The sequence below is a fragment of the Synchiropus splendidus genome, chromosome 5, assembly GCF_027744825.2.
Source record: "Synchiropus splendidus isolate RoL2022-P1 chromosome 5, RoL_Sspl_1.0, whole genome shotgun sequence".
Lineage (NCBI taxonomy): Eukaryota > Metazoa > Chordata > Actinopteri > Syngnathiformes > Callionymidae > Synchiropus > Synchiropus splendidus.
The window spans coordinates 30102211-30224574 of record NC_071338.1 but is presented as its reverse complement, the minus strand read 5'-3'; the positions used below and the strand labels follow the sequence as shown (position 1 = coordinate 30224574).

General features: G+C 42.0%; 10 protein-coding genes and 1 non-coding gene across 13 annotated transcripts; 3 read left to right on the top strand and 8 right to left on the bottom strand.

Annotated features, from left to right (window-relative positions):
* Positions 1-4475: 4475 nt before the first annotated feature.
* Positions 4476-18174, top strand: tacr2 (tachykinin receptor 2). Of its 2 annotated transcripts, none has more exons than XM_053865322.1 (8): positions 4476-4618; positions 5740-5908; positions 7094-7389; positions 9115-9309; positions 13093-13243; positions 13326-13445; positions 16388-16464; positions 16538-18174. In XM_053865322.1, exons 1-8 carry the CDS (start codon positions 4512-4514, stop codon positions 16875-16877), a joined length of 1455 nt encoding a protein of 484 aa, XP_053721297.1. In that variant the 5' UTR covers positions 4476-4511; the 3' UTR covers positions 16878-18174. The 2 variants fall into 2 exon arrangements, with proteins under 2 accessions (XP_053721297.1, XP_053721298.1); XM_053865323.1 differs by lacking the exon at positions 4476-4618 and adding an exon at positions 5387-5534.
* Positions 18175-18501: 327 nt separating this feature from the next.
* Positions 18502-37569, bottom strand: LOC128758873 (hexokinase-1-like). The gene is made up of 21 exons (XM_053865320.1): positions 37318-37569; positions 29097-29259; positions 26774-26922; positions 26571-26690; positions 26133-26228; positions 25888-25987; positions 25640-25823; positions 25413-25568; positions 25262-25349; positions 24976-25121; positions 24702-24894; positions 23448-23559; positions 23196-23344; positions 22092-22211; positions 21927-22022; positions 21757-21856; positions 21501-21684; positions 21177-21332; positions 20824-20911; positions 20593-20738; positions 18502-20321 (listed from the first exon to the last, which is right to left on the bottom strand). The coding sequence occupies exons 1-21, from the start codon at positions 37378-37380 to the stop codon at positions 20174-20176; spliced, it is 2757 nt and encodes a 918-aa protein (XP_053721295.1). The 5' UTR covers positions 37381-37569; the 3' UTR covers positions 18502-20173.
* A 2323-nt stretch (positions 37570-39892) lies between these two features.
* On the bottom strand, positions 39893-51730 carry LOC128758872 (hexokinase HKDC1-like). Its single transcript, XM_053865319.1, has 22 exons — positions 51585-51730; positions 50216-50378; positions 49996-50153; positions 49798-49920; positions 48365-48460; positions 48082-48181; positions 47777-47960; positions 47499-47654; positions 47198-47431; positions 46958-47099; positions 46174-46330; positions 45946-46094; positions 45539-45658; positions 45308-45403; positions 45124-45223; positions 44186-44295; positions 43982-44112; positions 43512-43667; positions 43361-43448; positions 42709-42854; positions 42502-42624; positions 39893-39941 (listed from the first exon to the last, which is right to left on the bottom strand). The coding sequence occupies exons 1-22, from the start codon at positions 51645-51647 to the stop codon at positions 39929-39931; spliced, it is 2808 nt and encodes a 935-aa protein (XP_053721294.1). The 5' UTR covers positions 51648-51730; the 3' UTR covers positions 39893-39928.
* On the bottom strand, positions 51696-57536 carry supv3l1 (SUV3-like helicase). The gene is made up of 16 exons (XM_053865321.1): positions 57123-57536; positions 56849-56926; positions 56553-56660; positions 56371-56485; positions 56046-56214; positions 55677-55788; positions 55516-55593; positions 55348-55439; positions 55094-55274; positions 54601-54694; positions 54017-54136; positions 53841-53940; positions 53655-53735; positions 52878-53054; positions 52600-52748; positions 51696-52533 (listed from the first exon to the last, which is right to left on the bottom strand). The coding sequence occupies exons 1-16, from the start codon at positions 57397-57399 to the stop codon at positions 52128-52130; spliced, it is 2337 nt and encodes a 778-aa protein (XP_053721296.1). The 5' UTR covers positions 57400-57536; the 3' UTR covers positions 51696-52127.
* A 1022-nt stretch (positions 57537-58558) lies between these two features.
* Positions 58559-65563, bottom strand: vps26a (VPS26, retromer complex component A). Its single transcript, XM_053865324.1, has 9 exons — positions 65446-65563; positions 63655-63804; positions 63514-63589; positions 61861-62017; positions 61597-61761; positions 61408-61514; positions 60346-60447; positions 60144-60253; positions 58559-60066 (listed from the first exon to the last, which is right to left on the bottom strand). The coding sequence occupies exons 1-9, from the start codon at positions 65446-65448 to the stop codon at positions 59950-59952; spliced, it is 987 nt and encodes a 328-aa protein (XP_053721299.1). The 5' UTR covers positions 65449-65563; the 3' UTR covers positions 58559-59949.
* A 779-nt stretch (positions 65564-66342) lies between these two features.
* Positions 66343-71105, bottom strand: LOC128759002 (serglycin-like). 2 transcript variants are annotated; one of them, XM_053865567.1, is made up of 4 exons: positions 70938-71105; positions 68924-69065; positions 66973-67133; positions 66343-66879 (listed from the first exon to the last, which is right to left on the bottom strand). In XM_053865567.1, the coding sequence occupies exons 1-4, from the start codon at positions 70990-70992 to the stop codon at positions 66821-66823; spliced, it is 417 nt and encodes a 138-aa protein (XP_053721542.1). In that variant the 5' UTR covers positions 70993-71105; the 3' UTR covers positions 66343-66820. The 2 variants fall into 2 exon arrangements, with proteins under 2 accessions (XP_053721542.1, XP_053721543.1); XM_053865568.1 differs by having other exon boundaries at positions 66343-66876.
* Positions 71106-74178: 3073 nt separating this feature from the next.
* trnar-ccu (transfer RNA arginine (anticodon CCU)) lies at positions 74179-74251 on the top strand. The gene has a single exon. It is a non-coding gene; the product is annotated as a tRNA-Arg (tRNA).
* A 2081-nt stretch (positions 74252-76332) lies between these two features.
* Positions 76333-84339, bottom strand: kifbp (kinesin family binding protein). Its single transcript, XM_053865334.1, has 13 exons — positions 83873-84339; positions 83629-83727; positions 82989-83068; positions 82827-82885; positions 82435-82559; positions 82245-82338; positions 82058-82170; positions 81765-81914; positions 81493-81567; positions 80874-81036; positions 79401-79575; positions 77981-78166; positions 76333-76903 (listed from the first exon to the last, which is right to left on the bottom strand). The coding sequence occupies exons 1-13, from the start codon at positions 84320-84322 to the stop codon at positions 76765-76767; spliced, it is 1908 nt and encodes a 635-aa protein (XP_053721309.1). The 5' UTR covers positions 84323-84339; the 3' UTR covers positions 76333-76764.
* A 1312-nt stretch (positions 84340-85651) lies between these two features.
* mpc1 (mitochondrial pyruvate carrier 1) lies at positions 85652-89497 on the bottom strand. The gene is made up of 4 exons (XM_053865360.1): positions 89302-89497; positions 87692-87788; positions 87469-87601; positions 85652-86381 (listed from the first exon to the last, which is right to left on the bottom strand). The coding sequence occupies exons 1-4, from the start codon at positions 89374-89376 to the stop codon at positions 86360-86362; spliced, it is 327 nt and encodes a 108-aa protein (XP_053721335.1). The 5' UTR covers positions 89377-89497; the 3' UTR covers positions 85652-86359.
* Positions 89498-91525: 2028 nt separating this feature from the next.
* LOC128759356 (globoside alpha-1,3-N-acetylgalactosaminyltransferase 1-like) lies at positions 91526-94327 on the bottom strand. Its single transcript, XM_053866231.1, has 7 exons — positions 94185-94327; positions 93984-94092; positions 93151-93264; positions 92965-93081; positions 92680-92813; positions 91760-91837; positions 91526-91673 (listed from the first exon to the last, which is right to left on the bottom strand). Exons 1-7 carry the CDS (start codon positions 94325-94327, stop codon positions 91526-91528), a joined length of 843 nt encoding a protein of 280 aa, XP_053722206.1.
* A 7786-nt stretch (positions 94328-102113) lies between these two features.
* On the top strand, positions 102114-109205 carry ddx21 (DEAD (Asp-Glu-Ala-Asp) box helicase 21). The gene is made up of 16 exons (XM_053865136.1): positions 102114-102278; positions 103261-103500; positions 103589-103708; positions 103836-103911; positions 104297-104475; positions 104552-104669; positions 104760-104945; positions 105295-105440; positions 105996-106145; positions 106417-106578; positions 106660-106779; positions 106911-106984; positions 107071-107230; positions 108021-108155; positions 108384-108428; positions 108533-109205. The coding sequence occupies exons 1-16, from the start codon at positions 102195-102197 to the stop codon at positions 108788-108790; spliced, it is 2253 nt and encodes a 750-aa protein (XP_053721111.1). The 5' UTR covers positions 102114-102194; the 3' UTR covers positions 108791-109205.
* The last annotated feature ends 13159 nt before the right edge of the window (positions 109206-122364 follow it).

The window sequence follows — 122364 nt, the reverse complement described above, 5'->3', positions numbered from 1 at the left end:
ACTACTAATACTACCACTACTAATACTCCTCATCTTATTATTATTATTATTATTATTATTATTATTATTATTATTATTATTATTATTATTATTATTATTATTATTATTATTGAGACCTCGAAAGTTCCAAAAAAATTGACTTTTTGAAATTTTTGGAATTCGCCGCTAAATCGGAATAATTGTGCGACGCATACGGGCCACTTGAAAATTACGATGTACTTGAACGCATCAGGGGGCGTGTTCAAAAGGCTGCTTCTACACGAAATGTTATTTTGCGTGTCTTGTCGCTGTAAATTGAAGACACCTTGTCGCTGAAAACTGCACTGTTTAGTTCGTTAACCTGTAGAGATTTGTGCACTTTTCTATGCCGCTCTCATTGTGTCACTATTTTTTGTTGTTCTTGTCACTTTGTCAGCATAAAGTTGTTTGTGTAAAAGTAATAATAACTTAATCCAAGCATTTAAGAGTTGCTTTTCATGCAAAGCTGTGAGATTTGAGGTTTTAAGATTTTTTTAAATAAAAGTTTTTAAAGCATCAGTCATTTATCTATCAAAATGAATATGTAAAAGTGACAGCCCTGCAAAGCATATATAAGCTTCCATAAGGTCAGAGTGCATTCAATGGAATAAAGAATGAAGTTCACCTTAACATCTTGCAGCTGTAAAGCTCTCCATCTCACATTAGAAAACTTCAAAATGAGAAATGAGGCAGGTTCACTCCTCCATCTCTTGTGTAGAAAACCCCTTAAGTTGTTTGGTTTCTAGGTTTAGGGTAAGAGTCCGAGGGCTCACTAGTAAGAATTCATGAAGCTCATCTACTGTGGCTGGAGGTGTCGCTGACAGTGCTGCAGAATACACTCACACAGCTGGAACTTGGTCCAAGTCAAGCTCTGCATTTCCGCTCGATGTGAGGCGCCCCGTGGCAAGTGAGGCCCGACGCACGCTGAACAGTTCAGTTCTGCTTTCTGCTTTCAAATGCCAAATAGAAAGCAAGTGGCTGCTTTTGTGTAAGAGAGACTACTTACCATCTGCTCTTCAGAATAATGTGGGTTATAGATCACTTGGAAATGGAAAAGATATGGATATTTCATTTGACTTTGATCCATGACTGCGCCTCTGTCTTTGTATCTCCATATCTGAAGAAGGCGCTGAATCTGATGCAGCAGCAATTCCATCTCAGCCTATCACACCTGCTGCCACAATCCCATCACAAGCCTTCAACATCAAGCCAGTCCTCCTCTAATTTCATTTAGCGTTGAGTTCCACTTGTTCTCCCCTCGCGCTCCTCCTGTCGAGCGTGAAGCTTTTGTTCTCCCCGGGCTGCCATCTTGTCCATGTGTCGTCCAGTCCGGGGAAGCCAGGGAGCTTTTCCTGTTGCTCTCACGTCATCTGCTGTGTGACTATTTGACTCCCAACACTCCAGGATAAAATCGATTCTTCCGTGGATCAGGGGAACAGGTTACTGTCTTACTTACTTCTGCCTAGTTCACCACACCAGCTTGGTACGGCACAAACCGTAGCTTATTTTCAGGGTCTGCATTTTGCTCAATGAATTGACCATGACCTCTGTTGGGTGTCGAAGAATATGTCCTACCAATCCTTACAAATAGTGCGACACACACAGTGGATCAGTGGTTTCAAATCGATCAAATACTCAAAAAATATTACTGGATGCAAGCACAGAATATAAGATATGATAATAAATATTACTGTATGGAAGCACAGAATATAAGATATGATAATAAATATTACTGGATGGAAGCACAGAATATAAGATATGATAATAAATTCATGTACATGTTCTTCAGAAAAAATAAATCTGGGGGTTAAATAGCTTATGTCCCAGTTTCCTGATTCCAATTGGATGCTTTTTGATGAAAGTAAATTGCAGGTGGAGTTTCAGCCATCTATTATCAGGGGGCTTTCACGTCTTTCAGTATGTTCCCTTCATGTGTCAGATTGTTTCCTTTCAAGTCTTTGTCAGGCGCACCAAGACGCAAATGTCCCCGGAGAGTCCATGCTGTGTTTTTCAGCATGACTTCCCGCCGTATGTGATCCACAATCATGTTCAATATCTTCTTGTTACCAGTCGGATTGTCCTCTCAGTGGGGGTCCCTCTGGGCCTCGACATAAACAAGTGGACAAACAGAAATGTCACATATTGCTGAAAGGGCTGCAGGGTGAATGGAGATTTTTTTTCTTCTTTTTTTTTTTTTTTAGATTCACAGATGATGAGCGATGGAATGGATGTATGCAAATTTCAAAATAAGAATTCAGCATTTGGTTTAATGGTCTCATCTGAGCAACAGGAGTCTGTGACTATGTTATTGAAGCACGGTGTTACGATGAATTAAATTACAACATTATCACGAATAATTGATTACAACAAAAAAAATAATTTGATTTAATTGAACAGTTTGCTCACCAGACAACAGGGAACCTTTGTCAGTGCATGAGTTCCTGGTCCACTGATCACACTGATGCACAAGACACGTGGCAGCTAGGATGAGAACAACAACAACAAACATGGAGGAATCATCCCTGAATAAAAGCAAACAAGAGCATCTGTTTGCTTTGGTTTAGGGATGTTTTTCACTACACTATGTCCAGGGTTTCCCCTACTCTTTTTAAATTCTTATAACATTGAAATTCTTATACAAATATTTCCAAGACATTAAAAGAGCTTTAGTTTAAATAAGGTGATATAAAAACTTGAATATAGCCACCATCGAGATTTATTGTGCTATTGTCAAACTGATGCAAACAATATTTTGTTGTTAAAATGTGTGTATGGCTCCATCATTTGATTCAGTAATATACCAAATTCATTCAAATTGAAAAATGTGGCTTCTTGTGGCAAATATTCTTGTACCATTAAACTGCGATTAATTGAGATTAATTAATCACAAATTATCCTACTAACTAAATAATTTTTTTAAATTGAATCAGCCGATCAGGTGACTCTATCTGGTCTGGCCAGGCAGAAGTCAGGTAGGGGGTCAGAACCCTCCGCAGGTGCATCGTCCCCTGCCTCTCTCGGGGTTCTCTTGATAATTGGTGGCGTTGGTCATGACCGATCAGAGGCTTCATGAAACAGTGTCCTGATTTTCAGAGGCCACCAGATGGCGCTGTCTGCTGTAAAATGTTTGGACTTGAACAGCTAATTCAGTGAGACCTCACATCATTTCTAAACCAGGAGCGCCATCTAGTGGTCTCTGAAAATTAGGACACTCTCATCAACCCAGCACGACTGTTTCATGAAACCTCATCACTTCCACCCCTGTCACACATATTATTCTGGAGCAAACCATTGCGTCTTGTCAAGACCAGTTTTACACTTAGAATAGTCTCACGTCTGAAAGAACAAGTCACGGTTACCATAAAAGTATAAAAGTATAATTTCTTTGAAAGCACTTCATGGGAAGAGAAAAGATCAACTTAAAGACTTGATGTCAAACAACCTGGAGAACCAAAATAGTTGGTAGAAAAGAGGCATTTTAGTCCCCAAAAATGGTACTACTTTTTGTTTCACCAGATCAGCGTTCAGGTGGTTTATTGTCCACATTACATTTCGAGCGCGTGGGGCTTGTACTATGCAAACCCAGCAACAAGTTCACAGTGAATCATGATGTGATTTTTTTGCATTTAGGAAACACTGGGGTTTTCTTTTTATACCTGACATAACTTCTCCATTCCCTGCGGGTTGTTAATCCGTTAGTTTTAGAGAAAGAAGCAAGCTTTAAGGAAGAAGCGAAAAATGCCTCCTGAAACCACAGCTCAGTGCTTCATCCTCTGTTTTTAATAGTTCATGATGTGCCTCTCGCTGAAATATTTCTTTTGCTTGCTTTATTTTACCACGTGATTCAATCAGTTTCTCCCTCTTTCCTTTCCGCCTGGCTCTTCTCTCGTGCACGCTGTCTCTGTTCTCCTCCGGTTGTGACACTTTTGGCTTTTGTTTGCACAGAGAATGAATGTGCTGACTTGAGTTGGATTCACTCCGTGCTCAGGCGTGTGTACTGTCCAGATTGTGTTTATACTTTCACAGCGAGAATGAACATCCTTGTGCTGCTGGTCTTGTGACAGCTGGATACAGGAAGCGGAATCGTGGCTTCACCCAAGGTCAATTCTCTTTGTGAGTCTCGAGCAGAGGGACATGTCTTCAGTGGAGCTGACACTAAATGACTGTGATGGCAACATTTTAAACGTATTTTCTGTATTGAAAACTCTCCAAAAACCCTTCAACAAGAACCAGTTCAGATCTCATCATGAGGACCGCCTGACACAGATCCAGGCCACCATCCAGAAGTTCTCCTCAAAAGGGCACTTACACTCACAGCGTGACGGCAGTGGTGATGTCACCATGCCACTGTCACTCACCACCTGATCCCTCTCTGCGCTCCAGCCAGGCTGGTTGGACTCTGAACCCGAGCAGGCCGTCATCAGCGGGAGACTGGGGACATCCTGGACAGGCGTCCGGACCTTGGCAGGCCACAGGGAGACAAACAATGACTCATGCTCCCTTTTACAACTGAAGACAATTCAGAGTCAGGATTCATCTTGATCTTTTTTGGGACAGAGGGAGGAAGAAAGTGGAGGGAACCTGCTGAAAGAAGACAACGGTTTGTGACTATCTTGTTCTCTTTTATGACAGTTTTCAGTCTACTGAAGTCTACTGAGCACTACCTTCAACAAAGGTTATGTCAAATGATTCCTACGTGCCAGTACTGGAGACGCTCAGACAGCTCCATCATCATCTGAAACTCATATCGCTCTGCCAATGCGGATCAACTCTGAAATGCCGTGATCCACCGGTCATATGCATTTCCTATTCAAGTGCGCTGCTGTCCATACAAATGGACTTGTAACTGAGGAAGATGTTGCATCTTCTCTCTCGACATCACTGAACCAGAGTCTGTGTGACCCCAGTAACATGTGGTTGATACCCTGTGACTAAGGTTTGAGCTGGACTGAAAACTGAATTATACTTTAAGATGAGGGGAAATGTCAAACAGGGAAAGAAGGTTTTTGCCAAAATCTCTTTCTCATTCAGCAGCAGGCTATTTTCCCTGAGAAATGCTGGAGCCAACAGATGGAGCGTAGATCAAGAAGTGGATGGGGAGTGTGTCCAGCAGTGTGCTTCCATTACAGAAACATTTTCTGTAGTTGAGAGTCTGTGATGAGAGCTACCTGCACAATATCACTGATCAGTCAGTGTTGTACTGTGCGTTGCATCTGGAGGGACGCGCACCTTTAAAATGAATATATCAGGAACACAAGCTTAGGTGAGGTTGGACGCGCCTTTTGTTGCGCAATATCGTCTTTCATGCGCTGCTCGTCGTGTCTCTCCTCCCTCCGCTGAGCGCACACGCGACACACGCGCATACATTCGACAGAGCGCACTGCACATTCCAGTAGTGGGTGTCTGTGGATGCGCGCGGACCTGATGGATTAGCGGACCGAACCTCAGCGATGTAGGAGTATTCAGGGACTCATATAGGAATTCAATGGACATGACTGTTTTGGCGCGTAAATAAGGTAAATGCATAAATGATTTCATCGTTCGTTTGCTTCAAAACCAATTTTAAAAAAAATAAAGAAAAATAAAAAGCTGAAAAAGGTGCTTTAATGTGATCAGATTATAAGCGTAAGGTTTCGTGATTCAAATTTCTAAATTATTATTATTAAGTTTTTCCCGCCGATATGAATGAAACGCCTCGACGACGTCTGTGTTCCACTTCAGGCTTCTGGCAGCAGGTGACCAGCGAGGACACATCATGGGCGAAGAAAGTTTCATTAAACACATCCAGAGGGACGTGGAAACCACTTTAGTGCCGCTGTCAGAGACCACCGAGTGGCTGGAGGATGGAAACGAGACGATGGGAAACCAGTTTCAGCAGCCCGACTGGCAGGTGAAGTAAAGAAGAACCTGATAGACTATACGTCATACATATACTTGACACTTACTTTAACACTGAAATATGTAGTGCCTTACTTTGACTGTAGCCAAGATTAAACTGTAAAACTGGAATATATATATATATTTTTTTTCTCTAGTTTTATATATATACAGTATACTGTAAAACTTGAACATATATATATTAGTTTTACAGATTAAACTATATATATATACATATATATGTATATATATATATATATATATATATATATATATATATATATATATATATATATATATATATATATATATATATTTATATATATATATATTCTAGTGTTACAGTTTAATCTTGGCGACATTCAATGTAAGACAATACATATTTCAGTGTTAAAGTATAAAAAGTTATACAGTGGTACTTCGGTTTTCGAACATCCCTGAATTTGAATAAATCAGAGTTGGAACAAAAATTTCGAGATTTTTTTGCTTCGGATTTCGAACGAAAATCCAGAACTCGAACGCCCCTGAAAAAAGCCGGAAAAAACATAACGTGCGCGGACCGACCAGCTGACCCACGACACGCTTTGTTATTGTGTATAACGCAGCCTCTGTATGCAGACGTGTCCCGTTAGCTCCATTTACTGACTGTTTCTTCTTCATATTGAGGTGTAAAACCTTTCCTGTCTCCACACTGGACCGTGGTAGAGTGTCACAGGGGAGGTGCTGGAGCGCTCACTCCAGGGTTTGATGTCCTGTTGTGGGCTGGAGCTGGGACAGGGATGAGGCCAGTCTGGGACAGAGCGTGACTTGGTTTATGACTTTGTCACAGCCAAACTGCACAGAAGCGCACATTCAGAGCTGGACACGCACCGGGCACCTCTTCACTTCTGGAGAGACGTCACTCACTCGGCAACCCCTCCCACATGCAGCGGCCACACACATAGAGGAACAGCCACCTGCAGCAGACACTCTACATTCACTCCTACAAAAGACTATTTTAAGGCTTGGAATGCATCATTTCTTTTACCATTCATTCTAATGGGAAAAATCGATTCAGATTTCATACAAGACGCTTCTCGATCTGCCTTCTGGAACGGATTGTGGTCGAGAACCGAGGTACCACTGTAGAGAATTATTGACAAACCTTCCCAGTTCAGTTTAATGTCATGTAACCTGACTGACCATGTGACTTGTTCAGGTGGCGATGTGGGCGATTGCCTACTCCCTCATCATCTTGGTGTCCATCACTGGAAACGCCACCGTCATCTGGATCATTCTGGCCCACCGACGCATGAGGACCGTCACCAACTACTTCATCGTCAATCTGGCTTTCTCTGACGTTTCCATGGCGACCTTCAACACGCTCTTCAACTTCGTCTACGCGCTCCACAACGACTGGTACTTTGGCCTGGGCTACTGCCGCTTTCAGAACTTCTTCCCCATCACTGCCATGTTCTCCTCCATTTACTCCATGGCGGCCATCGCAGTGGACAGGTGAGGACCCTGAGATCTTTCCCTGGATCCGTATCTGCGCGTCACGATTGCATGATGTGGCGCGTCACTCCTGAACAAGCGATGCATCAAGTGCCTTTTAATGATCATTTGAGGGCATCTGCCGTGGCTCGTCCAAATAGCTGTGGAAATTGAACTCATCAGAAAGGAGGAAATGGTTGGTGCTCTCCATTAACACTAATGGGATTCGCCTCCCTTCAATCCAGAGTATTCATTTCTATGTTGTGTCTCCATTTAAAACCAGCTCAGGTGAATGAATCCCAGCAGCTTCTGTTTGAACGATGTAGCAATTTTGTGGTTAGAGGTGCCGATGAAATAGAGTGATGGTTTCAATTAACAGTTTGGCTGTGGCAAATGTGTCGACCACGTGATGCTGTCAGCTCAGCCGGAGCCGCTGCATGTGGAGCATGTGGAGCTGTTGTCAAACTGGGTGTTGGATCTGAGGCTGACAAATGCAGACTGATTTCAAATGCAAGACATGTCCATGGACAAACAAAACAGGAAGTTTGTTTTGGTGTTGCACAACAGAATACTACATTAGTAAACTCAAGTGAAAAAGTGGACACACTGAGTCACAAAGCACATCTTCCATCCGACCTTCACCCTCTAAACATCATGAGCCCACACTGTGTCATCAGGTGTTTTTGTTATAGAACACAGGAAACACAACTGTAGTACTCACAACCCCTCGGTCACCAGGAATCACAAATAAACCCTGAAGCTGACAATATGTACATTTGAAATAACAAATCCTCGAGATAAAATGCAGCCAAAATGAATTAATCTATCCAAATATCATACGTATAAACTACTGGTGGGATGAGTTAATTACAATTAATTACAACATGATATGTTTAATGTTAAATTAATTACAACATGTTTAAATGTAATTTAATTTAATTTAATTGAAAGTCGTATACAAATATTTTCAAGACATGAAAAGAGCTTTAGTTTAAATCAGGTGATATAAAAACTTGAATATAGCCACCATGGAGATTTATTGTGCTGTTGTCAAACTGATGCAAAATAAACAATATTTTGTGGTTTAAATGTATGTATGGGTCCATCATTTGATTCAGTTATATACCAAATTTATTCAAATTCTTATACCATTAATCTGCGATTAATTGAGATTAATTAATCACAAATTCTCGAATTAACTAGATTATTTTTTTTAAATCAAATCCCACGCCGAGTATAAACTTTCTTTCACTGGGAAGATTTTTCAGATTCCTTTCGGTCATTGCCCAAAGCTTGTGACCTTAGATGAGGGTTGGAATGTAGCTTGACAAATCCAGAGCTTTGCCTTTTGGCTCAGCTCTGTGGTGCGCCTGCTCCGACCCACGACACGTTCGCTCCCATCTGGCCTGGGAACGTCTCGGAATCCCACTCGAGAAGCTGGTGGAAGTGGCCGGGGTAAGGGGTCCCCCCCCATCTGAACAAACACGGTCAGTTTCAAATGAATGAAACCGAATAAATTCATATCACGTCTGGCAGACAGTTCCTCGGTGACACCATGAAATGAGTCATTACTCATTTCCAGGATTTGAGAGCTGCAGGGAGCTTCTCAAGGTTGACGGCAGCCTGCGTCAGAGCGTGAATGCGCTGTTCTAAAACTGGATTGGAAATATTCTGCCTTGTATTAATAACTGTCAGTCATGTTTTCTTTTCTCTCAAGTAAGGGTGGTTTGGATGACTTCTCCTCAGGTACATGGCCATCATCCACCCACTGAAGCCTCGCCTCTCTTCCACCTCCACGAAGGTGGTGATTGCCCTCATCTGGGTGGTCGCCGTCTTGCTGGCCTTCCCTCAGTGCTACTACAGTGTCACCAGGTTCTACTACCCCAGGACCGTCTGCATGGTCGACTGGCCCGATGACTACGGAGGAACCCATCAGCTGAGGTGACGTCTACTGAGGTTTATACTGTATGTTGCCGGACATTGAAGGAGGAATGTTGGTTTCATGACACAAAGCACGCTGTGGCAGTGATGGGTAGGTGAGGCATCATGAAACAGTATTGCAGAGTGGATGGAACAGTGTCATAATTTTCTGGCCACTTGAGGGAGCTCTTGTTTTCGAAAGGGTGTGTGGAATTAGTTGCACAAGTCTAAACATTTTACAGCCGACAGCGCCATTGGTGGCCTCTGAAAATCAGGACATTGTTTCATGAAGCCTCATCGACCCTTCAATAATATGTCATGAAACCACATTACACGTCACGGCTGAATAGTAATGCAAAGGCACATAAAGTCTCGGGTGCAATGATCCAGTTTCACCTCATGTGTCCGGAGATAGAGGTGGGCGATGTGATGACATTAAATCATGACACTTAGAAGGCGTTGAGGAGCAACCAAGGTGAGGCGATCACATGGATTCACTGAGATTCTTTGTCTCCACTCTACTATAGAGTTCCAGTGTGTTGATGCGCTGATCTGTCCCTCAGTCAAAGCAGCGCTGCTGTGGTGCGCCGCGCTCCTCTTCCCACACACTCACAGCCAAGAAGCCGCTCACATGCTTCAACAACTTCCTGCTGTTTTTAAACCTGATGCGCCTCTAACTGGACCACACACTTTCACCACAGAACCATGGAGGGAGGGAGGGATCCTTGTCGGACCCGAGACGCCAAAGACTGTCTGCACTGCAGAGCTAACAGAGCTAACAGCGCTAACAGAGCTAACGTGACGTCTCACTTCAAAACTTTATTGATACTCATAGACTGTCAAAGTTTGTTTGTAGTTTAAAAGTTGGCAAAAAAATAAAAGCAGAACAAAATAAATGTGCTCCAAAATGTGAAGAGAGAAAGAGTAATTGTTTTTATGAAGCAAGATTGGGATTTGTCTCGAAACTCAGAAGTACAATAAAACCATGCAAATGAGAAGTGATAAAATCAAAACAGCTATTTAAAGTAAGTAAATAAATAAATGAATCATGATTTCTGCAATTAATTTCTGCAACTAGCCTGGCAAAATAACACCCAAGTGTCAGTAGCCACAGTTTTTGAATGAATAGAGGTTTTCTATAGGATTTTAAACACAAGTGCGCTTTGGCTGAGGTTCCTTCGGTTGTGAGCCTGGGGATTTCTTTCAATGAACCAAGGGTGCCATGGCTTGAAAAACACTGTCTTACAGTACATTTGTTTACAGTTTTTCAGAGTTTCCTGTTGTACGGTGAACATTATGACGCTTCATGGACAGACAACATGCATTCTTAGACTGTTCAGCTCACTCAAATTTGTCTCAAACTAAGGCGCTCATAACGTAGTGAAGAGGTAAGAATGAGGTTGAGACTTTAAAAGACGCCAATATTTTCATCACAGACTCATGAACCCACTTTCCCAACGACTCACCGTTTCCCTGTGCGACAAATCTTGCTTTGTTATTGTTTGAAGCTGGCGCCGAGCAGATGATTTCCTGGTGCTGATAAGGCAAAGCAGCAGATAATGCGCGGGCCGGCGGAGCCATCATCATTAATCCTTGTGAATCTATGGGATCAGATTAGCCGGTGGTCAATGTAGAGTCAAAGAAGTGGTGGCAGATTTGAGTGTGACCTTGTGCCAGACAAAGCACGTCAGACTCACGAATTTAGAGCCTCGACGGCGTGCCGCGTATAGACTGTAGAACCGGTGAAGTTTCTATAACATGGATCAGTAACCATGGTTGCAGATTTGCCCGATAATTGTACAGAAAGAAGTCAGTGAAGTGAACTCCAAGAAGAGTGAAAAGGGCACGGTGACAGTGTGCCGGTTCATGCAGAGCGTAAGCTGAAATGAGCTGAGCAGCTGAGAGGTGCGAGCACCACCGATACTGAGGACATCACCTGCTTCCATATTCACACAGGAAAGGATGCGAGGCAGCTGCATCCGTGATGCAAATGTCCCCTCGGTGGGTGTTTATGTGGTCACAGATGATGGAGGGTGCAACTTCAGACGTACTGAGACTCTCAGTCAGCATTCCAGACTTCGTCCATCCTGCTGTCATACAGTGGAGTGCAGCAGGTCCAACCGATCTTCAGTATGCCAGAGTCACTGGGCCGGTGGTCAATATGGCAGTCAACTGGCACTAGCATGTCTAATTTCCATCCAACCTTATGCTCCGGGAATATGGGGATACGGGGCCCTCTGCTAGGGGCTGTCCGGTCCCTGTATGAATGGAGCAGGAGCATGGTTCGCATTGCCGGCAGTAAATCAGACTTGCTCCCGGTGCATGTTGGTCTCCGCCAGGGCTGCCCTTTGTCAACGGTTCTGTTCATCACTTTTATGGACAGAATTTCTAGGCGCAGCCAGGGGTCGGAGGGGATTCGGTTCGGGAAGCACAGAATCTCTGCTATTTGCGGACAATGTTGTTCTGCTGGCCTCATCGGACCGGGACCTTCAGCATGCACTGGGGCAGTTTGCAGCCGAGTGTGAAGCGGCCGGGATGAGGATCAGCACCTCCAAGTCTGAGGCCATGGTTCTCGACCGGAATAAGGTGGTTTGCTCTCTCCGGGTCGGTGGAGAGTTCTTGCCCCAAGTGGTGGAGTTTAAGTATCTCGGGCTCTTGTTCTCGAGTGAGGGAAAAGGGAAGCGTGAGATTGATAGACGGGTTGGTGCAGCAGCTGCAGTGATGCGGTCGCTGTATCGGACCGCGGTGGTGAAGAGGGAGCTGAGTCACAAGACGAAGCTCTGGATTTAGCGATCGATCTACGTTCCCACCCTCAACTATGGTCACCAGCTTTGGGTCATGACCGAAAGGATGAGATCGCGGATACAAGCGGCTGAGATGAGTTTCCTCCGCAGGGTGGCTGGGCGCACCCTTAGAGATAGGGTGAGGAGTTGGGTCATCCGGGAGGAGCTCGGGGTGGAGCCGCTGCTCCTCCACATGGAGAGGAACCAGCTGAGGTGGCTCGGGCATCTGATCCGGATGCCGCCGGACGCCTCCCTGGGGAGGTGTTCCGGGCATGTCCTACCGGGAGGAGACCCCGGGGAAGACCCAGGACTCGCTGGAGAGATGATGTCTCCGGTCTGGCCTAGGAACGCTCCCCCGGGAAGAGGTGGAGGAGGTCTGTGCGGATCAGGAAGTTTGGGCTTCCTTGCTCCGAATGCTGCCTCCGCGACCCGACCCCGGATAAGCGGCAGAAGAAGGTGAAGGCATTAGTATTTGTTTCCCTCTGATTTAAAACTGTTTAATAGAGCAAATAAAATACAAATCAGATTATTTTATTGATGCAACTTAGCCACCAACTTGATGCACTGCAGCAAATGATAATGGGGGAAAAAAACAAATCACTTATCGGGCAACACACTCTTAATATAAAGGGTGTTTCCTCAGATAAGGGCGTGGTTGAACATGTGTGAGACTGAGGTCAGGGCAGTCAATGCGTATTGACCACACACACACACACACACACGGTTGGATGTGGGCGCTTATATAACCCCAGATAATAAGAGGAAATTAGAAATCAGAGCTGTATTTAAACCCTCACATTGTTTTCCCTGGTGAATGCAACACATTCACCGCAACACAAACATGAATATTTAAAGGCAGCACACAAAGCTTCAGATGAGAGTGCATGAACACGCCTGAGTAATCATCATGGCGCCTCTTGTCTTAATGCACTAAACAGCGATTCGGTACCAACGAAATCCTCTTGTTTTTAGGTAAATAATGCATAAATCATTCTTGAATGGCCTCTTGTTTTCTCCCCAGTTACCAGTTTGCGGTCATCTTGCTGATCTACCTGCTCCCTCTGCTGGTGATGCTGGTGACCTACAGCCTGGTCGGTCAGTCTCTGTGGGGAAGTCACATTCCTGGAGAAGCTTCAGACCATTACCACAGCCAGATCACAGCCAAGCGGAAGGTCAGGCACTTCCGCTCCATAACTCACCAGAGGTCTGGCATCAATGAAATCAGATCAGACTTGATGCTGCGTCTGCTCGCAGGTGGTGAAAATGATGGTTGTGGTGGTGGTGACTTTCGCTCTGTGCTGGCTTCCGTACCACGTTTACTTCATCCTGGGCTCTTTCAACAGAGACATTTACAAGCAACATTACATCCAGCAGGTACGGTTTTACTCCACGGCGCCACTCTTCAATATTGTATGGAATGTAAATGCTTACTGTGAGCCCTTTGGCAAGGTCTTGGGTTTTAAATCCAAGTGAGGTCACTTTGCATAAAGTAGCGCTCAAGGACAACCTAAATGGGGGTTAAACTGACGTCGACGTTTCCCAAGATGGTGAGGCACATTAGGAGTAGAACTAGACGGCGATGAAGAGGAGAGTGCAGTCAGGCCGGAGACGACCGTGAGGATCGAGTGAAATGGGAAAGAGTTGTGTCGGATGATATAGAGACCTGTCGTGTTCGGTCACAAAGACAAGCAGCAGAGGTAGAAGTGGCAGAGCTGAAGATGCTTAGGTTTCCATTGGGAGGCACATGATGGGATGCGCATCGAGAACAGTTAAAAGTTGAGAAATGTTTTTGGTTATCGGTTCTCGACAGTGATGTCCGACTCTACTCGCTGTTACGGAGGAGATGGAGCGGCACAGGATCATAAAGCGTCCAAATCTGTGGCTTTGTTTGGCGTCTTTAGGAGAACCGAACCCCTTCGACATCATGGTGACATGATGAAAGCGTTCTGTGTTTGATCAGTGATGTTGGACACCCTCCTCAACCTAGCAGCTAGCATGTCGGTTAGCATGGAGCTGTAGACAGAGGAGTTTGATTTGGTTGATTTGTGCCTTGTTTTTACATGAAGGGAAGTGGCTTCAGCCTTAAAATAGTCTTTTGTAGGAGTGAATGTAGAGTGTCTGCTGCAGGTGGCTGTTCCTCTATGTGTGTGGCCGCTGCATGTGGGAGGGGTTGCCGAGTGAGTGACGTCTCTTCAGAAGTGAAGAGGTGCCCGGTGCGTGTCCAGCTCTGAATGTGCGCTTCTGTGCAGTTTGGCTGTGACAAAGTCATAAACCAAGTCACGCTCTGTCCCAGACTCGCCTCATCCCTGTCCCAGCTCCAGCCCACAACAGGACATCAAACCCTGGAGTGAGCGCTCCAGCACCTCCCCTGTGACACTCTACCACGGTCCAGTGTGGAGACAGGAAAGGTTTTACACCTCAATATGAAGAAAAAACAGTCAGTCAATGTAGCTAACGGGACACGTCTGCATACAGAGGCTGTGTTATACACAATAACAAAGTGCGTCGTGGCTCAGTTGGTTGGTCCGCGCACGTTATGTTTTTTTCGGGGGCCTTCGAGTTCTGGATTTTCGTTCAAAATCCGAAGAAAAAAAATCTCGAAATTTTTGTTCAAACTCCGATATGATCTCTGCTTTAAAGAACTGGAGCTCTGTTTCATGGTTAAGGTTTTACTTAATGCATGTTCCAGATAAAATAATTGGAATCGTAACTCATATCAATTCCCCTCCCTAGGGACATGTGGAGACGTTTTGAGACTAAGTTGCCGCAAGGTTAGTAAAGTAGGGTTGTAACGGATGTAACACAAAAACTTTGAGTTAGGCCTGGTTCTCAGTTTAATCGCTTCAGTGCGATACATTTTCATTGCTTTTTGTCTGAAGTGCGGCATCAACAGGCACCTTTCAAAATAGTATCCCATATCAAAAATATTTCAAAATTAATAAATAAATAAATGACAGTAATACTGCAACCTTGAACCTATTTATTGATCCAAACAATATCTATATGAATTGCATGTTGCCTGAACAATGATTCTACATTGATTCCTGTGATGCAGAGAACATCAACACTGCTGCCTCCTCGCTCACTATTCTAAGTTTGTTGTTGAGTCCCGGAGCTCCTTCTCCGCAGCAGTGACGTCACTCTTCTGTCTGAATGAACACATATGTATGGTTTTTAACTAAAAAGATTCCTACAGTGCAAGGACAGTTAAAACGGGGGAGCAGCGTTGTGTTTCGTTGCTGCTTAAATAAACTGTGAGCTCCTGTATGGCCCGGTTGCCAGGCGTCAAATGTCAAGAGCGACATCATCAGAGTATACTGTAGCTCGCAGTGAGCCTCTCAAGATCACCTGCTGGATTACATGCAATATGAATCATCTCGACTCAGAGGACGCATCGGTAGCAACATTCCAGTACCAGTTGTGGAGGGTGCCACTTGGCAGGGTTTGGAGCATGTTCAATGACGTTGTGAGTCACGGTCCTGAGACTTGGTGCGTCATCAGATCCACCATCAACACGATCGACATGACTTTGTTCCATGTTTCACTTTGTCATTCCCTACACTAAACGTATGGCATGTGCTTCACCTGTGATTCATTGTTGATGGTGGTGAAGTCCATTGAATTCAGTGGAGTGAAGATGAGATGCTCCAGTCTGCAGCGTGGCTCACTCACACACAGACTGGGGCCACGTTATTGGTGGCATGAGCCACGTCATAAAATATATAAGTCAAATAAATGGCACACACATTTGTATCTACGCCGCTTGATATTTCCAGGAGGATCACGGTAAAATGTATGAATTTTAAAAATACATGCACAAGAGACATATGGCAGACGTGAACCAGCAACCTTGTGACACACAGTGATGCCACCAAGTCACGTGACCAGCTGTTCAGGTGAAGCCTCACAGCCTGACATGACTGTAGGATGTGGCTGTTTTCAGCAACACAGTAAAACAATGAAGCTCTCAGCCTCTGACTGGCTGGCCACGTCTGCTGTAGTACCTGTCCCGTTCCTTGGGAGAATGATGGAGAAAGTTTACAGAGGAGAAGTGGTAGTCGTGGAGCGTAAAAACATTAATTGTGGACGAAGCAAGACATATGTTGGGTTATTACTAAGTTTTATATTTGGCAAGGTTTCGCCCATAGAAGCTTCTCTGACCCCTTTTTCCCGAACCATGATGGATGAAAGAAGGTAGTGGGTGGTTACAAGGTTGTTTTGCTAACAAAGAGCAGCACTTGATCATAAGCCGACGACAACAATGACAAATATAACTGAATTATTCGTGGCCTGAACATCTGTCTCTTCCTTATCAGGTGTATCTGTCCATCTTCTGGTTGGCCATGAGCTCCACCATGTACAATCCCATCATCTACTGCTGCCTTAATCAAAGGTACGATCGCATTCACCCGTCCACTGCAGGAGTTGAGACGAATGATTCCCTCGCTCTTATCTCCGAGCCGCAGGTTCCGCGCCGGTTTCCGCCGCGCCTTTTCCTGGTGTCCCTTCATCAAAGTGTCCGAGGAGGACAAGATGGAGCTGCAGCACACGCACACCTTCCGGGTGACCATGAGCCGCAGCCACCGCCACGACAGCTCCTTCGCACACGCCTCCGTCAAAGCTCACAAAGCTAGCATTAGCGCGGAGCACAGCGCGGAGAGGGAGCAGGCCAAGCAGGTGAGGGCTGAGGCGGGGAAACAAGGGAGCGGAGCCACATCCAGTGCTGGGGAACAAAACCACTGCCCCCTGCTGGGAGCCATGCCAGACGCGAATAAAAGCAACAGTTTGCTCTGCTACTGTAAATAAACCAGGTTTGCTACGCAACTTCAAGGATTACAACACAGTGTCCAGGCGTGGAGAAGACAAGCTAGTGGACACATGCTGCTATGAAAAAAAAATGTATGGAAAATGCTCTGCACAAGGACAAAGCAAAAGCAGCTTCTCCTCATCTGGTCTCCTGAAACCCACCCTTGGACAGAGACCCTCATGACGCTTGTCAAGACTCACCGAAGGGAAGGTGTTTCTGCCTCAGAACCTTTAGAACAGCTCACTGCTCTACCACCATCTACGTTGCCAGATCCTGCAGCCATGAATGTCTCCACGCTTTGCTGCATCTGCCTCACAACAGCATCAAATTTAGATTTTGTATCGCTTCACGATCAGGTGGGAACTTTTCCAGGAAGTTACCCATGTATCCAGGGTTGCTAAAGCAAGCTCCACCAGGAAGTGGGAGGCTCCAGTGAGGCCACAGTTCCTGTGATCAGCAAGAGAACAAGGGTGTCAGCCGTGGAATATCCAGACATGAGCTGCATCTTCAATAAGTCGGTCACCTGTTGATGGCGCCACCACATGGATGGGAGGGAGAGAGACCTCCTGATGGACAACCACCATGATCACAATCCGCCAGGTGGACTGGCCACGGCTTTGATGACTGACTGTCAACGTTTGAATCTACCTCATCGCAACTTGGAATGAACTCTGCTGAGTCGCTGTGTCATTGCAACCATCTTCGCGGTGCCTCACAAGACCTTCACCCAAAGCTAAACAGAACTCACTCAGGCATTCATTCATTCGTTCAGATGGTTGTCATGACAGCCTTGTTGCAGGTCGGACTGGGATCAATCCAAGTCACGGTTCGGACTTGTATATAAAGCGTCCATGTTGTTGATATTATACTAAAAAACATGTTTCTAGTGGTGTCCAGTGCAAGATCTCCTTCTTAAATCTGTGCGTCGAGTTGAGTTTATTTGGAATAACGGATCAAACAGGGTCACGAATACCAGCTGCTGGTGATATACAATGTTGTGTTTGAAGTGCATTGATGTAAGCGATGTTGAAAAAGCGTATTTGTTGTTTACTTGTAAAGACAGAGGGTATTGTATCGTCCTAGCTGGAGCTGAGACGCTTGGTTTTTGCATTTTCCTCAATGTCGCTTTCAGAGTTTGGTCTTTGGGAGGACAGTTTTGATGTGGTGAAAGAAGAGTCTTGGTGTCACCAGAGTCGACACGGCGTTGGCTATTCTGCCACACGACCTGCTGCGTGTGATGTTAAGTGTTCAGTGTGTGCTGTGATGTGTCCATCCGTTTACATCGGAATCTGGAAAATAAAGTCAGTTTCAGCCATTTTACACTTCTGCCTTCGTGCTATCTCGAGAGGGCAGTGTGACGGTGCTCAGTTCCTCCCACAGCCCGGAAACTGACAAGATAAGGAAGGAGTATAAGGTGGTCGGAAACGCTACCAAACACAAAGTGCCATCGAGTGTTCTCTGAAAACTAGGACAGGTTCACCAACCCTGCTGCCTCAAGAATCTCGCCAGCCGTGATGAAGACTGGTCAGACTTCAGTCCAGGTCGAACTCAAGTGCTGCAGAAAACTGGAGCAATTAAACACATATATTTCAGCTTTTTATTTTTGATTTCCAGTTTTAAATGCTCAAATCAAACAGCTACACTTCATATGGAATTGACTGTGGTTTATAGCGCTGACTCCACATCACATGAAGCCAAGCCAGCCAGGTCAAAGGTCAGAAAATGAACAAGCAAATGAATAAAACTAGAAAAAGTAAACAAGACTTCAAAACGGGCACAACTGACCTTCTTAAAAGAAGAAAATCAACAACTGGAATTCTGTATTCTTTAAAGAGAGGCGGACAAAACGAAGAGAGGAAATCCAAAGTAATGTGGTGATGCGTTCAAGGTTCATAGTTATTGAGCACCGGTGCTGCTGCTACACAGGAAAAGGCAGAGAATCACTTTGAGATGTTTGGCTTTATTCAGTGACGTGTTCGACAGATACATTTTGGGGGTTTCATGGATGAGTTACACTGACGGTGTGAGTTTATGTTTACACTGTTGACCACACTGGACCTGACACATAGTGAGGCCGACTTAACTGGTGAGTTCAACGACCGTTAGGATTGTTCATGTGTGAGCACTCGACATTTGCAATCTTTTGAAGAGAAAATAAATAGGTACCTGCCTGAGTTGTTTCAGTAAAGCAACAGTGGATGGCACACCCTAAGCTTTTCGGCTAATAAATACATACAGAGAGAAATATTTATGGAAGAAAGCTCACATTCTGTTAGTTTGTGTCCCTCAAGGATCCACGTAACAAAAACACTTGTGTTCACTCTGTGTCGACTTTGGAACTACACCAGACATTTTAGTGCAAACAGCAGGAGATTTACCAAAATAAAAGTTCTCTTTGGACACAGTTTACAGTAGATTTAACATTCAGAAACATGGGGCGCAGCGCCCCCTGCAGTCGTCACAGGGACCTGCTGAGGACACGCTTCCTTGTTGAAGCAGTAACATCATCATCATCATCATCATCAACCATGACAAGAAATATAATAAATATCACCAACACCATCTCATGTTTTTGTTTTAAATGCATTTAAAATATTCCCTTTGATTTCATATACACAGCTAACGTTCACAGAAACATTGGCAACTTTGGTCACGCGCACTGTTTTTTTACAGAAGCAGTCTGCTTTCTCTCGATAGCAAGATTTTAAAGGCTTTTCTTTTCGGATTTTTTTTCCTGTATGGATAATTTAAAAACAACAATTATGGTGAGTGTTTTAAATAAACAAACAGAATGTGTCCTAAAAAATAACACGAACAAAAACAGACAATGATAATATATCATTTTATGAGCTAAAATTGTTTTTCTCAAATCTGGATTTCAGCAATTCATTTCTCCATTGTCTTTTTTTTTTTATGACTAACGCCAAAAAAATCATCTGCTCGACATCAGAAACTTGAGTTGAACCTTCTCAGGACAGGAAACTGTTCAACAAAAGTGTTCATTGGTTGACTTTCACTAGTTTTTCGATGAGTTAAAAACGCAACTCTGCCACGTTAGACGTATTTGGTGCTGCTCCTGTAGCCCTGCGCATGACTGCAATTCCGAGGTCAAACCACCAGACGTTTCCTCTGATACCATAAAAGAACCACCTTATGGGTTAAACTTTTCGCTACATGAAGCATCACCTCCTGCACCTGGTGAAGACGTGAGACCAAAACTGGAGTGTGACTTGATAGAGTTCATATCTGAGAGTGACCCAGACAAGAGGCTCATCTGAACTACTGACTGTCCTCTCTACTTGCTGTTCAGCGCCTCCCTGAGTCGAACGCCGACGGCCGTGATGAGCGCGGCTCCTTTGCCGCTGCCATCCTCTGACAGGAGGAAGTTGACGTTGCACTTCGGTGCCAGCTGGTTGACGGTCTCGTGCATGACCCCGGAGAAACTGCCAAAGAACAAGCCAACCAGATGTTAGGAAATGTGTTGTTCCATTTGCAGAACTGAAGTGGAAACAGCAGAGGCTGAAACTAAGAACAAAAACGTTCAGTGTCTCCTGGTGTGAAGGCCTGCATCTGACCCAGAAAGGCAAAAGTGTGCAGTGATATGACCACTACTCTGGCTCAGCACGTCCGGTCGATAAGACATGAATCTTATCTGGCGTAATACAAAGCACATCTCTGGAGCGAGCTCAAACATTGCACCACAGCTGGACTTACTGAGGATGTAGTTTGTACAAAGTCCCGTCCACCCCCACGGTGATGTCCAAGTGCTCCAGTCCTCGGTTCTCTCGGATCTTATCGACCACAGCGGCCATTCCAGCTCCACACAGCTGAGCCGCTCGATGTGACACGGCGCCACAGACCTGCGGAGGAGCGGCGCGCAGCTCCGTTTACAGGCTGCTGAAAACCATCAACATTTTTAAGCAACAGAACGGCGCCTCCACTCACCTCTTTGACGATGATACTGTCGTCACAGGTACTGTCCAGACCCAGGTGCTGTAAAATGGACCTCACCTGCAGCAGGGCTAACCGATCGCTACAGAACAAAAACGTTGCAAGTTTACGATCAACTCTTTTGAGAATATTAAGTACAATATGAATCACTGTTTAGTTGGAGGCTGCTTATATGTGCTAGATAATAAACTGGAATCCTTTCCAGGGTGTCCCTCACCCTTTACCCCAGATACCTGGCGCAGCTTTCCCCTGCACCCCCCCAAAAAATGATGCATGTTCATGAGCGCTATTGCAGGTTGTCAGTACGTCCAGCAGATGGCAGCAGCAGCAGCTTGTCGAATGCTTACCTTTCGATCTGCGAGAGGAACTTCGTTTCGAAGATGCCTCGGGTCTTCAAGGTCTCTGAGATTTGACCACGGAATAGAAAACCTCTCTTGGTCAAATCTATGAGGATGTTCCTGACAATCTCTCCCAGGTACATGCCGCTGCACATCTTTTCATATCTGGAATACAGAGAGCACATGAAGCTCATCATTTCCTTCTGTCTTATTTTGTCCATTCATAATTCTCAAAGTTTTGAGGGTAAAATTCATTTTCACTGCTGTCAATTCACGCCGCCAGTGAGAAAGTCGGAAGCAGGAAACATTAAAGTCAGAACCGGACGGCCGAACCTCTGCTTTCCAGGATTGAGCGAGAAGTCATCCACAGCTCGGTCATATTCAGTCCTGAAGTCATCCAGGCAGCCGTTGTCCCCAAACGCTCCCCACTCCATGTTGACGCACATGCGCCCGTCGCCGCCGCCCACCATCTCAATGTTGCTCATCTCCTCCATGTAGCAAGCGTTACTACCGGTGCCTGTGAGGACCAAACGCAGAGTGAGGACGGCGCACATGAAGAGAGTGACGGCGCGTCGGAAGCAAACCTCACCAGCAATGAGGCCAATTTCACAGGTGGGCTCCTCGTAGGCACAAGTCATCATTGTTCCCACTGTGTCGTTGACCAACGCCACCACATCCAGCTCAAATTCCTGCAGCACAAGAAAATACTTCCAAGTGGCCATTCAGAAGCTCCTCGGCTGTCCACCCTCCGGGCCGCACCTCTCTCCTCTTAATAGCTTCCCTCAGCAGCCCCACCACGTCTTCTCCTTCACAGTCTGTGGCCTTAAAGCCTTTGGTCCACGTCAGCAGGATTCCCTGCATCATGATACAGATTCAGTGGAATAGAAGATGAAATAAAACAACAGAGGTGAAGGCCAGACTCACAGCATCCAGACTGGTCTGTTTGCACGGGAACGAGAACGTGAAGCCCAGAGGAAGACGAGTGTTCTTCATCCCCATGTAGTCCAGAAAGTCGCTAATACAATGGACGATGTGATCGAACAGCTGCAGGAACAAGGATCATAAGTCAAATACAATTCAGTCAGATTATTGTGCTTTTCTTGGCTTTTACGATGTACACACACCTCTCCATGATAAAAGTTCAACCACTAATGCCTACACACAAGTAAACGCTGAAAGAGTTGTCTACTAACCTTCTTACATACAGCGGATTTAGTTAAAACTAGGGGTGGGATTCGGTTAAAAAAAAATTAATCTAATTAATTTGACTATTTGCGATAATTAATCTAAATTAATCCCAGTTTAATGGTATAAGAATATTTGCCACAAGAAGCCACATTTTTCAATTTGAATGAATTTGGTATATTATCAGTTATCAGTTTGACAATAAATCACGATGGTGGCTATATTCAAGTCTTCATATCACCTTATTTAAACTAAAGCTCTTTAAATATCTTGAAAATATTTCAATGTTACAAGAATTTCAAGTCCATTCAGAGGAGAGGAAACCCTGGTCATTGTGTAGTGAAAAACCTCCCTGAACAAAAGCAAACAGATGCTTTTGTTTGCTTTTGTTCAGGGATTCCTCCATGTTTGTTGTTGTTGTTCTCATCCTAGCTGCCTGCCACGTGTCTTGTGCATCAGTGTGATCTGTGGAGGTTCCCTGTTGTCTGGAGAGCAAAGTGTTAAGTTAAATTAAATTAAATTTATTTTTTTTTATTTTTTTCTTGTAATTAATTAATCGCAATCAACACGTTAAAGTCCCACCACTAGTTAAAACACCAACTTTCTTCATCAGATCCCATAACAGTAACTCAGGTTAGGAAACCCCAGGGAAGGTTGTGAGAGTAAATATCAAAGGGGACACGCAGGATTAGATCAAGTTCAAAGCATCCTCTGGCTAATCCCTGGCCGCGCTGCTCGGTCAGTCGACTCCCCACCTCACCTTCCTCTCCGTTCTACTTTTAGTCGCACTAATGCGCAGCTGCTTAGTCAGTGCCACCGCAGGTGCTGGCTCAGGCGTCTCACCTCCTCTCCAGTGCCCTGCATCACCTCCAGAGGGATGGCGTAGATCTTGTTGTGCATCTCCACAGTCCTCTTCTTGCCGGAGCGGATCTTCACCAGCAGAACTCTGAAGTTGGTGCCTCCCAAATCCAACGCTAGGAAATCACCATTTTCTAATGCAGGGAAACAGATGAGTGAGGAAGGTCTTAAAGAGCACGACAGAGCACGAATAATAAACATGCAGAGAGACAGACTGAAGAGTGGGAGCAGTTATACCTGTGCCGTCAGGAGTGCTGTTGACAAACGTCGGCAACATTTTCACTGTCGCAGTGTCCTGGGTGTTTTTCGAAAGGCCATTTTGAATCTCGGTTCTCATTCGTCTCTTGACCTGGAAACACCGTCAATACATTTACCCAAAAGGAATTTGATCGGTCTTTAACATAAAGAGAAGCCTGCCTCACATTGAAAAGTCTTTGTTTATAAAGTCTATAGTCTCTGCTTACTTCTTTGGGCCGTTAAATATTTAATATCTGCTAGGACTAGCACTACTTTCCGTATATATGAGTATACTTGGTATGAAGGGAAGAGATAGATGATCGGTTTAAGGCAGGGGGTTTTTAACCTTTTGGATCTCGGGGCTCACCTTTCCCAGAACTAATGGGCCTGAGTCTCATTAAAGTGACAGAACTGATTCATAGCTCTTGATTTCATTTGTGATCAATAACCATATTTAATCTACTTACACGTAAACCAACACAAAACCTTGTGAAATGACATGAAACCATGTGATCATTGCAAAGATATTTGTCATTGAAAAGTCCAACCAGCAGCAGAACCAGGTGCAAGTCACGTTCATGAAATGTACTTAAGAAAAAAGGAAAAAAAAATCCACTTGATGCAAACTGTTGAGAAAATTGGAAAAACTGAATAAAAGCCAGAATAAAATAAATATAATAAAAACATGTCTAAATATATAGATATTAGTAAATGTAAGTATCGCCATACAATGTGCTAACTAATCTAAAAAAATCAGATTTTCAAAACTGCTTCAACAGGTGCTCTCATGAACAGCTTTTTGTAGCAGTCAAGACACACTAGTGCCACCATATGTGACTAATGTATTAAAGCAGAGTGTCTCGCAGCCATCACTGCCTAAAGGTGTGAAGCAAAAAAACTTTTAGTGGCCCTCTAGGAGGGGCTCGCGGCCCAACCATGGCCCTATTGTTAAGAGTCACTCGTTGAGGACATGCACCGTGGTGATGGTGAGTTTGTATTTTTCTTCATTTGTCCTTTATATGAATCATATTTCAAACTCTATTAATGAAAAATGTATAAAAAATATTAAAATAAAAAATTACATAAAGATCTATTATAAAGGAAATTTCAAAAGTAAATAAATAAAAAATCAGTTCAGTTTTTTATCTTTTAAAATAAAAGGTTATTTTAAATGGAGCACATGATTTTACCATAATGTGCGGAGCGTAAACGCACAACATCCAGGTAGCTGGGCTGTCTTCAACACTTCCTCACCTCGAGCAGCTGCTCCGTCGACAGCCGGAACTCTGAGAGGGTTTCGTGGATCTGTCGGGACTGCTCCGCCAGTCTGTAGGCCACCGCTGTGACCATGGCCGCCCCCTTGCCGCTGCCGCTCTCAGACAGGAGGAACCTGACGTCCGAGTCGGGAACCAAGCGGCGGACTGTCTTGTGCAGCCGGCGGGCGTATCTGAAATCAATATCAAATGAAGTGGAGTTGGCCAAAAGTCGAACTCATTTATTAACAATTCGTCCTTGTGTTGCCACTCACTGTGGGTGCATTTTGTAGAGAGATCCGTCGATGCCCACAGTGGTCCGAAGACGGCCGACTCCTTTGTTCTCCTTGAGACGCTTGAGAATGGCCACCAGTGTGGCAGCTATCAGGTTGGCGGAGCGGAAAGACACAATGGTGCAAACCTGACCAGAGAAAAAAAACAAAGGCAGTCTGAGCTTGGATCAAACAGGAATTTTTCATAGCAACAGACTTGTATAGTTTAGCATAGTGCCTTCTTGAACAGCCAAACTACAGCAGCAAACAGCACACATCCATGACTCACGTGCTGCACGGCGATGCAGTCGTCACTGGAGGGTTCCACACCCAGTTTGGTCAAGATCTCTCTGGCCTTGACTAACCCTTCTTTATGCCTGGAGCAGAGAGAGAAAGTCAGTTGATCAAATCCCCTTCACCCCATCCAAAGTTTCACTTACTTCTCAATTGCTGACACGTGTTTGGTCTCAAAGGTTCCTTTGGTCAGCAGCTCTGGCGTGATCCGGCCCTCGAACAGCAAACCTTCTCTGGCCATCTTCACCAGGATGAGACGCACCAGCTCCCCCATGTACATGCCACTGGCCATTTTCTCAAATCTGCAGCGGTTAAAACAGCTCAGTCGGAGACAGACATCAATGGCCTTCAAAGGTCATTGGTCCTGACGTACAGCTGCTGGCCCGGGTTCAGAGAGCCGCGGTCGATCTCCCGGTCAAACTCTGTCCTGATGTCTTCCAGCCGCCCGTCATCGCCGAAAGCCCCCCACTCTGTGTTCACAGCCATCCTTCCCTCGTCTCCCTCAACCAGGTCAATATGCCGCAGCTCCTCCATGTAGCAGGCGTTGGTACCAGTACCTGATCCACACATGTTGCTCAACAGCCTGGACTCACGCAAGCTTGCGCCTTCATTTTTCAATACCAATTATGATGCCGACTTCACAGCGCTGATCATCGAAGCCGCACGTCATCATTGTTCCCACCGTGTCATTGACCACCGCCATGATTTCAGCGTCGTATTGCTGAAACGCATCAGAACCTCTCATAAGGACACAAACGGATTGCACTTTTACTTAACTGTTTATACACATTCTGACACTCCATTGAGGCTGTCGATATGATGGCGACCAACGGAGGGAATCCCACTGAGTTTAGCAACGTACGTACCCCTTTTTTCTTTATCGCTTTGCTCAGCAGCTGAACCACGTCCATCCCCTCAACGCCACTGGCCTTGAAACGCTTGGTCCAGTTCAGCAAAACCCCCTGAAGACAAATGCAGACAAATGTTAGGCCGCTCCAAACTGAAAAAAATGGAAGTCCGATTCTCGACTGTTGCTTGGCATCACGGTCGAGAATCGGGCTTCCATTTTTTCATGTTTTGCAGACGCCCAGACGCCCTCCTAGCTAACAGCCAGTGATACCGCTATTTGGGTCAATTATTTTTTTCATTATTTAACAGATTCTTCTGTTAAAACTGCGCACAATGGCGCACTTTTGAGCTTATATAAGAATCCAAACTATTCCTAAATAGAGTGATGTAACAGTATGTGGTCCTGTGTTGCCGTCTGTCTCTTCCCCACAAATAAAAAGTGCATTTCTGTTTACCTCGTCCAGTTTGTTTTGCAGGCAGGGGAAAGAGAAGGTAAATCCGACCGGCAGCTTCTTGTCTTTGATGTTGTGTTTCTCCATGAAGTCGCCCAGACAGTCGGCCACGTGATCAAACAGCTGGAACAGAAGGAGCGACTCAGTGATGAGCAAGATCAAGGTCATTTTCCCTCTGCATTAGGATTTTGTTCATTAAAACGCACTCTGGTTCCACTGCCATGGATGATGTCTTCTGGCGTCTCATAGACTTGACTCTCCATCTGAACCGTCTGCTTCTTCTCATGGCTCACTCGCACGTGAAGGATCTTGAAGCTGCTGCCTCCTAAATCCAGCGCGATGAAGTCGCCTTTCTCTGTTGAGGCAAGGAGGAGTTCTTTTTTTAAGAAGCCTGGAATTTTATTTTCCACAACTCAACCATATCTTGAAAGATTACGGTCTGTTAAAAATCGTTACCCAATGTCAAATCCCGAGCGATTCAGAGTCAAACGATCTTTATATTTGGTGACTGTGCAGACCGCAATCATGTGTAACAGGTCAGGATGAACTTTGTGCGATAGTGCAAGCTATGACTGAGCTGTAATCATTTAATGTCCTTGGATATCTCTCCGAATTATTGCCACAAAAATTCGTTGATTAAGTTCAGACCAAACATTCCACAATGATACTTCACAGTTCTTAATCTTTCAAGAAAAATACAGCTGAATCTATGATTCATTTTATTTTATTTCATGCACAGGTAAAATATTGACTTGTCATTCGTGCCCACTTTGATGGTTAAGTTGGTTGATCTCATAGTAGAACGTATCTTTCAGTAGTGAACATAAAAGCAGCTTTCGTAGCTCTTAATAGGAAAAGAAGTGACAGGTAGCTGTGGCGAGCCATTTCCTGGAGCACTACTGCAACTGTATTACTAAGCGACCTGCTCTTTTGACAGTAAATCTCAGACAGGAGGAATATGACGTCTTTATGGTTGGACAAATATTGACCTTCTAACCCCACAGTGCCCTATTACAATGTAAAATTAAATATTCTTTACCCTCAAAACATGACCACTAACAATGCAGCAAGCTTCCCTACATCAGCAGAATGTTTTCAACCTTTATATTATGGTGTTTACAGAAGATAAATGAGATCATTTGAGTTGTGGTGCTGGAGTACAGCTTCACATGAATGCCATCCATCGCGGCTAAAACCTCACTGCACCGTTCCGATTGTTGTGCAAATAGGTTTTAGTATTAGGAATCCCAGAGGGCAGGCACCCTGGTGGTTAAATCAAAAGGAAGAAACAACAGATGTGTAGTCAAAATATTATATAAGAGGACTGGACTACTTGGTTTGATTCCACACATTCATCTTGAGGATGAATGGCCCTTTTATGACTGTTGGGAATCATTAATAGACACTGCATGTAAGTGTTACTTTGAGAAAATCTTATTTTTGGTTCATAATCATGAGAGGTGTGGGAGCAACAGCTTTTATAATCACCGTCTATTGCAGAGGGATTAGTGTTAATCTGAGTGTGTGTCTGTGCAGTCAGACTAGACGGGTGCTCTACTCCGCACTCACGTGACTGCTAGTAAAAGTTAATAACCAGATGGCAGACGCTCACTAAAATCAACGGCAGGTTCATCACATTTACTTTGGGTGTGTATCTAACAGAGCCGCTCTCAACGTCTAACACGTCAATTTCACTGGCCATTTTATTTGTAGCTTTATTTAAACCTCAGTAATTACCTGCACCGTTCTAGTAGTTTGCTCAGAATGCTCACATTAGCCGACGATATTCAACTCTCCAAGAACAAAATGCACAACTAAATAGACAACATTAAATGCTTATAGTGATTTGGAAACATGTCACTGGAGTTCAACAATATCAAAATGAGAAAACAATTCAGGGTTTGAAAGTAAAAATAGTGCACTGATTTCAGCAGCTAACACCAGCTAAAGGCTAACAAACATTAGCAATAACATTAAACAAAGGTCTTTCAATGGTGCGTTCCAGTTACTGCGGAAGTGGGAAGTTGGAGTTAGGAATGATGTCACAGGCGAGTTTGGCGCATTCCAGTATTCCAAGTTGGGAAACCAGTTAAGCTTGTCTCATGCGTGCCTTGTACAGGATAAGCAACTTCTTGATAAACACAACTAGAAAACCCATTGGATGACGAGAAACTCAAAGTCACATTGATCTAAAACTCCTATCTATTTACGTTTGGGCAGGAGAAGACTTTCTGACTTGGAAAATTCTGACCACAAGTGGAATGCAGCTCACATTAGCCAAATACAAATACACCAAAGTTGGCCAAAGTTTCTGTTTATTGACTAGGAAATGCTTTCTGTTCTCCGCTATGGATTATTCATAGCTTCATAACTATCACCAGGATTTTAACTACAAACTTAAAAAACGCTTTTTTTTGTTGGACCATCACCACAAGTGGCATCCCATTTATAATGGGTGTCTTGCTTCGCATGTTTCTCCTGTGTCGCATGACGGACCATCTGTTTCAACTGTGCACGGCCGTCACTCACCTGTGCCATCAGGGATTGACCTGACAAAAGTGGGTAGCATCTTCAGAGACGCAGTGGCACTTGTGTCGCGTCCCAGTCCTTTTACCAGCTCCATCCCAAACCTGTGTGAGATGTCCAGTAGCGTTTCGTCAGAGAAACGCATGGAGTACAGGTACTTGTCGATCTGCAACATGAAATACTTCATTACTATCACTTGGTTTTACATGTTAGTTGTTGACATTTTTTGATTAAAGCGAAGCCATACGGACAGTCAGGTGCATGTTAACAGCTTATTAGGTCACAGCGACAGCGTCGGACCATAACAACAAATACAGCGAGAAGCTGCGAGTTACAATAAACAGTGACACTCACTTTGACAACAGATGAAGAATCCTTCATCACCTCCATCTAGTTTCTAAATACTAGACAGGCAGACACTCTTAATGAGCACTGCAATGGTGGAAAAAAAGCACCAAATTTCAGTTCAAACAGCGACTCAAGAAAGTGTCTAGGTGCAGCAAATAAAAACGTTTGAGGGGTGTAAGTGTGCATCAGGTTTAAAGTCAAAGGATTAAAGTTAAATATCAAAAAGTTGAAAACAAAACATTCAGTGAAGCATAAGCTCAAAATATTGGGAGGCCATATCAGCAAGTTGACACGAGTCGGAGGTAACAGATAAATTAGATAAGAATTAAAGTGAGTGACTCGCTTTTTGGAAACTAGAGGAGAAACTAACACAAGCAACAGAACGTGAAGTTCTGAATAATTCCACTCAGTTCTTTTATTAAACAAAAATTAATCAGAGCAAGTTGGGTAACTTGCTATTATCAATATCACTTTATGATTCATTTATTAGTCTGGAGTGAAACACCATGCACAGATGTCAAAGAATAAAGAGCAAAATATGACGTAGCATGCACATGAAGTGAGCAGACTGTTGTGTACATTTACAAAACACTGGTGCATCCAGTTTGCTGATCATGGTTTTTCTCTGGTGACCAATATTAGTGTAGAGCCAGGGTTCTTAACCTTTTTGATCTCGGGGCCCACCTCTTTCAGAACAAATGGGTCCGGGGCCCATTCAAGGAATAGAATATACAGTATGTACATATATTCTATTCCTGTAAACAGACGTACATAGCTCTCAGCTGTCAAGTCAAGTCAATGACACACTACTACCAACATAGGTGACAAGGGCATTAAAACAGCCTTTCGCGGTCCTCACGGCCCAGAGGTGTGAAACAAAAACCTTCTAGGAGCCCTCTAGGGGGCGCTCGCTGCCGAACCATGGGCCTCTGCCCTATTGTTACGAATCACTGCCTCCACTATAAATGGTTGTGTTGATTGATCACTTGGACATTGTAGACACACAAGCACACATGTTTGTGTTCCTATTTCGTGAGGACCTTTCATTGCCATAACCCTTTCCCCAGCCTCTCACCCTAAACCAATCAAATGGCAAACCTTAACCAGGACTGAAACCAAACTTAAAGTCCATTATAATAACCCATTTATTTTGCAGTTTTTATTAAACTTGTTGGGACCGGCAAAACGTCCCCAGAAGGAGGAGTGTTTCCACCTCCTGTTCCTGAAAGTCTCCTCTTTCAGGAACAGGAAGTACAACAGTGTGGTGACGACCTGAGATTTCATCACAGCACACGGCGGAACAAGTGAGGGCTTCATGATTCCTTTTATACGTCTCCACTCCGACACACTTGATAACAACCTCATAAAATTGCCTCCCTTCATCTGCAAATGAGTGCAGTTTGGAATTGCCCAACACACACCGTGCTGTAATTTCCCCAACAGAGTCACATGCTGTATGCGGTGTCTGGTGACGGAGTCGACTTGTGGAGGCGTGGGATGACTTCCAGGAAGGAATGCAGAGAAGTGTAGTCCTCTAACAGTCTGTGGTTGAGCAACTTGATGGAACTCAAGTGTTTTACAACATCCCCGCCTCTATCACTCATCCTTTATTCATGGAAATATCAAATTGCTCATTGACTGTCCCACGTGGGACTAATCCTAATTGCAGTTGGACCTGTTTGTCCTCATTATTTGTCAAAGCGGTGTGGCAACAGGGATGATCCTCCGGCGCCATATAACGTCAAACATCACTGAAAACTCATCATTTTCCGTTGGATTCTGACAGTGAATTAAAAAAAGGCAGTATAACTGGAGTGAACAGTGTGGTAGTTACAATTGGTTTCATTTAAATTGTGCCTTTATTGGTTTTCCATAATGCCATATTTGTTCTACAACCACTCACCATTGACAAAGACTTATCACACATTGTATCCTCCTTGACGGTCTACCTTAAAAGGCGGAGTACATCAAGACAGGCAGCAAGGAAGTGCTGGGGGTCTAGGGGGAATACCCAGCATCAGGGGCCCCTATGATGCTAAAGCGCTGGGGAGAACCCTGAGTATTCAAGTGTGTGGCCAATTGATGCACTCTAGCCTAGGCTCCGTCAGAAATCTGCACCCCACACAGAATGGTATGGTGCTTGTTCCGCTTCTTTATTTGCATGCTGAGCATGCAAATAAAGGACCCAAAAATAAAATACCGAAATTTACAGACTATAGCGGGAACCGGAACATTAGCCACACCTACTAAATTTAAGCAGGAAAATAGATCTTGTTCATGCATAGGCCGCATCGGTCTATAAGCCACGGCTGCTCACGCAACAATCTCGGCAATGTTCTTAACTTGAATCTTGAACTGTTCACATCTTTTATTGGCATTAAAGCGCTCAAAATGCGCTGTTTTCTCTCGCGCGTGTCCGACACCACAGCCGGTCTCAGCTGCTGCTTCTCGATTCCAGACCTCCAGGAGATCAGCTCTGTTGCCTGTTGCAGACACATGGGCGAAATCGGTGCATTTTGAGCGCTTTAAGGGTAAATAAAAAGCCTCCCACTTCATCGATTTCACCATGTAAAAATCCATAGTATAGCCGCAATGTTCCACAGGCTTCAGACCGCAAGTAAAAAGTAGCAGCTTACTGTCTGGAAATTACGGTAACAAATATATGTAATATATTTATATGTAATATTTAACAATGAATTACTGCACTTCAGACAGAAACGTGCATCCCAGCTGCAACATTATTGATCCTGATGTGTTCACAAGTGAGTTCCATTACAGTGTTTAAACAGCATCACAAACCACAAACAACTGACTATAAATGAGGGACTCTCATTAGAACTGGTGAGACAATGTTGCATTTAAAAACACGCAGCCTGCTCCAGGGAGCGTGCACGTACACCAACATGCTGCAACTTGATAAAGTAGCTGTTGCTTCTTAGCAAAACACCTCCCCAGCTTGTGTCTCACAGCAGCAGCATCACACAGATAAAGACAGTCGACTATACAGAACATTAGTTCTCATGGTTCTTACGGTAACCACAGGAGCGACGTATCTGCACCTCACCTAAATTAAAAAGAACATTTCCACAATTAAAGTGGGTGTACTGTGGCCGAGCAGTTCTGGGGGGTTAGTCAGTTTACATTTTTCAGGAGTAACAATCACAGCATGACTCAGCACTATAGTAACATCAGGACAGAGCGACGGTGACTTTGCCGGCCTTCTTTATCATGAATGACTGATCAAAAACAGAAGACTCTTCACAGCTAGAGTCACGCTGACCAGGTTTGCTGCTGCTTTATGGAGGAGTAATAACACTGAAATAGATTTAACAGAACAACCTGACCTATCGGAAACACGCCGTGACACCAGAGGACATGGTGTACACTCATGTTCAAGGGCAGACTGAACAACACAGGAAGGATTCGGACTCAAGTGTGCTGGGTCTTTTATAATGGGCAGACTTGTGCCAGTCATTTCCTCAACTGAAATACAAAACAATTTGGGGTGGGATTCGATTAAAAAAATATAGTTAATTGGATAATTTGTGATTAATTAATCTCAATTAATCGCAGTTCAATTTCTAAGAATATTTGCCACAAGAAGCCACATTTTTCAATTTGAATGAATGTGGTATATGACTGAATCAAATGATGGAGCCATACATACATTTAAACAACAAAATATTGTTTATTTTGCAGCAGCTTGACAATAGTACACAATAAATCACAATGGTGGCTAAATTCAAGTTTTCATACCACCAAACTAAAGCTCTTTTATTGTTTGGTATATTGGTATAACAATTTCAATTTTATAAGAATTTCAAATACATTCAGAGTCGTGGAAACCCTGGCCATTGTGTAGTGAAAAACATCCCTCAACAAAAGCAAACAGATGCTTTTGTTTGCTTTTATTCAGGGATTCCTCCATGTTTGTTGTTGTTGTTCTCATCCTAGCTGCCACGTGTCTTGTGCATCAGTGTGCTCAGTGGACCAGGAACTCCTGCACTGACAAAGGTTCCCTGTTGTCTGGAGAGCAAACTGGTAAATTAAATCAAAATATTTTTTTTTGTTGTAATTAATTAATCGTAATAATGTTGTAATTAATTAATCATAATTAACTTGTTAAAATCCCATCACTAAAAGCAAGGCATATATTTCTTCAGAACAGGAAGCACTTCTATAACTTCCCATTCCTCCCCTTTTGGGTGAAAGTCTCAACTCTAGTTCTAGTTTTTCCAGAAATACAAGGATCTTCCCCTGAGGACGTGAGGAGATGCTTGGTGTATACGTCTTCAAACACGAGTCAGTAAAGGCCATGTTTTACCCTCAACACACCTTTAACACACAACTCGGAGAAGCAAACAGATGGACGGCAAAGAGAGACAGATGAACTTATATCGCTGTGTTGAATCTTGCTTTCCTGGCTCATCTCCCTCTGTGTGTCTGGCTTCACTCAGAGAGTTCCCCAAAGGTACACGCGAGTCACAATCTTCTGGTGACGTGGCTTACCATCCATCTCAGTAACTGACAGAATGCTCTCCACCATGAACACTTTTATTCTTTTATTATAGCCTCAGTCTCCGCCCCTTCCAATAGTTCCATGGGACCCAAGATCAAAGAAAAATGATTGGAAGTCTACGAGGATATAAAAGTTATTCTCTGGTCCACTTTGCCTCATGCCCTGGATCACACACACGCAGTACCTCAATTTACATGATAAAAAACAAAGTTTCAATTACGTTTGTCATGACATAATTATTTGGACTATAAATCAAACATCACATATTTGATGTCACATTGGAATCCGACTGCAAATGTCAAAGGTAGAAGCTAGCAAACAGTAGCTGATATTGCTAATCACTCACCGTGACCCTGTAGAGCAGATCTGGGCAAAGCGCAGTCCGGGGGCCATATGCAGCTCTTTGCCTGTGTTTTTGTGGCCCTCGTGAGGTCAGACTAAAACTACACAAATGACGACTATGTTTTCTCTTGTTTCTTTCACAGCATTGCTATTTCAACAGTAATTATAACATGATCAGGACTAAAATTTCTTTTTGTCTGCCAAAATAAATTGAAAGAAAATTTAAAATATATTTTGAAATTAATTTCCTTTTAATATTTCATAGATATTTGTGCTATAGTTTTATTACTATTTATATTTAAATTAAATGCAATGTTTTTATAGGTTTCATGCCATATTTGCACTTCTTAATATCCTTGCTTCCACTGAATCTTTAATGGTTAATTCCTTGTTACTTAAGATTTTTGTCCTGTCACGTTTCTTAGTCATTGCTGCCTTTCTTTTGGCATGGCGGCCCCTCACAGTTTATAATGTCGCCCTTTAGGAAATCTAACTGCCCACCTCTACTGTACCATGTATCCATGGCATATTTCAATCTTGATCAAAAAATAACGTTCATCTCTCCATTGACCTTAGTTGTCTTTTGTTAACTTAGCTCCCAAGAGGTGGAAGTAGATGGGTGTGGCTTAGGCTACCCATATGACTTGGCTCCTTTTCATTCAACTCACTGAGGCGTTTTTGGGATGGGCATCCCAAACATTCCACTTTCTGAGGTGGCCACTTGCATAAATTATTTACCAACATCCGTGGAGTGCTGCGCAGGAAAGCGATACATGGCAGTCATGCCCTTCAATCTCCATGAAGATTGTTTCAATTTCTAGCAGCCTTTCCTCCTGGAGTGGTCATAATTTTAAGGAAATGCTTGACTTTCTCAGCACTTCCCTGGCTCTCTCTACCCTCCTCCTGCTTCCTGCCCGCTTGCACTCCTCCTCCCAACAATGCCCTCTTCTCCTTGTCACTGTGAGGTGATTCAGCAGTGAAACTTGACTCTGCTGTGTGTACATACGTGCGGCCTCCCCATGTGGAAAAATACTGTCACTCACACCGCCCTGCACTGCACCATCTTCCTCTAAAAACACAGCTGGGTGCCGGCTAGCATCCACCAATATATTCAAGGACACTGCGCAGCCCGAAAACAGATGCTTTTTTTGACCACTGCAGCTGTTAAACAGACAAGAATGGCCACTTTATTGCGCCGTCCACAGGGTGTCATTTAAGACGCGATCCAATCAGACGCCACAACACACCTGGCTCCCTGCGTTTGAGCATGTATTTGTGCGTAAGCCGTCTCCTGTCATCTACGGTCACATGGCCCAAAGCTGGCCTATTTTAGGGAGAGGAGGAGAGCAGGAGTGGAGAGGGAGGGAGAAGTGTAACATTACATCAGATGCTCACAACAGTCCTCTCAAACAGACATTTGAGCGACTGCACTTTTGATCACCTCGTGGGAATAAATTAAGGGGCCACGGCGGGGGGGTGGGCAGGGGAGGGGTAAGAAGAGGACGGACCTATTTCCAAGAAGAAAAGACTCGGGTTTGGGGATTAAGTGTGACATCATCAGCATGCGACCTTAAAGGCAGATCGCCTCATTTGTGACACATGTGGAAGCAGCTTTTTGCTTAGAAATTTAGGGGTGTGAGGAGACAAAATGTGAAAATGTGGTGTCAGTAAAATAGAAAAATATAGCTGTGGAAGCAGAGTCTACTAGTAACTGACTTCAAGTTATGAAAGACACATTCATTCACCAATATAATGGCCTCTCTTACATGCAGTCATGCACTTTAAACACACACTGAAGTTCTTCAAAAGAGCCAAGACAAGATCACACCCCTCATCCCGGTTCTCCAGCTCTTCCACGCCTCAACAAGTCATGTCCAAAAGCTTCATTATAAGTGGCAGCTTTAGCTACGGGACCTACATAACACACACTGCACGGCTTTAGCATATTGACTGCTTGCCAATGAAGGAAAGGGTGAAAGGAAAGGTCTTTTCTTCACAAGCAACACGCAAACAGAGCTCAGAGCACACTCATCGCAAAGCAAACACATCTAACCACATATGTTTCCCACTAACTTGGCAACTCCATCAACCAACCATGACCAGCTCCGAGTCAGAGAAGCACCTGAACACAGCAAGAAGTGAAAGCAGTGTGCGCAGCATCGCTGCCCCTTGTTGGAGCTTCTATTATTATTTATTAGTGGTATTATTAATACTAATAAATACCACTGCATTCTGCAGGCAGGAATGGTACAATATGGTGCGAGATGAAATGGTAATTGTTTCATATGTAGCATTGTTTGTTGTCAAAAGTGGCCATAGATATGTTGCCGGATAACACGAGTGAGGAGCAGTTTGTTTGAATGGATGGAACATGACAGCAGCCTCCAATTCACATGTGTTTAAGTGAATCCCTTGGATACACACAACACTGTAATTGGCTCACAGCTAAGGGCTACCAACAACAACAATCACTACAAATGAGTTGTCAGCCATTCCAATCCAAAGTTTCATTTAGATTTGGCACAACATGCAATAATGAACAAAAACAAAATGAAAATGATAAATAAGTAAATAAACAAAAAGTAAACACAAAAAACAAAAAAAAATGAATGAATAAAATATAAACAACAATAATAGAAGAAACTAAAAACTAAATAAATAGACCACAAACAAAATGACATCGGAAGTCATGAATTCCTTCTCCAGTAAACCCAAGTTCCTTCATCTTCTGGGCGACTTCCAACTCCTCACCATGGCACCACTTACACACCTCTGTGTCGTGGGTCATCGCACACAAACACCGAGGCCTTGGTGGTGACTGGAAAGTGTGGAAGACGAAAGGCCACACGCCACATACATACATCCCATCATTTACAACACACGCCGCTTCAGACTTACTGTAAATGAGACGACCTGACCGCCCACAGAACATCCTCACTTCCCTCTTCATTCGGACACTCACTTTGTCCGTTAGCAAAGTCACGGAACTAGTAAACAACAAAGAAAACAACGTACCTTTTTGACCTGGTCATCTTTAAGTTCGTTGTAGTAGTAAGCTAGTAGTTGCGCTGCGATCATTCTGCGCTTCTCCTTTCACTCATACAGACGAAAACGCGGCTCCTTAAACACTTCCAATGACTTAGAATGACAATTCGGTATGTACAGCGCGTCGGAAGAGACTTGTAATATCCTGAATCGACGCGGTTTAAAAGAGTCAGAGCAGCGAGATGCGGCTCTTCTTCCTCCAGCGTGTGAGTCGGTCAGGAAGAGAGTGAGACTGCAAGATAGTTGAGGAAGGGGCGGGCCACGCGGAGACACGCCCACTGCCGGAAGCTGGTTGGTCCGCATGAGCGTTTGGCCGCTGACGTCGTCTCCTCGCTTCCTGTGATTGGCGGCTCCGCGCACACCCTGGAGGCTAAAATCCAGAGATGTGGATCAGAAGCAAAGAGCTTCAAGTAGAGTTGTTCGATTCCACTGACTTCCTTTCCGATCCGATACTGAGTAATACTCAGGCTGGTGCCGGCAATACCGATGCCAGTACGATATTAGCTATCAACTAAAAGGGGATACAAACAATTATTATACTGGCAACTCTAAACTGAAATTGCAAGTAAAAAAAAAAATTAAAAAAAAAAAAAAAAAAAAAAAAAAAAAAATATATATATATATATATATATACAGTTTGAGTTTGATCGAAAATAATAGAATATTTGGTTGCTAATCTTGTGTTTTATTCATCTTTTCTAGTTCATTTTTCACAAAGGGTGTTTTATCGTCATTGCACTGTATAATTTAAAAGATCTTCCAACCGCGTGTCAGACAGGATCTCAACAGTTTAGTTACTTTTCTTCGTGTTCCTGTTAAGAATATACATTACCTCAAAATATTTTAGTATCGAAAGTATCGATATTTTGGTTTGAGAATCGATTTTAGAGAATCCGGTATCGATATTTCAGGATTGATCCGCACATCACTAGCTTCAAGCTCTTGAACCTTGAGTATTGGAATTTTGGTTTGGGGGTTTTTGTGACTTGCTTTGCGGCAAAATATGGTGTTCGGTGACATTTTTTGAAAAGCTGGAATTTAAAGTTTGGAATTAACTTTTAAAAAATGTCGTCCCCATTTTATTAAAAAAAATTTTCACAGCAGCAATTTCAATGTCCTTGGCAGAATCAAAAAGTAGTAGAATGGGGAATGATTTTCATAATTTCTCACTTTTCTCGCTAGTTTCTTCATTGACTTTTGTTTGACCTCGTGTAATATAGGTCTATGTCAGGAATTGTTCAGAGTTCCTCAACCTCATTTGGAACCTTTGGAAATTGAAAAATGATGTAAGAAAGCCAAAAACAGTTTGTCCAGACGCAGAACTTGAGTTGTGGTCTGAAATCTCAGGGTAAATCGTGGACCATGATTACAATCTTCTATTTCATTTAGATCACTCATCATCATCATCACATATGGCCCTTCACCTGTATTTAGGTGGCCCTCATAAGGTCTGCTCAAAACATCAATAGATAGTAAAAACCTATTAATGATAGCGAAATACTGCCTATGTATCTTGTTTTCATGCTTTTTCCTATTTTATTTAACACTTCATATATATATATATATATTATTTGGAATGACACTATACATTTTTAAGTAAATAAAATTGAATAATATACAAACAAATAACATATTTAAGCGATTAATTTAATGGCATAATAAACCATTTCCCACTTTCTCCTTTTTATGTTTAGTAAAAGTAGCAAGAATCACGTGGTATTGAAAACTGTTTTCTTTCTTTTCTGGCCCCTTGAGAAATCCACTCCAGACAGAGATTTAGACCTTCAACAATGTGACACTCCTTGTATTGATTTATTCATGGATAGTATTTTTCCAAATGGCGTGATGCAATGGAATGTGACACGCTTATATCGCACAGAAGTTTCTACAATATATTGTAGTACGGAGGAACAAACGGCCCATTTGAGACGTGCTGCAGTCACATGCAGGCTTACTTTCTCGTATCACCTGAATGAGGAAGTGATAAAGTTGCATTCCACCCAGTGCTGCAATAAGATCAGTCAGGGTTTTATAATCAGCCTCACTCTCCCCAGTGATCCAGGTACTGAGCTACTCACCAAGGTTCTGAGAGAGTTCTACTCCGTTTCTGAGCCCACACTTTCACATCAGAAATTACAAACTGAAATATCTTTTCTGATCAGAGAATACAGCTCATCCATCGGCCTGATCACTGAACCTGAAAAACATAATATTGAAGCATTCAGTTTTAGTTGAAAGTGTGAAGCAACGGTTTGAATTTGCAGTGTACCGATTCACTTTAAATTGATCAGTGCAGGTGTGGCTTCATTGTGTGTTTCATTTGTTTGTGGCTGTGGCTGTGTGGTGTGCAACCCTTCCGTCACCTTCCTCTGCAGCAGCACTGGGGCAGATGTCACCTCCTCGCAACATAGACTGTGACTCCAGGGAGCAACGGCAACCTGTGCTCCTAATGATGGCTTCACCAGAAAAAAATCCCCCCCAAAAAACATATTTAATAGCTTTGTTGAAACTGAAATGAGGTGGCATCCGACTTGCATCTTTCTTGGTGGAGGTTATGGGCCGGAGGAGCAGAGATAAAGCGTCAGTCCTCCAACCTGTAGCCAAATTTAAGTCATGTGACTGAAGATGGCACTCGTGGAATAAAGTTTATAACTTGTCTACACTGTAATGTCAGTTGTGCGGTCTTTATCTGAGGAGACAGGGATGAGTCTCTGCTGATTAAACATTACGGGTTTATAGGAACAGATTAAAACGTCTGAATTCCCATCACAATAAACCTGCAATGTGGACAAAGTCCGCAACTTTCTAACATTGAAATTACATCTCCATTCTCTGACTTCCAGGCTCGGCTCGAGGGGGAGGAGGGAAATGCACCTGCCAGTATTTTGAGAGCCTCGCCTTGTTTTATCCAGGATTTGATTTTGTGCAAACCACAATCTTTGTTGTATTGTAGGTATTGGAGCTAGTGAATTAAGAAAAAATAAAATAAACATTTTAATGAGACTTGTAGTGCAGAGTATAAACACTTCAAAAGGATATAGAATTCATGAGGATTTTGTGACAATTTTAATAAAGATACTTAACATACGGGTGACTTCAACAGTGACATTCATTCATGCAAAACAACACTACACTACACTAAACTGAACTAAACTTTATTTGACAGCAGCCAGCTCAACCGTTGGGGGTTATTGTCCTTATCTTTGGAGCAAACTCTGAATCTCTGATTCTGGCTTTTACCACAAGAGGATTGAGACATTCATCTAATTTGTTCCTGACTAAAAAGTAGTTCAGTGGAGGCAACATGAGAACGTGAGTGACCACAGCACTTTGTGTGTGTGTGTGTGAGTGTGGCGGTGGGCATGTTTGCCATACTTGTACCAAGACTTAACAAGCCACCTTCTTGTGAGTATGTTCTGCTTATTCTTGCTGGTTCAGAGGGTTAAAACCTCAGTAAAAGTAGTTTATTGTAACTGGGCACCAGTTTGGTTCAGAGTCCTGGTTCAGGTGAGCCATGTGTTTTGGATGGTTAGGTTTAGGGTGAGAGGCTGGGGAAAGCATTATGTCAATGAGAGGTCCTCACAAAATAACAACTGTGTATGTGTGTGTACTTGTATAGCTATTATATATCTTTGGATAACCACCTACTTGTGAGGACATTTTGGCCCGACCTAATCTCAATTTGAGGAAGAGAACTACAAACTAAAACTACAAAATAACTGGGTCATTTTAACAGTGGTTGGTGAGTCCTGGTTAATTGTTTTGGATGGTTTAGGGTGAAAGGCCGAGGTCCCCACGAGGGCAGACATACAAACATGTATTTGTAGAGGCAGTGATCCTGGAATGTCAGGGTGTGTGTGTGTGTGATTCAACTTTTAGGTCGCACTACTAGGACACGGCAGGATTACAATCCTGTGTGTGTCATTGACTAGTACGGTAACATGATAATCCCCCGCATCTTAGTTTATATGCTGAAGTCATCTCAGTGAGTTACCCACAATGCATTTCTCCACTCACCTGATGTTGATATTATTGTTTGATTTCTGCATAAAAATCCTGCCCCAGTCACAATAAACATCTGTCATGTCAGTCAGATAATTTCAGTGCTGAATGTGACGCAGCTTTGGATCAAGCAGATTTCATATCTGACTGGGCCTGTGATGTATCAGTGCCATCACTGTGGGCAGGGATCCAGAGATCAGACAGACCAAACTGGCACACACAGACAGGTCACCGAGGCACACGATCAATCCGATTCTCATTTGGTTGATCCACGTGGAACAGACAGACCGATGACTTGTGTCGCCGTCTGGCAGCTCCGCCCCTCAGAAGTGCGTCGCCTTCATCCAGCACCGGGAGCAACACGCCAGTCAGACGCATCACGCGCAGATCAATCCAAAATATTCATCATGTTGGCAGCAGCAGACGCAAAGCGAGAGAGGCGTTTTAACTGTCCTATTGGTGAAGCTGACATCAATGTCTGGCATTCAGGTCAGTCCAGTCCAGATCAAGTCTAGTCAGGTTGGATCACGGTGTCCACTAAATCATTTGCATGAAGAGAATGTGGCGATTCTAGATTTAACCGCTGTCAATCACCAGAACATCATCATTGTCACATGCCGTCGGCCACTGAAGAGGCGGGTCCAGTGTAGCAGAAACGTTTCCCAGACTCATCTTTTCAAACCTAGTGTTCTGGCTCATGGCGAGAGGAAAAAGAATCCTGCAGCGGAGAACCTTACGTCCCGAGGAAAGAGAAGAAGTGAGCAGAGAGAAGAGTGGATCTTTTAATAGCTGCCCCTTTCAAATATACTTTTTTTTTCTCAAGATGTTTTTTTGTCAGTTCTGTTTTCCATCGTCCAGCAAGTTAACTTAAGTGAAGACGGCTAGAAAAAGTATGAATCACTTGAAAAATATGAGCAAATCATTGGTGTTTTGACAAGTCTCAACGTGTGCTCCTCATTCCGGATCAAGTTCTTGTTTGTTACACGAACACGAAAAGCTCAGGTGACGTGGTCAGCAGACAAGTTTAGAAGACAGAATTATTCAACACACTCAGTGGTTGCTCGGATCATTTGGTGGAGGGCTATTGAATCACTAGTAAACCCTGAGTTTCACAGTGAAAGAGACAAGACACGGATCAATCGTTCAAGTTACTTCTGTCGGGTCAAGGCGGTGACCAGGGCGGCCCCTTTCCCACTGCCCTCGTCCGATGGGAGGAAGGTCACGCTGCACTGAGGAGCCAAAGCCCTGGTGCTCTCTTGGAGAACTCCGGAGAAGCTGTGAACAACAACAGTTCTTTGTTCTTCACTTGGCCAAATATTTTAGGGCGGAAAATGCCACACTCTTCTGAAGCGAACTCACTGAGGATGGAGCTTGTAGAGGGCGCCGTCGACCCCGACGCTGACATCCAGACGCTCCAGTCCGCGGTTCTCTCGGATCTTATCAACAACAGCGGCCAATGCAGCGCCGCACAAACGAGCCGCTCGGCGTGACACGGCAGCACATACCTGCATGATCACACACACGAAAATACCATTGCTGCAACAGGGATCTGATGATAGCGCAAGACAAAGACGGAGAAAGTGTTTCCAAATTCACGTTGCGACAAGCCACACACACTGAGTGGAGCTGGACTGGAAACTCATGACTTGGGGCAGTTGCTTTTCCTGACGGTGGGATTGCAAAATAAGGAGCAAGAGTTGAAGAAGACTGGAAGAAAAAGTCACTAAAAGAAGAAGAAAGAATTGATGAAGTGTAGCTCCTAAAGCAGGACATTGAGAAGAGTAATAAATAGATAGATGACGACATTATTTGCTTTCATTCAATCGTAAATTCTAAACAATATTACAAAAGTGTTAGTGTTTCCAAGTGTGCATGGCTGTTTTAAAATAGATGTTGATGGTTTTATAATAAAATGCGATGTGTACACCCCAGACAATGAATTAAAATGGATGACATTACATCACACACGTTTATGAAGCGTGACTAAATGTATATTGCGAATGAGTTTCACCTCTTTGACGATGCTGCTGTCGTCACAGTTGCAGTCCAGTCCGAGCTGCTGCAGCACACATCGGACCTGCAGTACAGCCAAGCGGTCACTAGAGGGAGACAGATAGCGCGGTTAGAGGCGACCAGCAGAATCTCCAAAACATCATCCGCACCTCTCAATCCTTGACAGGAGTTTGGTGTCAAAGATCCCTGGGGTTTTCAGCCTGTCTGTGACGCGTCCTCTGAAGAGCAGGCCCTGGCGGGTCAGATCCAGCAGGACGTGGCGGACGATCTCTCCTAGATACATGCCGCTGGTCAGCTTCTCGAACCTGCCCACGAAGCCACACAAGCTTTCACATCACAAGACTCTCTATGAGAGCAGCAAATTGCATTGCATTGCGCCCACAGCTGTTTTTATTAGCGACCTAACGGCGCCAACTTCCTGGTTCCCAACCCCTTTAATCGCCTATCATAGAAGCACCCCAAAACAGAGCAAAACAAAATCAAACAGAAGCTCTACTCCAAGTCTTTATGGATGACTAAGCTCCTCATTCAATCTCTAAAGAAGACATCAGGCAGAGAGAAGTGTTTGCATCCTGCAACCCAAGTTCTCTCATCACGATCAGTCAGAGTTGTTTCTCACGTTTGTTTCCCAGTGCTGAGGGAGGTCTGATCCACCTCCAGGTCGTACTGAGTGATGATGTCACTCAGGGAGCCGTCATCGCCCAGACCGCAGCACTCGGTGTTGATGCACATCTTCAGCATCTGGCCGCTCTGTCACAAGCAGAGGCGCAGCGTATGAACAAACAGTGGTGGAGGGTTCATCCCTGGACTGAGCCGTCTCTACCTCAAACCTCTCTGCAGACATCCCCTCTTCTTTCTCCGTGTGTCCTTTGACCCGTTCTATCGTCTTGATGTTTTTCACATCCTCCATGTAACAAATGTTGGTGCCTGCGCCTTCAAGCAGAGATGTCATTTGTAGAACCTGACGGACTGATTGAGGACCATTGTTGATTGTTTATTTCTAAACTATTTATTTAATTTATATAATTTATCATTATCTATGTATTATCTATTTACTTATCTTAACTTAAATATTATATATTTGTCATGATATTCATTTGTATATTATAGGAATTTATTTGTTGTGTTGTTTGATTTTTGTGTTTTTTTTTTTGCTGATGCCTTTGATGTTGTGTACCTTTAATATATTTGATGTGGCAGTGTCTTCGTTGTCATTGGCTGATGTGACATGTTGTGACTATGGGACTAATCAGAATCAGAAAAACCTTATTAATCCCAAGGGAAATTGTGCTCATAACATGCTCTGTACACACCATATCATAGATCATATAATAAAGGCCATCTAATCTAATCTCATGTACTATAATCTAGTATACGATAATATACTATAATATACAATAATCTAATCTATTATAAACTCATCTAATATACTATAATATACTATAATCTACTACGCTATAATCTACTATACTATACTATAATGCAATGAAGTGCAACACAATACAATAAAATGTATGCAACGCATGGCAATGTAATTACATATAATAATTCAATATCATTGATGTCAGTGGACTTTCTTGGTATATATGTCATACATTATGCACGAGGGAGGCTTTGTATTTTTCAAGGCAAACCACTCAAAAAATCCTTCTCAGGAAACTTCCGCCGCATGAACTTTATGTCAGGATTTGACAGAAAGAAGGTGTGGGGTCATAATGTTTAGTCAGATCCACCACAAATCTCTGTCATTAGGAGACATACCAATTATTAGGCCCACTTCACACTGGGGGTCTTCAGAGGCGCAGCACATCATCGTCCCCACCGTGTCGTTTACAACAGCTGCGACGTCCAACTCAAAATCCTAATGGAGGAGATCAAACTCAAAGGAGGCTCAATAGCTTTGGTGACAGCATCACCAACATGCTGGACTTCACGGGAGACTTACACTGCGTCTCTCCACAGCGTCCTTCAGCATTTTGACGACATCGCGACCATCACAGTTTGAGACCAGGAAACCTTTGGTCCAGCTCACTAACATGCCCTGCAGAAGCATGAATCATGTTTCACATTTCCCAGTCAGCGTCAAACACAGTCACCGAAAAGTGAGATCTGAACAATGTTTGAGTGGCGGTCATAATCTTATGGCTAATGGGGGAAGAAAAACGGAGGTTCTCACCGAGTCTACTGCCGTCTGTTCATAGGGGAAAGGGAAGGAGAAACCTGCAGGGAGGCAACAGCTCTTCAGCCCCATGTTGTCCAGGAAGTCACCAATGCACTCGGCCAGGTGGTCGAACAGCTGCCGGCACAATGAGAAGATCAGAACCATGACACCAGCCAAGTCCAACAGGAATAACATGCTTGAGCGCGCCAGCTGACTTCATTCAAGCAAAGAGGTGGGCAACACAATGACAAGGTAACAGCCAGCTAAACCGTGAGAGTCTTTTCTTGCCAGGCCTTCACATGATGGTCATGTCTGAGCAGAAGAACTGAGAAGACGTTTGCAGCTACATTCAGTGAGGCCTGCCATGATGTTTGGTTTCACTCGACACAAAGACAAGAAGCAAAACATTTTGGGAGTGGTACCTCTTCCGACGTTCCCTGCATGACAGTCAATGGTATGGAGTAGATCTTCTGGTGGAGGCCTGAGTTCAGGTGCTGGCCTCTTCTCAAGTTCACCAGCAGGACTTTGAAACCGTTCTCTCCCAGATCCATGGCCAGGTATCTCCCGCTTTCTGAGAACACAACAGCGTCAAGCAAAGTAAATTTTTATTCACCAACACTGCCGTTTCATTTCAAGAGAAACATCTGCACCTGAACCGTCCGGGAGGCCGCACACGTATGTGGGCAGCATCTTCACTGCCGAAAGGTTTTTCTGCGTCAGCCCGGCTTCCATGTCGGCTCTCATTCGGCTTTTCACCATTTGGAGCTGCTCTGGACTCAGTTTGAAGGTGGACAGCTTCTCATCGATCTGGAATACAAGTCAGCAAACTGGGACTTTCCTCACTTCCTCGCTCAAAAACTGGGGTGAATAAATATTTTAACAAGAAATCCAGTCCATGAATCACACTCACAAACTGATGTGACTCCGATGTGACTTTTGCTTCAGCAAGGCCTCCCTGTCACTATTTGACAGGAGTGTCGTTATTTACAGAACCCACTAGATGGCACTCTGCTCTAAAATCTTACATTTTCAACAGCCCTGACAACTAAACCTCACGATTTTTAAAACGAGAGCGCCACCTACTGACATCGGAAAGCGAGACACCGTTTTATGAAGACAACATTTGTATAGTTCTTTGTTCCATAGGTCTGATAAGTGAGATGAATTTCTGTTTTGGGTTGTCTTACTTTTTTTAATTTTTTTTTTTAATACCGGCCGTTCATGTTGTTCATTGGTAATAAATTGCAATAAATACGTGAAAAAAGTTTAAAAATTATTATTTTTTATATTTATTCTCCTCATATATTCCTGGGTTAAAAAAAGCTGGCCTCTCACAGGAACAATGATAAAAAAAATAAAAAAAAATAAATATTGATGCACTCCATGTAAAGTCCCGAGGGTCGTCTGAACCCAGCTGCGGATGTGTGGACGCACCTGTCTCCTCTGCGAGGCCAGTCTCTGTCCCACTGCTGCCACCAAGGCGGCTCCCTTGCTGCTGCCGCAGTTCGACTGGATGAATCTGACGTGACACTCTGGAAGGAGCCGCTGCAGGACCTTGTGAAGACGTTTGGAATACCTGCAGGAGGAAACACCCATCAAGATAAGACAAAAAAATCTCAGTCAAATGATAGTTTTCATTGCTTTGACAGAAAGTGTTGATAGTGTTCCACTCACCGTGGGTGTGTTCTATACATTGTGCCATCCACCCCTACAGAGATCTTTAACTTCCCCACGTTCCTGTTGGTCTTGACACGGGTGAGGATTGCAGACAGCGCAGCGGCCACCAAGTTGGAGGATCTGAAGGAAACGATGGTGCTGACATGTTGAACTGCCACGCAGTCGTCAGAGGACGGGTTCAGGTCCAGATCAGTGAGGATGTCTCTGGTGTTCTGCAGCCCGGTTTTGTACCTTAGACGGACGGATTGTTAGTCACCAAAGGTAGCTTCTGTGAGGGAGATGGTGAGAGGGGACGTACTCCTCCATGGCTGCGACGTGTGCTGAGGTTATCCTCCCGTGAGCCATCAGAGCTTCAGACACCTGCCCATCAAACAGCCACCCTTCCTTGGCCATCTTCAACACAATCAGCCGGACCAGCTCTCCCTGATGCATCCCACTGACCATCTTCTCGAAGCTGATGGAGAAACAGAAGCACTTTGACTTGGGGGGAAAGAGGCATTTAAAGTGGAGCATTTAGGACAAGAATGAAAAGGAAATTCCCTCCAGCTCAATATAATGTACATTTATATGGCTCACGTTTGTTTTCCAGGGTTGATGGAAGCTGCGTCCAGTTCTCTGTCAAACTCTGTGATGAAGTCATCCAGAGCACCGTCATCTCCAAACGCCCCCCACTCAGTGTTCACACACATCCTGCCCTCGTCTCCCTCCACCCTGCCGATGTGGCGCATCTCCTCCATGTAGCAAGCATTGGTGCCAGTTCCTGGGACAGAGACACACACGAGACAGTAGCAGAGGGAGCTGAGAGGGAAAACAGAACAGAACCATGGAGTCCTGGCCCTTTTAAGTTCTGTCAAGTCTTCCTGAATACGCACTAAACCCACCAATGATGAGTCCTATTTGACAGTTGCGGTCATCAAAACCACAGCTCATCATCGTCGCCACGGAGTCGTTCACCAAAGCCACAACCTCCACATCCAAGTCCTGCAGAATCAGAATCAGCTTTATTGCCAGTGTCAGTGAGGATGCCACCAACTAGGAAAGTGCCTTGTTATGTTGTGCATGGACATATAAATAAATAAAGAATGTATTTTTTTACACATTAACAAGTCCTTATTTACCAGGTCACATGACAAATGATGAATATGAAGTCTAATATTCACCGACCTCGGTTCTTTGGATGGCATCTTTAAGTGCCTCGACAACTTCTTTCCCTTTCAGTCCCCGGGCCCTGAAGATCTTTCCCCAATTTAGGAGAACTCCCTAAAGAGGAATGAAGGTTAGGAGACCAAAGAGATAAGCATGAATGAGAGGGAGGCAGGAGGAAGAGGAGGGGTGATGGGAAAAAAAGAATGACTTTGGACTGATATCAGTGGACATAAAGAAGAGAGTGAACGCTGGGTGGAGAGAGCGTAAGTGGAGTCAGAAGAGGCACAGATGAAGAAGGTTGTCGTTGGGAGGTTAAGAACCAAAATGGCTGTCTCTGTTTTCAATTCCTCTGCTGCGTTTTGGGCTTTGTTTACCACAAACCACAAACATCAGCACCACAGAAAACATTCAGATGCCACTCTGATGTTTCGTCAAATATCCGGACAACCACCTTCTTTGTAAACAGCTCTATTGTACACAGTATATTCGGTGCTTAGGTTTTATTTTCAGTAATTACAAGCAGAGTTTTGACACATTTAAGGTGAAGATCATTTTTGATTGTTTCATATAAAATTTGGTTATTAAAAAGTCTGTCACTCAATTATTTGTTCATTTGAGTATGTGTTGGTGGCGTATTTTTAATTTATTTGCAGCGATTTGTATCATAAAAAAGACAGACAAGACAAAAGATATATTGGCTCAAAATATTTGAATGTCGAAGCTGTCCGTGAAACTGCTGCGCTACGGCTCACATTCGTTCATTCATAATTGATTTTAGCACCAAATGAAAACACAAAACGATTTTAGCCAACTATCGCAAAGGGGCACTTGTTTTCCGGTGACGTGTTTTGCTTGAGCAGATTCCTGGTTGGAATAATTCGGAAGGTCAAGATCAGAAATGAAGGTCAGACTTTAAATAAGGTAACATTTGTTATGCTTAACAAAACAATAAATGTGCCGCGTATTCGCTGCATATTAGCCAGTCAGCCAATTAATCATAACAGAGCATTGACTAGTGTTTGGCCAAGACTGACCGAGACTAACCATGTACTAACTGTCAATTAACAAATAATTTGTTTATTGTTAATTGAAAGTTTTACCAAAAATAATTTATGTTTCAGAGGAGGAGGAGGATACGGAAGAGGATTAGGGCCAGTGAAGGAAAAAAAAATTGGCAAAATTCTGACTTTAAAGTGAGAATTCTGAGAAAAAAGTGATAACTCTCACTTTAAAGTCAGAATTCCGTCTTTAAAGTAAGAATTCTGACTCTAATCTCAGAATTGTCACTTCAAAGTGAGAATCCTGACTTCTGAGATTAAAGTCAGAATTCTGAGAAAAAAGTCAAAATCCTGAGATTAAGTCAGAATGCTGAGAAAAAAGTCAGAATTCTGGCAATTGTTACTTTTTTCTTCCTCCTCTTCTGTAGGAGGAGGAGGGAGGCCTGACGTTACCTTGTTTATGGCGGCATGTTCACAAGGGAAGGAGAAGGTGAAGGCCAGAGGATGTTTCTTCTTCAAATCCATGTTCTTCTTCTGCAGAAAGTCCTTCAGAGATTCTGACACATGGTCGAAGACCTGTGGAAGTCACACAGCGACTTGAGGAATTTGAGAACGGCTCTCTTGTAAGTGATTTCTTCTGCTCAAACTCACCTCCGTCCCCTTCCCAATGAGGACGTCATTCGATATTGGATACGTCATCTCCTCTATCTCCACCGCAGCAGGCCGCATCCCTCGAGCTTCCTTCACGTTGACACGAAGGACTTTAAATCTGGAGCCGCCGAGGTCCAGCGCTAGAAACTCTCCTTTCTCTGTGAAGACATCGTGAGTTGAGCCACACTTGACTGGGGTTTTTGGCCAGGAGTTCGAGAACCTGTTCCGTCCGGAGTGGAGCGGACGTGCGTCGGCAGCATCTTCACCGTGGCGACCGGGTTGCTGTCAGCGCAGAGGCCCTTCTTCATCTCCGCCTGGAAACGAGCCGAAATGTCCTGGAGCTGGTCGTCATGGAGACGCATGCGGTACAGAAATCTGTCCACCTGTTTTGAGCAAGCAGCGAGGAAATCATCATTTCAATCCTTTTTATTTATTTATTTATTTTTTGCAATTCACTTTTTATTGAATTCTGTAGGGTTCGGTGTTTATAATAAACATTCTTGAAATCATCCACAACCAATCACATCTCCCATTTTAAGTCACAAAGAAAGAAAAATAAAAATAAAACATGAAGAAATCAAAGGCTGCAGGGGTTCGACATTAATACATTCTTTCATACAATTCACAAAATAATAATAGAAAATGGTCAATTAAATGCAGTCAGAATGAGTAACAGATATTTAAACAAACACATTTTTATAGTTTAATATATTCCATCCAGCGTATCTCTTTTGAAAGACATCCTGTTTAAGGTGGATGTTGAAGGAAGTTCTCTCCATTTGAAATATCTGGTAAATGAAGGAAATCATTTTTTAATGTAACAGCAATAAATTGAGTTATAGATTGAATCATAATTGAACTATATGGACCATAAATTATGGTTAAAACCTTTGAAACTTTCCACCGAAACTATTTTAAATCTGATATTTTATCGGTATTTGTTTTTCACTGAGTGAGTCAAAGAGCAGATTCATTTTAAAGGTCACCTCCAAAGGTTGATGTTTTGATAGCGCACAGTTGTAAATGAAGCATGAACTCTCCCGATGATGAACGGTTCAGCTGATAAGTCCCAATAAGTCTCGGACGTCTATTAGAGAGTCTAGTCCAAGGTTAGACCGAACTTCACACGTCTATAATCAGTCTACATTTTTGGCCTCAATGTACACTGTACAACTTAATCCATTATTATTATATATAAAATTAAATAACAGCGTAAAGTTGTATAATCGATGGGATGATGTTGGATTAAAACAGTTAAAACAGCCATAGATCATTTAAATGAAGACCTCATATCAACTTCTGAAGGAGCCAAGAAAACCACCTTGTCAACACGCTGTAGGAAAGTAAAACATGATTCTGAAAAAAAACTAGAGCTGCTGCTGTGAGTCTCGAACATGTCTGTTAAAGGTGTTTGAGCTCTCACTGAGATGTTAATCATTGCTGAGCAGACGAAACATGAGTCGGTCGCATCATGCTGTTCCGTCTGTTACCGTGTTTAAATAAGCAAACCTTCCTCGCAGGTCTCTGAGGACCTGAAGACTGTTTTTGTCAGGTGAGGAGACTGGCTCATACGATTTAGACGCTCTTACCTTCTTTGTCGGATCTTCCTGCAGCTTGGTGAAGAAGTAGGAGAAGATGTGAACCGCCAACATCTTGTTCCAACACGCAAGACTCGCCGCCTAGTGAGAAACAAGACTCTGCAGACAGAGCAGCATTCGCCTCATGAACCTTTACTTGCAGAGCCAGACTGACAGCGTCTTGTTCAGAGCAAAGGTCAGGGGTTTAATGATTAACCGAAGCCAAACCTCTGTTCTCTCAATCAAGAGTTGAGATTTTATTATACATTAGTAATCATATAAACCCCTGGCTCCAGTCTGCTGTCGTTTATGATGGGACAGGGCACAGAGTGCACCACATCCCCGGCTCCTGACGTCCCACGAACAAGCAACACACACTGTAATTCACACGATGAGTCCTCTAACACACAACAAAGTAGAGCTCCATGACAGGAAAAAGAAGGAGCATCTGCTTCTCCACGGGAGAATATTAACCACCCTTCAGAATGTTGGTCATCTCAGCCTTGTTCACATGATACTCTTTTAAAAATATACAGTTTTTAATCAAACAATTCATCATTTCTTCTTCTTTTTTCTTCTCCCTTTGTTGTTATCATCGTAATGTCCTTCCTCAGTCTCGGTTCCGATTCTGGACTTCTGGTCCTTGAGCCACTCCCTCTGCAGCTGCTGCAGCACGTCTGACGTCAAAAGTCCGTCTCTCACCAGGCGACTGGCCAGTGAGTTGCTCTCCTTCGGGCCTCTCCTGCTCATCACATGACCACCACCGCCGCCGCCGCCGCCACCGCTGAGGGAACCCGCCGGTGCCGAGCCGCTGCGGCTGTTCTGGGACTCTGTGATGGTCGGGTCGGTGGCTCGGATCAGGCGCGTGATGTTCTGGACGCCTTGTTGGATGATGTCATCAAGTTCTTGTTGAATATTCCGGACCAATGCCGTGTCCGGGAACATGTCCATGAAGCGGTAGCTGGATGAAGAAAGCAAAGTCAGACGCAGAATTCGGACTCAGCAGTTGAGTCGGGCCAGTGGCTACCTGAGCCAGAGGTAGAGATCCAGCACGTCATGGACGGCTTCCAGGTGAACCAGGTCTTTGATGTTTTTGGGTGGAGCCACAGGCCAGTTGACATGGCGACAAATCCAGTCGAACGTTAGCGGTTCGTCTCTGCTAAACTGTCGTGCAAACTACAGAGGAGATCAGACAGAAAGAAGGTCATTTTTTATTGTCCAAAAAGCTTTTTTTGGGTCATTTCAAGGGCTTTACTGTCACACCATACAACACGTCTTCACACAGAATCTCCTCACATCTCTGACCTTCAAGAAGGAGGTGCAGACGAAAGGCTGCTTCTTATTGATGGGAGCGGTACAGAAGACGTAGCGAGACCTCAGGCTGAGAGGGATGTGCTGAATCATGTCGGCCAGAAACTTGAAGTCCTCGATGTTGCAGACGAAATACAGGCCGTCCACCTGAGACAGACTGACGAAAATGTCCTGAGAGACGGCGAGAGGAGAGTCATGAGAGGCTGGCAGGACGTGCTCATCACTGTCGACTGCTACTGGGTGGATTGTGTCGCTGTGAAGTTACTTGTTGAAACCTGGCTGACAGAGGGGTGTTTTGACCTCAATAAGCAGCGTGTGTTACTTCATTTCGAGATAATAAAATCCATCTTGATGCAGAATACAGACAACGTAGCTCTTGAATTAGATCAGATGAACTTCCCCACTGTGGGACAAGGAGGACATCTCTCCAACTGTCTCTGATGTGCAGATCCCCGGATCGGCTCCAAGTGTCGCCAATGGACCAACACCAGTAGAAACTCCTGTACCTCAGCTCTGAAGCTGGTGTGGAACAGTGCACATTTCCACACACTTTTCGCTTGTTATTCAGACTGACTTCACCGTTGATAAGTAAATAATAATATATTTCAGAGCTCCAAAGGCAGTTTTTAAAAAGAGAAATCCATCATTTCAAGAGTGTAACTGTCACAGCATGTATGGCATTTATTTTCCACGACAATTCTGGCCACCAGACTGCACCAAGTGGAGACGACAGAGGTTGAGCTGCAAATGAGCATGAGATTGGAAACTCACGATCAGGTTGGAGAGCGTCGCGTCCGGCAGATGATAAGCAAACATCTCGATCTGCTCTGCAGTGGGATGAAGACCTGCAGTCTGACACAGAGCACAGCGCTCTTGACTACATGTTCCCAACTTCGTTCTACAGTTTGCTGGGCTTTTAACTGAAATGCAAACAGATCACGGCATGTTGAGGCTCACCTCTATTGGATCCACCAAATGGCTGAGTATCTCCTTCAGGACGGGGAGATCATCCCTGTGCATTGTTGTAACCTCTCCCTCTTTGAACTTAGAGGAGAACCTGGGCAAAAGGCCCACACCACAGATCACCAACACATCCAGGCAGAAATGACCTTTTCTGATCCAACACCACGAACCTTCCTGCACGACCGGCAATCTGCAGCGCTTGTGAGGTGCTGATGGTCTCCATCTGTTTCTCCCCCTTCTCATTGATGTTTGGTTTGACCAGACTGTTGAAGATGATGCGCTTGATACTCCTGGAGAGAAAACAGGCAGCTGATGACATCATCACACGGCGCATAAAACAGAAACAGAATGAGCGCCACCAAGTGATGATGGAGGAGAAGAAAAAGAGATAATAGTTTAAAGTTTGTTTTAAAAAATAACTAAATCAGGCAGTTCACACACACAGCATTTAAATGACAAAATGACAAGAGGTGTAAAACAAGATCTTCATACAGCTATTATGAAAATCTTTTTAAAAAGAACTGATTATAGTATTATATTATTTATCTCTTTCAAGTTTATGAATATCAATTTTATATGCATTTGTGCTGTATTTCATTATTTTTATCTGATTTCCCTTCCTTTTACCTTCTGACGTATTTATAAGTACAAAGTGTGTGTGAAACACTGATACAACAGTTTGTATAACATCTTGTGTTTTGAGGTCGTAATTTTATCTGCAGTTACTGACGAAAAACACAAGAGATTCACTTACAAATTGAGACCCATCCCTATGGCATCGGTTGCAACCAAGATTTTACAAGGATCATCAGGATCATTGAATTTTTTGGCCTGGGAGAGCTTGGTACCTGAGGGCACAGAGAGAATCTCTATTTAATATATGCACGGCAAGACACCATTTCATGTCTTTAGCTGGTAGTAGATTGTAGATTATATATATATATATATATATATATATATATATATATATATATATATATATATATATATATATATATATATATATATATATAATTACAACAAAAAATAATTTAATATTATAAAAATTGAAATTAATACACAGATATTTTCAAGACATTAAGTTTTAGTTTAAACAAGGTGATATAAAAACTTGAATATAGACACCATCGTGATTTATTGTGCTATTGTCAAACTGATGCAAAATAAACAATATTTTGTTGTTTTAATGTATGTATGGGTCCATTAGATGCATTACCCAAGGCATCAACATCCTACTGAAAACACACCTGGAGGCAGACTCCCGTAGATCACAGCACACTCTATTCCCCTCGCCTCAATTTGTCGGCTGAGTGAGTAGATGTCGTTTTTACTGAAGCACACGATGCAGTCTCCTGGCCTCAGGTTGTCCAGCGACTGAACGGCCTGATCCAAGACTGAAAACGGGGTCAAGCGTTGGTAGGTGTGAACCTAATGAGGGACCAAACACATTAAAATATAGAAAAGCTTCAATGTGAACGGCACAAATGGCACAGTCTCTCACCTCCACCTCCTCTCCAGTGGTGAACATGAGCTCCCGGACAAAGCCTATGGCTGAAGGTTCACCACACACATGGATTTCCTCGGCACAAAGACCTGACAGAAAACAGGTGGGAGGATTAAATGGAAGCAAAACAAGGCCAGATGAAGTGAGCTACATTGTTCTACACACCCAGCAGGGCTCGTGTCCAAGCCCAGCCTCTGGACGGATCTCTGATCATTTGTATTTCATCGATAACAGCAACTTCATCTGAGGGTTGGAAAATGGAAGAGTCTTTTTTTTAATGACTTGGAAGACAATAATCAAAGAGTGTGACGGTGGCGTTGACTTACAGGGAGTTGTAACGTTACACATTTCGATCGTGCAGGCAACATGATGAGACGGTCGACCCTCTGGGTCCACGAAGGTTCTCTCCTCCCCAGTCACCAGGTCACATAGAACATTCTATTCATGTGTAACAGGACAAACATTTCAGTAAAAACTACATCAGATATGAACAAAAAAAAAACAAAAAACATGATTTATCTGAAAACATTGGGATTACAAGAGGCCACTCATTTGCCATTGACCTCACAAAGGTCAACACAGTGTTCCTTTGTTCTTCACGCACATGTCTTTGACAAATACAAAGAAGGAAAGGAAACATCTAATAAACAGACTGAACCAAAGCAGAAGAGCAACATGATGTCTACAGTACGAACCGCTTGATTGCTCTTCTCAAAGATTTCGTGCGCCAGCAGTTTCAGGGGGCCACAGTAGACTCCGGACTTTGCCGCCAGGTAGCGCTGAATGGCGTTGTAGGTTTTACCACTGTTGGTGGGCCCAGCATGGAACACAATTTTTCTCTGAATGGCACGAGCTTCCGAGTACCTGCACAACGAATAGTAAGGCGTTTCTTCTTTTCACTCTGAATCACACACACGCTTACGCTCAAGTATTCAAATGATTTAACAACCGTCACGACCTTACATTTATTCACCACAATCACAACTCACTTTACAGACAAAAACTACTTGAGATACAGACCAGTTGGCCGGCACTCGGAGGTCAGAGATCTTTCGCAGGTCGTCCATACAATCAAGCATTGGAAAGATCTGCTTGGCGTGACGCATAAAATAGGGGAAGATGTCGTCGATGTGACCTACAGTCAGAGAAAATGGAATTACTCCATGGTTTAATGTTGAGGGAAATCATTTCAGTAAAGCAACCTGCTCCAGCACAGATGTCACTGAGGATGATGTGCAGATCAGCAGGAAGAGACGCCACCTCAAGGACATATTTCCTGAAGTTGACAAAAGCCTGATGGAACAAACGAGCTGGAAAGAAACAAATGCAAAACATTGGCCACACAGCAGACACACGACATGTTGATCACAAAGGAGCAATAAACTAAAAGACAACCAAAGTGAAGCATCTTTGATGCATAAAAAGTTTGTGAAAGGCGTAGAGAATCAGACTAAAAAACAACTTCAGATGTGTGCTGTGATTGAGCTTTCTTACTCACCATCAAGGCCGTTGTCTGCTGCCAACTTTTGTATCTCCTTCTTCTTATAGAACCGGTTTAGAATTTTTAACAGCTCACCTGAAAGTACGGAGCAGGGCAAAGCAGTCATGAGGGAGCAGGTGTTTTTCCATCTATCCCAAAATGAAATAAAAGCAACTTGGCTAAAAAAAAAAAAAAATTAAAATGCTATTGTCAGCCAGTGACTTCAAGTAAGTAAATATATCTTTTATTGATTTCTGCACCCGGAAATAGCGAGTAGAGAGAGTCAACAAACTTTTATCCAGCGGTTGGCTTAGCTCTGCTCCGACGCTTTCATCCACACCGACGTCGGTCCTCAGAGAGACAGGCACGAACAGAGAGGTGTCCGGGGGTTTGGGAGCGGAGTTGTTGGACGAAGTAGCCCTGCAGCAAACCAAGGAGCCACCTCGGTCCTGGCTGTTTAAAAAACCCGACTCGGGAGCCGCATGATAAACCCCAGCCCTGAAACGAGTGGCGCAGTTGATGTGACGCCGCAGCCGGGCGAGCCGAAATAGACATGGTCGTGCGGTCATCTTGCTAAAATGCCCCAACAGGGACACGCTACGAGTCCCGAGTTAATGACTCGACATGTTTGTCAGGAGCGAGTTGAAGATTACAACAACTACTCCGGCAAAGGACACACTAGTCTTCCTGCTGCCATGCAACGTGGGTCAGGACCCCTCTGAATATTGCTGTCCAAAGATGTGCCTGTTCCAAACGAACACAAGAACAGATCATTTTTTATAAAAATAATTATTTTTACCGATAGGGAAATAAACCGTGACGCTTGACCACTTATATCGAGCAATATTTATGTTTGGATATTTTAATCAAATGAAAAGCTGAATACTGCGAAGACTTTTTTCAGGAATTATTCTGGACTACTAGAGTCACTGAGCAAGGAGGCTGGCATTGAGTCAACGCAATAATAGACTTCAATTTTATTTTGTTATTGTAGATTTTATTGCGTTAAAATAGAAAAAAAAAAAAAGAAATGAGTAAAGCACACCAGCCACCACATTTATCTACCAAATATTCACTCAATGTCTGTGTGATGTGAATCTGAATAAAATATATATAATAAAACACTGTCTAAATATCATGAAATATTTTCTTTTTGAAATGAAAGAATCACCATAAAATGTTAACATTAAAAACTGCTCCAACAGGTGAACAGTTTTTACTGTTGTGGGCGCCATCACTTTATCATTTTTTTTCTTTCCAAGAACTTCTCCATAGTCGGTAACTATCACAGTTTTGCAGCTGTCAAGTCAATTCAGTGACACACTACTGCCACCATACGTGGCTCATGTATTAAAACTGAGCGCCTCAGGGCCCAAAGGTGTAAAACAAAAAACTTCTAGCAGCCCTCTAGGGGGCGCTCGCGGCCCAACCATGGGCCCCAGCCCTATGGTTCAGGATCACTGGTTTAATAGACGCGTAAGACTTAGTGGGGGTGAGTGAAAATGCAGCTTGTAATTGTTGTGACTGGACTTAATTGTCATTTCTTGTGTTTCAAGAAAACACTTATGTGCATCTTAAGACATTTGGACGACAATAGACACCTCTTACAAAACAAGAAGAAAATCCATACAGAAGTAATGTTTCAAAAAGTACCTGATGCAGATGACAGAAATAATAAATAATGAAACAATTTCCATCCACAAGATGTTTCATATAAAGTTGATTTATTCACAATTTATTTATACTTTATATTCAGAGTCGGTGTACACTCCATACACACCCATCCATGTCATAGTGAGACATTGGCTAAAGAGAATCATGCTATAGATAAGACAGGGGCGGATGATTTGGCGTTTCCGTATACATCTTCATTAACATAGCAAAGGCCAAAGAGCACAAAATAAACCATGACAGAGAAAACCCCCTCACAGCAAGGAGAAAGATTTGAAGACATCAAAGAAAGACGACGAAGAAAATGCAAACGGAATATAACACAACGTGATTTGAATTAAAAGACTATAACAGTGTCATTTCAAACATAGTGTGCGTCACTGAGGTGACGTTGTGCATGGGTCCTTAGTGTAATCTCCCTTGAAAAGCATGGAGCAGCAGAAGAACCTGACCACAGATCACAGAAGGTGAGAAAATAGGCTGCCGTCACCAGGCCCAGTGAAGTCATTGAATTAGAATGACAACAGCACAGAGAAAGTGGCTGAGAGTCTGTCGACATTGCTTTGCTGTGACAACCACACAAGGACTTATCAGTTTCTTGAAAACAAAACTCAGGACCAAATGTGTCCGTAAACGGCGTGACAAAGAGATCGGTTTCTTGAAAGCAATATAAATAAATACACGAGTCCAACAGAATGTCTTGTTTGACAACCTGAACGAAAATTGAAGCGTCACTTCAGTCTGACTTGAATTATGGCTGTGACTTCTGATTTCCATTACATAAATATTCAGCACTTTCAGGTGAAGGTGAAATGTACGGTGCAAAAGAGAAGAGATTTTTTTTTTTTTTTTACAAAACGTTTGACCTATGAGGCATTGAGCAAATTCCTTGAAAACTACATTCTAAACATTCAACAGCGAATTCTGCATTTTTGAACTGCTTTAGCACAATAAACCCAATGTAAACAATAAAAAAAAAAAACTTCAATTTTTGCACATTTCCGTTCCAAACGTGTCAAACAGAGCAGCTCGTCTTATCCTTTCAACAACCAACCACAGTTTTTTTTCTCAAATATAAGTGGATGTCGAGTGCACTGCGGCGACTTTACAGTTAAATATTTCTTGTTGCTGTGGCCAGTGCATTTAGTACTGGAGCCAGAATCGATATCAGAAGTGCACATGACAAGCAAACTCTAGTCGTAATTGAACTCATCAAATTGTATGGTGGGATTTTTGTTAGCCGTTTAAAAGACTGCATCAATGCTTGGGCTCATCGTTTTGTAAGATTTAGGAGACACCAGGTGTGAAGCACCGCTTGCATGTGAAGCTGCGCAGAGCTTAAATGATGAGGAAAGATGTGTGTCCACGTATGTCAAGGTTTGTCAGTCCAGAGACGGCAGAGTGCCGTGCACACGTCGATGAAGATCTGGTCTGAGATTATTCTCAGTTCACATCTCGGGTTGCTCTGCAGTGACAGGATCAGTTCGGGGCTCCGGCGACTCGTAGCGCTGGTGGAAGTTTCTTTTTCGCAGCTTCTCCGGAGCTTTCCTCCACAAGACAATTTCCTGGAGCCAGAACACATCACCTTTTCACAACCTCATACTCCCGGTTTACTTCTCTAAACATCTGCTGAAGTTGTTACCTGCTGTTTAAAATATCTTCTGTCTTCTTCATCGACCAGCACCAGGTTAAGAAAGTAACGCACAGAAAACTTTTTGTTGACGTCCCTCATGGTTGGTGTGAGGTCATACCCTGTTAAAAGATTAAAGAGCTCTCACGCAAATATTTCAGCAGAAAAGTCTCCTCAACATGAAACCCATGGAATTATCCATGAACTGAATCACCTGCCAGGAACAATCTGATGGGGATTGACTCTCCTTTAACAGGTGCTCCATCCATGATCTCATACTTGGCAACAGTCTCTGTTTCTGTCGTGGTGCTCGGTCCTGAAGACAGATATTGGAAATGTAGAACCAGAGTCAGAGGTGTGTCGAAACCAGTCTTTTCTTGGACACTTGAATGTCTTATCGCTCTAAACGGGCAGCACCACCTAGTGGCATGATGAGGTTTCACACAGTGGGACGCTGTTACTACGTTTTAAGCTTTGAATGGCGTCAATAGCTCAAAAAACATCCAAGATATGCTCCAGTGTCTATGTCTGCAGTTTGAACAGGCTGTGACCTTTCCCCTTCTCTGCTGAAAAGCGCTGAATCATCGTGCTTCGGAGCGAGTTACCTACTCCCTGAACAAACGGCCGTATCTCGAAAATCGTAGCAGATAGTGAGAAACTGAGCCGAATTTCATGTGTCCACAAAAAATGAAAATGAGTAACCTTCCCGCGATTTTCGAGCAACATTTTCAATGGAGCCGAATCCGCGATTGCCGAACGTTTTCGACCCTCACACAAGTTTGAGGCCGTTTTGTGGGCAAATGACACAACCTTTTTTTTTTTCTTTAGGGCAACAGAGAACAAGTGTGGCTGTGTTTTGAGCTTTTTGCTGAGTTACTCGGTCAAAGTTTGGGGGATCTGCGAGCTGTTGAAGTAGAGGCAAATTTCAGAAGTGGTGAATCCTCTTCCATTCATTTTCAATGGGAAAAATTGGTCACAAAACCTGGAGTATCTCGGGAATTCCGCACCTAGTTCCGAGAAAAGTCGTAGCAGGTGATTCCCGGTCAGACCGCACGTTTGCGTTTTTTCCAACGGTATAAATAAATATAAATAAACAAAAAAAAAAAAAAACAAACAAAAAAAAAAAAGGATCTGTGTTGAGTCAGGCAGCCTGGCTCAGAAGAGTTGTCATACACGGTTGTCAGACTAAACACAAGTCTGTGTCAGAAATTATGCATTTATACTGCAGAACATTTCTAGTTCATAATCTGCTTTTGACTGATGATTCACTTCTTACCGATTCCTGTTATTTCCTTCTTAATGAGCTGCAGCTCCATGTGTTGGATCTTGATCCTGACCAGCAGGAAGTAGATCTTTCCAACAATAACATCCTTTAGGTGGTACCTAGACATGTCATTGGAAACTTTTCAGATTGGTTTAACAGTGGAACTTCAACGTTCCTGATCTGTCGACAGAAAGTTCTTACTTAGATTTATTGTATTCAAACTCGATGTGGAGACAGTCTTCTATGCCGACTTCCATCTTGATGGAGTTGTTGATGTCTGGGTAGGTGGCTAGCTGGTGGACGATCAGCTCATACTCCTTCACCAGGTCCGAGAGACGACGGACCATCGTGACCCTGAGGAAATACCTGCAGGAAACCAGACGAAGGCAGCAACGTGTAAAAGCCAGTGACTTGTTTTCATTCAGCGTCAATATTTAAGATGACTTTGCAGGAAGGCAACAGCACCTTAGCCTGACATTGGCGCCAGTGTAGGTCTCATAGGGCTTCTCCACCTGCATGAACTCAAAGTCATAGCTCCGGTTCTGGGCCAGTTCCCCAGGTAAAGCCAGCTCTTTCACCAAGTCCACAAATTCATGTGTATTACTTTTATCAGAGAAGAGCTCTGGAAAGAAAAACAAAAATAACTGAGCCTTAGTTCTGTGAATGGTGAAACTGAATAAAATCAGAGAGAATATATGTTTTGTAGCGCTTTAAAGTGAGGCAATGCAAAGAATGTTACTGATGTCACGCTGACACATTCCTTTTATTAGCGAACGTGTCAAACCTCACACACTCCCGCCCAGAGCGGCACATGACGACCACATGCTTCAGCTAAACCTCTCCTCCACATGAGGAATCCACACAGCAGATGTTGGCACAGCGTTTGTAAATTAAAAATAAATGAACTCTTATTTGAAACTCATGTATTGTTACAAGCTTCAATTGGACTGCAGACTTGTTGTGGTGAATTAAAACCAGTTTTTACCACACACAGTTGTGCAGGTGAGGCAGTGTAAGCTATAGACAGACTGCTCCACTGTGTAGATAAGGATCATGCCTCTGTTGCCACCACAATGTGAAGATGAATCAGCTAGTGTAGCTTCATTATTTGTTTTTTTTGTGTGGCTTGTGGGTCACTAGGTCCTAGTTCATTCTCCAGCCAGAAGCCATGTTGACAAAGCAGCTCACTCAGACATACGTTAGCTGATGAGGAGTTCATGAGAACATTGATATCTGGGGATTTTATTGTCTTGAATTAGAACTTGCTAGCATTGGTTAATCACAGAGTGATTAAGATACATATCCTTTAGGGTATCTATAGATTTAGCAAGTTACGTTTAAGTTGTATCTGTTCTACAGGTACATAAACACTTGTTACACACTTGAACACTTGAAGTTATTCTAAAGACTGTTCTTGACACTTTCTGTTATGTTGGTTTTGTTGGCGTAAAAAACGTAAAGCATCATTGGCCACTTTGGTGTTGATAGCATCTTCCTTTAAGTTACATTTAGAACAGATACAAAATGTGTGATTAATTTGCCATTAATCGTCTGTAAACTCAGCTTTGGTGTAGAGAAGTGATACTTAACCATAGTGCCAGCAGCCATAGTTGGGCTGCAAGCGCCTCCTCGAGGGACGCTAAAAAAGTTTTTTGTCAGACAACTCTGGGCCGCGAGTTTTGATACATTAGGCACATATGGTGGCGGTAGTGTGTCACTGAATTGACTAGACAGCTGCAAATCTGTGACAGTTACCAACTATGGAGAAGTTCTTGAGAAGAAAAAATGATAAAGAACTGTTCAGGAAAGCCAGCAGTAAATTTAATGAATATGAATTTCATCTGGTTCTGCTGCAGCTGCTTGGACATTTCTATGACAAATGATGATCATATGGTTTCATGCCATTTCACCAGGATTTTGGTTTGTTTCCGTGTAAGTAGATTAAAAATTGTTATTGAACACAAATTAAATGAAATAAGGTTTACAAACATTTTAGGAACAAAAGGAATGTGCCTCAAGTCTCTGGTGGTTCCATACTATTGAATAAACAGAGCTCTACAGCTGCTTAGTTTCACACAGTACTTGTTCTACAGATATGAAAAGACAGGACATACTTACCTATCTGTCCCACAAATTCAATACGGATTCCCTGATGCTCTAGCCTTTTTCCTCCTTGCTTTACATTCAAGTTCACCTTGAGGAAAAACAAACCATTTGTGTCATCATAATTCAATAAACATGACTATGTTTCACACGTACCTTCCCAGAGACAGACTCTCCATCATAGAAGAGATAATGCTTCTCCACTTTGCCATCTTCAGTCTTGAGTTCTGCTGTCTTCCTGCTCTCTGCGTCATTCAGCAGGACATCTATCTCACAAACTGGTCCAAACAAACCACCTAAGAAACTCTGGCGAGCAAAGCAATGTAAAAAAGAAATACAATTAACACAACAGATCAACTATTTTACAACAAAAATGTGAAATAATGCAGGGTTCTTACAATGACTAACAATATTTCTTCCAGTTGAGATGCATTGTGCTTTTGTCTTGAAAAGGCTATGTGCAAATAACTGAATGAATCGGGCAGATGAGGCAGAGTTGGAGTCAGGACAGTGTTTTTGACGGTTGCATGACTGATGAACAACTCGCTCTGAGACATCAGCTGATGCTCGCTTTCCAGGCTGAATCCAGCATCAGGCACCCGCACACAAATCCCTACTGTCACCAACTTTTAATATGAAGGACGATCAAATAAATCCGCAGCAAATCAACAGCAGCTGACTGACTACAGTCTGCTGGGCACGTTTGCAAAATGATAAGAGATAAACAACAAACAAAGGCTGACTCAGAATTGTGACAATAAAAATATTTACACATTTTTATTTGACCAAAGACGTGTTTGAAGTAACACACCTTCATTGGATCCTGGACTGGAACATTTCTGAACATTTCCCGAGGGATTGATAAAGTTCAAGCTAACCATTTTGGTACACAGTACACAAGTATTAGTACACATAAAGTATTTCAGATACAGAGCTAAACCTGGAGCTCAACAAACATATCAGATTCCTCCTGACTTGAGCAAATAATCAGCGTTGTGCACGATTAAAGGATAAAATTCCTTGCAAGAAGACTTCAGAATGGAAAGGAAAGAAAAGAAATTTTAATGAACTTTTAACTTTGTTTTAATGACAATAGGGAAAGATTCATTTTAATATTTAACTACATTTTTTTGCACATTTAAACAACAGTAACAGACAACTGTTTTGGTGTTTCATCACAACAATCTGGACTGATGGAAATAAAAATACATAAAAGGGAACAAAAATCTTGCTTGGGAACATTGTTTTACTCACACTAACACTATATACTTACAGAAAAACAATATTAAACAACACATAATTCATAAAAAAAAAACCTTAAGACAATGAGGTCTTCCAAAGTGAACAACTATGAACCCAGCTGAAGAGCACAAATACAAACATATTCATTTATGGAGCTTCGTTGTACTCGAAAGTAAACATGAATCTACATCCCCATCGTTGATGTGTTGCATTGGCAACACAATGTTTATCAGTACAAATCAGGTGACGATGTATCAGTCCTTTCTAGGTCATGCGTCTTGATGTTCATCTTAAGCCACATATAAATGACAACAAATATTAATTCAATTTCAAATACGTTTTTCTGGTTTTTCTTTCATGTAAATACACTTATTTACAGGAAAAGATCAGCAGACATTGTTCATGGTCATCGCTGGTTAACAATACTAGGGCTGCTTCCTCGAGGTCTCGCGATTGCCAACAGACTTATTTACAACTTATCAATCAGAATTATTCATACTTTGAGGCCACCGACTGTTCAGACCAGAGGCGGCCTCGTAACTCGCTGCTACAACACAAGCCTCAGTGCTAGCCTCCATGTCAGCTGTCATTCCGAAAACGGCGTTTTAAATAAAACCCGAGCAACTCGGGGTCACATTTTATCTGCATCACATCGCCTGGGATTATCCGGCATGGTGTGCAGCGGGTGTTTGCGTGGACACTCACCATGTCGGCCGTGAAGACAGTGGAAGCTAGCTAACACTTAGCCTCGCTCCTTCTCGCCACACCGTCTGAACCAGGAGGTAGTAACAGCGCTCAGTCATGTGACCCGGTCATGTGGGCGGAGGCGCATCATTCCGACTCACGCTGGACAAGTGGAGCTACGTTTTTAGCTCAATATGACTTTGTAAAATGATGGTTCAAGTGTCAGTCATATCTACTCACATTTAATGCGTGAGACTGTCGTACAAGTTATAGCAAAAAAATAAAGAAATATATATATATATAAATATATGTATGTATGTATGTATGTATATATATATATATATATATATATATATATATATATATATATATAAATATATGTATGTATGTATGTATGTATGTATATATATATATATATATATATATATATATATATATATATATATATATATATATATATATATATATATATATATATATATATATATATGAACAGGAAGCTGTTTCCTTACTTATATATTGCTACATTTGACTGATAAAATGTATAACATTTTATCAGTCACATGTTCTATTGCACTCTGAATAGTCGCACCAGTCATAGCTACGGATTGTTTATCAATGATGATAAATAAAAAGTGCATTAAAAATACTGAATCAAAGTAACAGGCATTTAAAAAGGAACTAATATTCAGGAACGCAGTTTCATATCTTCAGCCTTTTTAAAATAACACCTCTTTGAAAACACAAAACATTTCATATTTTGTCATTGTGGCCACATGATTTTGTCAAAACTATTTTTATCCCAGTCCTTTTATCCCAACATATAAACCACACCACAAATATAATATATTGTGATATGACACACGCAAAGCTGGAGCATTTTCCGTTCGACATAACTGAAAGAAAGAATCGCACAACTTGTTTTAAAAAGCTTTACTGAATGAGTTCATAGAAAATAGAAAGACTATCATCATAAGAGCAGTATTTTATGAAACCCAATTGTGTCAGGGCAAAGCACTTTCCCTTTATAAAAAACAAAAAGATGGACGTAGACGTAGGAAGACAATATAAATATATGTTTAGTATGTGCTACATACATTGTAACAAATCCTCCACATCAAGATAAAAAAATAATCTGCCCTAATTGTACTTATTTTCTGGTAATAACTGAACTCTTTCTCCCTTGTTTTTTTTAGCATTCCACTGGTTTTCAAGGACATGAAACATTAATCTGAAGTGAACGTATAGAAAATGTATCTTGAGCTTGTCTGCATTTCTGGTCCATCTTCACCGAAAGCGGCTGACGTCAGGACTTGTATAAACCAACAGTGCAGACATATAGAACCTGTTGGCCATGTGTACGAGAGAGTATTTGTGTGTGTTGTGTTCGAACAGTCTACAGCTGCAGGAGGTGATCTTCTTCCAGCTCCTTCTCCGCTGGTGCCTCCATTTCTGCTTTGAAACAAACAAAAGTACAAGTAAACAAAAGTAAAAGTAAACACTCAACAGCCATGACACAGGTGTGAACAACGTTTCTCATCCAGGTACCTCCGTACTGGTCGTCGCCTCCAGAGCCCAGCACAGGTTCGATGGTCACGAAGGCTAGATTCTCAGTGGACTGACTTCCAGATCCATCAAAGAATCCAGAGCCGTCCTCCACCAGCTTCCTCCCCTGTGTTCGTTTTTCCCCCTCCATATGATTTGCCTCTCTGAAACAGTTGTTGTCATGTTGTCATTTTGTGCATAGCAGTTGCAACATTATTTCTAGACTCAGTCTAGACTTAATCTTACTAGACTTCTTTTAACACCACAACCATAAGTCTAGTATGGAGTTTTATTTATTTATTCTTTTTTTAAACCTAACTTCAGAGGGACAATAGATGGCCTTTATGAGTCCCACAGTGTAGAAATTCACCATGTCACAGCATCCAATGTAGACATGTATAATGCAGTATGGTATACTGTAGTATACTAAAGTACAATACAGTATTCTATATTGTCTAGTATAATTGAGTACAGTATAGTGTAGTGTAATACACTGTATTACAGAATATCATGTTCTAATTTAATATACAATATTGTAGTACAACAGTAGAAATCAGTATAGTATAGTGTAGTATAATACAGTGCAGTATAATATACTATATTGCAGTATAGCACAATGTAAGTATAATATCATTTAATTTAGTATGATTTAGTACAGTGTTGTACGTTACATAATATTATGTTACAGTTTTGTATCAGAGTCTATTACATGATATTGTAATATGGCAAACTATAGTATCGAATAGTAGAGAACATCACAGCATAGTATAGTATAGTATATTGTAATATATTGTAATACAGCACAACACACAATAATATTGTGTAGTATATTACAGTACCGGAAAGAATAGTGTAATGTAGTATATTAAGGAATATTATGTTATAGTTTGTCAAGTATAGTGTACTACAGTATATTACATGATCTTGCAGCATAGTATAGTACAGTACGGTACAGTACTATACTTACAGTATAGGGTAATGTACTATATCGCAGTATAATTTAATAGATATATTTTCATAGAAGTGTAGTGTGGAGAAGCATAGTCCTGAGTTGTATAGCACAGCATAGTATAGTATAGTCGTAAAAGTCTTGCAGAAGTGTTGTGTAGTATTGTATGGTAGTATGTGCTCTACAATTGTATATTACGTCATAATAATAATATAGTAATATTTCTTAATTCTCTCTCTAGTATAATATCAACTGTTGAGAAGTGGGATTCAAAGAGAGTATAGTTATATATCTAATAAGCATATAAGCTATATAAGTGCTTGGATATACAGTATAATAAAAACATCACGTAATAGGTGCAACTCTCCTACGGAGTGCAACTCCATGCAAAATGTCTGGTTTTGAAACACTGGTATGTACAGTCGCTGGCCTGTAAACAAATGCAGTCCAGTGAGGATGAACACATGCCAACAGGCTTGTTTACAAAAATGCCAGCTTCTTAATCTAACTGCGATCGGAGCAGCGCGGCACAGACAATAGACGTGCCTCCAAAAGCAGCTCAGCGGACGTCACAGCCCACTTCCTATCTCCACTTCCCTCCGACTTCCTGTTCAAGACAATCTCACTTCACAGCTGTGAAACACACTTCATTTGAGCAAGTGCAGATCTAAATAGCAACAGCTGTTGTGCAGCGTTCGATTGGTAGCGAACTGGACTCGAAATACACGATTGACTCCAGTGTACTTGATGGGTGGCAAACCACGATACACAACCAAACATGCGTAGAGTTTTCCTCACACATTCCTGAACACTCACTCACCCGGTCACAACTTTGATCGATACAACTGGCACATCCATGACAGAGTCAGTCAGGCACCAAAGGTCATATGTAAGACTCTCCAATTCAAAACAAGAATGATGGGCAGTTGCGCAGTCATGGATGGAACAAGGGAATTTAGATAACCCTCTGGCTGTACTGACTATACTCGTCCACCTGATACTCACAGGTACTCAACGGCGACAGCCGGCAGTTTGGAAGGGAGATCTGGAGTCCAGTTGATCTCAGCACTTTGGTGGGTGACACAGTTTGCCTGGTCGCCATCGGGCTTACACTTCACGTAATTGTACCGGGCTTTTCTGGGGGCTCCTGTCCGAGAAGAAAAGAGATTTGCTTTTATTATTATTATTAAAACTATGACAAATCTATTATCACAGTTTTAATCCGTTTTCTATTCAGCAACAACACAATGTGTCAATCTACACATCACAACAGCGTCTTGGAACGAGGGCGGCTTTGGTTGCGGTTTCCTGTTCTGTATACCGCTACAACCGAAACGGTGTTCTTTCAAAAACACCTCAGAATTACCAGGAAAAATAAAAATAAAAATAAAAATAAAAATAAAAATAAAAATAAAAATAAAAATAAAAATAAAAATAAAAATAAAAATAAAAATACTAAAAGTGTAATACCAAAAGTGTAAACATAGAGATAAAATTGACACAATCTTTATTTAACATTTAACAAGTAAATAACGATAGAACATTATAAATGTACAGTTCGCAGACTTTGATGTTCCTAATTTTATTAAATTGTATCTATTTAATTATTTGTTGTGCCAGTTATTTCTGGTGATACCGTTTTACAGTGTCTTAAATATTTACATATATTAGTTTCAGAATGGAGTTGGAGAAAAATAAAAATAAAAATAAAAATAAAAATAAAAATAAAAATACTAAAAGTGTAATACCAAAAGTGTAAACATAGAGATAAAGTTGACACAATGTTTATTTAACATTTAACAAATAAATAACAATAGAAGATTATAAATGTACAGTTTGCAGAATTTGATGTTTCCAATTTTATTCAATTGTATATATTTAATTATTTGTTATGCCAGTTATTTCTGGTGATACCGTTTTACAGTGTCTTAAATATTTACATATATTAGTTTCAGAATGCAGTTGGACAAAAAAAAAAAAAAAAAAAAAGATACTGTGTAATACCAAAAGAGTAAACATAGAGATAAAGTTGACACAATGTTTATTTAACATTTAACAAATAAATAACGACAGAAGATTATAAATGTACAGTTCGCAGAATTTGATGTTTCTAATTTTATTAAATTGTATCTATTTAATTATTTGTTATGCCAGTTATTTCTGGTGATACCGTTTTACAGTGTCTTAAATATTTACATATAGTAGTTTCAGAATGCAGTTGGACAAAAATAAAAATAAAAATAAAAATAAAAATGCCAAAAATACTAAATACAAAAAGTGTAATACCAAAAGTGTAAACATAGAGATAAAGTTGACACAATGTTTATTTAACATTTAACAAACAAATAACGATAGAAGATTATAAATGTACAGTTCGCAGACTTTGATGTTTCTAATTTTATTAAATTGTATCTATTTAATCATTTGTTGCGCCAGTTATTTCTGGTGATACCGTTTTACAGTGTCTTAAATATTTACATATAGCAGTTTCAGAATGGAGTTGGACCAAAAGAAGACAACATGCCAATTCAACAGAATTAAGACATAAAAGCAAATGTATTTCTTAACAGGTGATAGTTTAAATAGATGTTTTTTTCTATTCTTATGACTACTACTGTGGATTACTATTGCCGATTGTATCATCCTAATAAAACCTCACTATCATGTCATACTTAAAAAAACATGTTATATATACATAATAATATACATTTAAAGGCGTATTTGTTTCACTGTCAACCAGATCTGTGTGTCGCAACAATGGAAAATTCATTTCCACTTGTGTCATCGTGAAATAGAAACAGAAACTCATAAAATCCCCTTAACCACAACAAGTTTCCGAAACTACTTGGTCTCTACTACTCTGGACTCTATTGTGTCGTCAAGGCAAAAGGAACGTAACAGGACTCTCCGCACTCCCGCTGCTTGACTCAGAGAGAAGTGATGTCAACATCAAACTACTTGATAGTTGGCTCCGTCTCCGCTTCAGTGTCGAGAACAATCCCAAATATCATCACCGTACCTGTTCCGTTATGCAGGGCGACGACGAGAAGGAGCGACAGGAGAAGGAGCTTCATCTTCGGCTTTGTCTCCGTCACGCTTGAGGAAGAGTTGGGTCAAGTTTGCGCAGTCAGATCTCCAGCAGACAGGTCGCACGCCAGAAGTTCAGCCCCCTCACTCTGCGTCACGGTTTCCTGAAACCTACATCATCCTCCTTCAACAAGCCCCAGGTCGCAGCTGACGCAGGTCCTACACTGGAAAGTGAGGGGTTAGTGAAGAGTTTCGCTAAATGCTTCTTCACCTCTCACAGTGTTTTAGTTGTGGACGTGTAAAGTTTAACTTTACTCTTTGGCCTTCACCAGATCAGAGTGGTGCGTTTAGGGTCTAACTTTAAATCCGTTTATTTATGTTATTTATTGTCCAAATTTAAACCTATGTCTTTGTGATATAACATTAGAAAAGACAATTGCAGGTTTAAACTGCAGTGAAAAATAAATAATCTACAGAAAACAAACTAACAAATAATAATAATAATAATAATAATAATAATAATAATAATAACAACACCTTGTAGTACCCTTCTTATTTTTTTCCCAAAATTACAACAATGTTTTTCGCTCATTTACATTTTTAGTACTTTTGCCAATCCAAGCAATAGAGAAATATATTTTTATTTGGTGAAGCAAAATGCATTTTATTCATTTGCAAATGTACATTAAATACTCCAGTGGTATTCAAGCAAATGAATAGAGTTGGCATCTGCAATAACAGGACAGAAGTAATGGGTCATATAATGCTGTCAAAATAGTATTTTTCAGCAGAGATCCGATGAATAAACAATAAAACCTTCATTATTTTCGCATTTATTGAATTATTGTATTTTACCCATGAGAGATTGGTTGGAAAAAACTAGCACATAAACCTGTGGTCTCTCCAAAACCGATGTGTTGCCCATCACTATGAAGATCTATATTCTGTAAAATCATCTTCTGTCCGACTAATGTGACACCACGCAGAATGAAGTGCGGATATTTGCAAAACAAACATTTTTTTTACAGCTGAATCATCATATTTGTCTCGGTGTGTCGCTCATGGATTCACCATCGAACAACAAACATTCTATCGGTGAAGGCCCTAAGCATGTGAGCACTCCAACAGAAGACTCATGAACCAAGTTGGTGTTATTGTGCTTGCGTATCCATGCTGCAAACACGTTGAGACACCGTGTCTGTTTTGCAGGAGGCATTTTTCAGCCCTGGGCAGGCGAGATTTAACCTTATTTATTAAGTAATGGCGATGACTCAGCTGTGTTCAACATGTTGTGACATCGTCGTCTGGAGGCCCAGAGGGAGGCAGGGTGGCTGTGTGTGTGAATCCCCAGCCATCCATGCCGTGCTGATTCCAATAAGGAACCTCTGCATTCTGCGTTTCTGGTAAGGATCTGCCTGTTCTTTTTAAATGCCTGTTCATGTATAAACAATTTTGCACAATGTTATTCATTTACAGAAGTATGTTTAAACTGAGCTGTGTACTGTGTTAAAGCATATCAACACTAAATCATGTGAGACACTTCAAACTGACATTTTAAATGCAATTTTTTATCACACATTGAACATTAACATCCACAGAAAATGTAAATCTGAGTGAATATTTTTTGGATAATACACTGCTGACATCACACTGTGCGTGGTTTTACTCGATCCCTAAGTACGGCTCTTCTTCCTTGGTATAACTCAGTTATAGAGTGCAATAGGGGTGGTATTGCAGTCACTCTACCAAACTGTTATGAGCTGACCCATCAATCTTTTGTCCCGACCCTCACCTCACCTCACATCACCCATCCAAGCAGCTGAAATGAGTTTTCTCCGACGTTTGTGGGCGTCTCCCTTAGAGATAGCGTGAGGAGATCTGTCACTCGGGAGAGACTCGGAGTAGAGCTGCTACTTCTCCGTGTTCTGAGCAGCTGGGCTTCTCAGGCATCTCTTGAGGTTTCCTCCTTCCTCCTTGACGCCTCCCTTTGGAGGTGTTTCAGGCTTGGCCAGCTGGGAGGAGACTAGTGGATGTTGCCCATCAGAAGGGTGTTAGGAGTGCCATGTTGAGGCTGCTGCCCCCGTGACCCAGCAATGGATTAGCGGATGGATGGATGGATTTGTGGAGAATGCGTTAATGAGGGTCCTGACATATTTCTGTTCATGTTCTTCCTTATCGGAAGTGCAGTCACGTAAATCGTCGATTTTAGTGTGTCCGGCCTGAACATTAGGCCGGTGTTTAATGGACTATTATGGTCTGGTTCAAAAAAGTTTAAGGCAGTGTGACCATAAACCAAAAAACACCTCTCAGAAGGGGGCGTTGCCCCTCACCTCATAGCACCTGTGTTAAGCCCTGTGGTGATTTTTTTCTTTTTCTATCAGAAACACTTCATCATTTTTGATTTATCATAATGAACCATGACTAATTTGAGTCAGAGAATGTTCTGAGTGATCTGTAACACGTCACCTATGAAATCTATATTATTACGATATTATATTTTATGAGGGAAAAGCTTCATATCATCCAACATTTGTTTTGGGGCAACGGTAAAAGTGCCCCTTCAGCACAGCAGCTGAGACAGTCACAGAGCTTAAACGGTCACATGGGACGAGAAATCCATCCAACCAGCAACCTAGATTTAATCATTTACACCGTACATTACTGTGTAATGTACATAACACCACTCCCCACGTTGTGCCACGATATTGTATATTTGTAAATATGTTAAAAAGACTACTTGCACTGACCATTTACTTCTTTCAAACAAGAGCTCCTGTAACGGTGAATTTCTCCTATGTGAGATCAATAAAGTCTTTATCTTATCTTATCTGAGTTATTTGTTGAACACAGCCAGTGAGTCATTTTAATCCCCAAATCTTGCAGATCAGATTTTGTGATGTGAGCAATTGAACTGACCTTCTGGGAGCTGGAACTATCAATGAATAACACAGTAGACACTATTTAGGTCTTGTAAACATATTCACTCGATTAAATATTCCACATGCTTAAAGTCCACAGTTAAACGTTCGGGATGGACAAAAAAAACTGCAATAAATGGCTTGATATTGTCGGCTCAGCAGAGAGATTGCTGATGTGAGTCCGGTGAGTGATGAATGACTGCCTCGGGATTGAATGACATTTCAAAAGAATCAGCAGTTTTTTTTTTTTCACCGCAGCTTTTGTGATGAGCTCAAATGAGCGTCAGACCAGTGAGTCTGCAGAAGCCCATGTCTGCCCCAGTGGCCTAATGGATAAGGCACTGGCCTCCTAAGCCAGGGATTGTGGGTTCGAGTCCCATCTGGGGTGTACAAAGTTTTGGTTGGAGGTCTGTTCCTAAAGAGTCTGCTGGCCCCATCAGCCCAACGTCTATGGATGGGGACCATCCACTGCAATACAATTCACTATAAAGCTCCTTTAGCTTTGAGTAAAACCTTGATCTTGTTTATGGATAAACCACTGTCTTTTGTTGCTCTTTGTCTGAGCTCTTTCTTCACCAGGACTGACCTTGAAGAAGAAGACGCCCCAGTCAAACGATCGCGTCGAGAACTCAATGCCCATTAAACGTCTGCCAGGCCCACAACCCGCCCTCCTCCATCTGGTTAAGTCAATAAATCCATCACCAGTTACCAGAAAAAAAGAGGATTCAGATAAATTGAAATGAAGAGTCAGTTAACATAATACGATTAACCCGAGCTTTTCTTGTGTTTTTCAATTTGACAGAGGAATTACGAAGGAGTGAACTTTGTTCTGTAAGGAAAATTGCTTTTGTGTTTGTGAACAATTATTATTCACAATGCTGTTATCAATAATAATAATTCTATTATAACTAACATATGTCAGATTTCCATGTATTTTGAAGGTGCACTAGATCTCTCTCTCAAGAGAAAATGTTCTGTCCTGCTGTTGTTGCAGGAGTCCTGTGTCTTTGTATGTGCTTGTCACTACAACATGATGCGGGCCAGTGTCCCCGACTGTGACTAGTTGATCAACATTTAAATCAATAAAGTACCATGGCAGTGAAAGACCAAATTGTAATCGCACATATATGGAGATGGGGAACTAAGCGGATAATATATTGACTAGAAATAAGCATGTTATCATTTAGGATGAAGCTTGGGTCAGTGGAAAGTGACGTCATAAACTGAACCACAAGGTGAAAATATCACGGAGGAACTTAAATAATCCAGTTATAAAACACTCACAAGTGATTTTTTGTTAAGTTTGTAAATTTGAAATAGCTTGACGCACTAGTAGAGGCTGGGGAAAACCATGAAAACAGACACAAAGCGAGAGGAAAGACATCGAGACTAAACAGTGTGCAGCTTGTGACCTGGTTTGAAAACGGAACACCTTCATTTGCTCTCATTTAGTGGTGTTCGGAAAGTTTACTCATTAAAGACAAAAAAAAAAGCTCAATCATCATCAATTGTTTTTGGATGAATTTCAGTTGAGAAAAATCTTATTAAAGAGGTGTGGATCATTAAGACGCGGAATGATGTGAGAGGAAACACATTCATTTTCAAGTTTTTGCAAAAGCTTGTGGCTGTCATGCGAGCAGGAAGTTGCACCATCAGCTGTGAGAGCTTTTTACAAGGAAATGGCTGCTGATGCTTTCACACCTAATAATCATAGCATCAGGCAACATCAAGAAGCATTGAACCATTGAAAATACTTTGCAGTAAAATGTACATCAGCATTACATTTGGGTGAAATCCAGAGGCGTCTTTGTTCCAAGCAAAACAAAAACATTGAGTGGCTAATTTCCAGTGTGTGGGAGGAACTCTGTTGGGCAAGAGTTCTGGAGTTTTATAGAAGTGAAACAGCGACGATGAGACTGACCTAAAATATCACAGACGCACACAAATATCCTCTTTTCCTTTTAAGAGGAATTTGGTTTCTGCTGTGCAGTGAGATATTGAGGTGAAAGCATCAAACCAGTCTGTAACTGTGTTGGCCAAATGAGACTCCAGTGAAGAAGTCAAGGTCACCAGGAGAAAAGTTGGTGACAAACATCCACAACTGCATTTGAGTGGAACCTAAAGGTCAGACCTTTGGGAGCAGGTTGAGGCGGAGGAGGCTGAGGTTACCGGAGGGACGGTGTTTAAAGGGGGGCAGAGGAGGTGTAAAATTAATCCTATATTTAACTTTATTAACCAAAGAAGTTGCTGAAGGATGGAGGTGATGTGAGAGGGGGTCAAGGGAGCAGTCACGGACCAGTTTAAACAAACTCCTCAGGCATCATCAGACCTTCAAAGCACATATGATGTTGCTCAATATGAGTTTATAATTTCAGAATTACAGCAAAATCAAGACTTATAAACGCAAAAATGCTTTATATAGGACCAAAAACATGAAACAACAAACAGCACGGGAGAGTTTAATCCATGTATCAGCTTCCTTTATTGAGGTGAGAGTACATTACAGATGGCTTCACCAGGGTTGTTCTACACTCGAGCGGTGTCACGTTGAGCAACTTAACCCGATAACACACAGGAAGAGTGAAACCTGCGGGTGACGACAGATGGGCGAAATAAGGCCGCGTCAAATGAAGAAAAAAGTAGGGGATGTAAGTGGGGACATGGTGACCTCAGTCACTCCAGCCTTTCACATTAAGACACGTGAATTTGTATTTTCTACAAGTTGTGATTGATATTAGTGCAAATTTAATCATTACGACTTGTTTTACGACAGTCACACCAGTCCACACCTCAAGTGTGGGGAAAACATGCCGACAGCAGCACAAAGGTGAGTGACAGTTAGGATGAATGTCAGCCTGTGGTCTGCTCATACGCCACACACGTCCACAGCACAGGCGCGCGTCAGTTGTTGGCGGCCATTCTTGCTTTGAGTCGGTTGATCTTGAGGGGGAGGAGGCCGACCATTTCCCGACTCAACTCCAGCTCCGTCTCCACTTCCTTCGCAGCGTCTGGTTGGTCTTCACAATACTGGACCAAAAACCTTGCAGAGGAGCAGAGGTCAAGGTCAAAAACTTGTCTCATCCATCCATGTTGCATCAGCGATGATCCTTTGTCTATTTACAATCCGTGCTATTTTAGTGTGGGCAGCTCTCTTGGTGCATTCTGTCAGCTCACCACTAGATGGCAGCCACGTCAGTAAGAATTCAACTGGTTCCAACACGCCACTCACTGTCCTGGTGAGAACGACAGCCTCAGACTGGGAGGTGCCAATAGCCTTAACCCAAGGTCCTGAATAGGTTCCCCCACTGCCGTCATGATTCAACGTGCACATTATACATAACAAAAGACACTTTGTTGGTTTAAAAAATTCAAACACCACCAGAACTGCCCAAACACAGAGCACAGTGACGCAGACTTGTCAGTCGTCCTGCACTTGCACACTCAGAGAATTTATAAAATACATTTATGAAATAAACAATGATAATAATGCTTTTCGGAACGTTTATTATTTTAAAAAAATAAATTGGAAAACAATTTACTTTAAGTTAGAATAGTTTGGGAGTGTTGCTTCACATATTTTAGTATGAATCTCACTCAAAACCGTTGACAAAGAAACCAGGACCAGGCAGTGAAGACAAGCTAGAAAACCTGGACATTGCTCTTGTCAGTCCAGAACTTGTAGTTCATAACAGTTACTCCGTTCATTTACTTCCATTCATGTCACGAGCATAATAGGAGTGAGTGAAGGATTTGCACCTATTCTCCTTCCAACCAGCACATGTGTTTAATAAGCCAGCAGGCTGCAGTTGTAGCTTCCTGGTGTCTGTTAGAGTGTTGCAGCACAATGTGTCACCTGACCAAGCTCAATGAATGGCCTTTTGTCCAGTTGAAAAATATCCTCTGTGGTCCTTTCACAGTGATAAGTGATTCTCATAAGTTGTGTGTTGTGTTTCAGGACCCAACAGATGGCGCTCTCTGTTGAAGCCAAAGCCCTTTCTGTTGAACCCCCACTATTCTGAGATATTCACAGCTATGTAAACGCAACAGAGGGGTCTGAGAACAAGGGGTACAGGTAGTGATCACGGTGTTGAAATGGTTCATACAACTTAAAACATACTTATAGTTTTCCAGAGACTTGCTGAGGTTCTCCAGCTGTTCAGATGGAATGGAGCTGATCAGTCGGCTGTAGAGTCGGGCAACTCGGAAGCGGGCCACCAGAGCTGGTCTGAGCACCTCCTGTTCAAGGCGCTCTGGGAACTTCCCCTCAGGAGAGCGGAGAGAGTCCAGGAACATCTGGAAGTACCTGCGACGGCGTGTGAGAAACAATGGAAATGAGATCATGTCACAGACCAAACAAGTGACGACAGTTGATGTACAGGCAAAAACACTCCCCACGATGACGATTCTGCATCTCACGATAAATTCGACAAGCATGTGGCTCACTCGCTGCATTGGACTTGCACACGTGCACATGACGTGATAGCGGCACATGCTCCCCAGTTCAGCAGCGTTTGACAGGCGTGTGACAGTTGTGGAGAGCGTGGTGGACTTTGGTTCACAATCGTAGTTTTAGACTTATTTTTAATACAGGGAACCTTTGATCATGACACTGGTCGACTCTGAGTCTCTGGATCCCTGTTTATTGTATTAGATGGAGTGGTCCTCATAGGTTCTCTGACGCGCTCGTCTGCCTTGGTTCACATCAACACACGCCTCGGTGTAACAGCGTGGAGAAAATAGTTGGACGGAGCTCCGCACCAGTATTGGCGGTGGAGTCTTCTTCCGCGTCCCCGATTAGGGTTCACTGATCGCGGACACACTCTCACACAGCCCTAATGCATCAGTTAGGGACCATCAACAAATTCTAAAACAGTCAAAACATTAGTGAAATCTTCTATAAGGCAATGGAAAACAAGCATTTTAGGAGAGATAATTGTGAACAGGTTTTTCATCACACAGGACAAAGGACTTACAGTTTGTATCATGATTTGGAGAATAGAATGTGACTAAAAGATAATTTCTTAGCATCTAGGAAATGTGTCCAGACTGGTCCACAGTTCAAGTCAACTGTTCAGAGACATGAGATACAGCAGACAGACGGCTCAGTTTAACCCCTAAATAAAGCTGTCAGAGCAGCCTGTCAGACACCAGTGGCTTCTTCCAGAGAATATCTCATCTCTACACTTAGTAAACTACTATATTTAAACATAAACAAATAATAATGTTGGAGACAAACTCCGCTAATAGGTTTCATCATAAAAGTTTCAAGAGAGACTGTAGTGTCCAACACATGGAATAGAATGAAAATGGATTTATCATGATCGGCAAAATTACAGCATATATCGTGAAAACTTTTTCTGTCCATATCGCCCATCCCTACTTTGAATATTTCAAGCACTATCGTTACAATATTTTGAGTCTTAATGTATGAAAACTACATCTTATGGTTGACACGAGCAGCACAAGGTGATCACTGCCATCACCAGCAGTGGCCGTGATGTTTGCCGTTACTGAGTGAAGTGTGTGTTGAGGCTTACTTGGCCGAGGCGGCGCAGAGCTGGTTACATTTCTTGATGACGTGGTTGTCCAGAGACTGCGTGTCCGCCTGTCTGTTGGCCAGCGTCAGCTTCAGGTCCATCATTTCGTTGTACGTCTCGGCCAACTCAAACATCAGCTGCCGGCGGATCATCAGGTAGTACTGAGAATTCAGTTCTGCCCAGCAAGAGACAGAGGACAACGTTTCCAACAGACCTCATGATCAGAACGCTACATGATGACCTTCTTATTTTGCAACTCTGAGTTGACTGTTTAATGGGTCCCTGTGCTTAGATTAGATTGCCTTGATATTTTAAGTCATTGCGACACCACATCCAGTCCAGTTCACTAGTTTAAATGCAGCTCCAACTGTCTAAGTACCGTACTAGGCTGAGATGTGAGTCAGTTTATAGTTTTTATCAACAACTCTGTGTTTGAAAACAGAATGTCTTTAGTGAAACAGTCACTGTGTAAACAAGGGCTGTGTATTGGCAGACATCTTGCGATACAATACACATCCCGATACAGGAGTGGTGATGTGATATATTGCGATACTGTCTCAACAATATACTACAATTAGAACCATTGTTTTAAAGGGGAAATTCAGATAATTCAGTACAATATATGCATGAAAACATGTATATTGTCATGATAGATTTAAATAAATTGCTGTGTCAGTAAAACAAAATAACTCCAGCGACAATAAAGAGACAATGTTAGTACCAATCCTGTCACAAATGTAGCAGAAAATCCAATTGAATCTACGTACTTAATATGAAGACAGTATCACACAGGTATTGCGATATCTCAGCTAAAATATCGACACAATATCGCGCGATGAAGTATTGTCATATTTGAGTGTTTAGATATTTTCTCACTAATAATGTGAACATTGGTGAGATATAACACAAATAAAATTTGATGCAAGGCAGCTCTGTGAGTATGTGAGATTCAAATAATTCCATTCGATACCGGCCCCATGAACACTGCAGTCACAAAGAAAAAAAATCTAGCCACGTTATTTAAGTGCTTCCACTGAAGTGACGGCTTTGCATTTTGCAGTTTTATAGAAACTTCATCCCCGTTTGTTCTTGCTCCTTAAATCTTTGACTCCTCAATCCCAACAAGGTCTTGAAGCCATGACCAACTTGGACCTGGACAGCTATTTTTCCAGGGTTTAGCTGACGTGAAGTCGCAATGGAGCTAAACACTCCAATTTTTTTTAGCAGTACAGGAAGTAAACAGTCTCACTTTATTGTTATTAAAGAGGAAAGAAGAACTCCGCTGCTCTATTTAGCCGCCAGATGTGATCATGACACATAATGTCGACCCTAGATCCCTGAATTAAAGGCCATGTTCATGAAGGTGAGGTCCCATAAAGTCGTATATCACAGTATTAGGACCTGATATTTGCATATTGACCTGAGAGGGACACAATGTTTTCTTTAAACCGGTGGGAAACATGGACATGGTACCGTTGCAGACTGGCTCCAGCATGTCCACGCGACGTTTGTGCATCTTGCACCGCCGCTCCAGATCCTCCTCGAAGAAAGCCAGAGCCCTGAACAGAGCACTGTGATCCTGCAGGATTTCGATGTGGTCCGTCACAAAACCATCCATTAAAAAGTATTCTTTTGCCTGTGAAGACAAAAAATATACAGTGGTGAGATATTAATAACAGAGTTGTGATATCTTAGGGAGAGCACACGTTGCATGTAATGGCCAGACCATTAAGGTTATGTAAGCGGGTCACATTCCTGAACTCCTCAGGAGTTTCTTACACAGTGTGGAAGTCTTTCAGGCTCTGCCTGGAAATAGATGTTTTTCAAAGGGCGGGACTGTCCTGAATACCATCACTGTGACGTTCACGGACTTGTGGGGATGAACATTAGCACAAAAGAGGTTATTCATGTATCTGTGCTTTTTCAGATCACACTTCAGAGGATGGAACAGGACATGCTATGATATTGATCCTTCAGTGGAGCAGAAATCGAGAGCAATATACAAATCCCAGATGAGTTCCGCTCTGAATGGAGTGTCTTCTGTTTCAAACTGAATTGAATTTGACTGATTTCTTTGTTGTGTTCCGCCTACCTGTGTGATGTGAGACTGTCCGGTGAGAAACACAGCTCTGGCTTCAGTGAAGTCCAGCGGATAAGAACATGGCACCTAAAACAACACATGAAAACATTGCAGATGTACACAGGTTCCAAATGCAACTTTAAGACACAAGAATCCCCTTCATTATTGATTCTTGTTGAATCAGTGAGCACACACAAGAGCACAAAACGGATGCAAACCTCAGAATTTGGTATGAAAAAGATGCATTTTTGTATTGTAGATTTGATTCTGCAGGTCAGACTAACCTTCTCTTCCTGGCTTGTGATTTGGTCGAAGGTGTCCTCAGAACCAAAAAGCTGTGCGCTCTTCCTCTCCTTCTCCTCTTCCTCCTCTTTGAGCTTTCTCGCTCGCTTCAGCTCGTCCTGGCGCTCGCTGTCAAACTCCCCGATGTCATCCTACTCCACAGTAGTTAACAAAAATAAAGACCCATACAGTACAGAGAAAATCCCCCCGATTACATCACCAATATTTTCTTATCAGACTGACATAAGAATAAGGTTCTGGTGCTGCGAATGAGTGATCTTGTGTACAGCCTCACCTGTATAGCTTCTTTGGCATCCTGGAGGAGGTTGAGACAATATTTGATCCAGCATCTTGCAATCTCTGCTCTCTTTCGTCTCAGCTCCTCCCGAATTTCATTTTCCATTTCACCTGTGCAAAAAAAAAAAGAGGGAGCTCATACCGGTCCACATTTGAACCAGCTCTCACACGTTATCTGGACGTACTTTCTTGTGCAGCAGCCTCAGACGGAACTTCTCCAGCAAGACCGGATATGACTGTGGCAGCAGAGAGACAGTGTCTTCCTTCCATGTATCGCCCCTATCGGGGGAAAATCGTGGGAAAATCGTGGGGGAAAAAAAACAACTACTGTACAAGTATGCGTTAAACAGTGAAGCTGTGTTATTTATGAAATACCTTGGAAATATAATACTGTGAAAGAGTAGCAGCATTCAAAGCCCACTCCATGGGATTGAACTGGTTTAACTGTAACTGCCGCTGCAGGGTAGCGTGGCAGTAAGCAGCAGCACGCTCCTTCTGACCTGAAGCACAAAACATATCAAAACTAGAAACACGTGTGTACACAAAAGCAAGCTTTCTACTCAACCATTGCACACTTGAGACAGTGTGGTGAGTGTAACAAAGCACCTGAGTCACTTTGAAATAGCATTTAGATTTGACCTCTTATAAAACACCTCTTATAAAATTCAGTTTATCCCGGGCCACTGAACTCATTGCTACAAGACATTGCTATTTAAGATGGATTGGAAGAGGATTTCTAACTTTAAAAAGCAGAGACTGACACTCACCTAGGTTTGTTAGGACTTGAGCAAGGTAGTACATTGTATGAGTGTAGGCCAACTCAAACCTGAAAGAAGAAACAAAGCAGAAATGGCATTGTTAATGTTTAAATGAATAAATGCAACTGTGACACTAACGGACATGTTTGTGTGACTGGGTCGATTGCTTACTTTTTAGTACGATCCTGATGTGTCAGCTTATTTTCCTCAGAGGCAAAATACTCTGCCATATCAGCAGGAGGACTTCCATCCTAAATGGAGGAAAATCAAAGACACTGTAACTTGGGATTGTTTTCATGCATGATTCCATTTACAGCGCTGAATTCTACACACTTCTGACTCAGATTAACTCATGAAACGGTCAACTATCTTTACTTTGCATCGCGAGGACTTTGTCGTTTCATACCGCAAATGTACAATTCAAGTTGCATCATGCCAAACTGTAAAGTACTATACATTGTTTTTATAAATTTTTTATTTTCTAAGCCCTGGAATCAATTACAAACACACCGAGGTATTGATGGGGAGCAGAATAAAGGACATACACTGGAAAAAAAACTAATCTCTTGCTCCGCCATCCACACACACCAAAATATAGTCTGAATATAGATATAAATTAAATACAAAATCTGCTCATAAAACCACAGCAAGATATTGCATTAAGTAGAAACTGTTTATTGTTCTATAGTAATAAACTATGTAATTACAAATGTGAAATCACTGTGATAAGCATGTGGGTCAACACTTCCTCAGGGTTCTGTTTTCATAATGCACAACATCGGTTGTGAGCCATCTGCATGCATTCCCTTACCTCCTTCATGTATTTCTGGTAGATTGTTTCTGCAGTCTCGAGGTACTTCTGCGCGTCCTCCAACTCTCCACAACCAGCAAACAAGATTCCCAACTTGTTCTGAAATACAACGGTTAGAATATAAAGCCTGACTTTACCATCATGAACAGACTTAAAAAACAAATAAATAAACATGGGTACAGTTGCTAAACCGTGTGTTAGGCAGCATTTATTTGAGCAAAGATCAGCCGTGACTCGTCATTACCTTGACGTGGATAAACATGGACACATTGTCTGACGACACTCTCAGCTTCCCCAGCAGCTCCATGCAGTTCATCAGACGCTTCTGTCCCGCGGTCAGCTCCTGTGTGTCGACATGGTTGACACCCAGGTGGTACTCCACCGCCGCCAGCTTGGCCATTTGCTGACCGGCCGCCGTGTCGCTGCTGACGCCCCGACTGAACAGATCCTCCCGCTGCGCATCCTCCGACTGCTGCTGCTGCTGGTCAACGCTCTGGCCGCCGTCCTCCTCGCCATCATCGGCGCCGATGCTCTTTAAAGAACAGTGCACCTCTTCCAGAAGATTCCTGGCCTTGTACTTAGATATATAAGGCTCGGTATCGGGGTCGTTTCGGGATTCGACTTCACTGAGATGCAGGGCGTTGTTGAATTTGTCGCAGATGGACTTCCACTCGTCGCTGTTCGGAGACGCCATGTTTGTTTTCTGTCTTATTCACTTGCTCAGCTGTGACGGAGACTGAACACTGCCCCATGCGGTTGTCAAAACAACTACAACAACGGGGACTGGGATTCGGTATGAGGGTAATTCCATCAATATTCATGAAGACATCGATAAGCACCGCCTGCATACTTTCCTGGCGGTTTTTTGATCAATAATGTTTGGAACACCAAAGCTCGTCACTGACATGGACTGTTGTGGCACTGACATTAACTATTATTATTCATTCATAGTTTCACGTCTTTTCAATAAACAACAAAATATGAATTCTCTTTGCACAAACCCTAAAAGAAACAACAAAAATATTAACAACTTTCACTCAAATAAATTGTATTTTCAGCATATAGATTTCAGAAAATAGTTTTAGACACTGTTGTTTGAATATAATCCACAAACTGGGGAGTTACAGTGAAAAAACAGACAAGGCAGTGAACCCAAACTTGCAATGAAAATAGTAGTATAGAGATGGGGCACAGATTCAAAAGACATTTAGTGTAGACAATCCAAGAGATAGTCCTTGTGCCTTCGAGCAGGGATATCCCAGCCAATATTTAAATTATTGCAAAAGATGGCATGGCAATACAGGTGTGTAGAAAGTGTTTCTGACTGGACTGTCATTCCCAGAAAATCATTAGAATTGGTACTGAAATACTATAGAGGGATTGGTTTAATATTTCTGGGCCAGTGTACGAGACAGCCATGTATTTGTTGGATAAAATGGGCTTCCTCATTGCAGAAAAAACACCTCTGGGTTTGGTGTCAGTTGCCTTTATTCACCACCAACTCTTCTTTGCACTCATGTTTATCCTCAAAGCAGAAGCATCTGCTTCCATCATATTCCTTTCTCTCTGCACGACGTTCCCCCCTCTTACAAAATGGGATGTTGAAAGACCAAGTTGAAACTCTATGACCCTAAGCGGTCATAATGTCATGCAGTGGAGGTGATCCACGCAGTTGCTTTGTTCCTGGGGCCCACATGGAATGACTCGCCTCTGGGCCTCGAGTATGACACATGACGGAGCACAGTGCAAACTTTATTCCCTAACTCATTATGCAGTATGCTGGTGGACAATCACAAGTCACTTTACGTGCTTCTTTGCTCACCGTATTCAGAGGTCGCAGGGTGCTCGATCTTATGCCACAGTAACCTTAAACTTAAGGGCCCCACAGTAAGGTCTCTGGTTGCAACCATATTTATCTTGTAACTGTTCAATCCAAAATGTCAATAAGCAAAGCACGGGTGTTTACAGTGTTCAAATCAAATGTTGTGACAAGCATCAACAAACAACATCACATGCTCCAAGCTGTTGCAATGTTGGCCTGAGCCAGTTTATTTATAGAAACATTAGGAAGAAGCACATGAATCCTGGTGGAATAAAAGTGATCTCTGCAATGTTCATAAATTAATCAACACAGCAAAAACACGCAGAATACGTTTGGTCAACAGCAGCTGCTTTCCCTCATAATGTTAGATCACGACCCAATAAGTTTCAAATGGCTCATCTTCTTCTACAAATATTTAAAATGTTCAGATTGTTACTGAAGGTTATCGTACTACCCGTCTTCATCAAACAAAAACAAACAGCTGATGTGTGCGTTTAGGTTCCGGTTATTGACGCAGATGTTTGACACAAAATGACCTAGAGATCAACCTTCTTTAACATTTCAGTAACATTTCAGAGACTCGGGGATAAAAACAATACAGTGGCTGACAAAGGATTAATGACAAAATATTTCCATCGGTGTCTTCAGATGCAGTTGATTCGGTGTACATTCAATACAGTGTGTGTGTGTGTGTGTCATCGTGGTGGATGCACAACTGTCTTTAAATTATTATCGGTTGACCTAAATCATTAGAGTTAGAGGTTTTGCTTTTGCAATAAAAGTGACTAAAACGGATCAGGACAACCATGAGCACATCAGATTGTGTCACAACTTCAGATATTTGACTTTGCGATGCTCAGGTTTGACGTCTAAGTGCAGCTCTGCCCGGTTCATCTTCATGCGTTGCCTTTAGGAAGCCTTCTTCTCCATGCTGTAAGACACAGAGAGCAATGAAATGAACTCCAACTGGGAACGGGATGTCCTACTAGATACTTAAAAAGCAGAGTTTAAAGGGGAGGCAGGCATGAAGTTAGTCGTGTGTAGTAGCACACCTCTAAGACCTCATCCTAAAGACCATTTGTTCAAAGCATAGTGTCAAAAACGGCCATTCTTAACGCTTGATTCCACCCAGACTTTTCATCTATAATTTCTCGTACAGAGGGGGCACTTGTGTCAGTGCTGGCCAATTTTTTAAAGAGTATTTAAAGCAATCCATTGACTGCACAGACATTTCAGGGTAAAACATATCGGTACCCTTGGGTTGCTCCAGTAGTTGAGGCAGTCATTTTAAATGTACACCACAAGCAAGAAATGGCAAAACAGTGGCAACTATTTTCCTGGAAAAGCAGCAGCCCCTGTTAAGAAGCAGCAGGCAATAAACATATTTATTAAATGAATTTGTTCAATAAAACATAAAAAAGCTGCATGACGCATTACGTCTGTTCAAACAAATTGTTATAATTATTATTCAATTTTTGTTTTATTAAAATTTCATTCTTCATTATTACTTTAAGGGGTCCCACCTCTACTACCACAACCTGAATTATTGCCATGTGTGAGCTTGTTTCCTCCATTGTTTAGTTTGTTTATTACCAGTGTGATACACGTGGAGGCCAAAGCACGGCGTAAGCAGGAGTGCAAGAGGCATTACACTGAGGAAGCGGTGATCAAATCTTCACTTTTGACCATGTTGTAACTTGTTAGTACAGTCATCTAATAGGTGTTTTCAATGTTATTGTGACAGGTACGTGTGCACAACTCTTAACTCGGGCTGTGAAAGTGAGTTACATGGAGTAAAAGCATCATTACTGTCATGATAATTATCTCCCCGGTACTTGGGTTCCCTTCTCAGGTACCAGGTGTGAGAGGATATGAAACCAGGACCGGCCCACTACTCTTCCTCTTCACTAGTGATACGCTCTGACTGAAAGCTTTCATAAGCAAATGAATATACATTTTGTTAGAGAAGTTATCATGACATCAAGCAACAAAAACCACTGCAGCAGAATGACTCTTACTTGTATTTGATGAGTCGGCTCGCCTGAACCAATTGTGCTGACTCATTGGTCAAATGGCAGGCGAACAGCAGCCAGTTACGGGGCTGCACCTTGTAGGCGAATCTCATGAAGAGCAGCGAGTAACAGCACAAGGCTACAAAAAACAAGGCAACAGATATTGGTTGAGACACCTGTCTCGATTCAGTAAGCAAAAACAATGATCACTGAAGTAAGTGACACTTACCGAAGGTCATTCTTCCACTGATGATCTCAGGGCTCTTCTTCATGTCCGAAATAGCAGCGATTGGAAGACCCCAGTTGGCCACTGGACCCCAGAAGTGCTGGTGTGCACAACAGGTTACAAACAAGGTTAGAAAAACCAAAAACAACTGAACACAACCAAATCAGTGCTTTCATTGTACATTATGAGGTCACCTTGCATAAAATCTGACCCAAAATTTGAGCAAAATGTGCAATAGCGATGAGGAAAATTGAAGTTTTTAAAACGTTTTACAAGAAAAGGCTCATTCTTATTGCAGGAAGTTGTGTAATGCTGTTTGAATTTGAATTAAACATTAACCAAGACCGGCCATCCTCAATGACAATAGGGGCATAAAAAGGTTAAGACTCACCGTGCTGTTGACGTGTTTCGGTCACATGAAAGAGAAATAAGATGAGCACACATGAGAACACGCTCGACACAATGTTGTCATTTAGAAAAGATCATGAGATTAGCAGAGAGGGGTGAGCAGGTAAGTAAACATAAACGACAAGGACAAAACTTTGATTGAAAACCTCTAAAAATGTGACGCTGGAATTGACAAGATGACTTTGATCGCATACTACCTGGCCATTTTAGTGTTTGTTTTCACCACAAATGTGACCATGAGACAAAGGTGCCTCAAAACAGGACAACTCTCATACACCACAGCATTAGGCAAAACGCCTACTCTTATTCATCATCTTGTTACATTGCAATTTGTCCTTATTTAAGAAGTTTAAAAAGAGAAATATGCTGAAAGGATGCAGTCACATATGTATGTAAGTAATGTAAGTAAAAATAAAAAGGAATGGACAAAAGAACTGTTCTGGAAAATGGTATTTTGGATTGGACTTGCATTTCCACAGTCGTCATTCACTACATAGACCATATGCAAAATATATAACAACCTTGACTGCATGTTTACATTTTAAAAACTGGGTCATAATGCGCGCTTATCAGCAAAATATGAACTTCGCTCCTCTTTGGGATTATGTTTAACATTTTCAGGAAACATAACCCGGAGATAAGAAATGTGTAAGCCGGTGTCAAAAGTAAACAATGAAAGCTCTCGTGCTGTTCAATGACACTGAAATTAATGTTTGGTCAAAATCTTTACAAGCAAAACTTATACGTACACACATATTTTTTTTTACTTAATTTAAATGTATTTACAGCCTTAACTTGTTGCATCAGTTCTTACGTCTAGCATCAAACATGTTCGAGCTCGTTGTCTGTTTGTGCTTTTAAGTGGTAGAAGAAATTCTAGGCAGCTTTAAGTTTGCTTGTTTTACTTCTCATGAAAATCTTTCTTTAGAATGGCGGTCTTATATAATATAACAAATGTATGCTGTATTATGTACCGTGACATACGAACTGCAAAAATAGGTTTCTGGAATACTAGACACGTCAGATTTCACAACAAGTGAAGGACAATTCACTGGTTTGGAAAATACCACGCATAATTCATGATGCAACAGATATGACAGCACAACAAGCCAATGGTTAAATATAGCCAACATCAAAACGTTGTAACCTACACTGGACAGTTAGCTGTTAGCATGTCTGCTAATAACAGTTATGGGAACCTTAACGCACCTCATTAAATAATCCCTGAACTCCTTGCTCTTCAGGTGGTCGATCGCTTTCCGTGCGATGGTCCCCGCCATTTTCCAGTGGGCAGATGATCTGTCTTTAATGGGAAACTGTACCTGAGTTGAAGGACAACTGAAGACTGTCAACTCAAAGGACGACTAGCGGTAGGTGAGGGCATCCTCTCTTCTTCGTCTGTTGTTATGGGGTGCGGGAGCATTGTTGACACCTAGCGGGCTCTTTAGTGGACTACATCCCAGTCGCAGTTTTCCACTGTTCAGTTCGAACACAGTATTATCGAATATATCGAACTTTAGAACGCGCGAAAAATGAATATAAGTAGTGGGCCTCATGACGTGAGACTAAAACTATACAATTGATATGTAGATTTTTTTTTCTCTCTTTATTTGTTTTATTCTAACATTTGATTTTGACCTGTTTCTTTTTCGGCCACTACTATTTCCACAGTCAATACAATGTTCTTGCTTTAAGAAAAAAAAAACCCTTTTTTCATTTAACATTTTTATGTGTATTTAATTTTCCTCAAAATACAATGAAGGAACATTGAAATTACATTTTGAAATTAATTGCCTTTTTATCTTTTGTAGACGTTTTCTCCATACTTTTATTTGGATTAATATTAAAATAAAATATATATAAAGAAATTTTTTTATAGGTTTCATGGCGTACTTACACTTCTTAATACCCTTACTAATTTCTAATCTTGTCCGTGTTGCTCCAATATATATTTTATTGTATTTATTTTTTTCATGTTTCGTGTCATCGCCGTCTTTCTTTGAAAAGATGATGGCCCTCACAAGAGTCACAGTTTACAATGTGGCCGTTTAGGAAATGTAATTGCTCACCTCAATAAGTAATTGACATTACAACCAAATGTATGTCCTCTTCATTGTTGTTTTTTAAATGATGACAGAATTCTATACTGTTTAATATTTTTAGAAACTACTTTGAAGTAAGTTGAATGGATACAGTTGGATGTTGAGACATTCTAAAAATGATTCCATCAGTGTGGAGAATCAACTATGTATTATCTAGTGATGATTCTGAATAATGGTTTGTTTTTCTCTTTGCACAGCCTATGAGTTATACGATTTTATATTTTTGATGTCAGAGGATGGTACATGGCCTGACAATAAACTTCCAACACCAAACTGGACCAATCGAACAGTTCCTGCCGAGATGTGTAAAAACAGGCCACGGTGGGTTTTGGAGTGTAATGACTTTATTGTATTGCCTTTATGGTAAAAAGATACACAAGTTCTACAAGCAGATACTCCTAGCCATGAGGTCATGGAGGAAATAAACGATCATAGTAAAAACAGACACCAGTTTACTCTCTCGCGTTACACAGAGAACTGCCTCACGGTGGGGAACGTGCTTATCAAGAAAAAATAAAATCGAAAGACAGAACATTGTAAGCAGAAGAATTCAAGCTCCAAGAACATAAGCACCATGAAGTCACAAATATAGGGACCGGCATGCCAAATATGGCATAGGCCTGAATACAGCTCTGACCTATTCCCCAGAGCTCTGACGGTGCGATGAACACCTATGAGTTTCTATCCAGTAAATTCCGAGATTGGTGATCTTTGGTCTTCAATGACTCAAAAATAAAGTGCCCATCTCTTCTCTAGTGGCAAATCCCAGTGACAGAAGGTGAGAGGCGGGTGACACCCTGAACAAGACACCAGCAAATGTGACACCCAAAATGTGTGATCACAATTTTTGTCACCAAAAGTACATACATATTGTTCATATATATTTTGTGGTGCTAGTTACTTTTATTGGGGGCGTGGTCTCTGTTTGTCTCAGTGAAGTCAATTTCACTATTTGAAGAATTTAGACATACTTTTTTCTTTTGTCTGCTATAGTATGCTGGAACCAGTTCATACAGTCAGCAGGAGGCGAAATCAAATCTGCCAGAAACAGCTGAGTTACCGGTTAAAAACAGGAGAAAGTTGTAAGAAAGTTGTAAGCCAAGAGGAAAACAGCGCCACTTCGCCTCCTGCTGGCCATTACAGCACACTACAGCAAAGCAGCAAAAAAAAAAAAAATGGATCACACATTTTGAGTGTCACAGACAACTGAAACACCATCACAAGTGCAAACAATGAACCTTTATCCTCCACATCTTGGTCTGGAAGAGGAAGCCGGAGTGCCCCAGAGAAAACCCACACACAGGCTCAAGTCAACTCATGACGTGGCCTACTGTCCACCATTAGGTCTCACTTCTGCATAGTCCTTAACCAGCTGAGATATCCGGACCACCTGAATATCCTTTGGTACTTTATCATAGTCTGACCACAAGAACTCAGGAGACAGAACCTTGGTGGGTTTGTTGTACACGAGGTACCTGAAAAATAGACCAATTTCTTGATGTTACTGTCTCACATGGCTCACGAAAAACATCGGTAAATCACATGAGAATTGAAGAGTTACTTGTTCAAATGACTCTCTTCCTGCCACACGGCTTCAATTTTGTTCTTGGCATCTTCCTCCGCGCCATCATAACAGTACCTGCAAAATAACAAAAGATCATGATGACAATATTCAGAAACGCAACTAAAAATAATGACCACCTATTGGTACCGTGATGTGAGTTTAAAAACACGCCCTTAATCCTGTAGTATGTGATGTAGTGCCTCCAAAGATGGAAGTTGAATCCCAGCAGACACACAAAATAACACAAAAATAACAGCAACCCGGATCGTATTATGGCAGGGGTGGCCAACCAGTCAGAGGCTAAGAGCCACATTGTTTCACAGTGTTGCTGAAAAGAAAATTCATACATTTTACCGTGATCCTCCTCGAAATATCAAGCGGCGTAGACAGAAATAACGTGGCCCCGGTCTGTGTGTTTTGAGCGACGCAGCAGACTGGAGCATCTCATCTTCACTCCACTGAATTAAATGGGCTTCACCACCATCAACAATGAATCATATTGCCATACGTTGAGGTTAGGAAATGACAAAGTGAAATGTGGAACTAAGTCATGTCAGTCGTGTTGACCGTGGATCTGATGGCGCTCCAAGTTTTAGGACCGCGACTCCAATCCCCGCCCCCCTGCTTGGAACATGAGGTTTATTGTTTATGTTTAAGTTAAACACAGGTCAAAGTCTTTGAACAATATTTTGACATTTTGCCGGAATAGCTCTTAGTTTTTCGTCTTATTTCCCCTATAAACCATCATCTCAAATGCAACTTAACCTGCCAGTTCAGCGGCTCATTTGGTGAAGAGCCGCATGAAACTGGGGAAAGAGCCACGGGTTGGCCAGGCCTGTATTATGTCCTTGTGGTCCAGATAAGGTCATGTGTCGATCGAATCTCCTCAAGTGGCCGATTTAGGCAAGATTTCTTACTTCACCATCTTGTACATCTCCTCCAAGTATCCTCCCGAGACAGCAGCAGTGTAGTAGAAGTCTCCTTCACCCTGAGGAATGTAGGCTTTGGACTGGGGGCGACGCTCATAAGGAAATGAGTCCCGTTTTGTGTTCTGAGAAACAGGTGATAACAGAATCGAAACATGCTGGTTTCAGTATGGTGATGCAGAAGGACAAATAAAGGTGAAGAGCGACAATCAATATCAGCCACAAAAGGCAGCATTATTATGATTGTAAATGTTCAGGTGTGTAAGGGGAAAGCACCTTGTAGTATCCACGATGGAGCACTGCAGAGAGCTGACTGAGAGACTCGGCTCCAAAGCGGTTGTGGAAGACACTGTCGATGTCCATCAAGAAAAGATAATCTGCCTCCGCTCGGATCTGTTGAAGCCAATATTTTGCTTTGAAGTAAACGGCAATGCTGTGCGATCTGGTTATATCTGATCTCACCCTGGTGTCGATCCCAATGGTCGTCCATTTCATCCTGCCAATAACCACATCCTGCCAGCGGTTCGCACTTGGGACATCCATGACAATGACTTTTCTACCTTTGCCCAGATTAACCTGCGCAGAACAACAAAGTCATCTATTATAAGATTATTTCTTTTTTTTTCCTATGAGTACATGTAAAGCTAACAGACGCTATTGGTTTATTCCTCATAAGGGATAAAGCAACTGGTGTATATATATATATATATATATATATATATATATATATATATATATATATATATATATATATATATATATATATATATATGACATGTTTTTGAACACCACTGTTGTTGAGGTTACCATAGAGGTCATACAATGAAAACAAACCATACCTTAGTATTCGTTACTTGGGATTAACTTTCTAGAAGTAAATCACATTTTTTTTAAATTGGTCTTTCAGGGGACCACCGCCATTCTCACTTAACCAGCTGGCCAAACTCTCACTGGCTGAATCGTCGAGTCTCGGATGCTACAAGTTGCTGGATTTAAAACTGCATTATTTAAGACAGTAAAAATTAAAATTAAAATTAAAATTAAAATTTAAATTTAAATTCACATAAGATTTTTAATCATTCACAGTATAAATATGGAATATAAAGTTTGATCTATTTTCTATTACTCCTTTAGTATTCATAATCATTGCATCTTACCATACATTTACCTTTATCTTTCCTATTAAACAAGCATTTTCTCTGAATATGAATTGACATGACTGGCTGATATAAGGCGACAAGTCAGTTGCTTCTGCTCACCAATGACAGCTACGATTCACACTGCATTTCACTTACGTTCGGAACGTCTTTCTCACTGTCAGTGAAGATGTAATACGTGACCCTGAAGTCCACGAGGAAGTGCTTCTCACCAGACTCAAGGAAACCCTTCAGGTAACGTGTGTATCTGTTTTGACAACGTGGCGTGAGAAGCATAAACATTCAGGTGAGACGAGCAAAACATCAGAGACGGCGACCAAGTGGTGCCACCACACTCACTTTCCAACAGCGAACACCACCACGGCTACTCTCGGGTCCAGTTTTTTATAGACGTCATCGATGACCACCGGATCGAAGGTTCCTTCCCAAACGAGTGGAACGTTCCAACTGGTCACTGAATTCACGTCGGTCCGTCTGAGCATTGATGAATCTTGATGTGATCAATGTGAAAAAGTCCTGCAGCTCCAGAGTAACCTTCAAAACCTTGATGTTTATTCAAGCCAAGGGCTTCACGGGAACTTCACATTTGTTTTCATGCTATTTCATGAGATAAAATAAAACATAATACCCATAAATAAAGGCGTCCTTTATTGTTGAATGGAAGGCAGAGACAAGCTGGAATCTTACTGTGGACCTGCTCACTGAACTTGATGTATTTTTGATGTCATTTTCAAAAGTCGGTTCAAAGCTCTTCTCAATATTGTCCACTGCGCTTGGTATTCGTTGAAAACAAAGTCCCTGTTTTGCTTTATCGGGCACAGCTGACATTTCCCATTGGCCTAATTGCGTGCCATAACATTGTGTAAATCACCTCAAGCTCCTCCCATTTCTAGTGTGTATGTGTGAATTAAAAACATAAAATCTGGTTTCACTTTATATTGAGGTCTCATCTACAATGGGTTATTTGTACATTCATGAGAATAATGCATTTATAAGGCTTAACAGAATTATTAATAGACTTATGAATGTCCATAATCGCGTATGACAACTTAAAACAATATTTCTTTGTGTATTTTCACAATGCTGTTTAGTGCCTTGAGTCAATATAACTACAAGTTAAGTCCATTATTTATACTTATACTTATATCAACCTTGTCACTGTCATCATACATGACTATGACCATTCATAACATGTTCTATGCAGCCTTATGAATCCATGATGATGTCTTATTAATGTACGAATAATGCATTATTATCATTGAACGGAAGCGTTGCAGAATGTATCTATACTTCTATTATTAACAGATATGACAATGATCCAAATGTCTTTGGAAACGTATCAATAATAACTGAAAATTTGATGTGAAATGTTGCTTACCCAAACTGAGTGCTCGACTGAGGATATTGCAGTCTGAAAATAGGAACAGCATGAGTTAACATATCAGTGTAAAGCAGTATCGAACAGGAGGTATATATACATATACATACATTATATATATATATATGTTTTTGCATCAGTTTAACAATAGCACAATAAATTTCGATGGTGGCTATATTCAAGTTTTTATATCAGCTCATTTAAACTAAAGCTCTTTTAATGTCTTGAAAATATTTGTATAAGAATTTCAATGTTATAAGAATTTCAAGTCCATTCGGAGTAGTGGAAACCCTGGCCATTGTGTTGCAAAAAACCTCCCTGAACCAAAGCAAACAGATGCTTTTGTTTGCTTTTGTTCAGGGATTCCTCCATGTTTGAGGTTGTTGTTGTATGTATTTGTAATATGGTGTGAAATAAATATTATCTTATCACCGGTATATATATTTATAGATCATGTTTTTTATATCTGTAATTGCTGCTCCAAATGCATGTTCTCAATAGGACGTGAAGATGTAATTATCATTTCATTTAGTAACAACATGTTCGTACCCAGCATTCATTTTCAGAACGCCAATTGTCCACATCTCTTTTCCATTTTTTGGACATTCCTTTTCCACAACTTGCTTGATGACGTCAACCGGTGGGTCAGCAACTGAGGGACACGCCTGTGAAAAACTGTGTCATGAACGAGAAAAGACAATGGTGAGAAAGGATAGGGGAACATCTTCACATGCGACGCACATTCACAGACATAATGGACAACCAGAAAACAAAGTTTAATTGATGAAAAAATGGATATGATGAGCATTGAGACTATTTTTGGTCATGTCTTCACATATAAGCCAAATTCAACTTTTTTTTCTACGCTGTCTTATTGTTTATTTTGTGACTCATGTGGGTGAATTAACTGCTATAGGTTTGTTGACTTCAGTCTCCGTGGAAACGCCTTGAACAACAATGTTTTGCCTCACCCATGTAAGTAAACTGATTTCACCTGCTTATGGTCACAGGTGAGCTTTGTCCCTCTGGACAGTTCTTCTTCTTTCTCTTTCTCACACTGTCCTCTGCTTCCTCTCTCTTCCTCTCAAACCTCATGTCCTCCTTCACCACGTCCGTAAATCTCCTCTTTGACCTTCCTCCGTGCTCTATCCAAACTCACGAAGGTGAAAAAGAACTATCATTCCACCTGTATTCTAACTGAGACTCGTGGCCTCTTTACTCAGTCTCTTGTGAGAACCATAGGTCCCGACCTGACGGAGCCAACTTGTTCTCATGTGTTGAAATGTTAATCATTAAGCAGCAGGTTGTATAGACTATGAACCACCTGAGATTTATGTTTGAATGACGCCTATGAAGATGATTAAACTTTAGCGCTAAACATCCCCCAAAGTCAACAGACACACATTTCGCCAATGGCTTGACAACATTCTTGAGACATTGAAGGTTTGACATTAAGCACAACTGGTACACAAATATCCTTCAGGAAGTAAACAACCTCGAGTGGGACAGACCTGACGGTTGAGATGTTGTAGCCATAGTAGATGTAGAAAGCGCTATGAAGACACACAAAGAGAAATGCGTTACTATTCATCATTGATATCACTGGGTAGCCATGATTTAAACACTGGTATCATGCTGACAACAAGGAAGTTTAATACAGCCTTGTTGTTAGTAAACTCTTTTTGTAGAACCGTAGTGTGAACACATGAGGGTTGTCTCATGTCTGATCTTTGTTCCATACGCTCCAAGGAAGGCTGCAAAACGGGGCCACAAATACGCGTTGTGGTTAAACATTAGCAGCGGAGCAGGCGCATAGTTCCACACCCTCACTCTCACCCAGGAGGGTCCAGCACAGATGCGCTTTCAAGGTCTTGAAGATCAATGGCAGTAGCTTTGTATCTTCCTCATAAATGTTTTGCTTTCAGAGTGTTAAATCTCGGACTTCACTTTGACTCATTATGTTATTAAGATCGAAATAATGAATTGATACAAACAGCAGATTATGTAGAAACTTTTTGTTGACATTTTGTGGTTCACTACATCATGCAATGTGAAGTCATAACCAAAACATCTGTGATGAAGGAGAGTAAATGTGTTTGCACTGATGGATGGAAAATTTGAAGTTTTAAGAGCTTCAGGCCTGGTGCTAAAAAAAATGCTCTGTACAATTGATGCAGCGAAGAAATAATTTGATTTTTAAAATCAAGTTCCATATCTAGTTTAAACCCTTCATTGCGAAGAGTGAAGAAAGTGCCCCACCAGTCCCTTTCTTCTGACACCACAACATACGGACTACATACTGCCAGTGAATGGAGAGTAACTGTTGAGGGACAAAATCCAGGCACCACATGACAATGTTTTCCAAGTGCCAGTTCAGATCAATAAAATATGATCCCCACGTTATCATGTCTCTCAACTCTCTAACTACTACACCAAGGATATAAATGCTCTATTCGGGTCAAAACAAAAACTTATCATCAAGAGGTCACAACCATTTATCCTTAAATCTAATTCAATAAAAATAATACTATTGGTGCTCATGCATCACAACTCCTAAAGCTCTCACAGGCAGCCACTGTGCATGATTGAGCGTAAATACACTGCAAGCTGTGTCTATTGTAAAGGCTTTTTATGGCTTTGTGTATGACTTTATGGGGCAGACTGTGAACTCTGTATCATCGTGAATATGTGTGTGCAATGTACCATTGATAACACATGGACGTCTGTGCTTTACAAGATCCTTTTGTCTTTCAAACTCACCATGATGAAGAGTCATTGTCTTTAAAGGTCATTGGTGTAACAGATTATAACAAATCACAGTTGATGAACAATATAAATAGGCCATATTTCCACTTTTGATTTTTTCTCCATCATTTTGTTTTCACCGTTTCTTTTTTTTTTTATCTGAGAAATGTTTTTTTTTTATTAACTACAATTGAATGACACACTCATGTGAAAACAATTCCTGGCTGACATTTAATAGTCAAACTGTACTTTTAAATCCAAGCCTCTGTTGAAGAAAAATCCTCACTAACAAGGACTTCAGAAGGAAATTGCTTCACACAAAAGAAGGCAATACTTACCCAAGAAAGATGAGAATGAGGGAGACGGCAGCGAAAATGTGAGTCCTGGGCATTTGGCGGAGCATATTCCCAAATGTTTCTGTCTCTGATGAACCAATGGTTAAAAAAAGGGGAAAAAAACGTATCTGACCACTTGATTGACTCGGAACAGGACTTTGAATGTTGCAGTCAGCTCTGCAAGGTGAAACAAGTGTCTCGGACAGGACAGAGTGGGAGGGAGACCAGAGTGGGTTGGGACCACAAAGACGATTAGCATACATAAAAACACAAAGCTACAAAAAAGTAACACACACACACACACGCGCGTTTGTCTTCCTATCTTAGTGAGGACCGTCATTGACATAATGCTTTCCCCAACCTCTCCCCCTAAACCTAACCATCTAAAACACACCTTTACTCTTAACCAAACTAAAACCCAATTATAATAACCCAGCTATTTTGTAGTTTTAACCCTCAAAATGAGACTTGACAAGATGAGGACCGGCCAAAATGTCCTCACTCTGTTGATTAAAATCTCACAAAGATTGAAGTATAGGAGCACACACACACACACACACACACACTCACACACGGTGAAGTCACAGTGTTTTCATGTGTGCTGATGGTCTGTGAACGTCTGTTGCTGCTGTGACACATTGATTCTCCCCACTGTGAGACAAATAAAGGATCTAATCCATCAGACCACACAAGACATATAAATTAGGGGTGGGATTTGATAAAAAAAATGAACCTAATTAATTAGAGAATTTGTGATGAATTAATCTCAATTAATCGTATAAGAATATTTGCCACAAGAAGCCAGATTTTTCAATTTGAATGAATTTGGTATATTACTGAATCAAATTCAAACAGTTAAACAACAAAGTATTGTTTATTTTGGATCAGTTTGACAATAGCACAATAAATCACGATGGTGGCTATATTCAAGTTTTTATATCACCTTATTTAAACTAAAGCTCTTTTAATGTCTTGAAAATATTTGTGTAAGAATTTCAATTTTATAAGAATTTCAAGTCCATTCAGAGTGGTGGAAACCCTGGCCATTGTGTAGTGAAAAACCTCCCTGAACAAAAGCAAACAGATGCTTTTGTTTGCTTTTGTTCAGGGATTCCTCCATGTTTGTTGTTGTTGTTCTCATCCTAGCTGCCATGTGTCTTGTGCATCAGTGGGATCAGTGGAGCAGGAACTCCTGCACTCACAAAGGTTCCCTGTTGTCTGGACAGCAAACTGTTCGATTAAATTAAATTAAAATAAAACGATTAAATTAAATTAAAATATGTTAATGCATAATTATGATTAATTAATTTGTGCTTAAGTCCCACCACTAATATAAATATATATATATAAATACCGATAATATATTAAAAAAAAAAAAATAACTGTGTGTGAGAAGAATGTGTCATGATTCCAATCAGAGTTTACTGTTACTACAACATGGGGAGGAGGGTTTGAGCAGCGAGAGTGGATCAGTCTGACACTGAATGTGCTGCCAAGTGCATCACGTTTGTATGCATTTCAATGTATGCATACACACACTATACTGAAGTATTTGCACCACAAATATTATTGCTGCACAGACAGTGTACACCTGAGCATCATGTCACGTTGTTGTTCATGTTGTCTGTGAAACACATGTTTGGACAATGTTCATGTGAAAATATTGACCGTTGAACTGATGCCAAGATTCAGGATTCTCAAGGTTGTTTAGTTCCAGTCTGTGGTTTTCTCCACCCATTAGTTACACTGTGTATGTTCAGCTTAACGGTCATTGTAAAGAGAAACGGACACATTTGCTCATTTACGCCACGTGTAACCTTGACTTGGTGGAGAAGAAATGAGAATGAAGTGAGAAGAAGACACCAATCAACACCCCTTTTTTGGATGGATCATGTGACTTGAGCACTCTGAAAGCATGACGCTCCCATTTAATGTGTATAATCTGTGAGACGTCTGTATTGTCTCTCTGATTGAATCTTTAATACAAGTTTGTCCAGCTCTTGACTGAAACATCTCCACTGAAAAAGAAGCTGTCTTTTTGACTTTCCTCTACAAAGACGAAGAGAACATATTTTACCAACAATTAAAAGTCAGGAAGAGCTTGACTTGACATTGGTGACCTTGCCTTCCCATGTTTCAAGAATTATCCACGGCGTTAGCAGGGTGAAACATCGACCTTATGTGTCGTGGAAAGTCAGAGAACGATTTTCTGGTGCAATTGTATATTTTCCTGACAGATGAGGTTATGGCTTTCTGTCTTCAGTCAATATATCCTTAGTGGGGGATGTCAGCTATATTTGTCGTCCTTTAAACCTGAACTAAAATATAGCTTTGAATTTCAAAAGTGACAGAGTGCAAGAGTTATTGAGATTTGTTTACTGAAGATAAACAACACACAGAAGGGCAGGGCATTAAACAAATACCGTATATACACATAGTGAAACGGTGACGTCTCGTGGTGATCACGTTAAATCCACAATAGAGCTTCGATTTAGATTAACAGTTGATCTGTTATTTTACCTCAGTTAAATAAATGTTCAAATAATTAGAATTTATTTTTATATATTTCTATTCTGTTTCCCGATGGCAAGTGTTTACCTCTGGAAATATGAATGCGAAATATGAGACAAAAAAATTGACGCTATTAGACTTAAGACTTTCTTTATTGTCATTGCACAAAAACATATCACTGTATTATGGCAATGAAATCTCGGTCTGAAGCTTCCGGTTTCCAAAAACAAAAACTATTTGTCCAAAATAAATAAATATCAGATAAATATTAACAAAAATAAATAAATACATTATATATATATATATATATATATATATATATAGACATAGACATAGACTGAGACTTTCTTTATTGTCATTGCACAAAAAACATATCACTGTATTATGGCAAATTTCGGTCTGAGGCCTCCGGTTCCCAAAAACAAAATGTCCAAAATAAATAAATATCACATAAATATTAACAAAAATAAATAAATAAATAAATATATATATATATATATATATATATAGACATAAACTTAGATTTTCTTTATTGTCATTGCACAAAAACATATCACTTTATTATGGCAATGAAATTTCGGTCTGAGGCCTCCGGTTTCCAAAAACAAAAACTATACGTCCAAAATAAATAAATATCACATAAATATTAACAAAAAAGAAAACAAACAAACAAACAAAAAAAATTATATATATATATATATATATATAGACTTAGAGTTCTTTATTGTCATTGCACAAAAACATAACACTGTATTATGGCAACGAAATTTTGGTCTGAGGCCTCCGTTTTCCAAAAGAAAAAAAAAAAAAAAAAAAAAAAATATATATATATATATATATATATATAGTCATAGCACAAAAACATATCACAGTATTATAGTATATATATATATATATTTCGGTCTGAGGCTTACTAACGAAAATAAATAAATAATAATAATAATATGTGTGTATATATATATATATATATATATATATATATATATACACACACACACACACACAGTACAGCAGCTATTGCCCAACGTTCAGCAACCTGACAGCACCAGGAACGAAACTGTTCCTGAATCTGGTGGTTCTGCATCGGATGCTGCGGTGATCAGTAGAGTCTGAGATGATCCTTTGTGCCTTAGTACCAGTACAAACAAAATAGTCAAACTGTGTTAAATGGCAAAAATAAAATGGGAAATTATCCAGACAATCACAAACCTCAGAAGTCCAATGGACACTGTGCTGAGTGAGTGTTCCACTCTAGCGGTTTTACTTCTATGTCACGGCCGCGGACCAACGGGATCGCGCACCGAAGCGCGTTCCTTTCCAGCCGCGTGTCCGTGGAGCTGACTGCGTCGCCACGACGAGGGATTCCATCAGAGTGGAGAAATGCCATCAAAAATCATCGCTGAAGCCGAGCAAGTCGCAATGGGAGAAGACCTTGAGACTGCAGTCGAGCCTAAAGTAAAGAAGGTGAGGATACATTGTTTTGACACCTAGTGGGCCAAAGAACTCAAGAGTTCCCGTCTGATCCGCTGCCTCCATGTTTGACAACATGTGGCTCGGCTGAACCACTTAACACGCGACACTAAACGTCTGTCTTCCATTTCCGCCCTCGTGGAGTTCTACGAAGTGTTACGAACTAACATCGTTCGTTTAAAGACACTAAACATCCTCTTTTCTGTCGTTTAGCTCACGCGTGTTAGCATCGTCTATTATCAACCGCCGCTGTTGGACAGCCTGATCACGTGGTGAAGCCACGTGCCTCTGTCCTTTAAAACACGAGGCTGCGAGAACCTGACGCGATGTGATGACGCAATTACAGCTGAGCCCGGGGAAAATAAACAGCTGCTGCCGTTCAATAGAATAGTTCTGTTATACACGGTTTTGCTGTCGTTTTACATGTATAAATTGTGTTTGTAACATGCTCTGTACACAGCATATCACAATAAATTAAAAAGAAATAACATTATAAAGTGCGAAAAGAAAGTGATACAAAAGATCTTAGAAAAACAATGTGCAACAAATGTGGTGAAGGACCTGAGCCTCGTCAAGAAATAGAGACGACTCTGACCCAAAATAATATGTGAAATAAAATATATATAATATATGAAATATGTGTTAATAATGTCCTAAACCACTTTATTATTTGTTTTTACTGCTTGTGCACGTCCAGTTTGTGCTGTGACTTTAATTTTATTTTCTCGTGAAAATATATAGACCCCAACTCTGTGTGTAGATGTCACCTTATGATTCTTTAGAGGTATACTTATTGATAGAATTGCTTATTAGGCTGGAAAGTAGATGCCTGGTTATTGCCGCTTGGCAATTAGTCAGTCACTATTACCACTAAGATGATAATAATAATCTGTCAATAGTAAGACATATGTAATGAACACTTGAGCTAAGTGGTAATTATTGATTTCTGGCTTTTGTTGTCTTTTTCCAAAACAAGGTGAGCAAGAAACAGAAGAAGAAATTGCTTGAGCAGCAGCAACAGGAGGAAGCGGAGCAGGCGGTCAATGACCCTGACTGTGAACCTCCTGCACCGAAGAAAAAAAAGAAAAAAGAAAAACTGGCAGTCGAACAAGCGAACGGACATATGGAAGATGAAGCCGCAGACGTGAACGGCAACGTTAATGACGTGGAAACACCCAAGAAAAAGACCAAGAAGAACACTGACGCAAAAGCAGAGGTCTGTATGTCTACTACCTGTACTACCATAGTAGTCTACAGGCGTTTATGTCTTAAATTGATTATTTTTTTCTGTGTCGGTATTGCAGAAGAAGCAAAAGAAAATTAAAAAGGAGGCTGTAGTCAATGGACATTCCAACCCAACCACACCCATCCCCTCGCCTTCTCCTTCAAGCATGGAGTCGGCCAGTGACAGTGAAAAAGAAACGGTAAATATGAATAGGCTTAAATTAACCCTCAATTTATTTTTGCCAAGTGCCTGATCTGACTGATGTTTTGTGAAAGACATGTATTTTCATTCAAATCTTAATAAATATTTTTGTCTTATTCATTCAGGAAGAAACACCAGAACAAAAAGAAGGCGCATTTTCCAACTTTCGAATTTCCCCGGTCACGGTTGAGAAACTGAAAGGTGAGACCACTCTGTATTTCATATCAGGTCATTTTTTCACCATTTAATTTCTGCAAATCTTCTACAGCGCTTTCATACATTGCTTGTTGTTGTTGGGGCAGGTGGACCAGGATCAGCTTTATTGCATCAGCATCTCTTAACATGTACAGATTTTGATTGTAATCTTTGGGTACTGGAAAACCTGAGTTAAAAATATGCAGATGCGGAAATCATTACACCATGAAAATATATTGAAATACAATAATGCCTCCAGTTGGTTGTCAGTCAGTAAAATATATGGCCAAACATGATCATAATTTTGCTTGATAATGCCACTCTAGTGTTGGATATGACCAAACTGATTTGACATTAATCTTGTTTTTTGCTTTTCTTCCCCTCCTGTCAGCTCGTGGAGTCACTTACCTGTTTGACATTCAGGTCAAGGCCTTTGACTTTGTGTATGATGGCAGTGACGTCCTTGCCCAAGCCCACACAGGAACAGGAAAGACTTTCTCCTTTGCCATTCCACTGGTGGAGAAGCTGCAGCTGGAGAATTTGGAGCGAGTTAGAGGCCGTGCCCCCAAGGTACAGATGGTGCATGACACGTTGTGGTTTTTGCTTGCTGCAGGAGTTGAGATATATGTTTCATTGCTGCTTGAAGGTTTTGGTGTTGGCTCCCACACGAGAGTTGGCCATCCAGGTAGCCAAGGACTTCAAAGACATTTCTAAGAAAGTCGTCATCTCCTGCTTCTATGGAGGAAGCTCATACAATCCCCAGAGTAGGTCTAAACAGCCTTTCAACACTGGAAATTGGTCCCAATATTGTGGCTTTTATTGCACCGCTGTAACAATACTTCTCTGATCCGTAGTTGATGCCATCCGTAATGGGATAGATATCTTGGTCGGAACCCCTGGTCGCATCAAAGACCACATCCAGAACCATAAACTGGACCTTACCAAACTGAAACATGTGGTCCTTGATGAAGTGGATCAGATGCTGGACATGGGATTTGCTGAACAAGTGGAGGAGATTTTGGCATCATCGTACAACAAAGGTGAAGTGTTGGCCACAGTTTCTGTTCATAAATGTAGTGCAAAGACTCTGGCACAAATGAGTACCTGCTAAAAGCGAGTGATAATGTTTGGACCTGCTAGCAGCTGGCTGTCTGTTTTCTGTTTCACTGTCACTAGCTTTGGAAATGTGCATCAGACAAGTATGGCAGTGGTGTGAGGCTGTTTTAATGCATAGTGTTTTTAGGAATTTCTTCTTTGTAGTGAAAATTGCAAGTGTTCAAACACTGGGTTGATGTACACAATGCGAAATGCTGCATTTAGAGGGCGTTTGTGTCAGTGAGTGAAATGTACACAAAGAAGTTCATTCATCTTTTTCCCCCTCTTCTATAGAATCTGGTGACAACCCACAGACCTTGCTGTTTTCTGCCACCTGCCCACCGTGGGTCTACGAAGTGGCAAAGAAGTACATGAAGCCAAACTGTAAACACATTGATCTGATTGGCAAGAAAACACAGAAAGCTGCAACAACAGTGGAAGTAAGTGTGTTCTGTATTCATTTTCCTGACTTTTAAAAACGACGTCAAGGGTTTATAACAGAATTCAGTTCACTTTTTTGTCAATGTCACATTTTTTGTGCCATAAATACCGCCCTCTGGTGGAGGTCATGCTTATTATCTGTAGCTCAAATCTGCCAAAGATTTGAGTCGTAACAAGCTGAAACGTGGAACATGCTCCCAATAATATGTTTCTGGTTCTTAACCGTTTGGGCGATTTATGCTTTATGATTTATGCTTATGCGACCCAAAGTTTGTGTTGGAAGTAAGTTCACTTGCCTTATTGGTCACCTGGCAGCGGCTATCGTGTATTACGCTGAAATAAAAATAAAGTCCTCCTTCAGGGGATGAAGATTCTCTTCAGAACTGGATTCAGTCAAATTCATTCTCTTCCTCTCTGCCTACTACCTAACTACGGCGTCTTTTGTCTCCTCTTGTCTGAGGAATGGTTTTCAGATTGTCCATACTCCAAAACTGCCAAAGAAACACTGCTCAAATGCTCAGACTGAAGTCACACGTATCTTTTCCTTCTTCTAGCATCTGGCTATAGCCTGTCACTGGTCCCAGCGTGCAGCCGTTTTGGGAGATGTGATCCAGGTTTACAGTGGCAGCCACGGAAGGACCATCGTTTTCTGTGAGACAAAGAAAGAAGCCACCGAGCTTTCCTTGAATGCCTCCATCAAACAGGTATCTTCTTTCCCTGACTTTCTATTTCACAACCTGAAGTCGAACTACAAGTTCGGAGAGAAAAATCAGTGGGGTAGACACGGATGGCTTGGAAACCTGGAAAGGAGAGATGTGGGGTTAGGAAGATTAGGAGTACAGGGCCAAAGTAGAGGAAAATAGAGAGGGATATGAAGATGGGAGGATGATCAAGATACGGTGAGGTTGAGGGGGATGATGCGAAATGCTTATGACAAGGAAGATGTTTTTTATCTCCTTTTGGTGTCTGTTTCAGAGCGCCCAGTCCCTCCATGGTGATATTCCACAGAAGCAGAGGGAGACCACACTGAAGGGCTTCAGGAACGGAGCCTTTGAAGTTTTGGTTGCTACAAATGTGGCTGCGCGAGGTCTGGACATCCCTGAAGTAGATCTGGTGGTTCAGTGCTCTCCACCCAAGGTAAGAACTTACTTCCCCAGTTGTTAACCCTTGTCTTTAGATCATAGTTGGATGTTGGAATCAGATGTTGCTTTGCTTCAGGATGTGGAGTCGTACATCCATCGCTCAGGTCGAACAGGTCGAGCGGGCAGAACTGGAGTGTGTATTTGTTTCTACCAACGGAAAGAGGAGGACCAGTTGCGCTATGTCGAGCACAAAGCTGTAAGTTTTTCTTGAAACCTTTGTGGCTTTAAAATGAACAGTCCAGTCGCTGAAATTCAAACAAACACAACTTGACTTTTATTTCATCCACCCTGTCCGCAATCCTAATGGTTGACAAATGTTCTTTAAAGGGCATCTCGTTCAGGAGAGTTGGAGTCCCCACACCGAGTGAGATCATCAAGTCATCGAGCAAAGATGCTGTCAGGTGGGAAACACGTTGAACTCCAGTTTGGAGGATCACAGATTACTGTGAACTCTATAGCAACAAAGCATTTTGTTTCTGTACATCAGGTTCCTGGACTCTGTTCCTGTGACTGCCATCGGCTACTTCAGAGAATCAGCTCAGAAGCTGATTGAAGAGAAGGGAGCGGTCGATGCGTTGGCTGCTGCTTTGGCTCATATATCGGGAGCCACCAGTCTAGAACAGCGCTCGCTGCTCAACTCTGATGCGGTAAGTTCTGCAGGAACATGACGATGCATCAGTCAAGAATGAAAACTTAATTCGGAATCAATCTCAATTTTGTTTATTAGAAACATGTGGAAGCACATTTTATACAACTGAAGAACTGAATGTTCATATGGTGCCAAATCGGATCTGCTGCTGAACACAAAGGCTGTGTCCCATTTCTCACCTTAACACTCGTTTTGGACCCTAAAAAAACGAGTGTTGAAACGTTGGAGCTTGCATTTCTAAAACGTCTCCAACACTGGATATGCAGGAAGCAAAACACAGCACAGCAGCCAATGACAATGACGTGTGACGTCATCGAGTGTTGTCCCAATTCTAAGGGACGTCAGTCACTTCACTTGGTCGTCGGAGGGCACTTCATAGTGGAGGACACTCAAAACCTAGTGTTAAGTGCTAGTGTTAGGGTGAGAAATGGGACGCAGAGTTTCTTGGGCATTAATTCCCCACACATGTGCAACTGAAGCTCTTTTAGGAATTAAGTAGAAACAGAAGCCGCAGAGCCTTGCGACAATTGTCATTTTTAGTCTTTGTTTACATCTGAGATGAATGCGGTGCATTGAGAGAGACACTCAACAAACGCATAGAAAACTGTGCTGCCCGGCAGACAGAATTATACCATCACATGAGCCCTGCTCTGCAATGTTTGCAGTGAGTAAATAGCTTTTGAAGAAGGTGGTCGATGTATCGCAAGTGCCATTTTCACTTAAAATGTTCCCCGAAACTTCTTCAATAATATAGTCATGGTCACCTCTCTCTGCTTTTTTTGTTTCAGGGTTTCACCACTTTACAGTTGGCGTGTTCACAAGAGATGCACACGATGAGTTATGCCTGGAAGACCATCAAGGAGCAGCTGGGGGACGAGGTGGAGAACTACATCAACAGAATGACATTCCTCAAAGGCAAAACTGTGAGTCAATGTTTTATTCAGTACGTGCTATGTTAATAATACATTTCTCCAACCACATCTGCACATTTTTCCCGTAGAAGTACTTTTAAGGAGACAAGCTAAAATTGTGTTTCAGATGATTGAACTTCAAATATAATTAATAGAAACTTATCTTTTTTTAATGGAAACGCCGACAAGTTTCTGTTTAAATTGGGAGGCAGTGTCACAATCTCTCCCCTCTTCCCACAGGGAGTCTGTTTTGATGTTCCAGCTGGCAAAGTCAAGGAGTTTCAGGTAAGAGCCACATCTCCAATGCATTATTAAGAGTATATAGACACAATTCATTAAAGTTCAGAAAGTAAGTTTGGGCATTAACTTTTTTTTTTCTTTTTTAACAGGACAACTGGGCTGACGGTCGCCGTTGGCAGCTGACGGTCCCCTCAGAGCTGCCGGAGCTGGAGGAGAGGCAGTTCAAGGAGCGCGGCGACCGCAGTTTTGGTGGCGGCAACAGAGGGTTCGGCGGGAGAAACCGCGGCGAGAGAGGAGGCGGGTTCAGAGGCGGAAGAGGTCGCAGTTTCGGGGGAAATGGTGGTTGGAGAGGCGGCGACAACAGAAGAGGCGGCAAACGCAGCTTCAGTCAAGCGTTCGATCGCTGAGGGGGGCAACATGCCGACGCATGGACATGAGATTCTTCCTTGCCGGGATGTCGGGTTTGTGGTATCAGGAAATGAGCTCAACAGATAAATCATGTCTCCTGCAGTGAGTAGAGGGTGCGCTCCACAAAATATTGTTGATAATGTGTCGCCATGAATCTCTGTGATGGATCTTCAATGCAAATTGAGTCAGACAACTCTTTATTCTCCCGTGGGAAGCGTCAGTCGACTATGTATTGTTTTTTTTTAAGTACTGGGTATTTGGGGAAGTGGTGGCTGCAAGACCACTTGGGTGAGCTTGTCTGAAACCGCTCTCCCTGAATATATTTTTGGATGATTGCCTTGCAATCGCCTCTATTTAATATCGTGTCTTCTGCTTCTATTCAAGAGATGTGTTCATTAAAAAAGGTCAACAGAACGACCAAGCGTGTTCCTTCGTCCTTCAAGATTCATGATGCGTTTGTTTGTCATACGCATTTTCAACACTGGGTCTGTGATGCAATGAAATGCTTGAAAAAAGCAGACATTTTTTTGCTTCTGATTTCGAACGAAAATCCAAAACTCGAACGCCCCTGAAAACATGCGCGGACCGACCAGCTGACCCACGACGCGCTTTGTTATTGTGTATAACGCAGCCTCTGTATGCAGACGTGTCCCGTTAGCTCCATTTACTGACTGTTGTTTCTTCATATTGAGGTGTAAAACCTTTCCTGTCTCCACACTGGACCGTGGTAGAGTGTCACAGGGGAGGTGCTGGAGCGCTCACTCCAGGGTTTGATGTCCTGTTGTGGGCTGGAGCTGGGACAGGGATGAGGCCAGTCTGGGACAGAGCGTGACTTGGTTTATGACTTTGTCACAGCCAAACTGCACAGAAGCGCACATTCAGAGCTGGACACGCACCGGGCACCTCTTCCCTTCTGGAGAGACGTCACTCACTCGGCAACCCCACCCACATGCAGCGGCCACACACATAGAGGAACAGCCACCTGCAGCAGACACTCTACATTCACTCCTACAAAAGACTATTTTAAGGCTTGGAACGCATTATTGCTTTTTCCATTCATTGTAATGGGAAAAAGCGACTCCGATTTCAAACAATTCGCTTCTCGAACGGTCGTCTAGAACGGATTGTGGTCGAGAACCGAGGTACCACTGTACTAGTAACATGCAACGCTAGAAATAAACAATATAAAAAATAAATAAAATAAAAAAAACAATATAAAAAAGTATGTGCAATTGTATTGCACAGGTAAGGTGTGGTTGATCTTGCATGGTAGAGAGGGAAATATTGCACAGTGATGAGCTGGATTACAGATACAATTTAATATATTGTGTATCACAGAGAGTGGTTTATTGCAGATAAAGAGTTCAGGTGTCTGACATACGGAAGAGGGTTGGGGCCAGTGAAGAAAAAAATGGTAGAACTTTAATCTCACAATTCTCACTTTAAAGTCAGAATTGTGATAGTAAACTCATTTAAAAGTCAGAATTATGAGATTGAAGTCTCACTTAAAAGTCAGAATTGTGAGATTAAAGTCACTGTAAAGTCAGAATTGTGAGATTTAAAAGTCAGAATTCTCACTGTGATACATGTCCTGGATGCAGGGGAGACTGCTGCCCAAAGTCACCATGCAGGTGTTTCTTCGGGTAAAAGACGAAGGCAAATCTGTGTCTCATCCGAAGTTGCACAGTGTCATGCAACCCAGAAATGGACACAGAATCCACTGTGCAGTGCAGGAGATGGATGCTGTGCTGCTGCCGGAAACTGGAATTTTAATGAAGAGTAGATCACAAATGGGGAGACCCAGACTTGGCATGAAGATTTGGTGACCCTGGTGATCTGCCAATGATTGGTTTTCTGTGTTGAGAGGGCGACGTACCTGACCAGCCCAGTCTCGTCCATCACTGCTGAGCAGTTCCTCCCCTTCACAGACTCCAGGGAGAGAAGCCCAGTATTGCCTCGGCCCCCTCCTGCTCCGGCGGGGCAGCAAGGGTTTCCTCCATGGCCCTCTTCGCTCTTGTCTAATTTTTCAGTCCGACAGGTCTTAAGGATGCGCAGCGCCTTGGAGACAGAAAAAGTCAATTACTCAATGATTGAATCAGTCCTCGGGAGCTGGACCGACTTTTGTCCGCTTGGAGCCGAGATTTGGCTCCTCACAAATCAGAAACGTTACGTCTGGAAGTATGACGGCAATTTCTTAGGACTGAAACAAAGAAACAAAATACTACACACACATGTTTGTATTGCTATCCCTGTGGGGACATCGTGAGGTTTCTCATAGCCATAACCCTTTCCCCAGCCTCTCACCCTAAACCGAACCTAAACCGATGGCTCACCTGAACCACCAAACTCACACCTAATTCTAACAACCCAGTGATTTTGAAGTCTTCATTCTCAAGTCGAGGTTAGGACTTGTGGGGGCCGGCAAAAGGATAATGTTTTGTCAGGAATTGGTCCCCACGAGGCAGTATAAACAAACATTCCTGCTGACACATTCACAGCGATGGACATATTGTCTTATATTGCAATGATTCAAATGAGGTTCATTGACTTGCCCTTCAATTTAAGGGAACTATCATACAAAAACGTCAAATGATGAAAACACCGGGACGAGGATTACACAATGAGAAAACGCCGAATTACAAAAAAATCACAGACGTAATATGTACGTTTTGGTGATACCGGACTCAGAACAATGTATATTTTGTGAGTATTTTATGATACATCTATACGTTTTTCTTTGCTGTAACAGGTGCCGATCAAGTGCCGATATATCGTGAGTTAGCAATATGCTACCTGACATAGGTGGCTACCTATGTTACCTATTGCTAGCTGCCGAAGCTAGCTATTGCTACTTATGTTAGGTAGCATAAAAAAAAAAAAAAAAAAAAAATATATATATATATATATATATATATATATATATATATATATATAATGTATGTTTTATATATATTATATATATATATATATATATATATATAGTGAACTCGAGGGTATATATATATATACATACATATGCCCTCCAGTTCACAATATTGTGACATTGTGCCAGAATTTTGATGAATAATAGCAGTCTATAGCCATTTATACGTTTTTTTTTCTTTCATTTTTACAATGTTCTTTAATTTACCAGTTATTTACTTATTTGGACCATCATTCCATCATTCAGTACGACTAGTTGGAATCAGAATTAACACTTATTTTTAAGAATGTGCCAAATTAGATTGTTATTCTGCAATTTACAAGGCAAAATGGTATAAATTGACTGAAATATCCCGATTTTTTGTTGAATTAATTTGGTAGCTCTGAATCAAAACCCAGGTCTAGTTGTTACTTAGCAACTTGTGATATTTAAGGTAAGTTAAGGTAAGTTTCCACAGCAAAAAGAACACAGTCGAAGATAGAAGTGAAAAAAATCAAGCTTGAGAAGTCATAAAGTCATACATTATAAATAGTGCTGATTGATCTCCATAGATTTATTTGGTGTCATTTCTGTTGTGAAGTCAGACAGCTGGACCTGCGATGCCGCTTCTTCACACACTTGTGGTTTGCCTTTATATGTCATCCAGGATGTGGTTCAGAGGTCGGTTCTGACATGAAACACTCTACAAAATCTGACTTTAAACATGAGAGTTACGACTGAACTGTTGTCAGACTCTGGAGAGACTCGGCAGGGGGTAAATATATACATCAACACTGGAACTCCCTCAGCTGTGCAGCAGAACTGACATGGGGGAAATAAAACTGCCTGCTGTTTCTGAGCGTGAAACATTGATTGCAGCTTTCTACAGCGGTAACCTGCTCTACATCGGCACTTGTCTTGCTTCGCACATAATTATCACTTGGAGGACATTCTCTCTGTCCTCACAACACCTGCAGCTGCCGTTGTTCTTCTTCTCCTCATGGATTTTTAATCAGAAAATTATTGGCTTTTTCTGTTTTTCTCTACTTCCACCTGCAGTAAAAATCGAGGTTCAAACTTGAGCGTAATTGACTTAGATGTGTCACATTATTATATCATCTTCTAGTGTATTTGAGTGCCACTGAAACAAATCCCTACATGCAATATTGTAAGTTGTTTAAGCCCATTTCACATCTTATTACTATTTGCCCAATAAACTGATTCTGATTCACTGATCCTGATCAGAATAGATCAGGATATATATTTACATCAGAACTTAGAGCAACAAAGTCAACTATAAAATTGTCTCAGCGAGAGAAAGAAAGACTCCGACTTCTATCGTGATGGATTGACGCAATTTGTGGGTCGCCTCTCATCATGCTTTTATCTTCACTTAAGAGCCCCAGTCTTCAGTTTCTTCGATTCACTCTCCAGACTGAACAACATCTATAAATGTTCAAAGGTAAAATCTTGTGTTTGACAGGCACGTCTTGTGAATTATGGGTTTTTAATGCACCAGAGGGACGGACTGATGAAGCGACGAGAAGCAGCGTCTTCATTTCCGGTGGTCAGTAGGTGGCGCTCTTGGTTTAAAAATGATGATAGGTTTCACAAAAATCGCTGTTCAAGGCCAAACCTGGTAGAGCAGACACTGCCATTGAGTGGGCTTTCAACGTGTGGACATCACTTCGGAGGTGGACGATTTTAGACATGTTCGTACGTCACGGGACAGTGAGAACGTTTAGCCTCCAGACACTGTCACGCATAAATAAGTATTGAAATTCGAACTTACATTGAAGAAATGTGAATTATTTCAAACATGGTAATCCATTTCTCAATGTTGTACATCGCTGGATCCACCATTTAATAACAAAGTCTGATGTCTGTCTCATAACCATTAGTCTGGATGGGCTGATAAAAATGAATCTGTATTAAAACAGTTAGTTCTATTGATGTGTTGAGACAGTTGGAATGATGAAGCCGGAAAAGAATGTGGTTTATAACATCAGGAAATAATGTTTGGCATTCTACTTTGTTTATGCTGCTCCTGTCATGACTATTAGTATTAGTTTCTCTTCATTGCATTTGGGGTAAGGCAGTTAAGTGTATCTGCTGGTTAGTTGTCACACCTGAACCAAAATAAGCTTCAAATGGTGTCAGAGGAAGGATGGTGAGTTGTTAAGTTATTTTGAGCAACAAGATGTTGATTTACTGAACTACCTTTGTGACAGATGAGTGAGATCTGAAGTCTACAAATCTGCTGTATTCTCAGAAAACACGTCGAGTGTCATCTCCCTGAACACCGGCTCCCCCCGAGGTTGTGCTTCTGAGCCCCCTGCTGTTCACCCTGATGACCCATGACTGTCGACCCAGGCACAGCAGCAACCGCATCCTGAAATATGCAGACGACACAACAGCTGTGGGCCTCATTCAGGACGACAACGAACTGGCACACAGGGAAGAAGTACGATATCTGGAGGACTGCTGCAACCTGGTCCTGAATGCCAGCAAAACTAAAGAGATCATCATGGACTTCAGGAGATCGAGACCCAGCCACACACCCCTCCACATCAACGACACAGCCATGGAGGTCGTGAGCACAAAAAAGTACCTGGGGGTGCACAAAAAAGTACCTGGGGGTGCACATCACCGACCACCTCAGCTGCTCTCTCCACACCTCCACCCTGGTGAAGAACGCACAGCAGCGCATGCACTTCCTGTGGCAGATGAGAAAAGCCATTCTCCCCCCTCCCATCCTGACCACCTTCGACAGAGGGACCATTGAGGGCTTGCTGACCAGCAGCACCCCCGTCTGGTCGGGGAACTGCAGGGCCCCAGACTGGAGGTCTCTGCAAAGAGTGGAGAGGACAGCAGAGAAGATCATCGGACCACGCTCACCAGCATCCAGGACCCGGAGGATAGCTTATCCAGAGTCCACCGTGATCTCTCAGACCCCACCCACCCACACCATGGACTGCCCGTTTGGCAGAAGGTTCTGCAGTATCCGCAGCGGAACAACCAGATTCAGGAACAGCTATGTCCCCAGACTGTCCATCAGACCGCGACTACTACTACTAAATGGATGTAACTACCTCCTGTGGTGTAATAACCCCATCTGCTACAATGTTTCTGTTTTTGTTTGTTGGTACAGTTCACATATAGGTCATCCAGTTATTCTGTTTTCTGTCTCTCACTTTACTTACTTGCACTTACTTTGCACTTGTAATAATAGTAGCCAAGCAACATTTCGTTGCCTCGCCGCTGTGTTTTCTTTGTGCAGTGACAACTAACGGAAGTCTAAGTGTAAGAGTCCCCCAAAGTTTACCAGCAAAACCAAAGGTCTCCATCATTGACAACACAGTTATCACCAAAACCCAATTAGTCAGCCACCGTTTGTTCAGTTTATCCTTCGCGCCGCTAAGACAAAGATGGAGTTTTTTTTTCTTTCTGGGTGAAATAAAAATGTCAGCGAGAAAGTTTCCCTCCCGCCTCTGTATTTGCTCATGTTGGGCTAATTAAGATCAAACTCCACCAGCGGGACTCAGTGGGCTGCCGTCAGCATGGAGGAGATTTATATTGAAATTCTACTCTTGTCATATCATCGTTGCTTCTCATCTGTCCCATAATTAAATGTGGTGACCTTCAGGAGGCAGCGTGCTATGGATGAATTCTTACCTGTCTTTTCTTTCCACCACATCTTTTCTCTCAATTTTACGCTCTGCTGTCGGGGGAAAAAGGAAAAAGTGTTAAGCTTGCGGCGTCTTCTATTCGCCGACACAAATGGGTTGGGCTCGCCTCTTGATGATGGGTCGATGTTTTGACATCAGGTAAAGTAAAGTGGGACAGTTTGTTTGTTTGGCGCTGCTCACAGTGACAAGGTTGCTGGTTCCAGCCTGTGTGGAGCCTGATGCTTGCCTGCTCTTCTTCAGGCCTCTTTCGTGACGCAGCCCAGAAGATGCTTGAGGATGAAATTGTCGCTGTCTAGAATCAATCAACATGAAATGGCAAGGTGACCAGCGTTCTCCCTTCTTCCAGTTTGGGTATTTTGAATATAAAATGTACTACACATTACTCAAAAATAAATAAAAATGATCAAAACCCCCCACGAATGACTGAATAGCAGGTGTATTCTTTCTTCATTTCCTACTGGCTTCTCCCTTCAGGGTTCGCCACAGCAGATCATCCTCCTCCATCTCACCCTGTCCTCTGCTTCCTCTTCTCTCAAACCTACAAACCTCATGTCCTCCTTCACCACCTCCATCAATCTCCTCTTTGACCTTCCTCTCCACCTTCTGCCTGGCAGTTCCAACCTCAACATCTTCATCTACCAATGTACTGGCTCTCTCTCTCTCCTCTGTACATGTCCAAACCATCTCCATCTCGCCTCTCTGACTTGGTCTCCTAAACACCTGAGCACATGTGCTGTCCCTCTGATCCTATCATCATCCTGCTCACTCCCAGAGAGAAGCTCAGCATCTTCATCTCTGCTACCTCCAGCTCTGCCTCCTGTCTTCTCCTCAGTGTCACTGTTTCCAAACCATACAACATTGCTGGCCTCACCACCCTTTTGGACACTTTCCCTTTCATCCTTGCCGACACCCTTTTGTCACAGCTGACACTTGTCTCCAATGATTCCATCCTGCCTGCACCTGCTTCTTCACCTCTTTCTCACACTCTCCATGGCCCTGGACAGTTGAGCCTCAGTACTTCAAACCCCCCCACCTTCTTTATCTCTGCATCCTGTATCTTCACCTGTCCACTTGGCTCCCTCTCATTCACACACATGTATTCCTAACCTTCATTCATCTCCTTTCTAAGGCAAACCTCCACCTCTCTAGCTTATCTTCCACTTGCTCCCTGCTCTCACCATAGATCACAACGTCATCTGCAAACATCATTGTCCAAGGGGCTTCTTCTCTAACCTCATTTGTCAACCTGTCCATCACTATGGCAAACAAGAAGGGGCTCAGAGCTGAGCCTTGGTGCAGTCCCACCTCCACCTTGAGCTCCTCTGTTACACTGAACTCCTCTGTTACAGGTGTATTAAAACAATATTCCTCAATATATATTTTAACACATTTTAAGTTCTTTGCATAAATACAGTTTATTTTGCATCAGTTTGACCATAGCACAATAAATCTCGATGGTGGCTATATTCAAGTTTTTATATCTTCAAGTCCTTATTAGATAGATAGATATATAGATAGATACTTTATTAATCTCCGAAGAGAAATTCCCATTTCCAGCAGCATAACAGGTGGAAACACAAGAGCAAGTAAAAAAACAATAGTACAAATAAGATAAGAAAAAAGTAAAATAAACAAAAAGTGCAGCATGTGAATGTGTGTGTGTGTCGCGAACTAAAGTGCATGTGTGTCTATGGTGTGAGTGTGTCGTGAGTCCAGAGATTTGTCCATGTTATCGCCCTCCCCGACAGATGTTGAAGAGCCGAATGGCGTGAGGGAGGAACGATCTCCTCAGTCTGTCTGTGGAGCAGGACACTCTGACAGCAGGAGTCTGTCACTGAAACTGCTCCTCTGTCTGGAGATGGTGTTGTGCAGAGGATGACTAGGATTGTCCATGACGGACAGAAGCCTTAGCTAAATGTCTTAGGATGTCGTTGCTCTCTAACTCTCTAATAAAATAGATGAATCATTCCTATTTTAGTCACATTGTGGTCATGGACTGTTTGTTCTACAGTCAATCCAGACCAGAACCTCCTGTAACAGGAACAGTTTCTTCCCCCTCAGTCGTGAACAGGCCTCGGTGTTTGTTTATTTATGAATTGCTTCTATGATTATTGTTTATTTTTATTCATTGATTTTATTTTTTTGTCCGTTATTGCACATCTACCGAAGCACTTTTCTAGTTGGTGGGATCCTCACTGACATTAAAGCAGATTCTGATATTTTTCGATCAGCAATTTGTCACTGCCTCTAGGTGTCACTGCAGGCCTTGGATTGTAGGCTTGAATTATTTCTCAGGGACCTGTGTGTTCTGCTATTGAGCTGGTCTCTCTGCCTGTGTGGGGTTGAAGCCTGGTTTGGACTGAGGGATGGGATGCTCATTAAAACCCTCTGCTTAATAAACCCACCATATGGTGGACACGTTGGTTGCCTCCCCTCCTTCAGGTGGACTGAAACACTAGGAAGCTTGCCACTACGTCGACTTGAGGGCAGCGCCACAATTTTCAGATCACGATCGATAGCCTCTTATTTTCTAAAGGCATGAGAGAGACAACAAGGAAACAGCCGAGGTCCGACGGCCTGTGAAATGTTCACATCACAATATGAGGTCAGTGAGGTCAGTGATGCTGCTCTCCACAGCTGATGCCCCTCAACACCACGGACAGGTCAGTAACTAGGCAGCCACATTTAGACACACTTCAATGATAAATTATAATGAGCGGCCATATGGACGCTGGGTTGATTCCCTGCTGAAGGAACTTTTGCAGAAGCTGCAGCGAGGCAGACGGGTTTGCAGTTGAAGAGCCAAATCATTTGCCACGGATGTCTAAACTGGCTGATAATGAAGTGGGGCTGTTTTGTTATTTATACGCTGTTTTCCTCCTCTTTAATCTGCCGCAGCTTTGATAGCGCCTCGCTTTAAGTTCAAACATCTCTCCTGAATACATATTTCATCTGTTCTCGGTGCGCGCCCGAGCAGTGTGACACTCACCTCTCAGTGTATCATCTCTAAAATAGCACTTACTCCTATACAGTTAGTTTTCTTCCTCGCAGCCTCTTCAACTTTTATCCAGCTACTTCGCTTTTGCCAACAAAGGATGTCATCTTATTATGGTTCTTTATACCACGACGTACCTCTAATGATGGCAGTCTAGACTTCCTTTTATCTGAGAAAAAAACCCCAAAAAACAATAGAAAGAAAGTGTCTCTCAAATGGGAGATTAATAATTACAGTATACATTATATTAGAAAATGTCAAGCCTTTTGTTTATGTTGGATTAGGGTTGTGCTCCCTGTGCTTTTAACTGCTGGCACTCACGTTTCCTCCCACCGCCGAGGTAATTGGCGACTCTAACTTGTCTCCTGTGGCTGGTTCTGCTCGTGACCTTTTCAGGAAGCAAGATTGCAAATTAAAGTGGTTATTGCCAAAAGGTGTCCACATTTATGAATAATGTGAGTTCTGCACCCAGCTGCAGCAAATGCCACAAGCCTGCTAGAGTCATGTGACGTTTTATTTGTTGTATTTTCCGTTGTTGGAAAGAAAGGGCGGAACATTCATTTCGAGGCTCGGTTGGGTCAAAACTCCACCAGAGTCATCGGACTTGAATGAGTGGCTCTATTAAAATAAAATTCAAAAAAATAAATAATATGAGCTTTTGTTTTAAAATTAAAAGCTACAGATACAACTTACAAAATATAAGAATGGAAATAGCATGAAGATGTCGTCTCATGAGCCCAAGCTTGCCACAGACGGGCTCCTCAAGTCACCTATTCCTGTGACATGAGACTCCTTACTGAGTGGAGGGATGATGTGTGGAGCTCTACTCACACTCTGGAGTTGTCTCAAAACACAACTGAAGTTGTTGTGAGAGCAGCTTTCACTAGTCACTCTGGGCTTTGTGTATGAAGAGAAAGCGCCATCTTCAGTTCACACCCTGTAGCGCAATGAGTTGGTGGAGTTTACATTATTCAAAGACACTCCCTCAAGAAGAGGGGGGTTACTTCAGCGGCAGTGGAACTGTGCTGGAACTCTCCTGGGAGTTGGCTGGAACTGTACTGGAACTGTGCTGGGAGGGCAACACCTGCTCCTACAAAGTCAAAAGTATGCACATGTAGTTGGCTGCTGTCAGTTGCGTCCCTTTGTTCTACTGTATCTTCTTCTTTACTGATGTTGCTTCAACAGATTTATAGCTATTGGTAGCTGATGAAATCATGTGTGGAGTAGTAAAATGTTATGTCTTACAGTGGAAGTCAAAAAATGTTTTATAATCAATGAATCATGTATTATTATATTTTAAGGTCATTTTTGCCTCTGTCCTCAGGTTTTTTCTTCTTTTTTTAAACTTGAATCTTATATCCATCATGTCATTCTCTCCTTCATCATGCATGTCATAGTTATGACATCACAATGTACACTGAAAATATCTGTGATTAACCTGCATGATTTGTTAAAATTCATATTTTATTTAGGAAGAAACTTGAAGTTCCGTCCCGCATTGTAAGTACTATCATTCACGTGTGTGATCAGTAATCACGGTTGACTTTTGGCTTTTCTTTCAAACAAAAAACATGAGCAAACGTTTCAAAAACATGTTGCTGTCTGGGTGCAGAGCTCACGGAGACTAAGAGCCAGGCCCTCCCCACCTCGTGTGTGACCTCACCAATGTACTTTTGGAAGAATGGAATAGCTGCAAAAGGTGGACCGACATCATATTGAACCCTATGGGTTAAGAATGAGAGGCACTTAAGTTCATATATGAGTCAAGGCAGATGAGCAGATGAGTGTATGTGCCGTTGTTTTGTGATGAAACCTTTTACATTGGCTTTTTATTCTGACCAGCCATAACTGTAATAGTTCTACAGCAGTCGTACAGGTGGACAGATGATCTCGCCATAAGAGAGGTGTTCGCAGACACATTATTATTTGAGAGGCATGTGCAGTTTTTCTGTGCATAGAGGAAGAGCGAGTCCTGTGAGCTCAATACTCTAAAGTGCACCTTTGATAACTGCTGATTTTTAAAACATTTTTTTTTACAGAAAACATGAGAAAAACGTTCCTCCATTTTGACCCGAATGGACTCGGTTTTGAAACGACTGATGAATGATTAAAAAGAAAATGCGTGAAGCAAGTGAAATGCGGCCAACTCTGCCTCTGTGTGGGAAAGTTAAAGGCTCCTTCCATAGATGAGCGTGGTGTGTGGATGTAAATATGTAGAGCCACGCGTCTTCCAGCTGCAAAAAGCAGATTAATAAATGCGTTTTTCAAAGGGGCTCAATGTATTTCTACTGTTTCCATGCAATAAATCTTTGGACGGGATGCAAATTTAGGGCGGAATCTGTGGGTGAGTGTGCTGGATCTTCACACCGCAAGTTAAATGTTGTGTAAAACTTGACTGTTCAAATACATCTTTGCCTAGCGGCTTTTTGATTTGTGACTTCACTGAACCAAGCAGAGCTGGAGTGTATTAAATATAACCAACATGACAAGAATCTGTGTCCAAATATTGCATCACAGCTGGTCTCACTTGGGCCCTCCCTTTAATCCTGCTGATAATCTTCCATCACACAATGACTTCTGCTACTCTTCTCCAGCTGCTCCGCCGTGGTGGAGGGGCTGGAGAAGAAGGGGAGGGTGTGACAGGGAGAGATGGAGGAGTGTGATCTGCTGCTGATGACCCATGAAGGTGAAAGAGAACTCAGCTAAATGTCCTAAATGTTCCTGTTTTTCTTGGCATGCCACTCTTGATGATCTTGGAATAGAATAGCTATTAGTTTTCACCTTTAGAAGAGGCTGTTTTGGAAACCAGTCGCAGACAGAATTGCAGAATCTTTGCCCTTTGGATTCTGCTACACTTGTTTTGTAGTGAGAATGCAAGGCTGGTTCAGCACATTGAAGAAGCTGGAACACAACTGTGCTGAGGATACACTGCGACGCTGAGGCAATGCACTGGGGAGAACCTGGTTTAGACGGACATTGCTCAGGTCACGCGGAAGAAAAAGACAAAAGGGAAGAGTCAAGATGAGTTTGTGTCTTAGTAAATGAGTTTTATGTCGCTGTATATGTGCTTGAAACATGTTGAAACATATTTGTATCTTTGTCGTTGTCTGTCAGTCTGTTGACTGTAAAATGCTACTGAGGCAAAACAAATGAATTTTTTTTTACATTTTTATGTGTTGATATTGACATAAATGAACGTTTGGAAAATCACTTGTAATGCCAGTTCAATATATAGGGACAATACATAGTCCCTATGTATAGTCAAGTCCAGTTGAAATTGAAATCTGACACTTCAATTTCAACTGGACGGAATGAAAATGAAATGACAACACTTCAGCCCTGTATTGACAACTGCAACTACATGGACTCTTTCAATAACTGAAAGGCGTGTGAATCTGTCCCTAGCGCATGATTGATTCAGATTTTTGAGGCCACGATTCGAATTAAAATTGATTTTTCAATTCAATTAGATCTGATTTCTGCTCGTGATCTACTCCCATCCACTTTGCAGACAGGATGACGGTTCAAGACATTACGTTTTAAACATTTATCCATGCTTAAGATGGAATTGCTGCAACTGTTAACATAACAGCAAAGTGCCTCTGGACTTTAAAAAACATGAGTTAAACATGCCGCCTTTTAAACTCTGAGGAAAGTGCCTTTGCCGGTGAACGTTCTTTTAGTCTCCTGGTGAAGCTGTGGCAGAGCTGTCTCAGTGAATAACTTACAGGCTCCGCTGTCTGTGAAGCACTCTCTCACACACACTCTCCAGGCGATGCCTTTCGATAGGAGCCCGTGCATTTGCTGTGTTGCTGAGGCGCTCGGTTCTTAGTTTTTCAATGCTTGCACAGTTTATGCAACGTGTCCAGCTCGGTGTTTGTGGGCACATGGTAGCCCAAAATGATGCCAAACGCTGGACTTCAGCGGAGACGGAGCTGGTTAAGGTGGCTATTCTGCCATCTTTGAGTATATTCTGAGATTTTTGTT

Coding starts and splice junctions, on each gene's coding strand:
- tacr2 (XM_053865322.1), top strand. CDS start 4,512: ATGCTCCCTTTTACAACTGAAGACAATTCAGAGTCAGGATTCATCTTG. Junction 5,909..7,093: donor TTCAGCAGCCCGACTGGCAG/GTGAAGTAAAGA, acceptor TGACTTGTTCAG/GTGGCGATGTGGGCGATTGC. Junction 16,465..16,537: donor TACTGCTGCCTTAATCAAAG/GTACGATCGCAT, acceptor TCCGAGCCGCAG/GTTCCGCGCCGGTTTCCGCC.
- LOC128758873 (XM_053865320.1), bottom strand. CDS start 37,380: ATGATCGCAGCGCAACTACTAGCTTACTACTACAACGAACTTAAAGAT. Junction 26,923..29,096: donor GTCAATCCCTGATGGCACAG/GTGAGTGACGGC, acceptor TTGCCTCAACAG/AGAAAGGCGACTTCATCGCG. Junction 25,824..25,887: donor TGAAGTCGGCATCATAATTG/GTATTGAAAAAT, acceptor TGTGTGGATCAG/GTACTGGTACCAACGCCTGC.
- LOC128758872 (XM_053865319.1), bottom strand. CDS start 51,647: ATGTTGGCGGTTCACATCTTCTCCTACTTCTTCACCAAGCTGCAGGAA. Junction 50,379..51,584: donor AGGAAGATCCGACAAAGAAG/GTAAGAGCGTCT, acceptor TGCTCAAAACAG/GTGGACAGATTTCTGTACCG. Junction 47,432..47,498: donor CACGTCGCAGCCATGGAGGA/GTACGTCCCCTC, acceptor CGTCCGTCTAAG/GTACAAAACCGGGCTGCAGA.
- supv3l1 (XM_053865321.1), bottom strand. CDS start 57,399: ATGACCGCACGACCATGTCTATTTCGGCTCGCCCGGCTGCGGCGTCAC. Junction 56,486..56,552: donor TGACATCTGTGCTGGAGCAG/GTTGCTTTACTG, acceptor CTCTGACTGTAG/GTCACATCGACGACATCTTC. Junction 53,941..54,016: donor ATTGCCGGTCGTGCAGGAAG/GTTCGTGGTGTT, acceptor CCTTTTGCCCAG/GTTCTCCTCTAAGTTCAAAG.
- vps26a (XM_053865324.1), bottom strand. Junction 62,018..63,513: donor TGAATTTGTGGGACAGATAG/GTAAGTATGTCC, acceptor TTTTCTTTCCAG/AGCTCTTCTCTGATAAAAGT. Junction 60,067..60,143: donor GAAGATATTTTAAACAGCAG/GTAACAACTTCA, acceptor TTCTGGCTCCAG/GAAATTGTCTTGTGGAGGAA.
- LOC128759002 (XM_053865567.1), bottom strand. CDS start 70,992: ATGAAGCTCCTTCTCCTGTCGCTCCTTCTCGTCGTCGCCCTGCATAAC. Junction 69,066..70,937: donor CGCCCTGCATAACGGAACAG/GTACGGTGATGA, acceptor CTTCTCGGACAG/GAGCCCCCAGAAAAGCCCGG. Junction 66,880..66,972: donor AGGCGACGACCAGTACGGAG/GTACCTGGATGA, acceptor TTTGTTTCAAAG/CAGAAATGGAGGCACCAGCG.
- kifbp (XM_053865334.1), bottom strand. CDS start 84,322: ATGGCGTCTCCGAACAGCGACGAGTGGAAGTCCATCTGCGACAAATTC. Junction 82,339..82,434: donor CACAGTATTATATTTCCAAG/GTATTTCATAAA, acceptor TTCCCCCGATAG/GGGCGATACATGGAAGGAAG. Junction 81,915..82,057: donor ATGCCAAAGAAGCTATACAG/GTGAGGCTGTAC, acceptor ACTGTGGAGTAG/GATGACATCGGGGAGTTTGA.
- mpc1 (XM_053865360.1), bottom strand. CDS start 89,376: ATGGCGGGGACCATCGCACGGAAAGCGATCGACCACCTGAAGAGCAAG. Junction 87,789..89,301: donor GGGATTATTTAATGAGGTGC/GTTAAGGTTCCC, acceptor TGTGCACACCAG/CACTTCTGGGGTCCAGTGGC. Junction 87,602..87,691: donor CAGTGGAAGAATGACCTTCG/GTAAGTGTCACT, acceptor TGTTTTTTGTAG/CCTTGTGCTGTTACTCGCTG.
- LOC128759356 (XM_053866231.1), bottom strand. CDS start 94,327: ATGCTCAGACGGACCGACGTGAATTCAGTGACCAGTTGGAACGTTCCA. Junction 94,093..94,184: donor GTGGTGTTCGCTGTTGGAAA/GTGAGTGTGGTG, acceptor TTGTCAAAACAG/ATACACACGTTACCTGAAGG. Junction 91,838..92,679: donor GAGATGTACAAGATGGTGAA/GTAAGAAATCTT, acceptor GTTATTTTGCAG/GTACTGTTATGATGGCGCGG.
- ddx21 (XM_053865136.1), top strand. CDS start 102,195: ATGCCATCAAAAATCATCGCTGAAGCCGAGCAAGTCGCAATGGGAGAA. Junction 103,501..103,588: donor ACACTGACGCAAAAGCAGAG/GTCTGTATGTCT, acceptor TCGGTATTGCAG/AAGAAGCAAAAGAAAATTAA. Junction 106,780..106,910: donor GCTATGTCGAGCACAAAGCT/GTAAGTTTTTCT, acceptor TGTTCTTTAAAG/GGCATCTCGTTCAGGAGAGT.